A 144,179-nucleotide genomic window follows, 5' to 3' on the forward strand; every position below is an offset into this window, starting at 1 on the left:
CCTTCTCCTCCTGCCCCCAGTCCCTCCCAGCATCAGGACTTTTTCCAATGAGTCAACTCTTCGCATGAGGTGGCCAAAGTACTGGAGTTTCAGCTTCAGTTGGTTTAGTATATCAAAAATACTATCAATTTAACATGTAATATAACAAATTATTAAAAGAGTTTACATTCTTTTTTCACACTAAGTCTTGAAAATCTAGTATCCACTTTATAGTTACAGCCATCTCATTCTGACCAGCTATATTTCAAGTGCTCAGTAACCACACATGGAGAATGGCTAACATATTGGACAGTATAGTATTGGATGGTCTTGTTAAATAGCACCCTAGGATAATATTGAAAGGTCATGCTATACTTGTTTGGCTTTATTTGGATCATTTTAGTTAATATTTCCAACTGGGGATTTAAGTCTTTTATTAGATCTCAGGACATTCAAGGATAACAAAGAGTATCTTTCTATAGCATTACTTAATTTAGGACAATGCATTAGTTTTTTAAAAAGTTATTTTAAAGACACTTCTTGTCAATCATAAACATTATGTTGCTTAGACTTTAGGCTAAAGATTCTTTCTTAAAATTATAATTGAACTATTCTAATAAAACGTATCATAGCACAGATAGTGACCAAAAGGTATTGAGGATTACTGTGAGCCAGTTACTCTAAATCTCTCTATATTTATTATCTAATTAAATTCTCACAAAAATTCCTTAAGATATTATTAGCATTTTAGAGATGGGGAGGCTAAGAGAGTTTACATTAACTTGCTAAAGGCTACATAGCTTGTAAGGAGGGACCAGAAATAAGACCCAGGCTTCTTAACAGCAAAGCCTGAGCCATTAACCAATATGCAATATGCAGAGATGACTTCAAAATTAACTCTTGCAAACCATATTGACTAAATAACTATACATTTGTTATGAAAATTAAAATTAAGGACTATCTTGGTCCTACTTTATAGGTTTGGTTTGGAAGCTTCTCTTTTTTGATAGATAACAGAAGAGATTAATTCTGATTCTCACTATCATAAAATTTAGTTTTGAAGACCTTTTAGATTAAAATGGAAATGGAAAAAAAAATTAAAAAAATAAATAAATGAAATGGAAATGGAAACTGAAATGGCCCAAGGGAAAAGCTCTTTTTTTATTTTTTAAAATAATTTTTATTAGAGTGTAGCTGATTTACAATGTTGTATTACTTTCATATGTACAGCAAAGTGAATCAGTTATAAATACACATATATTCGTTCTTTTTTAGAGGCTTTTCCCGTATAGATCATTACAGAGTATTAAGTAGAGTTCCCTGTGTTATAAAGTAGGTCCTTATTAGTTTTCAATTTTATAGTAGTGTGTATAGCTCAAACTTCCAATTTACCCTCTCCCCTCAAAAAGCCTCTTTTCATAATGATTTTTTTAAAAGATGTCTTCCTGAAAAAGGGCAGCCAAAGACAATTAATGTAGTCTCAAAACAATAGCTTGGCATTTTTCCCATTTTTCTATTTTTTGGTTCAGTTTGTAGAAATAAGGGATTAGGCTTCCTCCATGGCTCAGCAGGTAAAGAATCTACCTGCAACACCGGAGACACAGGAGATGCTTGTTCGACACCTGGGTCTAGAAGATCCCCTGAAGAAGGAAATGGAAACCCACTCCAGTATTCTTGCCTGAAAAATTGCATGGACAGAGGAACCTGGAAGGGTACAGTCCAAAGGGTTGTAAAGAATTGGACATGACTGAGCAACTAAGCACCTGTTCCCTGAATATGTGGTAGTAATTACCTGTTAACTTTTCCTTGTCTAGAGCTTTCTAAGAGAGAAAACTTAGAATTAGTAATATATTTAGTGGCTATTTGTCTATTCAAGTTATTTTCATTTTTTACTAATTTTGTCACTACATTTGTATAAGGTCCATTTAATGTGGTTTTTGATGTACTGTTAAATTATTATCATAACTTGATAAGTTTCAATGTCTTCAGTTATTTCACCTCATTCTGTGTGGTGTTTGCATTCTTGCTCTTTTACTGATCAATTTTTTTCAAATGTATGTCTGACCTACGGATCCTTAAAACTGTAGCTTTCAGTGTTATAAATCATATTTCTGTCTTCCATTTCATTTAATGACTACTTTCATTATTTATTTTATTTTTTGATGTTCTCTGTTTATTGTTAATCATTTTCTATCTTTATTTGAAGGCTTCAGTTCAGTTCAGTCACTCAGTCATGTCTGACTCTTTGCAACCCCATGAATCGCAGCACGCCAGGCCTCCCTGTCCATCACCAACTCCCGGAGTTTACCCAAACTCATGTCCATCAAGTCGGTGATGCCATCCAGTCATCTCATCCTCTGTCGTCCCCTTCTCCTCCTGCCCCCAGTCTCTCCCAGCATCAGGGTCTTTACCAATGAGTTAATTCTTCACATGAGGTGGCCAAAGTATTGGAGTTTCAGCTTCAGCATCAGTCCTTCCAATGAACACCCAGGACTGATCTCCTTTAGGATGGACTGGTTGGATCTCCTTGCAGTCCAAGGGACTCTCAAGAGTCTTCTCCAACACCACTGTTCAAAAGCATCAATTTTCCGGCACTCAGCTTTCTTCACAGTCCAACTCTCACATCCATACATGACCACTGGTAAAACCATAGCCTTGGCTAGACGGACCTTTATTGGCAAAGTAATGTCTCTGCTTTTTAATATGCTCTCTAGCTTGCTCATAACTTTCCTTCCAAGGAGTAAGCGTCTTTTAATTTCATGGCTGCAGTCACCATCTGCAGTGATTTTGGAGCCCCCAAAAATGGTCTGACACTGTTTCCACTGTTTCCCCATCTATTTCCCATGAAGTGATGGTAATTTGAAGGCTTAGATAATATTCTTTTTTTACACTCTAAACAATATTTTCAAAACTATACATTTTCCTCTATTCACTGCTGTATAAGCTTTGAATTGTCTCCTAGAGTGAGAAGTGCATGTTCTATAATACTTCATTATGCTCTTTCAGCTCCACCTGCAGTTTGCTCAAACTCACGTCCATTGAGTCAGTGACGCCATCCAACCATCCTGTCCTCTATTGTCCCCTTCTCCTCCTGCTTCATCTTTCCCAGCAGCAGGGTCTTTTCCAATGAGTTGGCTTTTCCCATCAGGTGGCCAAAGTATTGGAGCTTCAGCTTCAGCATCAGTCCTTCCAATGAATATTCGGGGTTGATTTCCTTTAGAATTGACTGGTTTATTTTGTTCAAAATGTCACATATATAACCATAAATGATTTTTTAAAACATATGAAAATATTTACAGTGATTACGCAGAGTAGAAAATTTTAAATAATTTCTAAATTTATTTTAGAAGTATCTTCTAAATTTTTCTAAATTTTCTTCTAAATTTTTCTAAATTTTCTTCGGTTTATGCATTACTTTAGCAAGTAGAAAAGAAACAATAAATGCTAATAAGTAATGTTAATAAAAATTAAAACCAAGCTAAAATCATCCTTCTCAAAAACAAATTTGTACCACAGATTGTCCTTTTAAAATTTTTGTCAAGTATTTTCATATTTTAAGAATCAAATTTTATGTTTCCTACCTGAGTTTGGCCTAGAGCAGTGAATATTTTCATACCTGGTAGATATTTATAGGTGGAATATTAAACTTTATTATTTTCAGAAAAGTTGAGCCAAACCAAAAGTTGGCTCTTTCAGGAAGAGTTTTGAAAAAAAATTATGTTAAAAGAAAAAGAGTTCAAAAATAAGTCCTACCATCTGAAGTACTGCTATAAAGGACTGTGATTTCTGAGGAAATAAATATGTAGAGGGGGAAGCGAACCGTGAAAATACTGCCAGCCAAACTGCTTGATACAGACCCATGTAGCAGGAAGTGTCCTGGGAAGAGAGGATCTGGTCAAATGAAACATTTTCATATCAGCCATCAAGCCTTAATATTCAAATCAAATTACCCTTACAGCTGAAGTAAATGACTTCTTTTCTTCATATTGGGCTTTAATCCTCTGACTAGCAAAATAGGACTAAGGACTAAATAATCTTTAAAGTCCTATTCATCTTTCAGTTTCTATCTGCGATTTTGCATTTATTTAATTATGAGGAAATTCACTACCCAACATATGTAAACCTACTTACTACCAAAATAATGCAAAATCATTTTATATGTAGATAAAATAACTAAAGAGCAAACTCAAAGCTGTAAGATTATTTGAACACAATATGACCAAATATTTAAAGCTCAGTGTGGAAAGGCCCACTTAAAGAGAAGAAATGTCCACACGCAATCACCAGCATCTTGGAAAAAGTATTTGTAACACATACACAAGAAATTAATATTCCTAAAATACACAATGATTAAAGAAATAGATTAAAGAATTAAAGATTAAAAAAGATTAAAGAAACCATGCAATATGTAAATATATAAATCATATGAACCTAAAAGTCATAGAATACCTATAGACAGCCAATAAATATAAGGAAATATGCTCAACTTTCCTCTTAGCCAGGAAATGCAAATGAAGACCAAATACAATACAATATCATACCCAGTAGATTTATAATAATTAAGAGCATTAAGTACTGGCTAGGGTCTGTGGAAATGGATAGTGAACAGTTTTTAGAACCATTAATATAAAGTGGGCATAATATACTTGGTGAACACTTTAGAATATCAATCAATTTTTTAAAAACTAAAAATATGATTTGAGGGACTTCCCTGGTGGTCCAGTGGTTAAGACTCAGCTTTAATGCAGGGGATGCAGGTTTGAACTCTGGTCTGGGAATTAAAAGACTACATGCTGCTATAGCATACACATACACACACACATAGATACACATATATAATTTGAACAATCACTTTCACTTCTAGGAATCTATTCTTCAGAAAGAGTGCTCTTTATAGACAAAGTTATGTATAGAACACTGCAGCTTTAAGTATTATTTATAAACCAAGAAACCTGGAAGTGAAAACTAAAGGTACACCAATGTAAAATATAATGCATCAATATAATGTGTTATAAGATGGCAGTTTTTAAATGAAATACACATGTACTCACCTGAAAAACTAATACATGATAGGTAAAAATTGTAAGATAAAACTAAAAGTTATACTCTTTTGGGATGTATTGCATATTTATATGTATGCGTATGCATGTGTGTACATGCATACTTACATATTTATATCTATACATGCTTCAGTCTGGGTGTTTATAATGATGGTGATGATGAGGATGACTGATGGCAGCTGATATTTACTAGGTCCTTACCTTTTGCTAGGCGCTATCCTAAGCACTTTACATAGATTCATTTAACTAATCCTCAGAACTATCCAATGAGCTAGAGTAGTATTCTCCCTTTTTAGAGACCGCAAACAATTTGCCCAAATCACACAGTTAGGTGACAGAGCTGGAATTGATTTCAACAGTTGTTCTCCAGAACCCACATCTCTTAAATCTTTCATTAAACTTCTCTGAATAGGTTTGGCCTGAAACAAGACAGTAGACCACCGACATGGCCTGACATATGGTCTTGTAGGCTCCCAAGGACCCTAGCCTCTCTTCTCTGAGTCATCCATGAGCAGTTTGAGAGCTCTGGGGCATTTTTTAAAGGCCCTGGCTCCTTTTCTTCTCCAGCAATCTGTAGCTGAAATCCGTCTTTGATACCTCTACTGAATAAGATGGAAGGTTAGTGATTTTAAAATACTAAGGTCCTATTAGGTGAGAAATAGCTTTTGAAGAAAATACTGTCACGGTATGATGAGAAGCTTTATGTCAGCACCACAAGAATATTGATTTAATTCTGAGGTTGGTGAGAATATTGATAACTGAGTTGAAAACGGTGAGAGAAGATGTTCTATATTTGCATACAGTTGTATAACAATGGTGAGCTAGAGATGGACCTACTCCTGTGCTTATGATCAATAGTCAAACAATTGCATTAAGAATAGGTAAAGGCCTCCCCCCCCCCAAAAAAAAAAAGAATAGGTAAAGGCCCAGGACTAACCTGCTGCTTACATTTCTCTTTGTGAAAGTTTTGAGGAATGAAGTGAATATCAAAAACAAAACAAAATAAAATTATGCCATCATCAGGATCATGTGGAGATGATCCAGCATTACTTTAGAAAAACACAGCAGTGATTTCCAAAGCTAATTCAAACCAGATGCAGTTTAAAACTCACGGAAAGTAGTTTTCCAGTGAGAAAAAAAAAATTGTCTCTTTCAGGGAATTTCAGGACAACTTTTAGAATCACTCAATTGTGCTGCATTTTTATATCATTCTGTACAGCAAATATGTTTATAAAAAGTCTTCATAGGCAGTTATACATAGGCATTGCTATTTACAGTTTATTTATTTCTATTTTCCTTCCAGTTTTATTGAGATATAATTGACATACAGCACTGTGTAAGTTTAAGGTATACAGCATAGTGATTTGACTTACATACATCATAAAATGATTACACAATAAGTTTAGTGAACATTCATGATCTCATATAGATACATGAATATATCATATTCATGAATACATGAATACATCATATAGATACAAAATAAATAAGAAAAAATTTTCTTCTTGATGAGAATTCTTGGAATTTACTCTCTTATGTAACATACAACAAGGTTAATTATATTTATCATGTTATACATTACATCCCTAGTTATTTATCTTACAAATGGAATTTTGTTCCTTTTGACTAACTTCATCCAGTTCCCCGCCTCCTACCCCCTCACCACCTCTGGTAACCACATCTGAAAGAGAAAGAAGCCAACTAGTTATGCTGTCATATCGGAAAGACTGCTTGGCAGAAACCTCCAGAGGTTTCATCAGCGTCTCAACAGTCTCCTTCAGATTTTAGTACTCATAACTTAAAATATTTAATTATCACAAACTTCCAAATGTCACTAATTTTCAATGGGTATTTTAGTGTAGAAAATTCTCCCTAAAGCAAATGACTCATCAATTTAAACCATATCCATACTAACAAATTTTAGGTTAGTAAAATCTTTTAAGGAAATTGTTCCCTGTACTGTCTTTTGGAAATTGTAAACAAACAAAAAATGAAACAAACGAAACCCCTTTCTTTTTCTTTGCAAAGCTACTTGATTATGATAAATATTTATTATTTGACAGTTAAATTTTGAAATTGCTCAATGAGAGGGAAAGCAATTTTTACAGCCAGGAGCTGCCCCACATAAACTCGGAGAGGAAGAAATCTTGCCAATGCTTACTTCAAATATGGAAAAGCAGCCCACACCTGCCAGTTGTTTTGGAAATGGGAGACATGTGTCAGGCCATGCTTCATCCTGAATGCGGCGGCTGGCCTTTTGGACTGAGAGTATAAACTCTTCCAAATGTATCTAGCCATGCAGTGCTAAGAGCTTTATTCATCTCATAAATATTTCAGAATGCAATTATAGCAGGATGAATTTTTAAACCTTACAAACCCAAGTTTAAAATCTTTAGAAGAAAAGTTTTTATAATAGAAGAATCTAAACCTTATACAAAAATTGACTTAAGAGAATAGCGGACCTCTATATTCCTGTCACTCAACAACAACATTGTTACCGCTTTATCAATTTCATTTCCTCTAACCTTCCCTTGCTTTCCTCCTGGTGTACCTCAATGTAAATCCCAGACACTGTGCTGTTTTATTCATAAATATTTTACTACATCTCTAAATGAGAATGAGATGCTTTTATCTTTTTAACCTCTTATTATTAAGGAATATGTACATTGTAATATTGCCCTGATCTAAATGATTAAATATTGCACTACTTAACAAAGGCCATGAATGCAAGAGGATAGTGATTAAGACCACTGGAAAGAATGTAGCTGAAAGGAAAAGAATTTTTCCCATTTTTCTGCCTTCTCTTTAAGCAAATATGTTCTCTGGGTCATTATAAGCTTAGAAACTAAAAAAAAAAAAGAAGGCCAACATAAATGCAATATAAAGCATGTAATTCTTAACTTTTTGAATGTTTTTGTAATCACAGGATATAAGGGTGAACGATTTCAGGTTATAGCAACAAATATTTCTCTGTACATTCTTAAACCAGACTGTAATAAAATAGTAAATAAGTAACCCAGGTTTTACAATTCATGTGAAACACTTCCTGTGTTAAACATTTTTCTTTCTGTCACACAAACTAAAAGAACCTATAGGAAAAATGCAACAAGAATCACTATATTCATCTTCAATAATTCTCTCTGTGCTATTCTTTAGGCCCCTGAATTTCTTTAAAACACTACATAATTTTTATTAGAGTAGATCTAAATTTTATATATTGATATACCAACATTTTAAAAAACTCAGTCACATAGATGGATGAATAGATGCATGGATGGATGGATAGATAGGTATATAGATGGGTAGATTTTTAAAAATTTGTTGCTATTTTTATTTTTGTTTGCTTTGGGATTTGGGATCTCAAGTGCACAGAACTGAATTGATTATACTCCTTGGTTCCTGGCAAATTTTTATTGTCAACCAGTGCATCTTCTCTCTTTTATGTTTTATTTCATGATTTTTCTCATTCATTTCTGCATCATTAACCCCCTCCAAACCCCACCGGGTTCCTACTCACATGCAGTTAATGTACACTCTTCCAATCCACATTCCAGGGGGTTTGTTGTCATTTGTCATGTGAGTATTCATGAGATTTATTTTTGTTAATGTAGATATGCTCTTATTGGCACAACTGGCATCACATTCTGTTTCTTACTTTTCTGTTCAACTTCGTAGTTATGAAATCTGCTTACACTGCTATCTTTTCCACGCTGATCATTGCCTCAAGCATAAGGATTCCTCTCATGCATATTAATACACTACATGTTACTTATACTTAAAAGCAATTCACCTCTTTTTCAACTCCTAGGTTGCCTCCAACTTTTTCCAGCACAATATACTTTGATAGGCATCACTGTACATGTCTCCTTGAGCATCTGTGAAGAACATCACTCGAGTCCACACCCAAGAGTGAACTTGGGGGCACAACAAATATGCCTGCAGTTTTCACTTAGTACTGCCAGACTGCACTCAAGATGGTTACATTGTGTTAGAACTGCCCCTCTCAATGTTATATGAGATTATTTCCTCGAATCCTTGCCAGCCTTTGATGTTACCTTTCTAATTTTTAACAACCTGATGGTGTAACAGCAGTGGAGTCATAGCGGTTTTAGAGGTTATGTGTGTGACCTCAGGGCTTCCTTGGTGGCTCAGCAGTAAAGAATCTGCCTACAATACAGGAGCCGTGGGAGATGTGGGAGGGCAGGCAACCCACTCCAGGATTCTCGCCTGGAGAATCCTATGGACAGAGGAGCCTGGTGGACTGCAGTCCATGGGGTCACAAAGAATTGGTTAAGACTGAAGCAGCTGAGCATGCAAGCACGTGTGGCCTCAAATTCTCATTCCACCCCTAAATACTTGTGTAACTGCCTGTTCCTGGTTTCCTAATTTGGAAAAGGAGACAATAATGATGCCTAGATCATGGAGTTGCTCTAAGGTCAGAACAGAACAGTTTTACTTTAAAAGCACTTACAGTTCAGTTCAGTTCAGTTCAGTCGCTCAGTCGTGTCTGACTCTTCGCGACCCCATGAATCGCAGCACGCCAGGCCTCCCTGTCCATCACCAACTCCTGGAGTTTACGCAAACTCATGCCCATCGAGTCGGTGATAGTGACATTCAAATACTGGATGTTTATGTAGTTCCTTCAATTAATAATGAGTGCCCAAATAAGCATTCTTTGTATATGCTCCATATCTTTACATTACTTTTCCATAAAGCTCCTTGACTTAATTCTTGCTGCATTTATTTTATTTGCATGTATTCTTGATATCCTTAGTTATTTACAGAAATTAAAAGGTTTTCACTCAATCTACCCGCATCTAAAATTTTATCTTTGTTGTCCTATTTTAAGGCCATATCTTGAGTTCCATGTAGTCAAAGCTATCAATTTTTCCCTTTATATTTTGTGCTACTTTTGGTATTAAGAAATCTTTTTCTACTCAGAAATCATAGTCACATCCAATTTTATATATATTTAATTCTTTTGACTTTGTATTTTGTATCACATTATTCTAACCATTTCATAATCTTATTGAACTTTCTTTTTCGTTCTATCAGTTTGTCAGTAGGATTCTTAAACTTTTAATTGTCAAATTAGCGTCTGCAGATAATGAGTGTTGATTCTTTCTAGCAGTTCTTAATCTCTTCTATTTCTTTTTCTGGTCTTGTATTGTCCATGACTTCCTGTACCCACTTGAGCATTACTGAGATACTAGGGCTCCTATTGCCTTTTCTTATTAGTTTTTTCCAGTCTCAAATGAAATCCTTCTAAAATGTTCCCACTTGATATGTTATTGCTATAATTTATTATTATGTCATTAGGTTAAGAAAGTTCCCTTTTCGCAAAGCTACCTAGTTTTCTAAAAATGTTGACATAAAGAGATTTTATTTTTTTTTAATATATTGAGATTATCTTATTTTTTCTTTTAAACAGAACTCATTTTTTACCTGGTTGGATAAAAATTTAGATCTGATATGGTGTTAATGTTCATAAGTGAAAATGAACTGTAATTTTATTTTCTCGAACCGCCCTTATTGAGGTTTATATGCTGTAATTGCTTCATGGAAATAATTTTAGCAGTTTTTCTTTTTTCCTCCTTTCTAGATATATTAGTATACAATAGAGGATATACATGGTAAAACTCACATATAAAACTTTTTGGACCTGGTACTTTATAGAAGAAAAGTTTTTGGTTTTTAAGGGGCCTTGTTTACTTAACATGTATTGGTCAATTAAAAATTTTTATTTCTTCTCTTGTTAATTTTAATATTTTACATTTTACTAGAAATATAATTTTACTTTGAATTTCAAGTTTATTGACATTTATTTAGAATACTTTTAAAAAAAATATTTATGTTATTCTGTACTTAGATTACTTTTACGAATTATGTCTTATTTCCTAGAACTAAGAACTGCATACTCCTCCAAGTTCCTGTCAACTCTGACTATCTTTGATTCTAAGATTTAAAAACCATAGTCTTAAAAAAAAAAAAAAAAAAACCATAGTCTTGCTGAGGTACATCCAAATACATGTCAAATCAATTTGCTGTTCTTCATGAATTATGCTACCCCCCTGATTAGGACCTGGATATGTTAGTCTTAGGGCTTCCCTGGTAGCTCAGCTGACAAAGAGTCCGCCTGCAATCCAGGAGACCCTGGTTCGATTCCTGGGTCAGGAAGATCCCCTGGAGAAGGGACAGGCGACCCACTCCAGTATTCATGGGCTTCCCTGGTGGCTCAGCTGGTGAAGAATCTGCCTGCAGTGCCATCGACCTGGTTGGGAAGATCTCCTAGAGGAGGGCATGGCAACCCACTCCGGTATTCTTGCCTGGAGAATCCCAGTGGAACAGAGGGGCCTGGCGGGCTACAGTCCATGGGGCCGCAAGGACGCGGACACAACTGAGCGACTAAGCACAGCACATGTTAGTACTGACGCTGGTGGAGGTTGGGATGATCACTGTGGTTTAGATGGTGAGTTCAGCACTTTGATAGCCTAGGTTCAGATGCCAGTTCAACACCGATTACAAAAGTGACTGTGGACAAATTTCTTATCCCACCTCTATCTCAGTTTCTGTCTCGTGAAAAGGGAGATGAGACTTCCCTGGTGGTCCAGTAGTTAAGACTCCACCCTTTTACTGCAAGGGACATGGGTTTAATCCCTGGTTAGGGAAGTTCCACATGCTGCTCGGTGAAGCCAAAAAAAAAAAAAGGGGGGGGGGAAGCTGATAATAGGAGCACCTCTGATATGATTGTTGCATGACTGGGTTGGCAATGCTTGTAAAAACACTTAAACAGTACATGGCACACACAAAATACTGTGTTCGTTTACGATTTAAAAAAGTCAAATCTGAAGAGACTAATTTGTGAAAGTGAAAGTTAGTTGCACAGTCGTGTCTGACTCTTTTCGATTCCATGGATTACAGCCTGTCCTGCTCCTCTGTCCATGGAATTCTCCAGGCAAGAGTACTGCGGTGGATTGCCATTTCCTTCTCCAATCCTAATTTGTATCTTGTTTTATTTTTCTTTTATTTACATTTTAAGAAACACTTTCCAATCATTCTATATTATTCTAAACCTTTTAGTAACTTGTAAATGTTATCAAATCCTTTCATATCATCTATTGATATATCATTTTTATTCTTTTAATCTTGAAGATGAGCCTATTATTGCTTACATATTGCAGTGCACATGTATCATATATTTAATTACAAAAGATTTAGGAATAAGAATTTTTTTAAATCCTGAAATAATACTGATTTTTATAAACCAAGACATGACCAAATGCCAAGATTATACCATGTTCCCAACATAATAGATTAAATTAATGTTAAAATCAATAGACACGTTTCCAAAGAAGACATAGATGGCCAATGGTTACATGAAAAGATGCTCAACATTGCTAATCATCAAGAAAATACAAATCAAAACCACAATGAGATATCATCTCATATAATGCAGAAAGCATTCTCTGTCAGAATGTATATTATCAGGAAGACAACAAATAAGTAGCATTTGGCTTCCCCGGTGGCTCAGTGGTGAAGAACCTGCCTGTCAATGCAGGAGACATCAGGGTTGGATCCCTGATGGGAGAAGATCCCTCGTGCCGTGGAGCAACTAAGCCCATGCGCCACGGCTTCTGAGTCTGTGCTCTGTGGCCCCGGAGCTGCAACTGCTGAGCCCACGTGCTGCCACCACTGAAGCCGGTGTACCCTAGAGCCTGTGATCTGCAACAAAAGAAGCCGCTATGATGAGAAGCCCATGCCCTGCAACTAGAGAGAGGCCCCTGCTCATCACAACTAGAGAAAAGCCTAGAAAAGCACAACAAAGACCCAGCACAGCCAAAAATAAATAAGTAAATAAGTAAAATCAATTTTTTAAAAATAACGAGCATTGGTAAGCCTGTGAAGAAAAGGGAACCCTTGTGCCCTGTTAATGGGAATGTAAACTGGCACAGCCACTGTGGAAAACAGCATAGAGGTTCCTCAAAAAATTTAAGGTGGAACTACCATAGAATCCAGCAATTCCACTTCTGGGTATTTTTCCAAAGAAGGGAAAAAAATACTAACTCAAAAAATATATGCACACCTATGTTCATTGCAACATTATTTGCTGTAGCCAAGCTATCAAAGCAACCTAAGTGTCGAAAGACGAATGGATAAAGAAGATATGGTATATATGCTTACAATGAAATACTGCTCAGCCATAAAAATGAATGAAATCTGGTCATTTGCAACAACATGTATGGGCCTAGAAGGTATTATGCTAAGTGAAATAATAAGACAGAAATGCTGTGTAATTTCACTTATATGTAGAATATTCTAAAAAATGAACAAATAGAACAAAAGAACAAATTCATAAATACAGAGAACAAACAGGTGGTTGCCAGAGGGGATAGGGTCTGGGGGGATGAGTGAAATTGTGAGGTAAGTGGAGAGTTACCAAAAAAATGAGTCATGGGGATGAAATGTACAGCAAGAGGAATATAATCAATTCTGTTGTTATATCTTTGATGGTGACAGGTGATAACTAGACATGTCATGGTGATCATGTGTAACGTATAGAAATATTGAGTCACAGTGCTGTGTACTGAAAACCAACAGTAATGTAGATCAATTATACTTCAGTTAAAAAAAAAATGTTCATCGCAGCACTGTTTATAATAGCCAGGACATGGAAGCAACCTATATGCCCATCAGCAGACGAATGGATAAGGAAGCTGTGGTACATATACACCATGGAATATTACTCAGCCATTAAAAAGAATTCATTTGAATCAGTTCTAATGAGATGGATGAAACTGGAGCCCATTATACAGAGTGAAGTAAGCCAGAAAGATAAAGAACATTACAGTATACTAACACATATATATGGAATTTAGAAAGATGGTAATGATAACCCTATATGCAAAACAGAAAAAGAGACACAGATGTACAGAACAGACTTTTGGACTCTGTGGGAGAAGGCGAGGGTGGGATGTTTCGAGAGAACAGCATCAGAACATGTATATTATCTAGGGTGAAACAGATCATCAGCTCAGGTTGGATGCATGAGACAAGTGCTCGGGCCTGGTGCGCTGGGAAGACCCAGAGGAATCGGGTGGAGAGGGAGGTGGGAGGGGGGATCGGGATGGGGAACACATGTAAATCCATGGCTGATTCATGTCAATGTATGACAAAAACCACTACAGTATTGTAAAGTAATTAGCCTCCAACTAATTAAAATAAATGGAAAAAAAAATACATAGACACTGGGAAGAAATGCATCAAAATGCTAGTGATGGTTATCTCTATGGGGTGGGCATTATGGGTTCTTGTTAATCTCTATGTATTTATGTATTTCTTGTAACATTATAAAGAAAACAATAAATGTCATTTTAAAAGTTTAATGTTCAAATGATTCTTAATATTATGTGTCAAATATATAAGAATCGATAAGAAAGTTTTGAAGAAAATAGTGAGGACCTACCATAGCAGAAATTAAAGGAAAATATATGTTGTGATAAAAGAAGCATGCTGCAATGAATATATAAATCAGTAGATGGAATAGAAAGCTTAGAAATAAGAATTTCATGTATGATATATATTATCTTTCAAATCAATACATAGACATGAGTAGACATTATTTGATCTAGAAATCCCACTTTTGAAATCTATTCTACAGAAATAGTGACACATGCATAAAGAATAATACATATGGAAGGTTGTTTATTGACATGTTATTTAAATTGATGCTTTTGAAAGTAACTGCTGCTGCTGCTGCTAAGTCACTTCAGTCGTGTCCGACTCTGTGCGACCCCATAGACGGCAGCCCACCAGGCTCCCCCGTCCCTGGGATTCTCCAGGCAGGAACACGAGTGGGTTGCCATTTCCTTCTCCAATGCATGAAAGTGAAAAGTGAAAGTGAAGTCCCTCAGTCGTGTCCGACTCTTGGCAATGCCATGGACTGCAGCCTACCAGGCTCCTCCATCCATAGGATTTTCCAGGCAAGAGTACTGGAGTGGGGTGCCATTGCCTTCAACGTTGAAAGTAAGTAGAAGTATATAATTGGGAAATGGTATATTAATACAATGAAATACAAAACAGTTACTATTTTTAATAAGGTTCTATGTATCCTTACCTGAAATGATGTTTATAATTTATTAATAATTTTTCAAGCAAACTACATATGAATATAGACTCCATTTTGGTTGAAATATGTATGTGAATATATGTGTTTGTATGTGAATAATAATATGCATCTATTGAGAGTTCACTCTGCCAAGAATTTTTTCAAGTTTATCTATACTAACTTATTTACTCCACACAGCATCCTACCATTTGGTACCCCCATTTTAGAGATGAGAAAACTGAGGTGCCGCAGGTTACACAGCTCAGATTGACTGAGCAGGGAACTGAACCTGGGACAGCTGAGTCCAAACTGTGCTTTTAACCACTGACTACATAGAGATGGGTGGATGGATAGACAGAAAGTCATAAAGATGATTCATGGATATGTCTCTAACAATGAAAAAGTTGAAAAAATTGTGCATCAGGTTGTTAAAATGTGTCCTCTACAAAGTGGACTTCAATGGGCCAGATGGGCATTCACCTCTTAAATAATACAATGTTTGTCAAAATAGAGAGTAAGAAAGCTGTGATTATGGGTGAGTGTGACTCTCTTATAAATTTTTAAATAAAAAAAGATAAAATTATATTCTCAAAGATTCTAAAATGACACATGATTTGTTCATGCCTTACAAATCAGGGTTTCTCAAAGGTGAAGACAGGACTTTTGAAAATTCTATATTGTTTTCAGCTCCACCCGCCCAGTGAAAAGATCTATGTATTAATATTAGAGATGATAAAACAAACTACATATCAAAATGTAGAGTTTCATTTCATGATCTTATTTTTGGTTAAAATATTATCAGAACTTATCCTTAGGTTGTGTGATTAGGGATTGTTTTATCTCATTCATAATTGGTACTTTCAAAATTGTCTTCAATGAACATATGTAACTATTATAATCAGAAAAAGCACAATAAATATAGTAGAAAAAAAACAAAAGAACCCTGCCATCTTTTTATAAGATCTCCAAGTGTCCCAGTGCCCCACAGTTTCTTTGGTGAGGGAAATTGTCTTCCATTTTTCCTCTGTGGGCCTCAACAAGAAGCATGAGTTCCAAGTGTCCAGTGAACAGTTATTGAATGACTTATTTTGAATCTTGGTCATTTCAGGAGAGAGACTGGGTGACATGGAAGAGGTGAAGCTCCCGTTGCCAGGTTTGGAATACAATGTTTTCTGAAATATGTAAGATAAAACATCTAACAAAAATCCTTCCACTCAATTTCAGTAGTTCATAGAGCCCTGTGATTTTAGGGAAACCTCAGAATATTGAGATAAAGGAAAATCTAAGTGGAAAAGGACTACCAGTCAGATTGCTCAATTTAAACTCATATAAACAGGTTCTGAGTCAAGAAGAGAATTAGCTAAAGGAAGTGGCTTCTGGTCAGTGAGAAGGGCATAGTCAAGCCTTAACTCTTCAGCAATCTGCTGTTTGGTTTAGGTGAGTTAATTAACCCTTCTTTTGCAAGTACCTGTACAAGAAAACGATGATCTGATCATGTCTGATTTCTATTATTCTCTATGATCACAGTTCTGACATTCAAATGCCCTAAATAATTGTTGATGTATTTCTCAAAAATCTTAGGTTATTTCTCCCAAGATGGTAAACTCAGAGTTACAAACAAACAAAACTAAATAAAACGTTCATTGTGATGATTAGTAAATAGATATATTTAGAAAAATCAGGCAAAAAAAAAAAAAACCAAAAAAACTGTTCAAGCAACTTTATTCTCAGTGCTGTCATAGTTTTAAAGCTAGAATCATCCTCAGACCCCTATTTGCATAAAAATAAGCTTAAAACAAAAATTTTAATTTTAAGATCATAAATTTCTGCAAGACCTTGGACTCTCAATCTTATTTTGGTCATGTGCATTCTCTAATATGTAAATTCCTAAAGTAATGATGATATCTCAATAATCTCATATGGGTTAGCTATTTCCTATATAATAACAATAATAAATGATTTTATATATAACAAAAAATCACAGAAAAGTACTGAATCAATCCACTGTAGTAAATAAGTTTACAAGAAATAAATTGTCCCAACTGCAGACATTCAAGACCAATAAAACCTTTACTGTAGCATTGAGCCATGAACATGCCTTTATAGTTATAGTATTATGTGCAATTTTAAACTGACTAACTGGTAAAAGATAAAGTCTTATATACTGACTGATCTAAAAAAAAGAAAGAAAGGTGAATTTTTTAAGAGTTCTGCTTTGTCTGATATGGACAGGAGAGATGGAAATACACTTCCTTAGAGTGCATTTTCACTTTTAATGATCACCTGCTTTAGAAAAGCACTGGGGTTTAGAATCCAGGCTGATTATTAGCTATGTTCTTTGACTGTGTTCACGAGGTTTTGACATACTTTACCTCTTTCAGTCTTCACAACACTCACATCTTCTGACTCCAGGTTCCATGTTTAAACCCTGAACTCATTTGGTAAATCAAACATGCTGGTACAGTTTAGCAGGATTGCCTGTAAAAGAGATATATTTTTAATTATGTTCTTTTATTATTTAGTCAAAGGGAAACAAAAAATAAGATGAAGCATTTTCCTCTACTTGAGAAAAAAGTATATACATCCTGTCATTCACATGTGTTTAATTTCAACAACTCTGTGGTCACGCATCAGTAATGGAAATAAAATTAGCTGCCTTTCAACTCTAAGATTTTATGATTTGGAGAATGAAGGCCACTTGAAGACAACTTTTTGGTTTTTCTTTTACTAGCTCATCCCAGTGAATTGAACAATGAATTAATTATATTATTTCACATTGCTATTTATTTTACAGATTAAACTATGTATCATTTCCCCTTGGGCATTAACATTCTAGAAGAACAACGACCTTGAAATCAATCAAGGCCCCATACCTCAGATCTTTAGACTCTTAGTAAAACATGAAAAACAAACAAAAAAACTTATCCACCTTGGTAGTTTTTATCTGGACTGAGAGAGGATTGATACATTGATCAAAAAAAAATGTAATTTAATCCAAAATCAATTATTTAACCACACATTTTCAGCATGTGTTACCATAAGGTCAGAGGATAAAATAATGAGATATTCATCTCTGAGTGAGCCTACAGTCTTGTGAGAGAAAACTTGATTCAGAGTGTGGTAGTTGCTATAATGTAAGAGCATACCAAAAGCATTAGGAAAAGAGAGTTTGCTGAAATTTAGAGATGCCAAGGGTATAGTGACAATGAAGATGTATTTCTTCAATTAAACCTGAAAGAAATGGTGAGACTTCAATAGATGGATAGTGGAAGAAGGGCAATAGCATGAAGAGGAGAAAATAATCACTTTTAAGAACCTAGGTTATGAGAGAGAGAAAGACAAAGAGAAAATAAAGACTTGGAAAAAAAAACTGACATCCGGTTTTAGAGACCTATTTTTGTACAGGAAATGGACAGTTCTTATCTGAACTAGACTTAGAAACATTATTCTTACAGGATTGGATTTGGAGAAGTGAATTAACCATTCATCAATCTCAGCTGAGTTTATGCCAAGCACTGTTGCAGGCGTATATTTACTTACCCATTTAATGGGCTTCCATGGTGGCTCAATGGTAAAGAATCCGCCTCCCAATGCAGGAGATGTGGGTTTGATCCCTGAGTTGGAAGGATCCCCTGGGGGAGGGCTGGGCAAACCACTCCAGTATTCTTGTCTGGAAATCCCATAGACAGAGGGGCCTGGCAGTCTAGTCCATGGGGTTGCAATCAACAACCCATTTAATAGTTACAACAATTTTACAAGGATTCCTGTCTGTATTCCCATTTCACAGACAAGAAAAATGAGACACGAGGGCGTAAAGATTCAGACATGACTTAGTGACTGAACAACAACAATGCAAAAAGCCCACAATAAACAAAAATATCAAAATCTTAAGTAAAGGAAGATCAGTATATTTTTCCTTTGTTTCAGCATTCAATATGGTCCCATTTGGCACTGTTAACAATTCTGTCCTTATTTTAAACTTTGCTATTTTTATAATAATTTTTTGCATTAATCTTGATTTTAAAAAACACTGCCTTAAAATATTATTTGTCTTGATTATTGAATATTTTTGGTGCCGTTGTAAATTTTGCATCCCACGCAGGTACCTCACTTGCTGTGTGCTAAGTTACTTCAGTCGTGTCTGACTCTTTGTGACCCTGTGGACTGTAGCCCACCAGGCTCCTCTGTCCATGGGATTCTCCAGGCAAGAATACTGGAGTGGGTTGCCAGGCCCTCCTCCAGGAGATCTTCCAGATCCCAGGATTGAACCCACTGCTCTTATGTCTCCTGCATTGGCAAGTGGGTTTTCTACCACTAGTACCACCTGGGAAGCCCACCCTAGTGCCTGCATAAGCAAGAGGGAATTTCACTTATCCATCAAAGTTCCTTTTTATTTCTTCAATAAAAAGAAATTATCTCTTTTCATTTTTATTTAATCATTAAGAGGAATTCCTTCACTAGAAGGAAAGGAATTATCACTAAAACTGAAACTGAACTAAAGTGATAACTCTGATTTTTAAATTGTCTTAATTCTAGATCACCAGTTTTCATATTTTTCCCCCCCTAAAGGAAGGAAGAGAACAAATGATTTTAACTTTACAGATAAGAAAACCAAGACATGTAACGGCTCAGTGACAAAGTTAAACTTCCTAGTGCTAAATGAGACACGTGAGATCAGAAGTTCTCTTGGACAAGTCTGAAGAAAAAAAAAATACAACGTGTACTTACATGAACAAATCTTGGCCAAATAATTTGTCTTGAAAGAATAAGGTTTGGTAAGGAACATGTGCTTTTGAATTAGACACAGTGAGCTTGAATTCTCCTTTGGCCACTCACTAGCTCCATGATCTTTAGTTGCCTCATTTATAAAATAAGCCTTCTCATATCTACCTAACATTGTGTTAGGAAAAAAAAAAAACGTAGCTGATAGTTTTTAGCAATTAGGATCTCAATCTGTGACAGAGGGCACATACAAAACAGAAAAATTCATATTATTAATTTTTTAGAGGTTACATATATTAGTAGAAGGACAGAGGAACCAAAAGGGATAGTGCACCTAAGGGTACAGTTGCTTGAATCCAAAGGAGAGAAAAAGTCAGTTATTTGTCTTTAAAAGTACAGGGACTTTTGGTAGAGGAAGTCGATGAAATAAATACTCTGACCTTACTCACCTCTTCCTCTGATTTTCAAGCAGCCGCTAAGCCAGAAGACACTGAGGCCCAATTGCTCTAGGCCATGCAGTCTGGTTTTAAAGGAAGGCTACAAGGTGCAGAAGGATGGAGAAGGAGTTTAGAGGAGCAAAAGAAAGCTTACCACCGTGTAATGTGCATACGTGCTCAGTCGTTCAATCTTGTCCAACTCTTTGTGACCCCATGGACTCCAGCATGCAAGGCTTCCCTGTCCATCACCAGCTCCCGGGGCCTACTCAAAGTCATGTCCATCGCATCAGTGATGCCATCCAACCGTCTCATCCTCAGTTGTCCCCTTCTTCTCCTGCCCTCAATCTTTCCCAGCATCAGAGTCTTTTCCAGTGAGTCCATTCTTTGCATCAGGTGGCCAAAGTATTGGAGTTTCAGCTTCAGCATCAGTCCTTTCAGTGAATATTCAGGACTGATTTCCTTTAGGATTGACTGGTTGGATCTCCTTGTGAGAGAGTCAATTCCTAGGCAGTTTGATAAGAAGTCTGGGGGTCTTATTGAATTCTTCTCCTCTGGAGGCCAAGAATCCCAGCATCTTTTGTGGTTCAGCAACAACCTTTCATCTTGCGGGCTCATTCGGGATTCTTCAGGACAAGGTAAGGATGCTTAGAGCTCTAGTTCTTTGTTCTCCTACTGAACACGTTTTCTGCTGTACTTTATTAACTCTACTGTGTGCTTGTGTGAATGAATGACATGCCCTGCATGAAGCAAGTGAGGAGCCCTGCTCTGTGGTTCCGCGGCGACCTCATACGGCTTATGGCAGAAACCTGTCGGGGGTTTATACCGACCTGCCGATGCCAAGAGGCACCCAATGTCTCCTTCAGGGTCCAACTAGAAATGGGCAAAGCGTGTGGACTGAACTTTCCTTTCTCAAACTTTCCGGTCTCTTTGACCATTTCATAACTCCTTGGGAATTAGAATACTAACCTATCTGTCGGATCATAGACTTTCAAGGGACTTGTGATCTGTGCTGTTACTATGTACTGTTACTTAGGTCCCAGACTTGGGTTGATAGTCAGGAAGTGCCTCGCCTCGCTAGGAGTCGAAAGTTCGGAAGCTGGATGGAGCATCTCTGAGGTTAAAGGTTATGCAGATTGGAAGTGCAATGGGTTTCTTCCTCTGGAACACTAGCTTTTAGTGTACCAGAAGAGGCTTTCCAGAGGCTTTTGTCCCAACTCCTTGTACATTCTTTCTATGGAATTTGTGGGAATGAACTGGAAGGACTGGCCCTAATAACTCGAGGACAAAATCACTTTTTCCTCACTGGCCAGCCCTTCACCATCTCTTTTGCTGTCTCTTATACTGGTGTGGTGACGCTTGGAAGGAACATCTCAGGTTTATGTCCGCACTGGTCTTATTGTGGTCAAGAATATACTCAGGGTCGTGCACATGCACTCAGGTGACGAATGTTTCCCCCAGCGGTCTCAGCTTGGGAGGCATTCCAGAAGGTTATTCTGATTGCACCTGGGATGGCATCAGAGGCAAGCAAGGTTTAATGGTGAGGAACTGGACATTAGTCCAGGACGCCATCAGGTCTACCCCCGGTGCATCTCCACCCCGCCTTAGTGGTAGAACCAGGAGGGGCGAGTATGGCGCCTGTGTCGGTAAGGGACAGACCAAGTCCAACCATGGAAGGAAAACTTCGGTGTAAGGTCTGTCTACATCCCCATCTAGAGCAGGGAGGGATGCCTCTGGTAGAAAGATGGCGCTGGTCGCTTTTTTCTCTCTTACAGATTCGCGCTAACAATGCCAGCTTCACTCCTTTGACACACCTGATCTTCCTATGTGATACTGCATGGCCATGGTATCCATTGGAGGATGGCGAACGGTGGCCGGTTGGAGGGTCTCTTAATTATAATACTGTCTTACAATTAGACTGATTCTGTAGAAAACAAGGAAAATGGGTGGAAGTAGCATTTGTGTTGCTCTTTTTCTCTCTGCGAGGTATGCCAGACTTATGTCCTAAGGATATAGATTTGGGTGTGAAACCTTCAGCTCCCTTCTGTCCTCCTATTTTGCCCCCTTACTGGCTCCAAACTGAGCAAACTGAAAGTCAGGGAAGCATCCCCAGGAAGGGTTGCTTTGGTCTCGGTAAAAACCCAAACTGAGAGTCAAACGGCCCAAGTAGAGGTCCAAACAACCCCTGTCTCAGTACAACCTCAGACTACTCTGGTTTCCATAGAAACTCGGACAATCGAAGTAAGAGAAGCTCAGAGAGCAAAAACTAACGGTGAAATACAGGATGAGATGGAGGACAGGAGACAAAGAGATAAAGAAAAGCAGGTTTCTCCAATCTATCCTGGGATCATATGCGCAGAGCAGCCAGAGAGGCTGAGAAACAGCCACACAAGCTGTTGCCTCTTCATGAAGCACCCACCAGGAGAAATAATCAGTCTATGAGAGTTAATAAGCCCTTTTCATATGAAGAAATAGAAAGAATCAAGGAAGATCTGGGAGACTATTTAGAGGACCCAGAAAAATATATTAGAGCAGCTTTTAAAGGCATTACTCTGCTTTATGACCTTACATGGAAGGATGTGATATGTATCTTGGGACAAATACTGACTCCTGACTCAAAAAGTTGAGTTTGGGGGAACGCTGTTGCTTATGGAGGTGAGTGGCTTGGTAATGAATCAGTAGGGAAGAGGGAGAATGAGATAGCCGCCCTCCCCACCGGGAATCAGGCGGTCCCAACTATAGCGAAGGAGCAAACAGAACAGGCTCTGTCTTGAAAGCAGGACTCCATCTGGGGCCAGACTGCGGACTTTGAGCGATATGCCCAGTATCTATGGAAACGACATGTCAACTGGAAAACCAGCCCCCCTCCCACCCACCCCGAAGGAAGAGCCCCAGGGCTCGTACCTAGACTCTCAGTCGCCTAAAAGAATACCCTAATTGTCTGTGTAACAAAATAAATCATACATTCTATTTTGCTTATTGGGGTATGACCACAGGCCTATTGATAATTGTCCACTGTTAACTATATAGGCTTAAGGCATATGATTGCAGGTTAACTTTGATTGTATCTTTCTTTTTCCTTTGTTCAGACTAGTTTCAGGGAACCTTATACACTTAGGGTATATAAAGTTTTCACAAAAGCCGGTCGGGGTCCTTGGCTAAGAGAAGATTCTGCCTTGGGCCTGCCAGTGTCCACTATCTGCATTGTCCTTCTGAGTGAGATTGTTTCCCAGAACGCGTGGCGACAACAATAGAACCAGACTGGGACTATAACAAGGCTAAAGGAAGATGGGATCAGTCATTTTGTCAGATGTATTCTTGAAGGACTCAGGCAAGTGTGTGCTAAGACTTTAAACTATGCCAAAGTGGCAAACAGAACAGGAGGAGAAGGAAGCTTCTGGTAAATTCCTAGATAGACTGAGAGAAGCCCTTCTCAGATTCACTGAGATTGATCCTGAAAGTGAAGAGGGAAGAGTGATCTTAAAAGATAGATTGCTCACTCACTCACGGCTCCATATATCTGCCGTAAACTATTAAAACAGGCGTATGGACCAAATCTCTAGATAATCTGTTGCAACTGGCTCAAACAGCCTATTATGGTAGGGAATATGAGGAAAAGAAAGAAAGGCAGAAAAAGACAAAGAAGCAGGCGGAAGCCCTTGTAATGGCTGTCAAAACTGTTCTTAAACAGCCTGAGAAAAATGCCAAGAGGGACCCAGGTGAAAAGGGATGGGTTTGCTATTACTGTGGAAAGGAGGGGCACCTCAAGCGGGATTGCCCTCAGGCATCTAAGCCGCCCCTGGCTCCATGTCCCGTCTGCAAAGGACCACACTGGAGGAGAGGTGTAGGTTTCAGGGGTCGGACTCTCAAGACAATCAGGACTGAAGGTGCCCAGGTGTCCCCACACAAGCTCCCGTCCTAATTAGACCTGAGGGACCCTGGGTAGTAACAATTGTGGGGGGCCAATCCGTCTATTTCCTTTTAGATATTGGGGCAAATTACTCTGTGCTTAATGAAGCCCCTGGTCCACTTTCTTCCCAATCCGCTTCCATAGTGGACTGTCTGGGCAGCCCACTGCCCAGTCCACTTTGCCTATTTGGGCAAAGTTTGTCACGGGATCTACAATACTTTAATAGCTCCGAAGCAGTGGTGCTATAATATGTAGATGATATTTTGATCTGTGCTGAGATAGAGAAAGCTTGCTCACAAGCCTCAGAGGATTTCTTAAACTTTCTGGCAAGCTGCAGTTACAAGGCATCAAGAGAAAAGGCTCAGCTTTGTCAACAATCTGTTAGATATCTGGGCCTAATCATATCAGAAGTGACTAGGGCCATAGGCCCCGAGAGGAATAAACCTATACTAAATCTTCCCCTACCTATGACTTTAAGACAATTGAGAGGATTTTTAGGAATCACAGGCTGCTGCTGCATTTGGATTCCGGGCTATGGGGAAGTTGCCCGGTCTTTATATAAACTTATAACTGAGACCCAGCAGGCCCAAACCGACAAACTGGTTTGGTCTCCAGATACTCAAAAGGCTTTTAAGGCTCTTCAGATGGCTCTCCTGAAAGCTCCCGCTCTGAGCTTGCCCACAGGGTCAGAATTTAATTTGTTTGTCACTGAAAGAAAAGGTATGGCCTTGGGTGTTTTGACACAACCCCGAGGGCCTCACCAGCAACCTATTGCTTATCTAAGTAGAGAATTAGACCTCATTTCACTAGGTCGCATTGTCTAAGTGTAATTGGGGCAATGGTTTTATTAACACCTGAGGCCTTAAAAATAATTAGAGATGAAATCTTACTGTACTGACTTCTCATGATGTGAGTGGAATCTTAAATTCTAAGGTTAATACTTGGATGACAGACAGTAGGCTTCTTAAATGTCAGTCATTGTTGTCAGAAGATCCAATAACTAAGCTTTAAAGTTTGTGGAAATTTAAATCCTGCCACTTTCCTTCCTGAGAAGGAAAATGAAACACCTGATCGCGATTGCTTCCAATTTCTAACTTTAAACTATGCAGCTTGGGAAGATCTAATGGATACCCCATTAGACAATCCTGACATGGAAATATTCACAGATGGCAGTTCTTTTGTTCGGGATGGGAAGCGTAAAGCAGGTTATGCCGCCGTGCTGAGGGCTGAACAGGTTTTAGAAGCAAAATCTCCCGTTTCCTGCCCCCCCCCCGACCCCGCCCCCGGCCAGGAACCAGTGCTCAGTTAGCAGAGCTGTGGCTCTGACCCGAGCTCTAGAGTTAAGCAGAGGGCAGAGGATAAATATCTACACTGATTCTAAGTACGCTTGCATACTTTGACTTTACAGGCTCTTGCTGCAATATGGAAAGAAAGACAGTTTAAAATGGCAACAGGAGAACCTATTAAGCATTTCAGAGAGATCAAAAGACTTTTAACTGCTATATATTGTCCTAAAGAAGTAGCTGTTATGCATTGCAAAGGGCACAGCCAGGATGGGAGTAAAGTAGCAGAAGATAATCAGCTGGTGGACTGTCAAGCCAGAAAAGCGGCATTTTGCAAAACCCCTTCACAGCAGACACCCTTGATCTGGACAGGTCCTGTGGAACAGGAAAAACCACAACATACTGGGGAAGAATTAGAAAGATATGGGAAAAGAGGAGCAAAGATTACTAATAAAGGATGGTTACAGTCAGAGGATGGATGATTAATAATTCCTGAAAATGCTCAATGGAAAAGTTTTCCTAAAGCCTTAGGATTAACTAATTATGTAACTCAGCTCTCAGCTTTTCAACAGGCATTAATGGAACTCCGGGAGGTGACTCCTGACCCAGCCTCTGAGTCAAGCAAACCTCTACTTGAGCCAGGAGCCGAGGTCCTGATAAAAACATTGGGATCTGGGGGCCAATCTCTCAAGCCCCTCTGGGAAGGCCCTAATTACCAGGTTATTCTTTCTTCTCCCACAGCTGTCAGAGTGGCAGGAGTTGATTCGTGGGTGCATCACACTTGAGTTAACAGGTGGCACCCTGACCAGAACCAAGCGATGTCATTTTATGTCTTCACTTTCTAGGCTCTGACTTTGTTTTTTCAGATGGGCTTGATAATCTATGTGAGCCTACTTCTGCTGACTCCAAAAGTCCTGAGTCTGCCATTGACCCTCAAGACAATGCCTTCCTGTCCTGGACTCATTCCTACACTGCATTTCATAATCGGTCTAACTGCTCCCCTCTTCATCAGTGGAAGGCTTCCCGTGGTGGTCATCTCCACTTCAAGGAAAGGATTCTCTTCAACTCTGTAATGACATCTAACAATCTAAAATGGACTGATGTAACTGTGGACATAATGTGACTTTTAATTTTGATTTTAACTTGGTTGAATGACTATTTTGCCTTATATCTATAACTGTAAAATAGGGTTTGTTTCTAACTGTCTGAAAGCTTTTAAGTTACAAATGGGTGTCCAAGCTCCTACAAGTGCCACAGCCTCCACCAACTATTACTTGGGGCCCCTGGAACAGAGACCCTCAATATGAGGGTTAGGAGAATATGCTGTCTCAGCAATTTAGGGACTATGCCCCTAAATAGCAGGAAGCAGTTATGGAATGAAAACAATGCCCCTTTCCCTTGGCAACATAATTCTCCTAAAAGAAAAGGGGGGAATGAGAGAGTCATTTCCTAGGCAGGTTGATAAGAAGTCTAGGGGCCCCCAAGGAGAAAGGGGTCCGGGATTCTCAAGGAGGAGGAAAGGACAAACTTATTTTCCTCTACATTCCTTAGGATTATATAACAATAATGTATCCTGCTTGAGGACAGTTTCTGGGAAAAAGCCTTCTGGCTAACCCTGTAATCTTAAAATGTAAATTATGGGATTGGGTCTAGTAAGGTCTTTACAACCTGCAGACATTCTTTTGATTCACTGTAATAACTAATTAAAAAGTATATAACTCCATTACTAACACTAGGGAGGGGGCACTCTTTCTGCCCCCTTCTGATGTCTATGTCAGAAACCTTCTCTATCTCTTTTATACTTTAATAAAACTTTTATTACACAAAAGTTTTGAATGATCAAGTCTCGTCTCTGGCCCCGTATTGAATTCTTCTCCTCTGGAGGCCAAGAATCCTGGCATCTTTTGTGGTTCAGCAACCTTTCACTTGCAGTCCAAGGGACTCTCAAGAGTCTTCTCCAACACCACAGTTCAAAAGCATCAATTATTCGATGCTTAGCCTTCTTTACAGTGCAACTCTCACATCCGTACATGACTACTGGAAAAACCATAGGTTTGACTAGATGGATCTTTGTTGGAAAAGTAATGTCTCTGCTTTTTAATATGCTGTCTAGGTTGGTCATAGCTTTTCTTCCAAGGAGCAAGCGTCTTAATTTCATGGCTGCAGTCACCATCTGCAGTGATTTTGCAGCCCAAGAAAATAAAGCCTCTCACTGTTTCCACTGTTTCCCCATCTATTTGCCATGAAGTGATGGGACCAGATGCATGATCTTAGTTTTCTGAATGTTGAGTTTTAAGCCAGCTTTTTCACTCTCCTCTTTCATTTTCATCAAGAAGCTCTTTAGTTCTTCACTTTCTGCCATAAGGGTGGTGTCATCTGTGTATCTGAGGCTATTGATACTTCTCCTGGCAATCTTGATTCCAGCTTGTGCTTAATCCAGCCTGGCATTTCACATGATGTATTCTGCATATAAGTTAAATAAGCAGGGTGACAATATATAGCTTTGATATACTCCTTTCCCTATTTGGAACCAGTCTGTTGTTCCATGTCCAGTTCTAACTGTTGCTTCCTGACCTGCATACAGATTTCTCAGGAGGCAGGTCAGGTGGTCTGGTATTCCCAGCTCCTGAATTATTTTCCACAGTTTGTTGTGATCCACGTAGTCCAAGGCTTTGGCGTAGTCAATAAAGCAAAAGTAGATGTTTTCCTGGAACTCTCTTGCTTTTTTGATGATCCAGCAGATGTTGGCAATTTGCTTTCTGGTTCCCCTGCCTTTTCTAAATCCTGCTTGAACATCTGGAAGCAACAACACAAGAGAAGACTCTAACATGGACATCACCAGATGGTCAATACCAAAATCAGATTGATTATATTCTTTGCAGCCAAAGATGGAGAAGCTCTATACAGTCAGCAAAAACAAGATCAGAAGTTGAATGTGGAACAGACCATGAACTCCTTATTGCCAAATTCAGACTGAAATTGAAGAAAGTAGGGTAAACCACTAGATCGTTCAGGTATGACCTAAATCAAATCCCTTACGATTATATAGTGGAAGTGACAAATAGATTCAAGGGATTAGATCTGACAGACAGAGTGCCTGAAGAACTATGGCCAGAGGTTCATGACTTTGTACAGGAGGCAGTGATCAAGACCATCCCCAAGAAGAAGAAATGCAAAAAGACCAAGTGGCTGCCTGAGGAGGCCTTACAAATAGCTGTGAAAAGAAAAGCAAAAGGCAAAGTAGAAGAGGAAAGATATACCCATCTGAATGCAGAGTTCCACAGAATAGCAAGGAGAGATAAGAAAGCCTTCCTCAGTGATCAATGCAAAGAAATAGAGGAAAACAATAGAATGGGAAAGACTAGAGATCTCTTCAAGAAAATTAGAGATACCAAGGGAACTTTTCATGCAAAGATGGGCTCAAAAAAGGACAGAAACAGTATGGACCTAACAGAAGCAGAAGATATTAAGAAGAGGATATTAAGAAGATCTTCTTAATATTAAGAAGATATTAAGCAAGAACACACAGAACTACAAAAAAAAATCTTCATGACCCAGATAACCATGATGGTGTGATCACTCACCTACAGCCATACATTCTGGAATGTGAAGTCAAGTGGGCCTTGGGAAGCATCACTATGAACAAAGCTAGTGGAGGGGATGGAATTCCACATTAGTTATTTCAACTCCTAAAAGATGATAGTGTGAAAGTGCTGCACTCAATATGCCAGCAAATCTGGAAAACTCAGCAGTGGCCACAGGACTGGAAAAGAAAGGCAATGCCAAAGAACATTCAAACAGACACAGGTACTTGTGCATTTAATTTAAATAACAGTCTTCAAGGTGAAAACTATTATTTTCCCGTTTTATACATGAGGAACCTGAGGCTTGCTGTAGTTAGTAAGTTGCTAAAGCCTCAGAACCAAGAATGGTTGGTTGCAAGAAATGTTTGCAACACTGTGTTAGCAAAATATAGACAAAATTTAAATACCTATGAACTTGAACATTATAAATTACAGTACATTTATAAGATGGAATACCATATGTCAGTAAAAAGAAGAGGCTCTATGAGTACTGGGTATTGATATTTTGATATGTTGTTACAGACAGTGTGTATGTTACCATTTGTTAGAAAATAAAATTACTATGCTATCTATATTCTTGTAGATGAAAGAATATCAAATATGTCTGGAAAAATACACAAGAAACTGGTAACTCAGCTGCCTCTGGTGAAAGCTGAAATAGAGATACATTTTTATTGCTCACCTATACTTTTGAATTTTTTACCATGGTCATGTAATACCTATTTCAAAACAAATTAATTAAGGAAAAATCAAATTGTATGTAATTAGTGACCTCCAGAGAAGCCTGTAATTTGGAAAACAGTGACAGAAAATGTACATGCATAAAAACTAGCTTTCTTCCTCTGCATCCTGAGCAATTTGCTTTCTCAATAAAAATAAAATCAATTGCCACATCAGCTTCAGTTAAATGAATGCAAAATAAGGAGTAAACTTCCATCTGTATTTTACAGTGCTTTGCCCATGCTACAAAAGCAAACTCTGTAGGGAAGACAATAAGATCAGCACCCTGAAGCATTTGTAAGAGGTAACTCACACGGTAAGCTAAGTATCTAATACCACAGTCACAAACAGCCCAGCTTGAGAACACCCCAAGAGGATTGCTGCTTTTTTTTTTTCCCCAAAAACTTTTCTTGGTAAAGGAAGCAGGTGGCAAAGAGGTTAATCACAGCTCCCTGAACCCCTGAAGACTTATAGAGGTCTGTCCCCCGGGTAAGACCGCTGTCCTTCCAGGTTTTCATTCTTTCCAAGAAAACTGACAAGCTGTTTCTCATGGCAGTTTCAAATCGGGAAGACCAAGACAGAGAGAAACTGTGGCCAGCGGGGATGGAGGGACTGGCAGATAAAATGATGGAGTTGATGATTAATCGTTACCTGGATAGCCTTTTTTTTTTTTTTTCCTTTAACGATGCACTAAACAGTTTTAATTGTTGATCTCCTCCATCTGTTGCCAGGGAAAATGTCCTTCCTGGGAAGACGTATTTCCTGGAGTTTCAGTAAGTTCCCTCAGGATCTCTACGATTTCTGAGATTCTGATTCCCTTCGGGCTGCAGGAAAGGGCGCAGGAGGTTGGTACAGGATGCTGCGCTTCGGCTGAGAAGGGATTGCCTCCTGGCTAGTAACGCCTGCCTGGTCACTTGGCCCCTCCCGTTTGGGGGCCCCGCCCCCGATCATCCCCGCCCCGCCCCCCCTCCCGTCCTGCGGAGCAAACCCTATAAAACCGCTGCGACCTGGGTCTTTCCAGTCGGTCTGAGTTCAGTCCGACTCCCAGGTCAGCGAGATCCTACGTCCACTCCACGGAACATCGCGTGCCCGAGTCATGGCCCAGGGGCTGTACCACGAGGAGTTCGCCCGCGCGGGCAAGCGGGCGGGGCTGCAGGTCTGGAGAATTGAGAAGCTGGAGCTGGTGCCGGTGCCCGAGAGCGCGTACGGCGATTTCTACGTCGGGGATGCCTACCTGGTGCTCCACACGACGCAGGCCAGCCGGGGCTTCACCTACCGCCTGCACTTCTGGCTGGGTAAGGGGCCGCGGGGCCGGCTCGGGGAGGGGCGCGGCCGCCCGGGGATTGAGAGTGGCGGGCTGGGGGAAGGCAGCGCTAGCTGGACCCACCTGGAGACCCATCGCGCCGGTTGCGCCCCGGGGGGCGCCCCCTCCAACTTTGGGGTTGGACACCTTCCACTCGCGAGAGTCCGCGCCTGCAAACGCCGCAGCGAACGCAGGGCGCGGCGAAGAGGGGGAGCAGTCTTACCTCCATCGCTTTGACCTTTGTCGAGTCCACCCCCCAGGTTTTGCAGCTGGTTCCTCCAGCTTCTCCCCCTTTCACCTTCCAGTCTCCAAACTCCCGTTTCCTCCCAGGACGGCTGCCAGCCGCGCCCTGGGGCTGGCCAAGTTAGGCTCACCTTCCGACAAGTTCAGTCCTGGATTCCCCGTCAGCGAGGAGATGAAGTCGAACAAGTTTGTGGGCATTCGCCGCGGCCGCGGGAAGTCCTTTAAAAAATTATATATATATGTATAGCCTTGGACTCAGCTTAGCGTTCTCTAGTAATTGCAACGATTAAGTAAGTTCTTGGCTGCTTTAAAAATCACATTCCAAGCCTGCACCGCGCTGCTTGCATCTTTGGTGAACAGAAATTAATTCCTCTTGATTAGGATGCTGGCCGCCTTATCAATACAAAGTAAATAACTTTCTATGGCAGATTTTGTATTTAGATGAGTCGCTTTATAATGATTATTTTTATATTTATTACTTATGTGTTTGAGCAAGAACACAGGTGGGAACAAAACAGCTTCTTCATCGGTAGTAATTATTTTGGGCTTCACCCGCGCCGGGCTCTGAGGACACTGGGGCTTGTGTGTTCTACTTTTTCCACCTTCTACTTTTACTCGTAAACATCCTGAATGTCTAACTTCTCCCTCTGAGATCCTGTGCCAGTGGGCACACCCCGTCTAACAACACACCGATTATCTGAGCCTTATTGCCTCCGTTGAGAATCAGCTTGCCTCCCCTAGACTGTGTTTATTTTTAGTTTTATTCATTATGGGGAAAACACACAAAACCACACACATACACATTTTGTAGTCCCTGAAAGTCATTTTTCCTTCCTAACATTTGAAAATTTTGAGAAGCAAGATGGTAGAGAACATTGAGAAGTGATGTTCTCAATATTAGCCACCACCTGGAGCAAACACTCAAATGAGAAATCCATACAGGGAGACAGGACTGTCTCATTATAACATTTATTTGATACTGAAATTTTGTGCCTGCTTGAGGAGGCTGAGGCTGAGATCCAAACTCATTGTGGGTTTCCAGTATAATGTCACTATTCCTTTTATCACAGACAGTGATCTGTTTATGTTTTATACCAAGAATCACCCCACTGAAATCTTAATGTATAACTTATGTTCATGAATGAATGATGCCACATAGAATAGTAATGCCTTCACCTTGGTCTTTCTGTTCAGTACTTAGTTCTGCAAAGAGTAAAAGTGTCTGAAATGCCACATTTGTCATTTTGGTGAACTAAAATGAGAAAGTCATATCTTGCTGCAGATAATAATTAAATTTGACTTTGTCAGAGGAATCCAAATGAGCTTTAAACACTATTGTTTTGTTTTGTGTTTTGGCCACCCAGTTTAGCTTGTGGGGCCTTAGTTCCCCAGCCAGGGATCAAACCTGGGGCCATGGCAGTGAAAGCACCAAGTCCTAACCACTGGACTGTCAGGGAAGCCCCACGATTGTTTTAATTCCATAGGTAAACCCTACAAAACACAGTGCTTAGAGAGCTTACCTGGGTAAGACAGAACCTATACAATTGTTTTAATTCTGTAGCTTCTTTCTTATCTAGATAAGTTCTTTAGGCACCGTGTTTCATAGGGATAATAGATTCAAGTTAACTCTTATGCTGAATGAATGAATGAATCAGACTTCAGAAAGGGAAGAGAAACTAAACTGATTTAGTTCATCAGTTTCAAAAAATGTAATAGAAATGCTTTGGGCAGAAACATTTTATGATCTTAAAGATCTGTAAACACTGGACTTAATAGTGCGTTAATTAATAGGTTAATTCAGTAACTTTCAATGTGTCCAGCACTGTGTAAGGCGTTTTTGCATACGAATATCTTAAGAAACTTCCCTGAAAGTTTACAATCTCAATGATGCAATAAAACAGAAGTGATAGAACACAGGTAAAATGTGATGAGCACCAGGAAAGAGACACAAAGTGCCTGTGGTCACTGGGAAGCAGAAAAGCCTTGATGGAAAAAAAGGCAGATGAGGGGAATTGGGAGGGGTTGTGTGATAGAAACTCACGGGAAATGTGGAAAGTTTAGAGCACAGTAGCCAGCAGGACCTGTAGATATAATTAGACCTAAATTTGGGCTTTCCAAGTGGCACAGTGGTTAAAGAACCCTTGTCAATGCAGTAGACACAGGAGATGGGGGTTCGATCTCTGGGTTGGGAAGATCCCCTGGAGGAGGAAATGACAACCCACTCCAGTATTCTTGCCTGGGAAATCCCCTGGACAGAGGAGCCTGACAGGCTACTGTCCATGGAGTAGCAAAGAGTCAGATACGACTGAGCACAAGCACACCATTAGACCTAAATTTGGGTGAATTCATGAGGTTTATTCAGATAAACAGATTGAGGGAAAGTTCCAAGAGGGGAGCTGGAAGTTCAAGGGAAGAGAAAGTCTGACTAAAGGAAGTCAGTTGAGAGGAAGATGAAGGAGAATAGAGTTAAAATCAGCCTGGAATGAGAAGGGGCATAGCCTAGAAATGAAGAAACAGGCCAGCTGAGAGGAGGAAAAGGGAAACAGGAAGAAGTGGGACCCAAAACAGGAGAACAGAAGATAATTTATCTTCCCTGGCCTCTCCCTCAGTGTCTTTCCATAATACCCTTGCATATCTCAGATCTTTTTATTTGATTATTTTTTTGTTTTATTTCCTTTACAAAGTAAGCATTTGTTGCATGTAATTTAGAAGTTGTTGCATTGGTTCTTCCTGAAAAAAAGATTTCAGTTTTGCACCTAGTAGTTTAAATGCATCTACCAACTAGTCTGTGCTGGGTTCTATTTCAAGGCACTGTGAATCCAAAAAACTGGGCGACAGTATACAACATACAATACAAAGAACTTATACCCAGGCTGGGGAGGATGCTGAGAAACTGGAGTTTTATACCTTGATTGTGGTGGGGGTGGAATATAAAATGTACAGAGATTATGGAAAAGACTTTGGCAGGGTCTTATAAAACTGAACATGCAACTACCATGTGATCCAGTAGTTGCATTCATGGTCATTTAATCCAGAGAAATTTCATATTCATGGAAAAACCAGTACATTAATGTCGTAGCAGCTTTATTTGAATGGACAAAAATTTCAGTCAGCCCACATAACTGTCGACAGGTTACTGATTAAACAAAGGGCACATCTATACCAAGGACTACTGCTCAACAACAAAAAGGAACAAACTTGTTTTTAAATGAATTTTTATTGGAGTATAGTTGCTTTACAATGTTACGTTAATTTCTACTGTACAGCAAAGTGGATCAACTATACATGCATATATATACACATGCTCTTTTTTTTGGATTTCCTTCCCATTTAAATCACCACCCAGCTCTGAGTAGAGTTCCCTGAGCTATCCAGCATGTCCTCATTAGTAATCTATTATATTCATAGTGTCAATAGTGTATACATGTCAATCCCAATCTCCCAATTCATCCCACTCTCCGTCCCCACTTGGTGTCCATACATTTGTTCTCTATGGCTCTGTCTCTATTTCTATTTTGCAAATAAGATCATCTATACCATTTTTCTAGCTCCCACATATATGTGCTAATATATGATATTTGTTTTTCTCTTTCTGACATCACTCTGTATGAGAGCCCCAAACTCCGGACAAACACAAGTCAGATGAATCCCTTAGGGAATTATGCCTAATGGGAAGAAGGAAAACAATGCCAGAAGGTCCCATGCTATATGATTCTACTCATAATATTTTTTAAATCTAGATTCATTGTTACCAGAGGTTAAGGATGAGGTGAGGAAGGAGTGATTCAGGTGGGAGGTGGGTGGAGTTTTAACAAGGCACCATAAGGGATTTTTTGGTGATGAAACTATATACAGTGTCTTGACTATGATGGTGGGTATGTAAATTTACACATGTGATAAAATTATATATAACTAATGTACAAATGCAGATGACTACAAGTAAGATTGGGGAAATACGAGAGATGTAAGGGGATTGTATCACTGTCAGTATGCTGGTTGTGGCAGTCTGTGCTGTCCTGTCCTTATATACTTATACTTTAATGTATGTATACTGAATTAGTGGAGAAGGCAATGGCACCCCACTCCAGTACTCTTGCCTGGAAAATCCCATGGACGGAGGAGCCTGGTAGGCTGCAGTCCATGGGGTCAGTAAGAGTCGGACACGACTCAGCGACTTCACTTTCACGCATGGCAGAAGGAAATGGTAATCCACTCCAGTGTTCTTGCCTGGAGAATCCCAGGGATGGGGAAGCCTGGTGGGCTGCCGTCTATGGGGCCGCACAGAGTCAGACATGACTGAAGCGACTTAGCAGCAGCAGCAGCAGCATACGGAATTAGTATACATATAGTATACTAATTTAGTATACTGAACTATCCATACTAACGTTTTACAAAATGTTCCATTGGAGGAAACTTGGTCTGTTGATCCATCTGTCTATTCTTCAACCAATACCACACTATCTTAATTAGTTATTATGCCTGTGTAAGAAAACTTAATATCAGATAGAGTTAGTTTTCTTACCTTATTTTTCTTTGTCAGGATTGTTTTAGCTATTCTAGGGACTGTGCCTTTTTACATTAATTTTATAACAAACTCATGTAATCTGTAATAAACCTTGAAATGATTTTGACAAGAATGACATTAAGTCTATAGATTAATTTGGGGAAAATTGACATATTTATTATACTACAAAACTTACAATTCATGAACACTGTCTTTACTAAGGTCTTTGATTTTTATCATCATTTTGTAATTGTTAGCATGTAGATCATGACTTGTTTTGTTAAACATATTCTTGAGTATTTCAGTTTCTTTGAAGTGACTGAAAATGGTATTGTGCTTTCAATTTCAATTTCTGCACGTTCATCATTTCTATATAAAAATGAGACTGCTTTTTGTCATTGATTAATATTTATCATGCTATCATGCTGAATGCATTTATTCTTAAGGGTTTGTTTTTTTCTTAGGATTTTCTATGCAGATCATCCTGTCATTTCTAAATAGACACATTGTTTTATTCCTTTACAATCTGTATATTTTTTATTTCTTTTTCCTACCTTTCTGCAATAGTTAGAACTTCCTGTGTTATATTCAGTAAGAGTACTTGCCTTGTTCCCCATCTTTGGGGGAAAGGATTCAGTCCTTGATCATTAAAAATTATGTTAGCTTTGTTTTTTGAAGATGCTGTTTATTAAGTTGAGAATTTTCCTCTGTATTCCAGACTTGCCGAGAGCTTTTATCATGAGTGGATATTCCACTAACCTAGTCATTAAACCTCTCTTTTTATTATGTTTTATATATAAAATCATCACATCCTCAAAAAAATTTCAGGAAGTTTACAGCATATGGCTTCCCAGGGTGCTCAGTGGTAAAGAATCTGCCTGCAGTGCAGGAGACACAGATTAGAACCCTAGGTCAGGAAGATCCCCTGGAGAAGGAATTGGCCACTCACTCCCGTATTCTTGCCTGGAAAATCCCATGGACAGAGGAGTTTGGCGGGCTACGGTCCATGGGTGTTACAAAAGAGTCATACACGACTTGGAGACTAAACAAACTTATGGCATATTTACAAATAAAATATAACACAATATAATGTAAATAACATAACATAAAACAACATAACATGAACGGCACTGGGAAAATCAGCACAGGAAAAATAAATGAAGTCATAAGAACTCATTAAGAACACTCATGAGTTTTTGAACACTTAACGAGAATTTCCTCATGCTATAACTGAATTTGATACTAGTTTTTATATTCAAAGGCTAGTATTGGCTTCATTAAAATCTTTCAGCCTTTTTAAAAAGACTGATTTACTCATACTGACATTCCTTGGCCTAGCACAGTACATAGTGAAAGTGAAGTTGCTCAGTCGTGTCTGACTGTGCGACCCCATGGACTATGTAGCCTACCAGGCTCTTCAGTCCATGGAATTTTCCAGGCAAGAGTACTGGAGCGGGTTGCCATTTCCTTCTCTAGGGGATCTTCCCAACCCAGGGATTGAACCTGGGTCTCCCACACTGCAGGCAGACGCTTTACCGTCTGAGCCACCAGGGAAGCCCAGTACATAAGCATCAACAAGTTATAGGATAATTTAATTAACTTACTTCCAGTTCATACATTAATCAGATACCTATCCATTTGTATCTACCTCAAGAAATTCAGGTTTCAACTTGTTCTCAAGTAAAAATATGTGTATCAGATGCATCATCCTCAACACCTTTCATATTAAGGTTGATTTAAGTTTCCCTCCTAAAGCCTCCGTGTAGAATCTACATCTTTGCCTTCATTGGTAATCTAATTTGTGGTTGGGGAAGTGGACAGAAGATGACACTCGAGCCCTTTCAGACTGCAAAACTGCATGTGATTTTTATGTGTGTTAAGTAATTTCCTTTGACCACATCGAGTTCATAAAATTGATACGTAGCGACTGATTTTTTTTCCCTGAGAAGATGGTTCACCGGTCCTCTTTGAGAGTAAGAGAGGAGTTATAAATAAATTCAATTCTTTCTTTAATATACCTGATTGACTTCCTTTCTTCAACTTTAGTGAATACTCCTAGTTGCGGTTCCAGGTGAACTCTAGTATTGTTAGAGCTCCTAAACATTTATGTGTCAATTATCCAGGGAGGAAAATTACATTCCCCAGTCACCTCAAAATTTTACTGCTAGTGAGAGTCTGAGTATAAAAATTGCCAACTAGTATCGTAGTTTCTAAGATCTGTGCCTCACAGTCACAGAAACCTGTGTTGTGTCTGCCAAAGGTCAACTTTATGACCTCAGGGAAGTTACTTTTTCTCTCTAAGCTTCCGTGTCCTCTGATGTAACATGGTAGAAAATGATTTCAGCTACGTTGGGTCATTTGAAGGTTAAAGCAGATCATTAATGTAAAACACTAGCACAGTGTCTGGCCCATAGCAAGGGTGCTATAAGTGTATATTAGCTGCTATTATTTCTAGAATCATTAATGGTTTTCACACAGGTTAGGAATAGTAAAAGTTTTAAAATGTCTTATAAATTTTGAGGTCCTCTCAGGACTGTCCTGGTTCTGATCTTTGTGTACATTGAGGACACTGGGTCTTAAGAATTGGTGTTTTGACCTCAGTGAGGTTGCCTGGATCAGATCTGTATTAGAATTATGAAAATTGAATGTGTGTTGTATGTTAAATTCCCAGGATAATACTGCATATGTTAACATTCAAAAGATGTGAGCATGCTGGTTCTTTTATTCTCCCTTTTCCTTCTGAGAATATTATCTGATGCCAGTAAGATAATGAAGTGGGGACACTGGGACTCAAACATAGGGGAAAGCTTAAGATATAAGGGAAATTATCAGCTCTGTAGTCCTAGAAGCGATCTTCATGTTTATCTTGAGAACACGGTGTCTGGACTTAAAAGAAAAAGTATTGGCATATCCCAACAATCTGTACTGTTCTAGGATTTTATTGCTTAGGAGTAAATCTGATTTGAACTTAATACATTTTTGTTGTTGTTCAGTTGCTAAGTTGTATTTGACTCTTTTGTGACCCCATGGACTCTAGCCCATCAGGCCGTCTGTCCATGGGTTTTCCCAGGCAAGAATACTGGAGTGGGTTGCCATTTCCTTCTCCAGAGGATCTTCCTGACCTAGGGATTGAACCCACACCTCCTGCATTGGCAGATGGATTCTTTACCACTGAGCCACCAGGGAAGCCCCGTTTTTAAAGTTGTCAAATTCAAAACCAGACAGATCCATCTGTTGATCTTAAACATGGTACTACAGTAAATTGCTGGAGAAAACTGGACTTCAAAGATTACATGTGGAGAATTTTGAAGGGTGACCATGTTCCATTGGAGTCAGAGAAGCCCAACTAAAAGAACTATGGACTGACTGTGAGCTGTGGGTTGAGCTTTTTGAAAGGGCTATTTTATCTTGAAGATTATGACTTTGGAGGAACTAAGGTGCTTGGCAGTGGAAAGAATCAGAACACGTGAAATTCCTTAAAAACTTAATGACTTAATTATGCCTATGTTATACATACTTATTAAAAAACCCTTTATACTTAAAAAAAAATAGGGATAAGGTCAAGTTACATTAATTTTCCCATCCTCAAAGTGTTGTTTAGTTCTGGCCTGTGATGTTTGTATTCCTTACAAATATTAATATATTGACATGTTGGAAACCTGGAGATTAATGCTGAGAAAGGCTAAGACAATTGAAAAATGTTCTGACAGCTTGATCTTATCGACTATACCAAATGAATCTGAATCCTACTGGAATATATTGTTATATCAAGCTGAACATATTTGGACAGTGGTGATTCTTTTAAAGTTTTTTTAAAAAAAAGAACTGGAAAGCAGATACAGAGCAATTCTTTTAGTTATTAGCAAAATAGTATTTTATATTGCATCATTTCTGCTGCAAGATTGTTCTGTTGAAGATGAACAATTCATACATAAGTTTATGGTACTGGTATATATTTCAAAGACAGTTTCTGAGTTTCTTCTTGTCAGACATTCTGCCTTAATCCTGTGTCTCAGGTGACAAATGAGATACTGTCATTTGCTCTTTCAGGGAAGGAGTGTACTCAGGATGAAAGCACAGCGGCCGCCATCTTTACTGTTCAGATGGATGACTATTTGGGTGGCAAACCTGTGCAGAACAGAGAACTTCAAGGCTATGAGTCTACGGATTTTGTTGGCTACTTTAGAGGAGGTCTGAAATACAAGGTAAGCAGCTCCCTCGAATTGTTTTATGACCCCCTTTCTCTTCCTATCCATCCACACCTCATGTCTTGATAGAATAAGTGTTCATTGAGGGCAGGTGTTTTTTTTTTTGTAACTTGAGGATAATTGCTTTACAATATTGTGTTGGCCTCTGCCATACAACAGTGTGAATCGGCCGTAAGTATACACACGGCCTCCCTCCTGAACCTCCCCTCCACGCCCCCGCACCTCATCCCACCCCTCTAGCTTATCACAGCGCACCGGATTGCGCTCCCTGTGCCCTACGGCAGCTTCCCACTGGCTGGCTGTTTTCCACATGGTAGTATGTGTCAATGCTACTTACACAGAGTGAAGTAATTCAGCAAGAGGGCAGGGTATTTTGGTTTCATTTTAATCTATTTTGTTCACTCATATATCCCCAGGACTCTCTAGATACATAATAGGTAGCTGGATAAATGTTTGTGGAATATATGGTATAATGTGTGACATATTCTGACTTAATCTCATTTGGCAGGTTAATTTTTAATGAAGTTTAAGTAAATATAGGCAACATGGGCATCAATAGTGTTTATTTTTTGCTATTCTAAAGAATTGCTTAATTTGCCACAAATAACTCACGACTCAGGAATTTCAGTTGTTCTGGAACATATGAATCCAGTATTTATAACAATTATAGCTTCAGTTAATACATAGAACTATACATACATTTCCCAAATAGCTTAGTTTGATGTTAGAAATGTTACAAATGAAACCACTGAATTGAACACATGTGTGGTATCTCTATACCTTTAAGGCAACTTTCAGTAAAGGATAGCTTTTTCTGGAATTCTCTCAGTGACCCTTGCAGATTGTCTATCCTTCATTATTCCCCATGCCCCTGAGAATGTTCAGTTAAAGTGTGAGGAATACCTTCCCTACATACACCCCAGAAACAATCTTTTTAAAAATCAAACATGCTTCAGCAGGTGTCCTATGAGACCCTACCACCCTACCCTTCCAGTATATTAGCCCTGTGGAGACCTAAAACCTCAGAAGTAAACTACTAAACTAGAATTCTGACTCTAGGCTGCTGCTACTACTGCTGCTAAGTCACTTCAGTCGTGTCCGACTCTGTGCAACCCCATAGACGGCCACCCACCAGGTTCCCCCGTCCCTGGGATTCTCCAGGCAAGAACACTGGAGTGGGTTGCCATTTCCTTCTCCGATGCATGAAAGTGAAAAGTGAAAGTGAAGTCGCTCAGTCTGTCTGACTCTTAGCGACCCCGTGGACTGCAGCCTACCAGGCTCCTCCGTCCATGGGATTTTCCAGGCAAGAGTACTGGAGTGGGGTGCCATTGCCTTCTCCGACTTCTCTCTAGTCTAGAGACTATTAAATAGGAAACTATTGCCTTTTATTTAATTCATATGAGTTACTTTTATGTCAAATGATCCTGAAATATACTGTATATCAGTGAATCCAAGATTTAGAGTAAGCTGGGGCTTGTATTACTAAATGCTTGTACTGTACCATCATCCTGGTTATGAACCCATGTCTGTCACATGTAGCTTGTTTGCTTCAGGAAAACAGGTTTTCTGTGCTGTTTCCTCAAACGTGCAACAGGGTAACAACAGCTTTCTTGTGTAGGTGTCATAAGGATTAGATTAAATGATAAAAATGTGTATGTTATAGTGCATATGCAATCATTTGAGACTCATGCTATTATTAATTCTTCTGGTATTAGTGGGTCTTCTGAAATCAAACTTCTGGAAACATATTTAAAAGTGGACATGATAAAAGTAATTTTATAGTTATTGAATAATTGTCTTCTAATTGTCAACATTAAAACCAGCACCAATCAGGATTTTTTAGAAAGAGGATATTTGCAGATGGAGGTCAAATTTATCAGCAAAAAAAACAGTTTACTATCTTATCATTAGTGACATTAACCAGATGGTAACATGTGTAGTTGTAGCTAGACTTGATAGGAGATGTGGAAACAGGGATCATTTTACCACCCAGAACAGCAAAGATTATTATGTTATACTTAATTTCATGCTTTTAGGGATGTACAAAGCACTTCATGTGTGTCATCTCATTTAATTGAAGAAAACAGCCCTGTAGTACAGCTCCTATCATTATCATCCTATTGAGATAAGTAAATGGAAGCTTAGAGAGCGAATTTGTGAAGGTCTCATAGGTGCTATATGATTGAATTGGGTGACCGACTCCAGTGCCTAAGCTAGTAACCATGATGTTATGATGCTTTCAATATAAGTAAATGGTTCAAATGTCTGGATAAATGTTTTATTTAGGAATACTCTTTGAAAAGGATATTGTGTCTATTTGAAATGAGTAAAACTTGGCAAAGTCTACCATTACCAAGTCAGCAGTGGTCACATTTAGTTGCCATATGCAGTGTAAAGATGTAGCTAGGAAATGTTGAGACCATCTTCCCCTGTCCCATGTCATTTAATCGACTTGTGGTTTTTTTCTCTGTGAGGTTTTATAGGGAGTTGGGGAAGAGTTATAGAGGGTTAATTACTTACTACTGCTTCCTTCTATTATATCTCTGGCTAAGCCCCTTTTCCAGCTTGAACAAGACCCAGCCCCAACTGTGATTGTAAGTAGCAACAATTAGACATCTGTCAGCCAGTAAAACTGTATTTATGGTTCCCTTGGTTTAGCAGATCATCCGCCTCGCTTTCATTCTCTAAAGTAGGTAGAAGGAGACTGGGAGTTTCTAGGGTTCATTCAAGCAATGTTCACAGAAGAATTACTTACTTTCTTATATGGATATATATGAAACTTAAGTTTTTTGTTCATTTTTGGCATCGATTATTAGAGTCAAAATTAATTTTAAAAATGCCATTAAATGTTCACAGACTATGTATATCACTCTGATAGTTCACTGTATGAAATCCTAATATTATATATTTATTTTCAGCCTAAGTCAACTCTATATTTTATAACTTTTTTTCAGAACACAGTGTTCTTACACTATTTTTTGTTATCAGATCACAGTATAATTCTTATTTTGAAAAATTAAAATGGCCAAGCATAGTAATATGTAGATGAAAAACTTTACTGTATAATACTTTGTGCTGTCAAGAAATATGGCAATCCTTTTAAAATTATGAACTGGGAAATTATTACGCATTTGTAAAAGCTTGTGGTGATAGTTATCCTGAAGTCAACATTTAAGCCCATACTAATAAAACCTTTATATTCATGAGGGCCTTTTGGAAAAGCAGAGAAGTCTAAAAGTCATTTGGAAATTTAAAGAATGTGCTACTAATTATATATGAAGCTTGACCTCTTTCTTTGGATTTATTGTATATATTGATGTAATAAACTTGAAATCTGGATTATTTAATAGACTTCATTTTTTAAAGATTTTGTTTTGATGTGGAACATTTATTTTTAATGGCTTTATTGAATTTGTTACAATATCGTTTCTGTCTTATATTTTTGGTTGTTTGGCCCCAAGGATGTGGGATCTTAGTTCTCCAACCTGGGATCAAACTCGCACCCCTGAATTGGAAAGCAGAGTCTTAACCACTGGACTCCGGGGAAGTCCCATATAGACTTCTACTGCTAATTTTCTTTCCATATTATCATGGGAGGATTTTGATCAATAAATAACAGATTTATTTCCACTGTACCTTTATTTTGCACACTACCTCATAGTTAATTATGGAAGTAAATAAATATTATTGTCCCTAACATTTTACTAATTCAGGAAAATAATGAAAAGCTTAAAAAAGCTGAAAGCTAATTTCAAATGATGCAAGAAGACGTGCTTGATATTGTTCCTCTTTTTTTGTCCCCATTTCTTAGTTCACTGTGGTTGGACTTTGATTTTCTTTTTGTTTCGGTGGGGGTATGCAACCAATTTAGACTGTAAATACTTAGGCCTGGCATGTTTTGTAAACCATTTTTACCTAAATAAATAGATAAATAAGACAGGTGATTATTTAATGTAAAATCAAGGACTAAGATTAGAAGCAGCCCATACCTGGCAGGCACTCAGGTCCCTCCTCTGTCTTGAGGCTGTGACTGTGGGAATTTCAGGCTGCCTGGTTCCCGGGCCCTCTTCGTGTATGCTTGTGACCTCTGACTCTCTAACCTCCTGTTACCTTTTCCTCTGAAATCCTTATCTGCCTTCGCATTCACTGCTTTGAGAATCATTAGTTCCCAAAGGAAAAGAATAACAGCTCTTTTCTGTTTATGTAGCAGGTTTTATATACTGAGGGTTTTCAGTAAATATTTGCAGTATTAACTGGAATGGTTAAAATAGGAAGGACAAAGAGCCTAAAACAAAACAATTACCTATTGATTTGCCTGTTGGAAATTCTCTTCTGCATATTTAATTTTTCACACGCACTTAGCTGTTTTCTTTTGGTCTAGCAAGCAGTTTGGCACCAACACTGCGGTTTTCTAAGCTGCCATGTCAAAGCCTCATCTGTTTTGTTTTGTTTTGTTTTCTTTCTCTCACTGATCAGGCTGGAGGTGTGGCATCTGGACTCCATCATGTGCTTACAAATGACTTGACTGCTCAGAGGCTCCTGCATGTGAAAGGTCGGAGAGTCGTCAGGGCCACGGAAGTTCCCCTAAGCTGGGACAGTTTCAACAAGGGTGACTGCTTCATCATTGACCTTGGCACTGTAAGTTTTATGCTTACCTGGAGGTGTCCAGAGGAAGGTAAATTGTCTTCAGATCAAATCAGATGTATGTGTTGTGGAAGATAATCACTTTTTCTACACGCTAGAGAGCGGTTATGGCTACGTGAGATGCAGTCATATCATATGACTAATTGGCAAGTATTTAAATGACACATAAAACTTCAGAAGTTTTTATTTCTTTTGATAAACTTAATTAGAATGGAGTAATGATTTAGTTCTTCCTACCATAGAACAGAAATTGAATAATTCTTAATATATTTCCCCTTCTTCTTGAACAGAGCTTCCTCTAATTATTTTTGTCCTGAAATGTGTGTGGGAAAACATTGCTTGGGGGGGAAATTGATTCCCCCAGGAAGCAAAGATTCTAGAATTTAACATGGACGTAGGATGAGTGTAAATAACCTGCCTGAAGAGTGTAGGGAAAGTATTTCAACAAATATTAATATATCCCATATATCCACACACATAATACTATTTCGTACTTATTAATTCTCTCAGAATTATTAGAAGAAGAGGCACAAGTACAGATGGCAAGTATTATCTTAGTGGGATGGGCAATATCAAAACTTTGTAACGTTTCAAAAGTAGAAGGAAAAAGGTAGAAATAAAGGGTATTTCCTGCTATTGGGAACCACATGCAGAGGCAGGGTTGCCGTTTTCTTCTCCAGGGGATCTTCCCAAACCAGGGATCAAACCTGTGTCTCCTGCATTGCAGGTGGATTCTCTACCACTGAGCCACCAGGGAACAGTGATTCCTACCTAAGTATTTTGTTTTACTGCCTCTCCTTAGGCAGTCTGTTGGGGAAGAGCATCAGTCAGAGGTCAAAGAGTTTATTTCATGTATGTAGAGAGAAGTGACACCAAGGAATTTAAAAATGGAACTACCCAAAGCTCAATCTGAGCAGTATTAAGCTGGCAGGAGCACAGAAATTAAATATGCTAAGGTTATAAATGGTTTGGAAAATGACCCGAATTGTAAACTTCCTTGGGTTCTCTAAGTTAGGGTCACCTCTACTTTTATTACTACTAGTGTATAATCCGACTGTCTGAGATCATACTAGCTGTGTGCACAGTTGAGATTATGCTACTAATGCCCAAAGTACAGTTCCTAGTGTCACACTGAGACATCTACATGCAAAATGGCAGTATTCTTGCCCTGTATTTCACAGTGAATTTCGTGGAAATGTCCTTTCCAACTTTAGATGCTATCCTGTTGCCCTAACCAGACTTAAGTCCTAACCTTCATATCTAGGCAGAAAACAGATACTATCCTCTCTCTCCACTCACCAGCAAGCAAAGCCATGACATATAAATAGATGATCAGGTGTATTAAGCTGTGCAGTTCCAAAGACAGTCATAGCACTCGGAATCTCTCACAGCTAGTGTACAATAATTAATTTTCTCTCTTAACTACTTATATTTTATAGCCCTTTATCCCTTTATAATTTATGAAGTATTTTTAAATATAAGGTGATATGGTTCATGGAAAAAGTGGACCTCAGTTTTCATCAAGTTGAATATAATCTCAGGTTCTCATCTATAAATTTGGGTATTTTATTAGATGTACTCTGGAGTCCATAAGCACTTTCCGTTGATAATGTAATTCTTCATTGCCATTATTTGACAATGTTTCTTTCCTAAAAAAATTTTTATATATAATGTATTTGCTTTATAAGTGCAGTAATCTCTTTGTCATGAATAGTGTCCAACTGAACTTTTCAACTGTCTACTCTTTGATGTTGAGCAAGTCATTAACCTCTTTGAGCCTTAACTTCCTTGTTTTTTTGGGGTTTTTTTTTTTTCATTTTGACTGTGGTTTCTAGTGACATACTGATCTCAGCTGATGGTGATTCAGTCCTGTCTGACACACAATCATATCTGGAAATGGCAGTTACCATCCCAGTTTCAAGGAAAAACCAGCTTAGAAGATGTGAGCAAGTCACTTGCGTTAAAGCAGGTTGAGCAGCGATCTGGGATAGGACCTGAATTTTTCTATTCATAGTTTACATCCTTTACGTTCTACAAAGTGAACTTGGTAGTATAGAAGATGATGTGGCTCTATAACAGAGTATCTTGCAACAGTTTCAGAATCTGCTTAATTCAGAATAGATTATGTCTAATCTGGCTTAGAATCTACTGAGATTAGTATTAGTAATGAAATTATTTGGCTTCCCTGGTGATTCAGTGGTAAAGAATTTGCCTGCAGTATAGGAGACACAGATATGCAGTTTTGATTCCTGGTTCAGAGGATCCCCTGGAGGAGAAAATGGCAACATACTCCAGTAGTCTGCCCGGAAAATCCCTTGGACAGAGGAACCCAGTGGGCTATAGTCCATGGGGTTGCAAAAGAGTTGGACATGACTGAGCAACTAAACAACAATGAAATTGCTTACTATTTTATTGAGTAAGTATTGAGTTTCTACAATGGACTGCATAGTTCAATGCTGTGCTAGACGGATTATAGCTCTGGTAACATGCTGTCTTCCCATAGGTAATATGTGCCATAGGAATATTCCCCACAAATCCAGGCTCATGCCATAGGGACAAAATCTCTATAAAAAGGTTCAAGGACATTGACCTGTTTAATAGTAAATTTTCTTTATTCTATGTAGTTAATATTTTCAATGACTTTCAAGTTATCTCCTGTTCTCGTGGCTGGTTGGAGACATTTGGGGTGATTTTCTTGCAGCAATACTTGAAGCTGATTCCCTCTTATGTTGTGGAACTTTCCCACCACTCCCAGGGATATCCTAGTAGGATTCAAGTTCTGAATTCCTAAGTATTTTAGAACAAACACCCACATGACCTGTGTTTATATTACTAACCTTTAACCAGTTGGTATGTCGCCAAAAGTTTCTAAAAGGTGATAAGATCTTGAAATTACCTTGGGGACTTTATTTTTGGGGTGTGTCACAGTCAACCAAGAAGAATGGAATCAAAACCTCTGTCATAATATTTTAATAGCAGTTATTGAGTTAATTATTTCATGACCACTTTCTGCTTTAGTGGGCACAAAGGGAAGCCAGTGCTGTTACTTCGTGTGTTTTATGACCCAGGTATGAAGAAGATAGGTTGAACATCTAAAGCTGTCATTCAGCTAAAGCCACATGGCCAACACTAAGGTTATGGGCATAACCTAAATCCTGTATCTTGATTGTTTTTGAGGGAAGTGAGCTTTTTTTTTGGATAAAAAACAATCACTAGTATTAAGGTGATGTGGAATATACCTTAGTAACACTTGGTGTGATAGGATTTGACTACAGTAAATATTCCCTAGGGGCTTCCCTGGCGACTCAGCCGCAAAGAACCTGTCTGCCAGTGCAGTGATGAGGGTTCGATCCCCGGGTCAGGAAGATCCCCTGGAGAAGGAAATGGCAACCCGCTCCAAGAGTTCTTGCTTGGGAAATCCCATGGACAGAAAAGGCTGGCAGGCTATAGTCCATGGGGTTGCAAAAGAGTCGGACATGATTGGGTGACTGAACAACAACAATGACAAAATATTCCCTAGACATGACAGCGTAATCTTTTCAACCTAAAGCATGAAATTGTAAAATTATTCATTTACTCACTTTGGAAGTTAAGATAATTATCGTTTTAGAGGATGATTTGGATAAATTGTCATATTTAGTGTATTTTCAGTAAATGATATGAGACATGGCTAGATTTCAGCAATTTGGAATTTACTGAATTATTGGAAAAATGCTTCTGAAATATATATGTATGTTGCTGAATTTATAAATCATTACTCACCCACTATTTTTAAAGATATGAGGAATTTGTAGAAATTAATAACATCACAGCTTAATATTGCAACAGAGCATCAGTAGCTCGAGAATGTGAGTGATAATGAAAAAAAGCCCATATTCTCAAAGTTTGGGATCTGAAGTTAGCTAAGTGTATATCAGAGCCAGCCACTAGTGGAGAATTAGGTTTCAGAAAAGTAGGAATCTGTGCTGAGTTTTTCTTTTCTTTCCTCTTGTTGGTTATCCATTTCATTTATTTTTTAAAATGTATTTACTTTAAATTGAAGGGTAATTGCGGTGGTGGGTTTTTAATCATGATGTTCTGCATGTTCTGTTCCCTTATTAACTTATCTGGTCAGTTATGCAATATTGGCTTACTGCCTTGCTATTTATAATCTATCCCGCCCTCTCTCATAGTCAGTCATCTGCTTCGAGAAAGCAGTCACTTCCTCATTGACCACCGTTTCTTTGAAACTGTGCTTCCTATGAGCATCAATGCCTTCTGCTAAACCCAGTGAAGAGTAAAACTCTTCTACTTGCCTCCTGTGCTGCCGTTGTTGTCATTAAAGCACATCAGATTATCCCACCCGCCCCCTCCCCCATCCCAGAGGAAGTGTATGGAATGTCATGGCCTGGGATGGGGACAGGGTTGCCGATCAAAGTGTGAGTCTGGTTTAATCTTCAGCCTCCCTCCTCTCCAACCTTCCTAGAGGCCTTGACATTTCACTGAATCTTAAGTGCTGGGCTTTGACCTCTATACTAAGCCATTTGCTGGAAAGTATCCTCACTTTGGTCTTTTGAGATGCCCACATCTCCACAGCAAGACCCTTCCTGGTTCTGTCAGCCACAGCTGTACCCACCCTTAGGCGTTCTGCTTAGCTTTTCCCACGCCACATAAAAGTTTCCGGAACAGTGTATTCAAGTTGTTGCCAATACCTGTTAATCCAACTGCCTGGACGCTGTCCAGAGTTGTTTCTGCTCTCATGCTCAGCATCTGGGATAAATGTATGACAAACATGTAGGACAAGAAGTTTACCAAGCTCTTCTCAAAGATTCATTGCACCTGGTCATGTTTCCTAGTAATGTTTCGCTTGTAATGACCTACTACCTTTTGACGAAACTAGTCTTACACCATTTCACACTGCTGCCCTCTCGGGGGTTCCTGCAGCGCACTCAAGTCCCGAGGCCAAGCCCGTGGTTCTTGGTATACAGATTTGGCTTTCTAGACCACATCCTCACTCCTCCCCTGCAAAACCCTTTACTCTGGCAAAATCAAGTTTCTTTTAAATTAACATTTTGTTGGCTTTCAGACTTTTGTCTCTACTATGACTTAAGAAGGCTAACTTTAAAACTGAAAACTGAGTAGAATCTTCTTTGTGCTGGATACATTTTTCCTTACTCCAAAGTACTCCACTAGATCTACTGGGGAGAGCCTTCAGGCAACAAGAAGAGAAATGGGAAAGATCAACCTAATTTTAAATCTGTAGAATTTACAGATTTTACAGTATTTACAGAATTTATAGTAAAAGTACGAATGGCGTTTAGTGTTGTTCTTAGCATGTGTTGGATGTTTGGATTATAAAGATGAAAACCAGATAGCCTTTGACCTCAAGGTGCTGTGAAGTGGAGAGAGACAAAAGCATACGCAAGTCAGAGTGTGGTCAGGTAGAATGCTAGAAGCTCTGGAATAGAGCTACACTCTTGCTGTAACTGGGGAATGGATGAGGGCACTAAGAAAGATGTCTCTCAAGGTATTAGGAATTATATTTTAATTCTCAATCATGGTTTCACACTGGAATCATTTAGAAGAGGTGTTAAGAGTACTGTACTTGTGATTTGATTCCTGGAATTCTGATCTTTAAGGTTTTGGAATGGGCCTTTGGTATAGGTTCTTTTGTTTTTTTAACCTTTTAACTTTTTTTGGCTGTGCCACATGTCACATGGAATTTTAGTTCCTTGACCAGTGATGAAACCCACGTCTCTACATTGGAAGTGAGAAGTCTTAACCACTGGACTGCCAAGGACGTCCTGATGTAGATTCTTTTTAAGCCCCACCCCCAGGTTATTGAACATTCCCATTTCAATATGGGAAATGTCTAAAGGTGCTGGGAAGTTCACGGTCATATGTCTAGAGAACAAATAAGTTGGTTAAAAATAGTTGAGTCACCTACTTATGCGGCCGGCGGAAATTATTTTAAATGTGACTATAAGACTTCCTTGATTTGCGAGGTGCTCTGAGTAGAACACAACCTCGCCTTCTCTTCTTATGAAAAGTTTGCTCCAAAAGCTGTCACTTGCTCCTGGTAAATGACATCACTGCTGCAGCCATGCTAGAGTTGTCCACGTCATTTCCCCCTTTCCCTGTCCTCCAGAACCCATCCAAAGGCATGACTGACCATCCCTGTAGACTTTAGTCTTACAATATCCCTCTGTTCTCCTCTGCTTCTCCGTCAGCACTGCTCTGTCCTACCTCCCTACCTCCCATGCAATTCCTCCTTTCTGGTCGCCCAGCTTTCTGAGACCATCCACACCCTCTGCATCCATCTTCTGTCCTTCAGTCAGAGATGCTTTTAAAAACACATATGCGTGTCATTGAAGGATGTTGAGGTAGCTTGACTTTAAACAACAACAAAATAGAATAGAAATGAACATCTGTTTATCCAAAAACTAAAAATCATGTTTTAAAGTTTAAAGAAATGGAGATTCTTGGAATTATTGTGCAAGTTAATATCTTTTTTTAAGCAATGCTTAAAGACCCTTCCACCTAGAGGGGTATCTGAATGAACTTCTATATTTGGTTAACTAGATCTAAGGAAAACTAGGGCTTCCCTGGTAGCTCAGGGGTAGAACCTGCGTGCAATGCAGGAGACATGGGTTTGATCCTTGGGTAAAGAATCTGCGTGCAATACAGGAGACACGGGCTCAATCCTTGGGTAGGAAAGATCCCCTGGAGATGGAAATGGCAACTTACTCCAGTATTCTTGCCTGGGAAAATTCCACGGACAGAGGAGCCTAGCGGGCTACAGTCCGTGGGGTCACAGAGGAGCCAGACACGACTTAGTGACTAAACAACAACAAAGGGAAAACTAAGCACTGGAAACATAAAACCAATAGAAGCAAGGAGAGTAAGAGGTCTGTTCCTCCCACCCCCAGCTTTTATAAACTTTTAGATGTATTTAGAATAAATAGCTTGGAAAAAGGAGCAAGTCCATGCTGAGTTCTTTGCCCAGGTTATGAGTCACCATCATTGGAGGGTTCCTTTAAACTCAGCTTCTGAAATCTTGCCTCCCTTCAAGAGCATCATTAACCATTGTTTTATTTCTGTTCTTATTTCCTGTCCCCGAATGAGGTTTGGCCACACTTCGATGTTTGACTTGTTAGCTCTGACCATGTAGTTTAGAAGAAATTTTAGAAACCTCTGGTCTGCCCCCAGTGTGGTTGTTTCTATGAATACCACTCACTTACTTTTATTTCTTGTTACTGGTGGTCCAAACTAATCACCAGTAACTGTCTTTACTCCCTTATTTCTTCCTTTGCCAACTATCCAGAATAATTTTACTTTCCTTAAATAGTTTGTACATTAAGAGCTAATTGTGGCTTCACAAACTTCTACTAGAGGGTGTTCATCAGCAAATTTCAGCCAAAATTTAAGTGGACTTCAGTCTGAATTGAATGGATATTTCCATATTTATAGGGAGTTTTTATGTCCTTTCCCCCCAAAAATGTAACATTCAGTGTTGAATTATTAAATTCCTTAGGTAAAATAGTTGCCTCTGAAACTGTATTTGCTTTATAATTTTCAGTGTCTAGTACACTTAAATCAGATTTACAGAAAGTTTATCTAACTCCCATTCAGTATTATAATCAAAACAATTTAAATTATAGTGAGAACTTTTTCTGTTTTAAGAATACACATCAACCCATCACATCAGTTATATTTTTTAGCTCTGTGCAGAATTTCTTATTTTTTTTAGCCCTTGCCCTCTAAAAAAAGGTTCAGTTGAATTATAGGGGAGTTTTTCAAGCATGTGGCCAGTTGAGTACAAAGTTTCCTCATGTGCAGAGTGGTGAAGTAGTTTTAACCAACCGCCTCTGAATAGGGTGTGTGTTGGGCTAGTGCAGCTTATTAATAGAAGTGCACGCATGCATTTCATCACTGTAGCGCTCTGTTAATGAGATGTCTTACCACATCACCTACGCGTGGTAGAATATGAATTGCTCAAATTGAATGAATTGCTCAAATTCTGTTTAAAATTTAAAGTATGTTTTAATGTCCATGACTGAACAAACTGTGTTTGTATAAAAAACAGTGTTGAATGAAAAGGGTTTTTTATTAACTTTAACATTTTTTTATTTTTCAATTAACTTTTTAAACAGTTCTGGCTTTTAGCAATTTCAAGTCCACATTTTATTGCATTTCTTGTCTGAGTTAACCACTGAAAATTAAATCTAATAAATAAGCTATGTTACTTAGATATATCACAAAATAAGGTGAAAATAATAAAAGAGTAAGCATAACATACAACATCTGTTTTCATGCTCAATAAGAAATTTTTTGGCAATGCTTTCTTTGATGATTTAGTCTTCTTTGAGTTAAAAGGAAAACTTCATTTTTAAAAGTTTTATTATTCTTATGAGTTTTTCCTAGATATATTTTTTGCTATTTTAAAGGTTGAAACTGCTCCCTAAGCAATGGTGAGGAATATTTTCTAAAACTAAATTTATCTGTGAATTTATACTGCACATAAAAAACTCAAAGTAATATCATAGAAGATATTTTGGGGTCCAAGGAATATTATAAAATTATATGTTAAATAATAATATTTATAAAATTATCATTAACTATAATTCATTTTCAAACATATTTTACCAGGCTTCCTTAATGCTTTACAAACATTAATAAAAATTCAGTTTAGTTGCTCAGTCGTGTCCAACTCCTTGTGACTCCATGGACTGCAGCACTCCAGGCTTCTCTGTCTGTCACCAACTCCTCAAACTTGTGTCCATCACGTCAGTGATGCCATCCAACCATCTCATCCTCTGTCGTCCCCTTCTCCTCCTGCCTTCAATCTTTCCCAGCATCGGGGTCTTTTCCAGTGAGTCAGTTCTTCACATCAGGTGGCCAAAGTATTGGAGCTTCAGTTTCAGCATGAGTCCTTCCAATGAATATTCAGGACTGATTTCCTTTAGAATTGACTGGTTTGATTTCTTTACAGTTAGTGTGATTTTATATAATCTCTTTGAAGTAGATAAGAGGTCACTTATAAAACTAAAGTAGGGAGAATATAAACATCTATTGGATGAATATAAAAATACAGAGCAAATCAGTAATGAAAGTGGCTAGCAGTCTGAGACATCTTGAGAGCTAACTTCTTATCCACTTCTTATATTTCACTGTAATGTAAATATTAAAAGTTTGTTCTCTCAGATCTACTGAGAAAAAAATCAATTGCAAAATATTGTGGAATAAGGTAAAAAAGGTGCCTAAGCTAAGAGCCTAAGCGTCCTGGCAGAGTAGCCTACTTTGCTTCAGGGGGTGCTTAGAAATGATAGATTCCCTGCAACACCTGCCAGGTGCAGTGTGCTCCTAGAGACCAGCAGATGTTCCAGCCCTGGTCTAATGCTCAGAATTATCAGGGGAGTGTCAGTAAATGCAGTTGCCTAGAGTCCCTAAAGGGCAGGCTCAGGTATCCATATTAAAAAAAAACCACCATCCTGCTCCAACATCGGATCTTAATGCTCAGTGACTAGGTGTTGGCTGCTCATTGGGAACCATTTGTTTTCACTGCTTGTAATTGTTAACGTGGACCTGGTATTCAAATCGCCTCTAAATGTGAGTCTCATATTCAGAAGCCCAGGTGTAGAAAACAGGAAAAAAAACAAAACAAAAACAACAAAACAGAAGGAAAAAAAACCACTCCCTTAACCATGTTGAATAACTAGATCAGATTCTGAAATGAAAGGAGTTGCAAGGCACAGTCCCTTTTTCTTTTACATCTTATGAAGGCATAAATTCCTAAGAGTTACATTTTATGCCTGAAAAGGAACGTGGAGCAGATGAATAAGGAACATGGGAGTGGGGGTGCAGCTTAAGGGGTTAGAGAAACTGTTATTGGCCTGTGTGCTTTGAAGTTGCACCCTCACAGAGAGGGAGCCTGCCAAATGTTAGGCAATAGTAAGCTATCTTTGAATTAAGAAACAACTCTGAGAAAAGAGACCGTTTCTCTGATTTTGGGGGTGCTGTTTAATTTTACTATTATTAATTCATTCCTTCTTTTGAAAGTTTGCAAACATAGAGTCACATAGTAAATGGCTGCTAAAGTCTGTCTCCTTTACACTTAACCACAGTGCAACCTCCTCTCCAGATTGACTAGACAAATATGTATGGAAACGTTCTGAAAACCAACAATAGTGCAAACATATTACTAGCCTTAGTTATCTACATGTCAGTCTCTCCTAGCTAGTTTTCACTCATTCATCTCTATTCCCAACATCTAGCTCCTAATAAACACTTAATAAATGAGTGACATTATTTAAAAAAAAAAAAAGGGGAAAAAAATACTGACAGAGTAAAAACTGAAGGCTTTCTTTCTACAAATATGTGCCCCTCCCCATGAGATAGTGTAGCTTTAAAAATCTTTTTCCTGCAAAGGCAGAAACAGCTTATATTTTTGTATCTAATTAAATGGAACTGTATTATTGTGTGGTTTTATTTAAGTCTTTACGATGTACCTGGATATTTTCAACATCAGTGTTTAAACATTATCCTCGATTTCTAACCACTGAAGGATAGTCTGTAGTATCCACATAATGACATTTTTATGGTGATTTCCCTATTGAATGGGCATTTTGTTTTGTTTCTTTGTTTTTGCATCTGGTGTCTGAATATTTCTGTAAAGTAGATTCCTACAAATGGTCCTGATTTTAAAAGCACATGTAATTTTTTGATGTGATGCCAAACTGCCCTTGAAAAGAGCCTGTCTTAGTATCTGTCACCCTAATAGTGTGTGATAATACCTACTCCCACATCCCACCAGCCTGGGTACCATTAAACTTCTTTCTTGTGTTAAATCACATTTAATGGAGAAAATGACATTTATTGTTACTTTACATTTGTTACTATATACTTTATGAACACTGTACCTAAGTCCAAAATATATACACTGTAATATTCATAGCAAGTGATGTATTTGATTTACTGTTTATCAAACTGCTATTCTGTTTCCATTTTTTTAAGTTTCTGTTAAAGTATAATTTTATATATAAGTATTTTTTCTATATATCCTAATTTATATAACTGTTACCCTATTGTTGAATATTTAATGTCTTTTCAATTTACAAAAATCTCAGCTGTGAAAAACCCCTGTACATGTGTTTTTTCCTCTTCTTTATGAATAATTTATTAAAATAAATTCCAGTTAGTGATATTACTGGGTCAAAGGTTTAACTTTTTATGACTCAGTAAAGATTGTTAAATTGCTTTACAAAAGTGATATATCATTTTTTATGATCAGCAAGATCATATTACCACTGTAATAGATTCTTGACTAACTTTCTGAAGAATGTTAGATTTATTATTCTAAATTTATATAACTTCTATAAATTTGCTCTCATAAATTGTACTTTGTGGATTATATACACAGAGAATGCTGATATATATATTTATATTTTCCATGTTTAAAAATTCTCACTTTATAATGCTAACTGAAAGCAACAGGATACACAATAAGGTATAAATTAAATATATCAAATTATATATACCTCAACAATGGATAATTTTATTTTTATGCCTTTTTGTTTTTTCCTAATTAATCACAGCGTGTATTATACCAGGGCTGAATGTCTGTCACATATTTGGGATCAAAAGGTCTGTCTGTTTCTTTTAGGTAATTTACCAATGGTGTGGATCCTCTTGTAACAAGTATGAGCGTCTGAAGGCCAGCCAGGTGGCCATTGGCATCCGGGACAATGAAAGGAAAGGAAGATCTCAGCTAACTGTGGTAGAAGAAGGGAGTGAACCATCACAGCTTATACAGGTATGATGAGTTGTGTGGGTTTTTAAAAGCTTGCCACTCTAAGCTGTACGTGTGAGTCTGTGTGTTAGATTTAATAACATCTCTGATAGGCTAAGATTAGGTTAGAGGACGTGTCAGAGTTTTCTAAGTCATAGTACTAAGGAGAACAGAGGATCACGACTGTATTTCCCACCATTGGAATGACTATCAAAGGAAGCCTTGTTCCTGATCTTCTGTGATATTCAAGGACTGATAGGTGGGCAACACCTTTGAGATTGACTGTAAGAAAATATTTTGGAAGAAAAATAATATTTATTTGAGCTTCTCAACTTTTTTTTAATGTAGTGATATTTTTCAATTTTAAAATTAATTATTTCATTAATGAAATAAAGTCTTATACCAGGAGATTAAATACACCAATATTTTAAATATTTCAATCATTTTAAACTAAGAATTATAGTATAGGTAGGGCACTTATAATTTTAGTACAGTTGTTAAATTAACATGAATTGTCTATATGGCTCTTTACATCTCTATCATTTACTTAATCAGTATACCAGTTCTGAACATTTAGTTATGAACAGTTTTTCTATTTTAAGAAAACTACAGTGAGTACCTGAGTCTATATATTGTATCAGTTCAGTTCAGTTCAGTTGCTCAGTCGTATCCGACTCTTTGCGACCCCATGGACTGCAGCACGCCAGGCCTCCCTGTCCATCACCAACTCCCAGAGTTCACTCAAACTCATGTCCATCGAGTAAGTGATGCCATCCAGCCATCTCATCCTCTGTTGTCCCCTTCTGCTCCTGCCCCCAATCCCTCCCAGCATCAGAGTCTTTCCAATGAGTCAACTCTTCGCATGAAGTGGCCAAAGTATTGGAGTTTCAGCTTCAGCATCAGTCCTTCCAATGAACACCCAGGACTGATCTCTAGGATGGACTGGTTGGATCTCCTTGCAGTCTAAGGGACTCTCAAGAGTCTTCTCCAATACCACAGTTCAAAAGCATCAATTCTTCAGTGCTCAGCTTTCTTCCCAGTCCAACTCTCACATCCATACATGACCACTGGAAAAACCATAGCCTTGACCAGACGGGCCTTTGTTGGCAAAGTAATGTCTCTACTTTTTAATATGCTATCTAGGTTGGTCATAACTTTCCTTCCAAGGAGTAAGCGTCTTTTAATTTCATGGCTGCAATCACCATCTGGCAGAATGTGGTCCACTGGAGAAGGGAATGGCAAACCACTTCAGAATTCTTGCCTTGAGAACCCCATGAACAGTATGAAAAGGCAAAATGATAGGATACTGAAAGAGGAACTTCCCTGGTCAGTAGGTGCCCAATATGCTACTAGAGATCAGTGGAGAAATAACTCCAGAAAAAATCAAGGGATGGAGCCAAAGCGAAGACAATACCCAGTTGTGGTTGTGACTGGTGATAGAAGCAAGGTCCGATGCTGTAAAGAGCAATATTGCATAGGAACCTGGAATGTTAGGTCCATGAATCAAGGCAAATTGGAAGTGGTCAAACAGGAGATGGCAAGAGTGAATGTTGACATTTTAGGAACCAGAGAACTAAAATGGACTGGAATGGGTGAATTTAACTCAGATGACCATTATATCTACTAATGTGAGCAGGAATCCCTTAGAAGAAATGGAGTAGCCATCATGGTCAACAAGAGTCCGAAATGCAGTACTTGGATGCAATCTCAAAAACAACAGAATGATCTCTGTTCGTTTCCAAGGCAAACCATTCAATATCACGGTAATCCAAGCCTATGCCCCAACAACTAATGCTGAAGAAGCTGAAGTTGAACAGTTCTATGAAGACCTACAAGACCTTTTAGAACTAACACCTAAAAAAGATGTCCTTTTCATTATAGGGGACTGAAATGCAAAAGTAGGAAGTCAAAAAACACCTGAGTAACAGGCAAATTTGACCTTGGAGTATGGAATGAAGCAGGGCAAAGGCTAATAGAGTTTTGCCAAGAGAATGCACTGGTCATATATTGTATATATTCCCTTAAATAAGATTGTCAGTCAAAGGATGTAATCTTATTCAACTCTCTAAATATATGTTGGTAAACTGATTGCCATTCATTTATTTAACAAATATTTATTGAATTCCTATGTGAGCTAGGCCTAAGTATCTGTACCTATTGCTGCTTCCTTGCATTAAGTACTGTGTTCCTTCATGACTTTACAGAGCCCGGTCAGCATTTCCTACCATAGTACCTTTTTGAATCTTCCCACTTTTCTCTTTGAGTTTTCATTTCTCTAATTTCCTAGGATGTTACACCTTTTCCCCCAAAGATTTTAGCCATTTGCATTTAAATTTTTCTAAAGACAGTTTTATAAACATATATTTTTAATATTTTTTATTTAGAGCAATTTAATGCGTTAGAGTTACCTGATCCAATGCTAGGCCACATAATCCAGTAAGTGAAAATTATATAATGGAATCATTTTATTGACTATAGTGTCTTTAAACTTTTTTACTTTAATAACCGCTAAACACAAAGTTCCCATTAATGTTTTGGAAATTATTTGAATTCAAAGATAATTCAAGATAGATAATCTTGGTATAATGCTAAGAGAAAGGATAGGCTGTAAAATTTTATGTGTAATATTATATTAATATGAAAGTTTATATCATATAGCTGTATGTTCATATATACATTTATATCTGGAAAGAAATATGCTGAAATATTACCAACATTATCAATGATGTCTTGGACTCTGGATATATGGCTTCTTATTATCTTCCTCTTCATTTGTGCTTTCAAAATTTATTATAATGGATTCCTTTTATAATCAGAGAAAAAAGACCATCTGAAAAAATAAAATTAGGAATGGCTTACCTGGGTTTTCAATAGTCAAAATTACCTTACTAATAAATTAGACCTTGAAACTATTTATAGCAAATTCTTCATTTTTTCATATTTTTTAAAGACCTCTCTTCTGGAAATGTGATCATCATTTAAGTTATCTAATTCTTATATTGAGAAGCAAAAACGATAAATAAGATGTATTTCTAATTGATTGTAGCCCCTTGTTTCAATAGCTCTCTTTTGATAGAAGTGGCCCGGGGAATACAACTGGTCCTTGCTGGGAGCTGGAGGACGTGTTGCATTAACTGTCAGGCTAGCTTCTCCATGTCATCTTGGGAGTCCCTTAACCTCTCATTGTCTCTGGGTCCTCATTAGTAAAGTCAGGGTTAGACAAACTGGCTTCTTGGGTTCCTTTAGGTTCCAATGATCTGTGATTCCACATGTTTAATTACCAGTCACTTTAGTCTCTTCCAGAGAATGAAGCTGCTGAGGCTGAGGGCCTTAACTGTACATATGTATTTTTGATGTCTTTGCTTGTTGGATTTCATTCAAAGTTTTGAGAAATAAAAGCTTAAGTATGACTGTGTGATGCTGTTAAATTAAAACGAGATAATGCAAATCTGAGGAAAAAAATTTTGTAAAAATGTAACTGATTTTAAAATATTAGAGATACGAATAAGGGACATACTGTTTAATATAAAAATGCTTTGTGTGTGCTTTAGGGGATCTTTGTTTTCTAAAAAAACTCCTAGAAAATACCTATTTTGTTTCTATTTAGTACATTTCAATGTATATTGCGTTATGATCAACAGTTCTCACAACTGATCTGAAATGAATTTTCAGTGGAAGTCTTCTTTTTTTGTTGTTAAAAAGCATTCATTGGGAAGTTTCATTTTTAGAAATGTTCTTTCGTAGCTTGATTACCTGGGTAAGTAGTTGTTTGATGAATTAAGTATGCACTTACGATAAACTAGTTTGACTTCTAGGCCTTCTTAATGTTGTACCTGTAACAATAGAATTCAGAAAGTTCATGAAGTTGGTTGGGAAAAAAAATCACAGTTTCATTTTCACTAAGCTCTTCATGAAAATTTTCTCCAGTTGTGAATGTAGTTAATAAACAACAGTAGCACAAGCAGAACCTGTGACTTTTCAGATCACACTATGGGTATTGCAAACAACTTCAAAATATCATTTATGCTTATCACTATTTGGTAATTATGGCAGTTACTAGACTTGCTGGTCAATAATATTATGTAATGAGTATATGAAGGAGCTTATTTACTACTTTATCATGTTTGTTTTTTAACATATATTTTGATTTTTTTAATGGTTGTATTCTAATATAATTGATTTTCATTGTAATAGTCAGTATTTTATTTTAAATATTTTAAAAATACATTCATTAGTAGGGGTTCACAGACTTGGCAAAAATGGTCCAAAGTGGCCATAGCACAGGGGCAAAAAAAGGTTACTTTGTTTAAGATGATGGAATGCCACTTTTTTTTTCTGAGATTCTAATGCAACTGTTGGCTTAGCTAGAGGATTCTAAAAAATCTAAAAAATCTTTCAGAATATCTTCTAAAATTGATCTTTTAAGTGACTCATTTTTAATGAGAATTTTTAAAAGTTATATCCCAAAATTTTGAAAGTCTATATATGAAGGTTGGTAATGACTTCAACTCAAGGACTTTTCAACCAATTAAATGATGCAATTGTCATGACTCCATATTCAATGCTGAATTTTTGGAACATGTCTTTGTAACACATTCAAGTGATCAACACAGAAAATAATGAAAAGTAATTTTTCTGAGAGTCTTTTGAAAAATTGATGTTTATTTAGAGGTGGTTCAACTATTTATTGATCACAGTATTGTAATATTTTCACACTATTTTCATATGGCTCATCTCTAGGATGATCATACATTTATCATCCTTCAAAACCAAACACACTGGAGAGAAACTGGGGGCGCCAACCAGACAGACATCGCATGCATTAACAAGAACTCTCTGGGGAAACAGGATGTGTGGTCAGCCTCTTCTCTGTATCTTCAGCACTTTTAAAAGTCATATGCCTAAATAATGAAAGTAATACTCTAAGCAGAACTAATTAAAGCCTATAACTAGGGTCGCATTTCCTCTGTGCTGGTTTTCTCCTCTTTGTAAGCATATTTACCATGAAAAGCTGCCTATAAATTATGTAAAGCTTTTTTTCGTGGTCTTTTTTCTTTTCCGATTTAAAATAATCAGTGAATGTGAAGGAAAATCAAATATCTCACTAGCCCGAAGGTCTCAGACTTTCTTTGTTGGTTCTGCCCATTCTCTAAACATCAGGAGGGAGGCTAAAAGTCCCTTGAGGAAGAATGGCAAAGATGAATAATTTGTCAGTATGTTTTACAGACTTTCATTTTTAAAAAGTCAGCATCTTGCTATCTACAGGGTAGATAGCAAAAAGAAGGGGCAAGTAGTTTGAAACAACAACAAAGCAACTAACCTGGAAAGAGTGTTTTTTTCAGTGTAATTTAATTAACTTGTTTAGCCCATAATCACTGTACATGCCAATGAAGGAATCCTGGCAGTAAACATCCTACAGGGGGATTATGAACAGATGCTGTGTTGTTGAACTGTTAGATTTCTTGCGTCTATAAAAAACACTAAGGCTCCCTGGAAAGTCATATGTACAATCACTATTTTAAATTTTGGATTAAAAGGGAAAACTGGAAAGAAAATTAGAGTGTCATATGATATTTCAGTCAATCAGTATTTATTGATCACCAGGTTTTTTCCCAATCAAGTTCAGAGGCTATACTTTTATTGTCTGATTGAGAAGATGAGCATGCACTGAATCTAAAACTTAGTCCAAGAGTAGGAACAGATTGTGAGGGTCCTCAAATGCTGGAAAGCATGGTCAGAGTGATACCGCCAGAAGTTGAAAGATTTCTCATGATAAAACTTATGCATTTTATATTATTATTTTTTATTTTTTTAAATTTTTTTCATTTATTTTTATTAGTTAGAGGCCAATTACTTTACAATATTGTAGTGGGTTTTGTCATACATTGACATGAATCAGCCATGGATTTACATGTATTCCCCATCCCGATCCTCCCTCCCACCTCCCTCTCCACCCGATCCCTCTGGGTCTTCCCAATGCACCAGGCCCGAGCACTTGTCTCATGCATCCAACCTGGGCTGGTGATCTGTTTCACCCTTGATAATATACATGTTTCGATGCTGTTCTCTCGAAACATCCCACCCTCGCCTTCTCCCACAGAGTCCAAAAGTCTGTTCTGTACATCTGTGTCTCTTTTTCTGTTTTGCATATAGGGTTATCATTACCATCTTTCTAAATTCCATATATATGTGTTAGTAAGCTGTAATGTTCTTTATCTTTCTGGCTTACTTCACTCTGTATAATGGGCTCCAGTTTCATCCATCTCATTAGAACTGATTCAAATGAATTCTTTTTAATGGCTGAGTAATATTCCATGGTGTATATGTACCACAGCTTCCTTATCCATTCGTCTGCTGATGGGCATCTAGGTTGCTTCCATGTCCTGGCTATTATAAACAGTGCTGCGATGAACATTGGGGTGCACGTGTCTCTTTCAGATCTGGTTTCCTCAGTGTGTATGCCCAGAAGTGGCATTGCTGGGTCATATGGCAGTTCTATTTCCAGTTTTTTAAGAAATCTCCACACTGTTCTCCATAGCGGCTGTACTGGTTTGCATTCCCACCAACAGTGTATTTTTTTAAATTTATTTTTTTGAAGTATAGATGATTTACAATGTTGTGTTGATTTCTGCTGTACAGCAAAGTGATTCGCTTATAAATACATTTTTTCCATATTCTTTCCAGTATCACAGGATATTGGATATAGTTCCCTGTGCTATATACGTTAGGACCTTGTAGTTGATCCATTTTGTATATAGTAGTTTGCATCTGCTAACCCCAAACTCCCAATACATCCCTCCCAAACTTAAGTATTTTAAACTGCATGACAAAAGCATATAAGATCATCTCTAGAGGATCTCCCCATATAGTAATTGTATTCATCTTGTTATTATAAGTCATAATTGCTTGGAAATAAGAAAATTTATTCAGTCATTCTTTTGACAAGTTGATTAGATATTTATGATGGATATTTATATTTAAGATCTGAGTATCTTGTAAGTAAAATCTAGAGTTGAATTGTAGAGGTGTTTCTTAAATTATCCTTTAGAGATGTCTGTTTAGACAAAGAGTAAAATTTTAGTTATATTTCCCCAAAGTACTTTGCCCAGTGAAATTTGCATCTTAATTATGATGCTATACTAAATTCCTTGAGGGCGCGGTACTGCCTTATTATCTGTAAACTTCACAGCTCTAACTCATGGCTCGTTAATATGAAGATAATTAATACAATTAACTGCGAACTTTGAGGTACTAGATAACCAATCACATTTGTCTTCCTGTTGCATAGAGGATAGTATTGCTTTAAAAACTTTCCTGTGTTTTAGACGATAGTGTTGGTGAAGATATGAAGAAAGCCACATGATTGGTTAACTTTTAAAACCGACAACATTGATATAGGAGCAGTTAGTGTTTAGATAAGCATAATCTATATATTCTGCTAGTCTTCTTTCTATACATCGATAGTTACAACTTACCTCCTAGAAAGTGATAACCTAGCCTTGAACTTGTCTGCCTTCCCATGTGTTAGGTAGATTGTGTGTTCTCCAGGTAAGAATACCTAGTACTGGAAGAAATAGATAGCTGATGCCTAAAACTGATTCTGTAAAAGTGCAGGTCCCCAGGAGTTACATTTGGGTCTCGCCATCTGTAAAATCTTCCTTCCCCGGTCTAGTGTTCAGTAGACACTCCCCACTTAGTGTTCAGTAAAATTGGACACCATTTCTATTTTTGTTCTTTTAGGGTCCAAAACCCTCTCCTCTCACTCTCTAGTGCATATCAATGCTGGCCACTAACCTCGACCACTTTGCATGGCCATTGTCAATAATCCTGGTGCTGCCTCTCCTGATGCCCGTGTTAAAAGTAATATGCTCCATGAGCTCTAAGAAACTGTAGAGATGTAGAGCTTTATTTTTGAAATCACCCCCTATATTTGTTTATTTTTCTCCAATACTTTACATTAAAGGCTGGGGTACTAATGCTTTTCAAGGTTGTACGATTTGAATTTACAGAAAGTAAAAGCAGGAATGCTTTTGAATGTTTAATCTAAGCACTGGAATAGTCATACATTTTTATCACATAAAGTAAAAGATGAAAAAGCAAGTTGGAATTTGCAAATTTATAATTCTGTTGACATTCCATGAAGCTTCTTTGTGGAAACGTTTGCTTTCATAGCATAATCTTAAGTTTACTGGATTTATATGGGATTATATTTTAATCTTTTAACTAAAATAATATTGTATATTTGAATCAAGCTTGATCATTTTGAAAGTAATACCACAGAGAATAGAAAAACTTTATTTTCTGGGGGTGATTTTTGATTAAGTGTATCAGTCCCCATTTATCTTTGTAGAATAGTGTCAAATGAACCAAAGAAGTACCACTAATAGAAATTGGGAGCTATTTTGAAAATCCCCTCATGACAATTTTGGAACAACGAGTATGTAGTATTTTTAAAGGGTCTAAAGATTTATAGGGAAATGGTATAAATAAGAATAAAAACCACAGGTTTTTAGTGTCAGGGAATAAACATGGGTATTTTGATCTCCCTACATGTAAAACACAAAGTTGTTTTGGGGGTTTGTAACACACCCACATGCACCCGCACGCACATCACTCGTTAAATTAGTTTCTGTTGCTCTCTTGTGTGTGTGCTCAGTCTCTAAGTCGTGTCCAGCTCTTTGTGACTCCATGGACTTTGCTCACCAGGCTCCTCTGTCCATGGGGTTTCCCAGGAAAGAATACCAGAGTGGGTTGCCATTTCCTTCTCTAGGGGGTCTTCCTGACCCAAGGACTGAACCTGCATCTACTGCAATGGCAGGCAGATTCTTTACTGTCTGAGCCTCTGGGAAGCAGCTCCCACCCTCTTAATTCCTTGTTAGTCACAACTTCATGCTTGTGAGGGTGGAAATCTGAGTTGTGTAAGATATTGGTTTGGTCAGTAGGCACAGTAAACATATTAACACTAAGAGACAACAGAAAACGTTTTGTTAGAGAAATGTACTTATTAGATACGTACACTTCTTTTTGTGTGCTATCCCAGTAGCTTTAGCTTCCTTGTTTACCCCTCCTTTATTTTCCAGCCTCTTTAAGTTCTTGGGAAATTGAACAATGTCTTACATACTTTGGAATTTCCTAGTCATGTCGCGTGGTGTCTGGCACACCAGAGAAGTTCACCAGAATGTGTTGTGTGATTGAAATAACATTGTTAGAGAGCCACGTGGTCCATTATGGGTTTACCATTCAAAGATTTTTGAGGTAAGAGGATTCAAAATATTTGCCACTCTCTCTAGAGTAATCCTCACATTACACATTAAGTAGAGAGGAAGTATCAGAGGTACCAGCAAATGGAAATCTCTCCTTTTCTTCTCTCTGCTGCAGTACACTTCAATTATCCCCCATTTTGCTTTACGGTAAATGATGCTTAGTACACATGCCAAATCAACAGAATTATAGTGACCAGCAGGGCACGCTGCAAGGTTATGCCTCTAAGAGCACTACAGTTGCTGTAGCTCCTTGTATCTACCATTTATTGATAGCTTATTTTATGTGCCAGGCACTGTTCATTTGTTATTTATTTTAATGAATATTTTTATTGGATGCGTGCTCAGTTGCTTTAGTTGTGCCGTCTGCCAAGCCCCTCTGTCCTTGGGATTCTCCAGGCAACAATACTTGGAGTGGGTTGCCATCCCTTCCTCCAGGGGATCTTCCCGACCCAGGGATCGAACCCGGGTCTCCAGCACTGCAGGCGGATTCTTTACCTCTGAGCCGCCAGCAAAGCCCTGTCTAGTATTTAATTCGGATACCCACTTTGTTCCTCATTGGTTCATCCACTTGGGGCAGTTGAAATATTCTGAACAAAGATAAGAAATATAGTAAAAGTATAGCTAACCATAAGAAGATGATTTTTTCAAATAATTTACTTTATCACACCAAAGTTCAACATAAAGATTTGTGACCTTACTGATAAGACCTTTATATAGTCAATCCAAGCTAATACTACTTGGCAAGCTTTTCTGAATGAGGTAATTTCTCCTTTAGTTTGTAGCTAAAGTGAGGGAAGAGTGATAAGTCCTATCAATAGGATAAAGCAGTTCATGACAGATGGCCTGTATGGAAGGGTGGCTCTTCCCTATATCTGAACTGATAAACTAACACAAATATTACACTAGAATGGCATGTTTCTAGTTTCTCTATTAGTAATATTTCTCCTCATGTTTGCTGTGATATTAGTGATTATATATATGTGTGTATATAAACATATATATAGTAAAAAAGAACTGATAGTAAGACTATATTTCTTTTGGCAGTTTCAGGAGATTTCTTCTTATCCCTGTGCTAAGAATTAGCCAGACTCAAATATCAAAGGGCCAGATCTCTGAGATTCAGTGATTCACAACTCCCTGACTTTCATTTTATAAATTAAATATTAAAATATATAATAATAATTTCATCTTGTCTTCCTTTACATGGGTAAGAGCAAATGGTTCACTAGTTGGCTGAATTTTCTGTTCACTTTTTCTTCTTTCTAGCTGCATTTTTCTTTAGGTGATGCAAGTGCTTCTTATCAAGGACACAAAAATTCAATAACCTAAGAAACAAATTTGTCATGGATTTTATTTGCTGCAGAAGAGGTAAAACAAGCAGCCCCAGGACAAACATCCAGGGCCTACTTGCAACTGGCATCCTTGTATGGGCAGTACATAGATAAGCTAGTTTATGAAAGGTTGTTGCTGAACCACGAAAAGACGCCAGGATTCTCGGCCTCCAGAGGAGAAGAATTCAGTCCGGGGCCAGAGACGAGGCTTGATCGCTCAGAGTGTTTGTGTAATAAAGTTTTAGGAAAGTAAAAAGGAGATAGAGAAAGCTTCTGACATAGACATCAAAAGGGGGCAGAAAGAATACCCACCTGCTAGTTTTTAGCTGCATGTTATATAGTCATTAGCAGTCTGTTAATGAAAGAGAGGAATGTCTTAAAACTCAGAATGGCACCAGGCCCCTCATCCAGAAGATGTATTTTGGGATAATCTTGGCACCAGATGAGTCATCCTGGGCCATAAAATGGTTGACTTGAATCTTGTAGAAAGGCAGATTACCATACAAATAGTTTCGTTTACATAGATTAGGGGAACAGTGTCTGAGTATAACATACTGGTTTGTCAAGTTGATTCTGAGCCATTAGGCAGAACCAGAGTCTGGGGTAAATGCATAGTATATTAACATAGTATATTAACATAGCTTAAGACAAATATTTGCATAAGAAAAATTCATTGGTTAATTCAAGGTTTGAGAATAGTTAACTTCAGGTGGAACCGGGTGTCATTATGGCAGCACAGTATTTTAAGAGGAACTTCCTTTTTAAATTTGTATAGAGAAGGGAAAAAAATATATCACTAGTTTGTTTCCTCCTGCCGCTTAAGAGAGAGATAAAAAATGTCTGACACTTGCAGCCTATTTCCTTCGTTTGGAGACCCCTGGCCTTCCTGCCTGTTACCGTCTCATTTACTTCATAAACAACCCTATGAAGTGGATACATTTATTATCCCCTGTCTTGGTTTAGGTTCCTCAAATGCCTATTCGGGGAAAAGGACTTGGGAGCAGATTGTTGTTTGGAAGATGATCCTGGAAGCATGGAGTAGGAGTAAAATGAGGCAATAGTTTGTTAGTAAGTTACTTACTGCTGCAGGCAACTGGGACCTAGTCCCAGAGGGACCCTCTGAGAAACTGTATGGAAAACACTTGAGAACTGGCCCACTGAAGGCTGAGCTGGCTGCAGGATTTAGCCAGTAACTCTTATCCCTCGTTGGTTGAGGGTTATCACTTGGGTATTAGCTCCCCAGAGCCTCCAGCTGCCTTGTGTGTGGGTATGGTACAGCTTCGTGGCCAGATCATGCCATCAGATAAGAGAGCAGAAGGCTTTGGACTTTAAGGAATTAACTTGCTGTTGAGTCTGGGGGTAGACCCAGGTGAGACGGGCAAAACACCAGTAGCATCTCTGCATCCTCATTCTATGAAGAAAGTAAGTCAGGGAGAGCCTATGTAACTTGCCCACGTGGGTTGGGAATAGGACGTCTGTGGTTCACACATCATGGCAGATTTTCATTCCATGGCAGATCTTAAACATGCAGAGAGATGGGACTCACATCTGTTGATCTTCCAAAATTTTGTTGCGCATTTTTGACAGTCATACCTATTTTGTGTATTCCGTATTGAAAGTGTTAGCTTTTGCAGCACAATTTTTGTGCTCAATAGGCTGGCTTGACCCTTTATTTTATATCACTTAGGCTCAGCATGCAACCTTTCATCCATACTGTAGAGGCCTTAGGTGCAGGGTAATTGGGGTGGACATTTTCTTTGAAAGAAAATACACTGTTTTAATGTGAGTATAAAAGGTAGGCAGATATTTTTCAAGCACCTCAGAATACATGAAAGCCATTTTGAATTTGCTCAGTTAAATGTTGGTGCTTGGGAATTTTCTGAATTAGATAAAGAGGAAATTTTCACAACTCTCTTGTCATAAACTCTACTTAATCTGATTAAGTGTTACATGTAAGTCAGGTTTATTTACCTCATTTAATCATCATCATAACTATGAGTGGTATTAATTATTATACCATTTAAAATATGAGAATAAGGTCACAGAGTCATTTAGTTGTGGGTCCATCCAGCTCAGATTGTCTAATATTAGTAAGTGAAGGGATTGTGAAAAAGACAAGGGTAGAGGGTGCTCATTGTGAAGCATAAAGATTAGGAACCGTAAAGGTCAACGATGAAAGTGCCTATTCAAGCACTGATCAGGTAGAAATGTCCAAATGGGTTTGAGATCTTACAGGAAAAAGGTTTAATAATCCCCAGAAGGAGCAGAAAGCCTAGAATCTTTAAGATTTGACCCAGGGCAACCTCCAGACCACCAGCCTATGCTAATTTGCCCACAAGATTAATTCTTTTTGTGAAGATATGGGCTTCCCAGGTGGCGTTACTAGTAAAGAACCCACCTGCCAATGCAGGAGATATTAGAGATGTGAGTTCTACCCCTGGGTTGGAAAGATCCCCTGGAGAAGGAAATGGCAACCCTCTCCAGTGTTCTTGCCTGGAGAATCCCATGGACTGAGGAGTCTGGAGGGCTGCAGTCCACAGGATTGCAAAGAGTTGGACACGACTGAAGTGACTTAGCCTGCACGCATGTGAAAGTCAGAAATGCTCGGCAGACTTGTCTTGATGGTTGAGTGAGCCATGCTAACAAAGCTGATACCACTGAAGGTTTAAATTGTATCGCTGTACCCAGCCCAGGGTCTCTCCAAATACACAGTGCCGGGGCTTCGTTCAGAATCTCTAGGGCTGGGATTCAGACTTGAGTGTTCTTTAGCATAACTCCTAGGTGGTTCTAGTATGCAGTCAGCGGAAAACAGCTGCTCTAGTTTAATAAGTTGACATTCTGGCTTATATATTTTAATAACTTGGGAGTTATGCTTCCATGTTAAAGAAAGTCATGTTAGCTTTATGTAGTAGTAATTTGTGGATTAGCTTTCTATATTATAATAATTTATGAGTTAACTTTCTCATGACATTGACCCCCAAATATAATCTCTAAAATGTGGATGTTACAGTAATACAGGTCTCCGTCATGATCAGTTCCCCTAGGCCACAGCATTCTTTGCATCCTCCTGAGCTACATTATCAAATGAAGCATGTATTTGACATGTGAGACACAAGTGGCTATTTAAGTTTTGATTTAAATTAGCTAAAATTAAATGACACTTAAAATTTAGTTGCTTGGTGACATTCACCACCTTTCAGGTGCTCGGTAGCTACAGGTAGTTAGTGACTACTGTATTGGATCACACAGGTATGAAACATTATAGTCACAGAAAATTCTACTGGACCGCCCTGAGCGAGATAATGAAATGAAGCTCTCTTGTAGACACTCATTTCACTTTTGTCCTTTTATCCAAACATGTATTTCACACGATTCCCCTCAATCTAAAATACCTTACCCACCATTTGATGTATTAAATTACCCTTTATATGACTTATCAGTAAAGGGCTAAAGGTCTTTTAGAGGTGGGGAAGTCCATCAGTGAGAGATAGCAGGAGGGCAAATGTTTGGACTGTTTCCATATTAGGTGGAGCTGGCTACAGGAGGGTGCCACTTTTCTCAGAATTGCCTGTCATTTTATATGAGTGTGTCTTCCCTGTTACCAAATATTAGTCTTACCAAAGACATAAACTGTCTCTAAGTAAGTAAATATACCATAACTATGAGGGTGTACTTCACTTGAACAATTTCTTTCTATTCGCCATATGCTTGCACTGTATTGATCTTTTTTCCAGTTAGGGAAAGGAAATAAGACACAAAAACTACTGAGCAATTAAAATTTTAGCTCTTAGAATGCAGAAACTTACTCTATATTTAGTGAAAAAAGCAGCAGAGCCATTTACAGTAAAATAATTAAGGCAAAAACAATGCCATGTCTCATTCTCTTAAAAGCACTGCAGTAGGAGTTGGAATTCCAGGGGTTAGTTACATCCTTGCTTCAGTGTTTTTAAGACCTGGGCCTAAGGCACACTCCTAACTCATTTTCCTAATCTTGAGATGAAATTGGGTTGAGAAGTACGTAAGACCCTCTGTTTAACTGTAGCACTTGACACCAGTGTAGATAATTTTTATCCCAGGTGATTTGGAGTTTGAGTTATGTACTGTTCTTCTTCCAGGCCATATAATTATCTCTTCTTTTCTTATTATTTACTTCAATTTCTTACTGTAAAGTGTCCAAGCATCTTGACGTTTCTGTTGAATGTCAAAGGAGGGAAAATGTGTCTTGTATGAGCTAGATTGCAAATGTTGGAATTTTCTGTCCAAAATAGATGGCTCCGGCTAAAAGGTTCAAAATAAATAAAGACAGTTGTAAATGTGAGAAGTCAGTAAAGATTATGAAAGTACAGCAAGCAAAGTTTTCCTTAACTGCTTGATCCTTCTTTCTAAGAAAACAAATTTACACATAGGCCAACTTATGCTTTAAACAAAGTTGCAGTGGATCTTACAAAAGAAACACACAAGACACTGAGGATGGTCTTGGCACAGGTCATGAAAACCTAGAAATTCTGAAGATAGGGGATTGTGAATATTATTTGCTTTAATAATTTAATATAAATATCTTCTGAGTTGTTTTGAATTGAGCTTCTGTTGAATGCAAAGAATAAACAGCAGAAAAGAAAGTCTAGGCAAAGAACAAAATTGTATTTCCACAAATTTCCAACCTCTTTAATATATTTGGAGCAGTGTTTTGCATTGTTAAGTGTTTCCATTATGTTACTGATAAAACAGAGGAAAAGATACAGATACTCCCATTTTTGTATTCACATCCTATCTGTAACAACCTAGTCCCTGCCATCTTTGGAGCTACTTCATTTCCTAGCTGAAAACTTAAGAACCCTGGGCCCCTGCTGGCTCCTTCTAGGTCTTGACATTAACAAGTGCTTCTCTGGTCAAAATGCCTAGAGCTGTTAGGGAACCAGTAATATTTACTATCCTTTGATGAATTGAAGGAATAAGGCTGAGACAGAAGCCTAAGGTAGTCAGGCTTCCCTGGTGGCTCAGTTGGTAAAGAATCTGCCTGCAATGCAGGAGGCCTGGCTTTGATCCCTGGGTTGGGAGGATCCCCTGGGGAAGGGAAAGGCAACCCACTCCAGTATTCTTGCCTGGGAAATCCCATGGACAGAGAAGTCTGTTGGACTCTACAGTCCACAAAGTCACAAAGAGTCAGACATGATTTTTTTACTAAACCACCATCACAAAGTTAAAATGAAGTGGTAATTACTCCAGTTTAAGTAATAAATTACCACTGGGAAACAAATACGAGATGTCAGCATTTTTTAAATAAAAGTTTTTATAGTTTTATTAAAGAAAAATAGATGTTTATTGTTGAAATTTTTGAATTAGTCATAATAGAGAAAGGTATTACCCTAAGTCCCACCTTTGAAAAAAGATTTACCAGATTTTTTCTAGCCTTTGTCTTCACATACACAGCTCAGTGTTTTTGTAAGAAAGAGTTCATACTGTAGATAATGCTTTGAAATCTAAATTTTTACTTGAAATGTTGTAAACATTTTCCTGATCATCAAATAATTTTCATACTATAATGACTGTATAATTTTCCACTGTATTGCTATAGCCTAATTTATTTAATGAGTTCCTTCCATGTTGAGCATTTCAGTTCAGTTCAGCTCAGTCACTCAGTCATGTCCGACTCTTTGTGACCTCATGAATCGCAGCACGCCAGGCCTCCCTGCCCATCACCAACTCCCGGCGTTTACTCAAACTCATGTCCATCGAGTTGGTGATACCATCCAGCCATCTCATCCTCTGTCGTCTCCTTCTCCTCCTGCCCCCAATCTCTCCCAGCATCAGGGTCTTTCCAATGAGTCAATTCTTTGCATGAGGTGGCCAAAGTACTGGAATTTCAGCTTCAGCATCAGTCCTTCCAATGAATACTCAGGACTGATCTCCTTTAGGATGGACTGGTTGGATCTCCTGGCAGTCCAAGGGACTCTCAAGAGTCTTCTCTAACACCACAGTTGAAAAGCATCAATTTAGGTGGTTTTAATATTATAAAACAGTGTAATGAACATTTATCAGGTTAATTTTTTGCATACATTTTAATTATCTCAGAATAAACTACTAGAGTAGAAGGATTGAATCAAATGATAGGCATCCTTTTTTTTTTCCTATCCAAGTCATTTATTTGAAATGCCATCATATTCCTTAATGTGTATTTATATGCATATGTTGACATGATTTACCTTACATATAAGAGTAAATAGAGTACAGTGTTAGTGGTATAGAGGTGAGCAGAGCTGCTTTCCAAGTGTGAATAGACATAGTTGGTGGAGGAACTCTTTCTTATCTCTGACCTGTATTTTTTAAAATATTACACAAGTGCTGTTGATGCCACACATGCATTTTTCTGAAAATTTATTAAATATTCTTCCATATCCTTAAAATATAATTATAAAAGAAGTGGCCACCATTCATAGTTTAATTTATGAAGTTTGATTTAATAATTTAGTAGCATACCTGGTTAAACTATATATATACAGAGAAACATGCTGTGGAATTATGGGTGGCTGTGACTTTCAGAAGGTGAACAGCTGGGTTTTTTGTGTTAGGATATGTGTTTAGTGGACTTTTCACATATCTTGAGACATATGGTCAACAGAGTAGGCTGGATAGGCCATGCTTTTAAGGCTTTTGTTACTGTTCATCACTCTGAAGAATGTTCCTTCTCAGGAATACTTTTAGAATACTGAATTTTTCCCAACACTGGATATTGTCAGTTTTTTCCTAACCTCTGATGATTATGTGAATAAAAAAAATCATAGTTTTACTATTTTACATTTTTTAGTAGCTCTTTCATGCTTGTTTATCTTTTTTTAAGGGCTGTTTGCTCCCACAACACTGATAGATGGAAGAACTTCTCTCTTTCAGCCTTTAATGCCCACAGCATAGGCAGAATCAAGAGGAAAGGGGAGTAGACAGATAGGACTTGGAGAAAAATGGAAGCTCTGTGGAGAGGAAGGGAGCGTACCATACCCACTGTGTATAGCATGAGTGCTGCACGGTGTATTTGCTGGCATTGTTCTGATCAGAATGGGAGAAATAAACATGACAATAAATAGAAATATACAATCTCTGCTATGAAACTCCTTCTGCTTCATCTCCAACGACAAGTCCTAAACAGTTAAGTGAAGACTTTTTGACATCGCTAGGAGAGGCAGCACAGCCTGTTAGTTAAGAACACATACTCTGGAGTCAGAGTTCAAATCTGGACTTTGTCATTTACTAGCTGCATGAACTTGTTTCTTCAAGCATAAAATGGGATATTGAAAGTGCCACCTCATAGCTTGTTATGAATCTGAAACAATGTAATAAATGTAAAGTGCTTAGAAAGGTGTCTGGTACACACTGATGTATAACCGTTGGTTATATTAAGTGTGGCACATTAAGGCACTTGAAAAGTTTTAGTTGAATACATGCAACATAATAAAAAGCAATAAATATATAAATGCATTCCACTACATGGTGTTTAGACAAGTGGGGGTACTATCATTAATGGATAATTTTCAAAGAAATAAAATCATCAGTCTCAGACAAGTATAAAATATCCCATGTCAAGAAAATTGGAGGTATCAAGGGAGTATTTCATGTAAGGATGGGCATGATAAAGGACAGAAACAGTAAGGACCTAACAGAAGCAGAAGAGGTTAAGAAGAGGTGGCAAGAATACACAGAAAAACTGTACCAAAAAAGTCTTGATGACCTAGATAACCATGACGGTGTGGTCACTCACCTAGAGCCAGACATCATGGAGTCTGATGTCAGGTGGGCCTTAAGAAGTGTTAACTATGAACAAGGCTAGTGGAGGTGATGGATTTCCAGTTGAGCTATTTCAAATCCTGAAAGATGATGCTATGAAAGTGACTCAATATGTCAGCAAATTTGGAAAACTCAACAGTGACCACAGGACTGGAAAAGGTTGGATTTCATTCCAGTCCCCCCAAAAGGGCAATGCCAAAGGATGTTCAAAGTACCACACAATTGTGTTCATTGTACCTTCTAGGAAGGTTATGCTCAAAAGCCTTCAAGCTAGGCTTCAGCAGTATGTGAACTGAAAACTTCCAGATGTACAAGCAGGGTTTTGAAAAGGCAGAGGAACCAGAGATCAAATTGCCAACATTTGTTGGATTATAGAAAAAGCAAGGGAATTCCAGAAAAATATCTACTTCTGCTTCACTGATTACTTGAAAGCCTTTGACTGTATGGATCATCACAAACTGTGGAAAATTCTTAAACAGATGGGAATGCCAGACCACCTTACCTTTCTCCTGAGAAACCTTATAAAAGATTTTACTTTCCTGGACTCCAAAATTACAGTGGACGGTGACTGCAGCCATGAAATTAAAAGACATTTGCTCCTTGGAAGTAAAGCTATGACAAACCTAGACAATGTATTAAAAAGCAGAGATATCACTTTGTCAACAAAAGTCTGTATAGTCAAAGCTACAGTTTTTCCAGCAGTCATGTATGGTTATGATGGTTGGACCATAAAGAAAGCTGAGCACTGAAGCATTGACGTTCTTGAACTGTAGTGTTGGAGAAGACTCTTGAGAGTCCCTTGGACTGCAAGACGATCCAACCAGTCAACCCTAAAGAAAACCAACCTTGAATATTCATTGGAAGGACTGATGCTGAAGCTGAAACTCCAATCCTTTGGCCACCTGGTGCGAAGAGCCAACTCAATATCAATGTATGACAAAACCCACTGAAATGTTGTGAAGTAATTAGCCTCCAACTAATAAAATAAATAAATAAATAAATAAATAAGAAAAGACCCTGATGCTGGGAAAGATTGAAGGTGGGAGGAGAAGGGAACTACAGAGGATGAGATGGTTGGATGGCATCACTGACTCAGTGGACATGAGTTTGAGTAAACTTTGGGAGATGGTGAAGGACAGGGAAGCCTGGTGTGCTGCAGTCCATTGAGTCACAAAGAGTCAGACATGACTGAGCAACTGAACAACAACCAGAATCTCAGCCTCAACACGTAGCAGTGTGTAAAACAATCCCTTTGCTTCATTGGGTATCAGTGACCTTTTCTGTAAAATAACAGTATCTGGTTCACAGGAGCTCTTATAAAGTTGAAATTAACATGTGTCTATGTGTGACTCATAGGAGACATTCAGTAAGTGGTAGCTATTACTATGCTGAACAGTATTGTGCTAATTATAATTAGCTGAATCAACCAAAGAGTAGTTGTTTGGTTTCGCTTCTGCCACACCCAGTCAACCTAGGTGAGTTACATGCAGCATTAAGTACAGCCCTGGGGAAGGAAAGTGCACAGCTGCCAGGGAACATGGAAAAATATCAGCCTGATTAGAGGAGGTTACTTGGTAGATGCTGGGAAATAATGCTGAGTATGTTACATCCAGCCTCTGGAGGTGCCTTGGAATCCGAGCAGAGGAGTTGGGGGCTCTGTCAGTAGCATCCAACTCAGAATCATCTCAGAGGAGTTGGGGCTCTGTCAGTAGCATCCAATTCAGAATCATCTGCAGATTTCTGGTGCATGCCCGTGTGCTAATTCGCTTCCATTGTGTCTGACTCTTTGCAACCACATGGACTATAGCTCACCAGGCTCCTCTGTCCATGGGATTCTCTAGCCAAGAATACTGGAGTGGGCTGCCATGCCCTCCTCCAGGGGATCTTCCCAACCCATGGATAGAACCCACTTCTCTTATGGCTCCAGTATTGGCAGGCAGGTTCTTTACCACTAGTGCCACCTGGGAATCCTGCAGATTCCTGGGTTTCACCTCAAATTCACTGTAATAGCTGGCAGTTGGGAATCTGTATTTTATCAAGTTACCCAGATGCTGCTTGAGCACATTGAAGCTTAAGAATCACTACTGCCCCGCTTCCCTGATGGCTCAATGATAAAAAATCCCCCCTGCCAATGAAGGGGACATGGGTTCCATCCCTGCTCCAGGAAGATTCCACATGCTTTGAGGCAGCTAAGCCAGTGTGCCACAACTACTGAGCCTGTGCTCTAGCGTCTGGGAGCTGCAACTACTGAAGTCCACATGCCCTAGAGCTGTGCTCCACAATGAGAGAAGCCACAAGAGAAGTCTGTGTACCACGACTAGAGAGTAGCCCCTTGCTCTCTGCAACTAGAGAAAAGCCTGGGCATCAGTGAAGACCCAGCACAGCCATAAATAAATAAATAAAACAAACAAACAAAAAGAATCACTACTGCAGATAAAAGATGTAAATCGTATTTGGAGTCATCTTCTTGAAACACTGAAGTAAAGTGAAATAGGGAGTCTTCCAGCCACTGTAAAGAATAACTTTCTGGATGAAAAGATGAATGGGGCACTGAAGGAAGGAGGGAATTGACAGGAGTAGGCCTAACCTGTGACTTGAGTGATGAAGAACTTAACTAGGGTGGAGGTTAATATAGACAGGAATCAGAGACTTTCAACATCATCGGTAAAGAGGGAGAATTTAATGACTAAGCTGCTAAGAGATTCAAAATGAAAGACAGCAGGTATTCAAAACTGATGTCATGATTTTAAGTCCAGGTGGAGAGAGGAATAGAGATTCACTGACACGGGTGGAGAATGGTCAGTTTTGTGGAAAGATAAAGTTAAGTTTGGAGCATGTTAGAGGATGGTGGTACTTTTAAGTGGAAACTTACAGGAAATAATTGAAGGAAAGTGGGGACTCCAAGCTGGAATGGCAGATCTTGGTTTAGGTGAAACTTTCAAGGAGCATTCTCAGATAAGATTTCTCTGTTTCACTTCCTCTTTAGATTGTTGATACATGTTATTTCACACACAAAGAGTTACACAAGCTAAATGCTCATCAATTGAGAAACCTAAAATGAGTGTTTTAAATTTAGACATTATCTTACCTATTGAGAAAAAGAAAAGCTGTATTTACAGGTTATTTCAGAGATCAAAATGTATGGCCTCGTTGATAAAGTGAACATAGTATTTTTTTCTTTCTAGGAAAGATGTAAAGTTTTTAAGGGTTATGCAGGCAATTGGATTTTTTTACAATTTGAGTCATCAGGGAATCCTGTTGGCTCAGATGGTAAAGCATCTGCCTGCAGTGTAGGAGACTCAGGTTGCATCTCTGGGTTGGGAAGATCCCCTGGAGAAGGGAATGGAAACCTACTTCAGTATTTTTGCTTGGAGAATTCCATGGACAGAGGAGCCTGGTCGCTACAGTTGATGGGGTCACAAAGAGTCAGACATGACTGAGCAACTTTCACTTCACTTCAATTCAAGCAGTTGGAAATTCGTCCCAGTCAGATATTGGGCAAAATGCTTGGTTATTGAACTGAATTTTAAAATGATACTGGACAACAGATAGCCTCTCTGTACCTCTGGAGTTAAGCCTGTTTCTGGTAAATTCCTGGACTCAATTTCCAACTATGTTACAGTCTGTGCATGAGTGTGTGCTAAGTTGCTTCAGTCATGTCCGACTGTGTGTGTGTGACCCTATGGACTGTAGCCTGCCAGACTCCTCTGTCTGGGATTCTCCAGGCAACAATACTGGAGTGGGTTGCCATGCCCTCCTACAGGGGATCTTCCCCAGCCAGGAATTGAACCCGTGTGTCTTGTGTCTTCTGCATTGACAGGTGGGTTCTTTACGACTAGCACCACCTGGGAGGCCCTCTAGTCCTTTGAGAGGCTAATTAAGATCCTTAGCTATGTAGTATAATCTGAAGTCAGGAAGGTTGATTCCTCCAGCTCCATTCTTCTTTCTCAAGACTGCTTTGGCTATTTGGGGTCTTTTGTGTTTCCACATGAACTGTGAAATTTTTTGTTCTAGTTCTGTGAAATATGCCATTGGTAATTTGATAGGGATCACATTGAATCTGTAGATTGTGTTTGGTTGTATAATCATTTTCACAATATTGATTCTTCCTACCCAGGAACATGGAATATCTCGCCATCTGTTTATGTCATCTTTTATTTCTTTCATTAGTGTCTCATAATTTTCTGTGTTCAGTTCTTTTGTCTCCTTAGCTAAGTTTATTCCTAGATATTTAATTCTTTTTGTTGCAATGGTGAATGGGATTGATTCCTTAATTTCTCTGATTTTTCGTTGTTCGTATATAGAAATGCATGTGATTTCTGTGTATTGATTTTGTATCCTGCAACTTTGCTAAATTCACTGATTAGCTCTAGTAATTTTCTGATACTATCTTTAGGGTTTTCTATATACAGTGTCATGTCATCTGCAAACAGTGAGAGCTTTACTACTTCTTTTCTGATCTGGATTCCTTTTATTTCTTTTTCTTCTCTGATTGCTGTAGCTAGGACTCTCCATGACATAAATCAAAGCAAGATCCTCTAAGATCCACCTCCTAGAGTAATGGAAATAAAAGCAAAAGTAAATAAGTGGGACCTGATCAAACTTAAAAACTTTTGCACAGGAAAGAAAACTATAAGCAAGGTGAAAAGACCCCTCAGAATGGGAGAAAATAATAGCAAATGAAACAACTGACAAAGGATTAATTTCCAAAATATACAAGCAGTTCATACAACTCAATACCAAAAAAAAAAACCAACCAAACAACCCAATCAAAAAGTGGGAAAAGACCTAAGCAGACATTTCTCCAAAGAAGACATACACATGGCTAACAAACACATGAAAAGATGCTAACATTGCTCATTATTAGAGAAATGCAAATCAAGACTACAATGAGATATCACCTCATACCACTCAGAATGGCCATCATCATTAGGGTTAGGGTTAGGGCTAGGGCTAGGATTAGGGTTAGGGGTTAGGCTTAGGGTTGGGTTAGAGTTAGGGTTAGGGTTAGGCCATCATCATGGCCATCATCAAAAGTCTCCAAACAATGAATGCTGGAGAGGGTGTGGAGAAAAGGGAACACTCTTGCACTGTTAGTGGAATGTAAATTGATACAGCCGCTATGAAAGACGGTATGGAGATTCCTTAAAAATTAGGAATAAAGCCACCATATGACACAGCAATCCCATGCCTAGGCATATATCCTGTGGAAACCAAAACTGAAAAACACACGTGTATCCCATTGTTCATTGCAGCACTATTTACAATAGCTAGAACATGGAAGCAACCTAGATGTCTGTCAACAGATGAATGGATAAAAAGTTGTTGTATATATACACAATGGAATATTACTCAGCCATAAAAAGGAACACCTTTGAGTCAGATCTAATGATGTGGATGAACCTAGAACCTATTATACAGAGAAGTAAGTCAGAAAGAGCAAGATAAATACCGTATTCTAATACATAGATACAGAATCTAGAAAAACGGTACTGAAGAACTTATTTATTGGGCAACTGTGGAGAAATAAACATAGCAAATAGACTTATGGACATGGGCAGAGGGGAGGAGAGGGTGAGAGGTATGGAAAGATAACACGGAAACTTACATTACCATATATAAAATAGATAGCCAACGGGAATTTGCTGTATCGCTCGGGAAAACTTAAACAGAGACTCTATCAACCTAGAGGGATGGGTTGGGGACGTGGATGGGAGGGAGGTTCAAAAGGGAGGGGATATATGTATACCTATGGCTGATTCACATTGAGGTTTGACAGAAAACAACAAAATTCTGTAAAGCAATTATCCTTCAATAAAAAATAAATAAAAATAAAACAGATCCTTAGCTAATATGGAACTGTGGTCTGAAAATGAAAAGTTAAGAGTATGCCCCAAATCTCAGACTTCCTTAGTCCACTGGGAGATGTCTCAGTGTTAAATATGTCCTTATCCCAAACTATTGATTCCAAACGACTGTCTTCATTGGAGTAGAACTTCAAAAGGGTATATGACATCTTTCACTGCTCTTATAAGGAATACATATTTCTAACCAAGATAAAATTGTTATAAAAAAAAGCAAATTTGGTTGCATTTTAACTTTTGTCTTGATCCTACTTTTAGCAAAAAAAGAAAAACTATATTGCAATCATTTAGTATGTCCAATAATTAAAGGATTTTATGCATCATTGTGTAAGCAAAAAGATGGGCATAGTCCCAGAGGAAAATAAGTCTTTAGTAGATTTCTAAACTCGAGACTGTGCCATACTCATGCATAGATTAGAATTCATATAAATTTTTATTGTTGTCTGATATTCAGTAGTATGTATTTTCATACAGTATATTTGTAAGGAATACTGACTGTAAAACACATTATGCATGGAATCTCATTGTGTATTAAATATTTATTAAATCTAAATGAGTAGCATCTTTGCATTTTTAAACTTGAATTTATATCTTTGTGTTATAAAACTCATTGTTTTGAATAAATTTATATTTGATTCCTGTTCTTAACATACTATGGTATTTATGTCAATTAATTAAATTCATTAATTAACATCTTTATAGGCATTTTGGGGGATGATTTTAGTGTACAGAAATTCAGAGCAGATCCAAATGTATTTTCTACCAAGTGTTTTCCTTAAACTTTTGGATTGCATCAGGTGTGCGAAGAGTACATAAGCACATTCATTCATTTGATGTTCGTTTGTTCTGTGTCAAAAATGCAGCAGGATGCAAAGCATGATATGATTAACTGACATTTTATCTAGCCTGGCCTATATCAATAATAATAATAGTACCCTACCCTCAAAGAGTAATTTTGACCAAGACTTGTTATAATAAATTAATAAAACCTATAGATTGCTTGTAGAAGCAGAGGTTATGGAAGATATTTTGTTGCACAGCTGAACTTAGAACTCATATTTTAATTAATTGCTACTAGTTTTCAAAATTATGGAGACCTACACTTTCAAGTTTGGGATTTCTCTTTCTTGAAAGTTCACATCACCAGCAAACGCAGTGTTTGTTTACTTAATGCTATCGATTGATTTGACCTGTGGGAGAAGGCCAGTTTAGTGTGATTGGTGAGAAATGTCTGAGCCTCGTCATTGCAGTTGCTAATATTTTATAAACTATGACTTTAGAATCTCTTTTTAAAACTTTGCACCATTAATGAGAGGTCTTTATCTTTTTATCTGTACACTTTTTTCCAGGTATTAGGGAAAAAGCCAGAGCTTAGGGATGGAGAAGATGATGATGACATCAAAGCAGATATAACTAATAGGAAAATGGCTAAACTCTACATGGTGAGTTCACTGGTAGGAAGCTCTGTTGTTTTTATTGGACAGGTTGGTGCTGGGGAGACCTGCTGGAGAGGGACTGTCTGCCACAGATGACAATGCGCCTCATTGCCCTCAAAGAGAAGTGCGTGGGAAGAATTTGTTCTGTGCTTTAACACAGTTATTTAAAACTCCTATTTCTATTACTTTAAAATTTTTTATTAAAAACAACAAATAATTTTCTGTGATTTAAATTAAAAAATTATACATACTGTTGCTATACTAGTTTGCATCAGTTCAGCTCAGTCGCTCAGTCGTGTCCGACTCTGTGACCCCGTGGACCACAGCATGCCAGGCCTCCCTGTCCATCACCAACTCCCGGAGTCCACTCAAACTCATGTCCATTGAGTCAGTGATGCCATCCAGCCATCTCATCCTCTGTCGTCCCCTTCTCCTCCCATCTTCAATCTTTCCCAGCATCAGGGTCTTTTCAAATGAGTCAGCTCTTTGCATCAGGTGGCCAAAGTATTGGAGTTTCAGCTTCAACATCAGTCCTTCCAATGAACACTCAGGACTGATTTCCTTTAGGATGGATTGGTTGGATCTCCTTGCAGTCCAAGGGACTCTCAAGAGTCTTTTCCAACACCACAGTTCAAACGCATCAATTCTTTGGTGCAAAGCGCAGCTGCTGCTCCTTACCTTGGACGTGGGGTAGCTCTCTTGGCTGCTTGCCGCTCCAGCTCCTTGCAGCCGCTGCTCATCGCTCCAGCAATAATATATCCTGATATTTTACATTCAGTACAATGCAGTCAATAAAGTGTTTCCTTCGTAGAGTAAAAAGACGGTAAGCTTTTTCTTATGAAATCCTAATGAGCTATAAAATTGTGACCTTACTTGAAATGTCCTGTTTAGCTATCATGAAGTCTTTATTTTTATAAGAGGGCAAGGCTATCAAATCAAACAGCTGGAAGGAAAAAAGGTAAAAACTGTCCTGGGTGTTGGCAGACTTAGTTCCATGTTAACTCTATGGGAAGGACTGCCTGGGTGACCTTGGCCAAGACACGGCCATTCTGGGTCTTAGTTTTCTTATCTGAAGAAAGAGAGATTAAATTGGAAGACTACCTAGGTTCCTTCCAACCCACAGTTTTATGATTTTATTGCTGGTGAGGGTAACAAAATCCACACGATGTACCAGGTGAGGAGACTGGTCACATGGCATCCGTTAGGCATTCCCTCCCTTTGTAACTTTCCAAGCACATGATCTGGAGCAGACCACAGTCTCCCTGTGGAACTGAGTCCCTTTCTCATCTCTGACAAGAAGGACTTCTAGTTTCTGCTCTTTAAACGGATGGGCTAGCTCAGACACACTGATTTTTAAATGAAGTTCAAGTTACTGTCTTGTGTAGAATAACTTCCTTTTTTGTAGAAAGAAAGGAGAAATAGATTCTTTTTTTCTAGACGGCAAAGGAAAATGTCTTTACCACTCCTAAATGCTGATAATTTTAATATAAGCCACACAGAAATTATTATTCTAAAGATTTTGTGACTGCTTATTTTTTATTATTGGGTTTCATTTTTATTATATTTATTTATTTAATTTTTAATTAAATTATTTATTTTTTTAAACAAATTTATTTTAATTTATGTTTATTATTTTTATAATTAGAGTTGGGTTTCCAAAACCCAATTTCAAGAGTTTAACAAACACCTTTTATGTCACCTCATTAAATAAAGCTGTTCTCCCCTCAGATAGCGTCATGAGAGTAAAGAAATAAGCATGAACATGTTAATCTTGGAGCTTCCCTGGTGGCTCAGTTGATAAATAATCTGCCTGCAATGCAGGAGACCAGGGTTCGACCTCTGGGTCGGGAAGATCCCTTGGAGAAGGGAATGGCAACCCATTCCAGATTTCTTGCCTGGAGAATCCCATGGACAGAGGAGCCTGGCAGGTTACAGTCCACAGGGTCTCAAAGAGTCGGATACAACAGAGCGACTAACACACACATGTTAATCTTGAGTCAATGCTCTCTCTAGTGGGTGTATCATGTATTGCATACTTCTATTTCTGTCCTGAAAATAATTAGGACTAGCTGAACAGGGCTTCCCAGGTGGCGCTAGTGGTAAAAAGCCTTCCTGACAATGCAGGAGACATCAGAGACTCAGGTTCGATCCCTGGCTAGGGAAGATCCCCTGGCGAAGAGCGTGGCAACCCACTCCAGTATTCTTGCCTAGAGAATCCCATGGACAGAGGAGCCTGGCAGGTTACAGTCCATAGGGTCTCAAAGAGTTGGACACGACTGAAATGACTTAACGCCACAACACAGGGCTAGGAAGCTGAGTCACCTAGGGTGGTTTCTAAAAATACAGAATTCAAACCCCACCGCAGTGCTGTAAAACCCCACCACTCATCTAGGGAGGACCCTCAAATCTGCATATTTAACAAGTGCCCAGGTGGATTACCTTGCAGCCTACCAGGCCTTGAAAAAACTGAGTTCTAACCTAGGAAATTTTGTTAAGACTTTGTGAGCTGTAAGTCTCCAGCTTTAAAAAAAAAAAAAAAGGTTCTGTAGCCGTTTCTAAACTTCGGAAGTCTCGGTAAGTTTACTTGTGACATAGATGTCACAAGTTTTATTTTACGATGTTTTATTTGTGACATGAGGTTTACTTTGATAATTTATACAAAATATTTAAGGCGATTACAGGCTCCATATTGAAAAAGTCTGTAAGCATAAGCTATAATGCATCAATGCCTTCCTTACCACAGTGTCTGGCCTATGGTAGTACTCAGTGAATACTGAATGAATGAACGTTTAAGCTTCAGCTTTCTGTGTGTGTGATGAGTACAAGGTTATCTATTTCAAAGATTTTTATAAAGACTAAGAAATAATCATGTAAAGTTCATTGTGTGGCGCCTGGTATATGTGAAAACTGAAACAAACTTTATCCATGATTATTATCACTATTATTTTCTGTGTTGAAACTTAGCTTTTTATTAGTAGTACTTTTATGCTAAAGGGCTTTGAGAAAATCTTTTCCAAGGTATAACTGGGTTCATGAGGGATTTTTTTTGTCTTTGTTTTCTTTGAAATAGCTTTGTTGAGATATAACTTACATATGATATAGTTTATCCATTTAAAGTGTGCAGTTCAGTGGTTTTTATTACATGTACAGTGTTGGCAACTGTCACCACGATCACAGTTTAGAACTCACTGATCATCCTCAAGTAAGCTCATGGTTTTCATGTCAGGTTTCAGATGCCAGTGGCTCCATGAAAGTGAGTCTGGTGGCAGAAGAAAACCCCTTCTCCATGGCGATGCTTCTGTCTGAAGAATGCTTCATTTTGGACCATGGTGCTGCAAAACAGATTTTTGTATGGAAAGGTAAAAAAAAAAAAAAAATGCCATTGGCATTGTTGACATACTTCAGATTTATATGTATTTCTTCAGAAAGATAAATAAAACATCTTTTCTGACTTAAAAAATTGCTTACCTCTCTGCATGATCTATACAATACAGACATCAAAACCATATTTTCTTACTGTTAGCCTTATTTACCAGGGATGATGGGGTAAAAGAAAGTCTTTGGGCACTAGAAATAGAATTTTTTTATATATTGTATATTATAATATTGTTAAACATATTTAGTATACTAGGAAGTTTTTGTCATTTTTCAGTATTGTAGTTAAATTAAATTCTAATTATGTTTAATTTTTGGTGCACAAGTATCTCTTAATGATGTAATATCTTGCCTCTAAAATTCTCTTTCATTTATGTTGCATGTTAGGTAAAGATGCTAATCCCCAGGAGAGAAAGGCTGCCATGAAGACTGCTGAGGAATTCCTAGGGCAAATGAATTATTCTACGAATACCCAAGTACGTATGGAAATGAACTAGCTAGGAAAAAATTTTTAAATTTGGGAGCTCATGACATCACCACAAAACTTATGACCGAATTTAGTTCAAAAAAGCACACACAGACGTCATTCTTACCTATGTGCGTGCAGGGTTATGTCCTGTGCGCCTAGAACTCTCTGTGGAGGATGGAATTTTGCAGAAATAGAAGATTAGACTTTCCATGGGACTCTGTGATTAGAATAAAAAGCCCATTCACTTCCTGCACAGGCTTTAAGTCCAGATGGCCAAGCACAGTTGAATTAACTGAGAGCATATATCAGTTATTCCTTAGAGCAAGTTGTATAAACAGGGACTAACTCCAATACTCTGGCCACCTCATGCCAAGAGTTGACTCATTGGAAAAGACCCTGATGCTGGGAGGGATTGGGGGCAGGAGGAGAAGGGGACGACAGAGGATGAGATGGCTGGATGGCATCACCGACTCGATGGACATGGGTTTGGGTGGACTCCGGGAGTTGGTGATGGACAGGGAGGCCTGGCGTGCTGCGATTCATGGGGTCGCAAAGAGTCGGACACGACTGAGCAGCTGAACTGAACTGAACTGAACTGAATGCCCGGAAAATAGTTCCCTTCATGGAGATTAACTTAGACACTGACTAGTTGCTCTTCTTTTCTGAATCTCCTAGCTTCATCTTTTTTCTTCATTTTTATGTCCCGGCAAAAGTAGCTCAAGGAGATAATTTCTTTCAGGTCATGGGCCTCCTATGAACATAATATAGAAAAACAGTCAAACTTATTTGACTGTAATGGTAACATATGAAATGACTTGATTCTTCTCTCAAACATCCACATTCATTGGCAGTTACTTTAGCTATAAGAAAAAAAGCAGGGTTGAATTGTTTTTGCTTCATATATGATACTTTTCCTTTTGCATTCATATAAGGATTCCAGTTTCTAAGTTTGCATTTGTCATCTTTAAAAAAAAGGATTCTCCTTGCATTTCCTTAGTTTTTTCTCCACATCTAGATTAATGTTTTTCTTTGGCCTCTTATTTTTCTGTTTATAATTATTATTGTTTAGTCACTAGTCATGTTCAACTACTTGTGATCCCACAGACTATATCCTGCCAGGCTCTTCTTTACATGGAATTTCCCAGGCAAGGATACTGGAGTGGTTGCCATTTCCTTTTCCAGGGGATCTTCCTGACCCAGAAATCAAACCCATGTCTCCTGCATTGGCAGATTCTTTACCACTGCGCCACAAGGGAAGCCCAAACCAGAGCAGCTGAACAGAGACATGAGCCCTGGACCCTTGGATTAAAAGTCTGATGCTTTACCCACTGAACTAATAATAGTAATAATTTTTTACATTTCAGATTCAAGTTCTTCCAGAAGGAGGTGAAACACCAATCTTCAAACAGTTCTTTAAGGACTGGAGAGATAGAGATCAGAGTGATGGCTTCGGGAAAGTGTATGTCACAGAAAAAGTGGCTCAAATAAAACAAATTCCATTTGATGCCTCAAAATTGCACAGTTCTCCACAGATGGCAGCCCAGCATCATATGGTGGATGATGGTTCTGGCAAAGTGGAGGTACTTACATATTTCTCTTTATTTGTTTGTCAAGCCCATTTATGCCAGTTTATGTGGAAATATAACTTCAGGAAGCTACACATTGTAAAATGTGCATTTTAATGATTAAAAAAGATTATCCAAGACTGTATATTAAACCAGGGAGTTGAAAGTTGGAAGACGACGTTGTCTGACCTTCAGTCCTAGTGTATAGTGCGTGTGCTGAGATTCTAAGAAGCCAGGTAATTTGTGTGAGATCACCTAATCACCTTAGAGGCCTCCAAGGAACCCAGCTGCCTCCATCTCGTTTCCTGGTCCAGGCCTGCTTCTGCTCTCGGATAGACTTGGCCAGTGTGGGTACATTGCTCCGAAAGCTCCACGGACTTAAGTCTGTCCTTCCCTTGCACCTTCGGGGCGTCCAGAAAGGCAAATTCTGTGTTACGTGCCAACCTCACAGATGTTTCTGGAGCATTCAAAATGAATTTGTTGATTATTGCCGTTTTCTGACAAAAACTGTTGAAACCCACCTAAGAATTCTGCCTAACTAAAATCTCTTCATGTTTGGTCTACCGTAGAGTTGTCTAACTTAAGGGGAACCATGTAAGATCGCTTCTGTCCTAGTAAGATCGCTGTAAGATCGCTGGTGGCTCTCCACAGTCTTCCTAAGAACATCCGTCCTTAGCTGGGTCTCCCAGGCCTTCCACAGCCTTGAGGGCTCCTCCCCTCCGCCATCTGGGTGGCATTCCCACTCCTCTGTAACTCAGTCAAGTCACAAGCTTCATCTCTTCTGAAGAGACTTCTCTCTGCACTGAAATGACCTCTTTCTGTTCTCAAGCCAGAAGTCATGTTCTTCACAGATTGATTGCAGAAGTACCACAGAATTGTTCACTTACTTAGAGATTTCTCCTCCCAGACCTCTTGTCGTTCCTTGAGGGAAGAAATTGAATAATCTATCTCTTCATTCCCAGAGCTTATCACACACTGCTCAGACCAAAGTCTATAGTAAGAGATTTAAGAAGGTGTTTTTCCCCTTTTCAAAGGCTTCAGGTGTGAGTCTAAGCTGGGCAGGGCTTATGGGAACTGCAAAGAGAGAAGTGCCTCCTGTGGCCGCTGTCAGAGGGTTATCAGCTTTGGGGCCCGAGTCTGTGTCCTGCTCAGACATCCTTTTCTGGAGCTCAGTGCAGCCAGAGAGCCCCGTGGTGGACATGGATGCCCAGCTCCAAATGTGTTCTGGCTGTAGTCTCCACGTCAGAGCATAGTGTTCTGAGATGTCCTCCCATGCCACCCTGGGAAGCTGACGTCCAGGGTTTTCTCTAGGATTTTGGGTTTAGCCGAGCCATGCTGCCGTTGTTCCTCTGGGATGGAGCAGGAAGGCTGCGCTCTGAAAGCTCTGCTCTGCTCCACTCCACTTGCTCATCTTCAATTTCAAAACAGAGGATCTATCCTGAGCCGTCTGCAATCTCTCACTCATGTGTTACTTTCCCATTTCATTTACAGCTCTCGTCTCTCCAACTTTTAACCTTTAGTTAAAAGTATCTTTAGCTTGTGATGAGGAGGAGGAAATAGAAAGTAGCTAGTTCTGCCTGTTTCTATCTTAGTCAGTCTTATGGCACATTTTGAAAATAGAAGTCATGCAAGTTGGCATTTTTATTGTTTGGTCACAATCTGCCACTCTTACCTGGGAAAAAAAACAGTCTCATGCCTTAAAGCACAGGGAAGGAGAAGTTTTAAAAAATTGCCTCCCAACTGATGAAAAATTTACATAAGTTAAGAGATGTATTTCTGAGATGACTATTTCGGTTTGTTGTTTCACTCGAGTGTCATGTTATTTTCACTGATCAATCAAACAATAGTTATTTATTAACCAACAGGCTCACAACTGAGATAAATACCACAAAGGGTGTAAAAGAAAAAAGTATAAAAGAACTATAAGCATGTAAGAAGTCAATAACCAAATTGACAAAAATGTCTTCCTGTTGCTTGATTTGTAACTAGTTAGAAAAGTAAAAGGTTTTTAATGACAGATCTAAACAAAAATGTTTTTTTAAACCTTAGAGAAGTATTATTAGATAAAGAAGATTTTTATTTTGAGACACATATTTATTCCTTTTAGATTTGGCGTGTAGAAAACAACGGTAGGGTTGAAATTGACCGAAACTCCTATGGTGAATTCTATGGTGGTGACTGCTACATTATACTTTACACTTATCCCAGAGGACAGATTATCTACACCTGGTAAGTTTCCCTCTTTCATAAAATCTCAAGTTTTGTAGAGGCCACATTTTGCTCCAGAGTTAAATTTCATTAAATTCCATGCAATGTGGGATAAAAAATTATCCTATAATTTAGCCTAGTGAGCTTTGTATAACAAGAATGTCGTATTTTCTTCTAGTATGATTTTGGCTATGTTTTTGTAGCTGCTGTCCATGAGCAGTTTAGATAATAGTCATCCTTACTAATTTAGGAGAAAGGTTTTGATAGCTGAAGGGGAGTGTTCGTTTAGTGGAGATGTAGTTGAATAACTTTTCTCCTTTGAAAGCTAACAACACTCCAACTGGCCAGCATCAGGTACATTTTAACAATAAGTTAAAATTCACAGAGGCTCATCCTGATTGGAGTTGCAACATTTCAATGAATCAGATACTCTAAGGCATGTATATAATTTATGGTTCTATTTCAGACTCTGGAGATCTCAAACTGATTCATCCTTATTCTTTGTCCTCATGAAATTCATAGCAGTACTAAATAAAAAATGCTATTGCTTCCATTTCTTATCCTTTTTTTGCATAATGATTTGAGTTAATTGAAGGTTAAGTTTATTTCCCTGGTGGCTCGGATGGTATAGAATCTGCCTGCAATGCAGGAGACCTGGGTTTGATCTTCAGGTCAGGAAGGTCCCCTGGAGAAGAAAATGGCAACTCACTCCAGTATTCTTGCCTGGAGAATCCCATGGACAGAGGCGCCTGGTGGGCTATGGTCCATAGGGTCGCACAGCCTCAGGACATGACTGAGTAACTAACACGTTCGCCTTCAAGTTGACTTAGAGTCAGTGCCGATGGGAACGTCCAACCGAGTAAGTGAAGTACACAGAGCATGCTGGACTAGTCCAAAGGGACGGGATTCTGCAGCAAATCACGTGATGCTGGATTTTCAGACTATTTATGAAGTGAGATCAGATAAAGTGGAATATTGCTGAGAAGACTGAGGAAAAGAAAAGAATTTTCCAAAAAGATATTAAAGCTGAGAGGTGTAGGTTGAAGTTGTGAGGATGACGCAGGATCCTGCCTTTGCCTACGTGGTGGTAGCTGTCTTCAGTGAGGATACTGAATGGACGGGGACTCAGCTGATAAGCTGACTTTTCTCTATGGTGAGTGTCCCACCAGATGACAGAGTCATCTGTCCTCACAGTGTGACCACTTCCCCCTTATACTGGCCAGTGCCTTGAGCTTAACCAAGATCAGGAGATGAGATGATTGTCCCCACCCCATGGGTTCTTGGTACCCCGAGGGTGGTCTGGAAACCAGGGTTGTCAGCCTCACAGGGGAGCTGGTTAGAAATAGAGAATATCAGGCCCCACCTTTGACCTACTAAAGCGGAACCTGTGTTTTAATAAGTTCTCAGGATGATTCAGAATCACTTTAATGATTGACAGGCACTGCCTTAGGCAATAGCTCCGAACACTAGCTGCACATACTAACCCGGATAATTTTTCCCAAAGCTGAATACCTGGTGCCCTTTTTATACCAAATATATCAGACCCCCAGTTGGCGGGACTCGTGAGTTTCTTATGTACACCATGGCATTAATGAGAACCCCCGTGTTCAGAGACATTTCTGACCCCACAGTCGCATCATATCCTGTCAAAGATGAATGTATTTAGCTCTTCAGCTCTGTGTTTAAGATGCCATCTTCATAGCAACCAGTTTTTTTGAGCAGCGTGTTTGTGCCAGCAAAATGCTAGATGTTTCCATGTATTATCTCTCTTCCTCACAATCAGATAATTTTCAAAAGATATAAAAGGAGTGGGGAATCAGATAGAGTAAATAATTTAACGCAAAGTCACAACTCTTGTAACGGGTGAAGCAACATTTCACACCTTGACCGGCAGCTGTCTTTAAGGCCTGTCTGCAGCTATCCCCTGGTAGAAGCAATTTCCTTTTCTAAAGTTTTAATTCAGAAAAGTATCTGTGCAAAGCATGGCATCTGTAGGGATAAATTTATTGTAAGTACGTGATGAATTTACATTACTTAAATTCTGAGTAAGCTTTTCTTTTACATTCTGTTTCTTGATCTTTCTCTAAATTCTTTTTGGTATGTAAAAAATATAGTTAATAATTGTGGCACTTAGATCAAACAGGAAAGATTAAATAAGTAATTCAAGAGAATGTTTTGAGGAATTTGCAATCCACATAAATAACTATGTGGATATAGATAAAACAGATTAAATCAGGTTATAAATTTTGAATGTAAAAGCTATTCTTTAAATCATTTGAAAGTGTCCATTGAGTACTTTCTATATGCCAAGCACTGAGCTAGATACTAGATACAATGGTGGAAAAAACATTCCCCAAGAATTTATACTTAAAGAGAGAAGGATGGTTATCAGCCATTTCAATAAAGTATGAAGGCTTAAGATAAAACCAAGCTGAATGATCTGTGTAGAATTAGGAAGAGACACTCAAGCTCACTGCTAGGTTATTGGTGAAGGACTCCTAAAAGTGACATCTAAGTGGGAGCAGAAATGGGAGCAAATAGGAAGGTGTTCCTAGCTCTAATCTATCAGTAATGGTGTATGGCACGAGCAAAGTTAGGAAGCAAAAGATAAAACCAGTGAATGAGAAGCAGCCAAGTGATTAGTTGGGCTTCCCTAGTGACTCAGACAGTAAAGAATCTGCCTGCAATGCCAGAGACCTGGGTTTGATCCCTGGGTCGGGAAGATCCCCTGGAGGAGGGCATGGCAACCCACTCCAGTATTCTTGCCTGGGAAATCTCATGGACAGAGGAGCCTGGCGGGCTACAGTCCATGGGGTCATTTAATAGCACAGAAGTTAAATTTGTCAGTTTTGTTGATGTATAGTTTGCAGAACTTTGAAAACTTCCATAAACATAGTGAGGAGGCATTTAGAAAATGCCTCCTGAAGACTAGCTTCAAACTAAACAACTTTTCAGTTTATGTGGTCATTTCAGTCATGGGATATGAATAGATTAAGTCTAAGAGGCAGAGTTAAAGGTGACAAACTTGAATGAAATCACTGCTGAATACACAAATTTGTCTTTTTATTTCTGAAGCTACTGATACTCTAAAATGACAAGAGAAAACTAACTTCAGCAGTGATCTTTTCTCTGAAATGTCAAGTAATTGAAATTAAACAAACTTTGATCCGTGGTGATAATGAGTCTCTTGAAGCAGTAAATTCCATTTTCATGCAGCATTTATTTTTAATGAGTAACAAGTACCACCGATTTATAAAGAAGAAATCATATCAAAGTAGATAGCTTCTTTTCTCCCTCTAAGCACAGGATTTCAAAGTTAGAGGCAAAGAGCAATTTTCTTATGGTCTTGATTGCAGTGCAGTCCTTGACTGCCTGGGTCACAGATCCATAAAGCAAATTAGTTTGAATCTGTGTGGGTGGAAGCGTGGTCACTTTGACAGGAAGAGAAAGAGGGGTTTGAGATAGACAGTGAAATATTTATTAAGAGTGTCAGAAGGCAAAAGTTTGCTGAGGGTTTTCACTATTGCTGATTGAAATACTCCAGGAAAGAAAAAAAACAAAACAAAATGATGACAAAAGTTTAGTGATGTTGTCTGTTAGCTGGTGTTTTCCTGAAGAAAAAATAGAAAATGAAGAAATATCCAAGAAATTGCCGAGCTAGGGAATAAAGGACAGGTGATAACAGACCCTGCTGCTTCCTCAGCTGTGTTCCTCCCCACCTGGTGCTTCCAGCAGCTCCCAGAAGTGTTTGCTAGTGTGACAGGCTCATGGAAAATTTCAGCTATTTGCATTAAAAGACTGTATCTTCATGTGTGCCTTTATTATGGAAAGCATTTTCTATTTTTTAAACTTATGTCTGACATGAGCATGTCCTTTTTTTTCACCCCACTGTACAACATTTTCATATCAACCATTTGACTGTGTTGGTTCAATGAAATATTCTTAGATAAATGAGACATGCTTCCTACATTCAGTCCTGGGGCGTATGTGTGTGCATGTGTGCATGTGTGGTGTGTATGTATGTGTGGTGTGTGTGTGTGTGTGTGTGTGTGTGTGTGTGTTGTCCAGGTTGGGAGCCTATTGTTTGTCTGGTTCTGGGTATGGAATAGGTAGGTCACTCTCAAACCTTCAGAAGAAAGAATAGAATTAATTGTCAAAATCCGTTTCCAGGATTGGTGTTCTTCCTGCTAGCCTGCAGTCATGTAGAGACAGGAGGATTGGGTACAAACAATGCTCAGTGCTTTTCACTGGCTTTTCCCTCCCACAGTCATCAAACAAGCAGATCTCAGAGGCCGTTGTGTAGGTGAAGCCAGTGTTTGGAGTTAGAGCCACAAGTTATCCTAGAAAGAGAAGTTACCAATGAACTCGATGAACTGATTTATTGACTCCTCTCTGGTCACTGATACTTTAGCTTCTCTTACCATTTTATTCATAATTCCTTTAAAGAATGACCAGAATGACAAAATGGGGGCCTCTCCATTGCCTGTGTGTGTGTGTGCTCACTTGATTCAATTGTGTCCAACTCTTTGCGACACTATAGACTGCCCGCCAGGCTCCCCTGTTGATGGGATTCTCCAGGCAAGAGTATTGGAGTGGGTTGCCATGCCCTCCTCCAGGGGATCTTCCTGACCCACAGATTGAACCTGCGTCTCCCGTGTCTCCTGCATTGCAGACAGATTCTTTACCCACTGAGCCAATTGGAAAGCCCCTCCATTGCTGGGTCCACACATTTGTTACTATGCTCACCAAATAGTCATGGAAAAATAAAGTGTCTCTAGTATCCAGCCCAATAGATGTGGCTCATATACTACTCAAATGGATTATTTTCACTGTTGAGATTGTTTCCCGAAATAGGCAGCTCCAAGTTGAAATCAGACAGAATCGACTACTTAGCTAAGTTATTATGGAGCTAAAAATGGACCCTTGAAATGGAGATTAAAAATATCTGTGATATGTTGTTCTAAACAATACATAGGCTAGATCATGGCTCAGTGTTAGTACTTTAAAAAACAATAGCATCTATGGCTTTTTAATGTCAAAACAGCAAGGTTTCTTCTTGATCTTTCATAACAACTCAAGTTTCTGTTTGAAATGCCTACCTTAGAAGATCTTAAAACTTAAATACAAGCTAATTTGTTTTACTTTGGTTCCTCCAGGCAAGGAGCAAATGCCACGCGGGATGAGCTGACAACCTCCGCATTCCTGACTGTTCAGTTGGATAGATCCCTTGGGGGACAGGCTGTGCAGGTTGGGATATTGTTACCCCCTAAACTCATACAAGTTTTGCAAGCCCAGTGTCTTGTTAAAACCCTTCTCCCACGTCGAGATGCAGATTTGACACTTTCTAAATATTTCCTTTTTTTCATTTCAGAATTTAAATATTCCTAGTCTCATGCCATACTTGTTCTCTCAGATTCTGGAAAAGAGGGGACAAATTTTTAAAAATAGAAACAAAAATTGGCTATTAACAGATTTAGAGCCCCAAAGAATCTTTCCTTTAGAATCATATGAGATCAATGGCAGCCTCTTGTTACTAAGTATTAAAACGGTTCTACCTGAGTTATCACTTCCAGCTGATCACTTTCCAGTTTTCAAATATTTATACATTTCAGATCTTTATAAATCAAATCTCTATCTAAATTATTACCTGGTTCAAAGGTAATAATTAATTAGAAAAGCAAGTCTGATACTTTAGTGCATAATATGTAAGATGTGGAGGTCCAATCTGGTCTTCTAGCTGGTTTTCTTTCCATCTTGGTTTTTAGTTCCTAAATAAAGCAAGTTAGACTTAAATTTAAAGATGCATATTAATTTTTAAAAACAAACTAACATTGTTGTCAATTAACAAGTTAACAAGATTATTAAATTCTTTAAATATACTTAACTATCTGTGAACTTCCCCATGAACTATTTATTACATTCATTTCCTGAATGAAATATGTCTAAGAACTGACATCATCAATGTCATTTAATCAATCTTTCAACTGTTCTTACCAAGTGACACAAAACTTTGAAGATATGCATTGTGCCTTATAAATTCTAAATTTCACAGTTAATTACTAATATTTAATACACCCAATGAATGAATTTGTCAACCATTTGAATCCTGAATTAACAATGAAATCGTAATGCCTCGTTTTACCACTAGATGGCAGAGTTTTACAATAAATAAAATCGCTATTTTAAACATTCCTTCATACAGTTATTAACAGTACTGAAAAGTTTTCAATTTACCTTTCTCTCTTTCTCTTTCTTTGTCCTTGCTGTGTCGCTTGCGGGATCTTAGTTCCCTGATCAGGGATCGAACCTGAATTCCCTGCAGTGGAAGTGCAGTCCTAAGCATGAACTGCCAGGGAATTCCCCTTTTTCTTTCTTGTTTTCATTCACAGTGGAGAATGGGTTTTAATCAGTAGCCCTCTTTCTCTCCATCCGGTAATTGAGGTTTTCTCAGTGGTATGGGAAATGCTAAGCCAACAGGAGTTTTAGGTACTCTTAGCCAACCTTGCCCCAAGCTTTGGGGTTGCGACTCAAAACACAGTTTCATAATTGGCTACTTGCTTATTTAAATAAATGTCTGCTAACTGCAGGTTATCTGTGGAGTTACTTTCACTGCTCCGTAGGCCTCCCCACGATGGTGTGTACTTCAGCATTCTCATTCACTTGGTTTCTGGAAAAAAAAAAAAAAAAAACAGACCAAGGTAGGGGAGATGGTTCAATTTTTGCAAAAGGCAAGGTAATTGAAAAAAATAGGAGACTGACACAAAATTTGAACTCTTCATGTAAATAAATGCATCAATAGTTTATGCAAAATATAGGCAATTCATGTCTAATCCAGTATCTGACTGTTAAACTAATAGATGAAATTAAGTCATTTACCATTTATTTTCTTCAATTTCCTTATCCTGACAAATGATTATATTAAGTAAATCTACTATTACCATTTCCATAGGTAAGTTAAAAAGTAAAAGTCTATTCTGTTTATTTTGCCAGCATTTGATGTTTGGACTGAAATCTTTGTTCACTCCTAGATTATGATGGTGGCCCAGATGGTAAAGAATATATTGGCAATGCAGGAGACCTGGGTTCGATCCCTGGGTTGGGACGTTCCCTTGGAGAAGGGAATGGCAACCCACTCCACTGTTCTTGCTGAAGAATCCCATGGATAGAGGAGCCCGGCAGGCTATAGTCCATGGGGTCACAAAGAGTCAGACACGACTGAGTGACTAACATGTTCACACGTGTTCATCTACATCTCCAAAAGTGAAAAACAACGAAGTGCTATCCTTGTCATCTTTTATACAAATTACTCTTTTTTTTTTTTACATCTTTGTGCTAAGATGCAAGTGGTGCAGTGTAGAAGCAGAAAGCAGTGCAATGTGGTATTCTACCCACCTCCCCCCGCCCCAGTGTGCTGTATCTGGAATAACGAATGGTTCCTAAGTCAGCAAGGAAGCTGTGCTTGGTTATTATTAACCTATATTTTCTGTTAATCATCATTCCTCCTGCATTTGACTTTTTATTTACTTTTAATTTTGTTTTCGAAAAGAAAAGTAAGGACGTCTTTGGAAATACAGCCTTCTTTCATTGCCCTCTTTATTACATTTCTTTATCCCCTCTGCCCCCAGATTCGAGTCTCCCAAGGCAAAGAACCTGCTCACCTGCTGAGTTTGTTCAAAGACAAACCGCTCATTATTTACAAGAACGGAACATCAAAGAAAGAAGGTCAAGCGCCAGCCCCCCCTACACGCTTCTTTCAAGTCCGAAGAAACCTGGCTTCGATCACCAGAATTGTGGAGGTAATGTCACGCAGTCTATAAAACCTGCCCTGCTCATGGACTTCCCAGTGGACCCGAGCCATCAGCCAATATTAGTCTTTAAAAAAAAGTGGCAAGTAAACCCCTTTCATTGCTATAATTTATCCAGTGTTCACCATTAAAAATACTAAAAGCAGGAGAATCAAGTAAAAAGTTAAAAAGTTAATCAGATACCAGGCCTCTCGTATTTTTCAGCCACATTGTAACAAAACAAATGGATTTAAGAATAATGGGGAGGGGACACAGGTATACCTATGACTGATTCATGTTGATGTTTGGCAGAAACCAACACAGTACTGTAAAGCAATTATCCTTCAGTTAAAAATAAATTGAATTATATACAGAAGAAGAAGAATGTAACAAATCAAGTTGTTGAAGGCATAAGACAGCTTAAGCTCTGTCTTGAAAGGCCTGGGGGAGGATGGATCATAGGTGATGGTCCGGTGACCACACTGGGGAAGTTAAGAGAGAAGGCCCTTATTTGCACGAATGTAAGCGAACATGGAAAGCAAGCTTTGCCACCCTGGACCAGAGGCATAGTTCAGCTGGCCGAACGAGCTGCTATGAGTGGCAGCTATGAAAGAAGTCAAGCCCCAGATCGTGGTGTCAGGCCCCAAGCCCGCCAGGTGTGGGGCAAGGCCAGTGGGCCCAGGGTTTTGGATGGCTGAGTACTTTGACTTCAAGGAGGATTCCTCACAGTTCCTCACCCCATCCCCTCAGCCATTATTGAAAGCCGGGTCTCCCAAATCTCCTAATTGCCCTGTGCTCTCTGTATGTCCGCAAACCTGGACCGCTCTGCCAAGTTGTTCAGATGAGCCCTTAAAAGCAGGTGGGTCACAGCGTCCCTCCCCTTGGAGCCTCTCCTCTGAGCTGCCCCCTTTCTTGTTCTGTGTTCTGAGGTCACAGAGGCCCATACAGCCCTCTCGAGTGGAAGTTGTGTTTTTCCCTGATGCCGACTGAGCAGGGATGGGACGGCAGACTCCCCTCCTTGCTCACTTTTGCCCCATTGACTTCATTCCTTCTTATCCATCTCCCTCCTCCATCCTCTTTCCTGTGTCCGCTGAGCCGAGGGTCCTGCCCCCTTCTTCTTTCTTCTTTGATGGCTTTCTTGTCTCACTGTCTCCATCGCTGGCTCCTCTCATCTAGCAGTCTTATCTTGACCCCACTTCATCTCACACTTGTGGTCCTGTACTAGACCTTGTCCTTGGCGATAGCTTTAGCACCTCAAGCATCTAATGTGTGACAAATGTCTCCTGCCCTTTAGCCCCCATTTCTTCCAGCAATTCTCCAGTCTCACGGCTGAATCCACAAACCCTTTGCACCCATCACAACCCCCGCACCCCACATCTCCAACATCCCAGTTCTCTACTGATAGTGGATTCTGAGTTCACAGAGAATATAAAAATAATCCCAGAAGATCCACCTTATCTGCACGCGTGTGTGCTAAGTTGATTCAGTCGTGTCCGACTCTTTGTGACTCTATGGATTGTAGCTCACCAGGCTCCTCTGTCCGAGGGATTCTCCAGGCAAGGATACTGGAGTGGGTTGCCATGCCCTCTGACCCAGGGATCGAACCCACATCTCTTACGTCTCCTGCATTGGCGGGTGAGCTTTACCACTGTAGTCACATGGGAAGCCCAATTACCTTATCTACTCCCCTCCAATATCACCAGCTTGTCTGCGTCTGTATATAGAATTCTCCTTCTTGCCTATTTTGCGAAATCAATTTCAGTTGTTAATTTATTGATAGCTAACAGTTAATAAACATAGTAGTAATTTACATATAAACACTAAGGTACACATTAATATTGATATATTGCTATCCATACATTAATAAAAATAATAATGTTTGTATAAACTAATACACTGGTAAATAAATGAATACATATTTATTACATAAATAAAATGACTCCTGTCTCAGGCCAAATTCCATCTGCCCCCATCCCCCGCCACTGACTTCTGTCCTGGGTCCCCTGTCCTGGGTTTTTCTGAGGACTTCCCTGGATTTCTCTGTCCGATGCTCTCATCCTAACTCTAGTTCATCATTCTTGCAGGCAGTCATCTCCTTTCTCTTCATATCACTGATTTATTCTTCTCTTCTGGATTACTTACTCTGCAGCACAAACATGCCTTGAAAACACTTCCATCCTTTCTTTAAAAACTCTCTTGACTCTGACCCTCCCGGCTACCACATCCTTTCTCTGCACTCCTTATTCTGAGTCATCTTCGCCCCCTCACTGTCCCTGCTATGCTAAGCCTCCTTTGTCAAAAGCCACTCCGCTCAGCCGTCCCTTCCCGCCACACCACCCACATGGGTTTTATCTGGTTTGTCAATGACCTACCTTTTGCCATTAAAATTCTCTTCTGTGATGCTGTTGTTTTCAACCTCTTTCTAGCATTTGACTCAGTTGCTCTTTTCTGTCTTCTCAAAACACAATTTTTTAACTAGGCTTCTGAAACCCCACACTTACCAGGATTTCTGCCACACTTGAGGGTCACCCTTCTGAAGGTTGTTTTCACTCCCACCCAGTTGCTGACTTCTCCTTCTCTGCTTGTCCTCGAAGCTCTTGAGCTCTCCAGGACTGTCTTGGCCTTCTTCAGAGTGATCTCATTTAGTCGTATAATTTAAATGCCGTTCTGTATTGACTCATCCACGACATTCTGTGCCTAGATTCTCATGTGTTCAATTATGACTGATTTTTTAATCTGTCAAATTGAAAGTGAAGTTTTCATCTCCAGGCCCTCTCATCTGATTTCAGAGGGAAGAGCCAAGAAGAATCAGAACAGTCCTGGTCTCTTCCCAGTGGACACTTCTTTATGAGGCATCGTGAGCTGCTTGTGATGCAGATTCTTTCTTTTCTTGCAGCCTCTCAAACGAACCTTTGCATTCCTAGCCTCTCTGAAATGCACCAGTCAAAACACTATTGATAAGGCTTTCTGTTTTCATCTCCTGGGAGGCTAAAGCTTTCTAAGGTTCTTTTGTGGAACTTCCACGCTGACCTCACACAGTCTGGGCATGGGCCTTTTATCACCTGTCTCTCCATCATCTATGCTCTTTCCTCTATACCAGCAAGGAGGCATTTGGGCTCCGCAGGTGATGCAGTTGGTAAAGAGCTCACCTTTCTGTGCAGGAGAGCAAGAGATGCAGCTTCATTCCCTGGGTCAGGAAGATCCCCTGGAGTAGAATGTGGGAATCCTTTCCAGTATTCTTATCTGGAAAATTCCATGGACAGAGGAGCCTGGTGGGCTACAGTCCATGGGGTCAAAAAGAGTTGGACATGCCTGAGTGACTGAAAGCAGACACACACACAAAACAAGGAGACATTTGGATTAGGAATTGGGAGTCACAATTCCTATCAGTTTTCATCATCACATCTGATGGATCCCTTCGAGCTTGGTCCATGGGGCCAACGTCTTACTGAAAGAGGATGATAACCATTCCCCTGGGTGTGACCAATACCTGGGACACATCTTGAAAACTTCCAGCAGTGCTTCCTTGCTCCTCCAGTGCTGTCTCTGGGGACAGGGGTCTGATGAACCTGGGCAAGACCAGCGTTCCACACGCTGATGCTTCCCTCTGGCCACTCCACACGGTTGGCCAAGCGGCATCAGGAGCAGCTTCCCGATGGGCTGTCTGCACTTGGCCTCAGGACACCACACGCTGGAACCCCTCCTCCCTCGTGGCTGCCCTATCGCAGTCTTGCTTCCTCGTCCTTCTTCATCTCCCTGCTAGCACATGTCACATGGAGTCCTGTGGAAAGTCACACATACACGGTCACACAGACGTGTGTCCAGAGGGCCTCAGACCAGGCAGAGACACGAAATGACGAGCTTACAGACACAAGCCCATCCGAGGACCGCAGGCTCCCTCCCGAGCCTGAGACTGCACGTGCCTTGTTGCTGCCCCGAGGCTCCACCTTCAGGCTCATCCTCAGCCTGGAGTCTGGTCTCAACCAGGCGTCTCTCACTCACTCTGGGCCACACGGACCAGAACTGTGCTCACGTGGCTCATCCCAGACGGTGTCCACAGCATCTTGGTTAAAAGGAAGGGGGTTTGTCAGTGCTATGCTTTTAACCCCTTCTAAATATTCTTTTTCTGTCTGAGCCTGGAGAAGCTTTTCGTCAACCTCTGGTACAGTATTTTCTTACATTAAATCTCACTCCCTGTTTTATGATTTTTAGATGTCCCATTGATTATTTGACAAACCTCTTTAGTAGGGGAGAGAAAATCTGAACACTGTGCTTTATGTGTGTCATTTGGGAATATTACATCCTCTTTCCAAATATCAGTTATAGGCCATCATCCTTTTTGCGGTCTCTTTGAATATTATCCTTGTTATGTATCACTTGAATGTGCCTCATTTTATTCTCAGAGGATTATGCAGGCAGGTGAGCCTTACAGTGACCCAGCAATATATGCTCCTGTTCTAATGTTTCTAAACCCCTAGCAGTTACCTAGTGGTACCTAGGTGAGCTCACTTCAACCGCTCAGTCGTGTCCGACTCTTTGCAACCCCATGGACTGCAGCCCACCAGGTTTACCTGTCCATCACCAGCTCCAGGACCTTACTCAAACTCATGTCCATTGAGTTGGTGATGTCATCCAACCATCTCATCCTCTGTCGTCCCCTTCTCCTCCCGCCTTCAATCTTTCCCAGCATCAGGGTCTTTTCAGATGAGTCAGTTCTTCGCATGAGGTGCCCAAAGTATTGGAGTTTCACCTCCAGCCTCAGTCTTTCCAATGAATATTCAGGGTGATTTCCTTCAGGATGGACTGGTTGGATCTCCTTGCAGTCCAAGAGACTCTCAAGAGTCTTCTCCAACACCACAGTTCAAAAGTATCAATTCTTTGATGCTCAGCTTTCTTTACAGTCCAACTCTCACATCTATGCATGACTACTGGAAAAACCATAGCTTTGACTTGATGGACCTTTGTTGGCAAAATAATGTCTCTGCTTTTTAATATGCTGTCTAGGATGGTCATGGCTTTTCTTCCAAGGAGCAACCGTCTTTTAATTTCATGGCTGCAGTCACCATCTGCAATTATTTTGGAGCCCAGAAAAATAAAGTCTCTCACTGTTTTCCATTGTTTCCCTATCTATTTGCCATGAAATGATGGGATGCCATGATCTTAGTTTTCTGAATGTTGAGCTTTAAGCCAACTTTTTCACTCTCTTTGACTTTCATCAAGAGGCTCTTCAGTTCTTCTTTCTTTCTGCCATAAGGGTGGTGTCATCTGCATATCTGAGGTTATTGATATTTCTCCTAGCAATTTTGATTCCAGTTTGTGCTTCTTCCAGCCCAGTGTTTCTCATGATGTACTCTTCAAATAAGTTAAATTAGCATGGTGACAGTATACAGCCTTGACGTACTCCTTTGCCTATTTGGAACCAGTCTGTTGTTCATGTCCAGTTCTAACTGTTGCTTCCTGACCTGCATACAGATTTCTCAAGAGGCAGGTCAGGTGGTCTGGTATTCCTGTCTGTTTCAGAATTTTCCACACAGAATTTTCCACTGTGATCCATGCAGTCAAAGGCTTTGGCGTAGTCAATAAAGCAGAAGTAGATGGTTTTCTGGAACTCTTGCTTTTTCGATGATCCAGTGGATGTTGGCAATTTGATCTCTGGTTCCTCTGGCTTTTCTAAATCCAGTTTGAACATCTGGAAGTTCACGGTTTATGTAGTGTTGAAGCCTGGCTCTGAAAAGTTTTTTGTACCTAAACAACATATTAAAAGCCAGAAACATCACTTTAAACATCACATTAAAAGCTCTGAATTTAAATCGTGTTATTTTTCTTCATACTCTAGGTAGATGTTGATGCAAATTCACTGAATTCCAATGATGTTTTTGTCCTGAAACTGCGACAAAATAATGGCTACATCTGGGTAGGAAAAGGCGCCACACAGGAGGAGGAGAAAGGAGCAGAGTACGTGGCAAATGTCCTCAAATGCAAAACTGCAACGATTCAGGAAGGCGAGGAACCAGGTGTGTACAGATGGGGCCAAGGACACGAGCCAGAACTTACATTTGGTGTACTTCCTTATCACGTAATTTATCTTTTTTATAAATAGGAACTTTGTAATGGTTATAGGGCATTAAAAACCCATTCACTCGTTGCAATTATGGGTGATGGTACCTGCTATATTTGTGTAACCTCTCCTGCTATATTTAAGTAACTTAAGAATGAACTTGAGGTGAGATGCAGTTATTCGTTTCTATACAGCAATACTGACCACATGCTCCTGAAAATGCACAGGTTAACTCAGTGTGTTTTCCACAGAGGAGTTTTGGAATTCCCTTGGAGGGAAAAAAGACTACCAGACCTCCCCTCTGCTCGAATCCCAGGCTGAAGACCATCCCCCTCGGCTTTACGGCTGCTCCAACAAAACTGGAAGATTCATTGTAAGTGTCCCGAGAAACTATGGGGTAGAACGGAACAATAGGGGGAAGGGGAGGCATTCTGATCCTGCTCTGATTCTTTCCAGTGACATCCCTACTCCCATTCCCAGTTTTGGTTTACTTGCAAACCACAGATGACAATCTTTGCTCCACACAGGGTTGATTTAAAAGCCCATGATAATGGATGGGAAAGCATGGGAATGCTGCCATGTACCATATAAATCAAGCGGCTCTTAAAAATACCAGCTACTTTGCACCTGTCTCAGCATGTGGTTATTGCTGTATGCATATGCACATGCTTGGATTTGTTAATTTAATAATTTGGCACTTTTGGTGGGCAGCAACCGTGGTTTCTCTGATCAAACTATGGAAAATTTTACACTTCAGTTTCCCAGGGGAGTAAAAAGTCCCACCATGTTGATGGAATGAAAAACATTATGAAAATATTATGATCATTGAGCAAAATCACAGAACGCTCTGCACACACCTGCAAGTGAGCTGAAATCAACAGGAATATTTTATGTCACATTCACAAGCTTTGAATTCAAGGCAATTCGAAGTAAAAGTATCTGTGTATAAGAGTGATTTTCTGTGGGTCTCTGAAATATCCTGGGCTGAGCCTCTCATCTCAGTTTAATCACAAAAATTCTGCTTTCTCCATTTGACATACTAGGTTTTTCTGTAAATTTTTCATGTAAGGAACAAATTCTTTGCTGATAAAATTTGAACTAAAGATTTGGTTACCATGTCTTGGTAAATACAAGCTTTACTTTTGAGCACACACATGAAAATTAATATTTTTCCAGGTACATTGCATACTTGAAATAAAACGCTTTGAAGAAGAAACTTCAAGTGAAACACACTTGAAGCTTACAAGTGATTCGACCTAAAGATTAAAGATTTAAATGGTGAATTGTGATAAATATTAGGTTGTTAGGCACCACAATTGTTCATCTACTTTGCAGGAAATCCCTGTATTTTATAAATCTGTTGTCAGGAAATCTGTTTTACTCTTTTGACTGTTATTTGGTATCGCATCCAAATAACATCTTCTTCAGTGTGAGCCTCTCGAATTTCTTAAGAGTATTATTTGCTAATATTGCTATAAATATCATGCTTGTTTCCAATGAAGATATATTTTACAAAAATGAATATGCATATATATACTTACAAATATAATTCCTAGGCTTTTTTCTTAGGTTAAAAAAAATCTATTAGTTTTTGGCTTTTGTCATTCACCTATTTAAGAGAAATACACTTTTTTCTTTACACCTATTCATTTTCTTGTTTGATATTTGGAACTCTAATTCTTAACATTTTAAGGAAAAGGGGTGTTGCTAACAAGTGTTTGATCTTATTACCATCATCAGAAAACAGGCTTTGGACGTGTAGATTCATACAAGACAGCAGAGTCTGTTGGTCCAAAGCACAGCTTTTAGAACCAGTGTGCCTGTTCGATATCACTTACTTGGTGATATTTCTTCCTGGCCGTGTGATCTTAGGCTGGTCACTTATCTTCTCTGTGTTATAATGTTCTCATCTGAAAAATGGGGCTGATCCTAGTACCGACTTCTGAGAGTTGTTGTGAATATTATCTTGGTTGTTGCATATAAAGAATTAGAGCGGTGCCTGGCATGGTATCTTCTGTAAAAAGACATATAAACACATCTTGCCCTCTGTAAATGGCTAGTGTTTGTTTTTTGTGTAGCAATCTCAGAATACCATCAGATTACAACAAACAGGTATTGTCATGCTCAAGGGGCCGCAGGTTAGGTTCATACCTGTTTATCCGTGGACAGGGCCCCGGAGCACAGGAGGCCCTGCTGAGTCCCGTTGGCTAATGTGACTCGGCCAAGGCCACAGAGCTTCACCTGCGGAGTCACACGCAGAGGGGAGACGTGAAGAACTGCAAACCCTAATCCAATCTATCACCACCTTCCTAATGATTAGGGGGAGTCTCAGGCAGAATTCTTTCAAAAATTTGAACTTTAATGAATGCCTGCTGGTATTGGGTTGTTAAACTAGCCCATTATTACCCTTTAATGTTAGCTCTGGAGAGCACAATTTAACCCATTTAAAATAAAAATAATGACACTTTGCTTATGGAATATTGTTATAATATTTTATTGAAAATGATTGATTTTTAAACATGACCAGACCTGTTGATATTATTAAAATAATATTGACCTACCTACAAAATGAAAGAAGATTTAATACCTGCATCATAAACTTAAATGTCTTTAGGAACTAGGAAGGCAACAGAAACCTGCGGAGCAACTGGTCACTAGGATCTGAAAGTAGAGGAAACTACGGCTGTGTTGCTTGTGCATGGCCTCTCTAAAGCCATATGCAATTTTTATGTTAAGTACTCTCCTCCCTAAATAAAATAGCCTCAGTTTGTGATACATGATTAAATAGATAAACAATTATTGAAGTCTTTATTGCCCAAAGGGAAGGGAAAAAATGACTAACAAACTTTTTTTTCCTCTATGATCCAGATAATACAAAGCATTTGTATCCTTTATATTAGAAAAATCACTGCTTGACTGTTGGGTTATAAAGCTTTTTTATTTTTATTTCAGATTGAAGAGGTTCCAGGAGAATTCACTCAGGATGATTTAGCAGAAGATGATGTCATGCTGTTAGATGCTTGGGAACAGGTAAAACTGTATTTTGTTCATAGCGAGAGAGTGTGCTTATAGTTGGGAGCTGATACAACCTTCTTTGAGAAATGGCAAGTTTAATAATAAATAGACCCATGGATTTAGGCTATGTTTATAAGAAACTTTCCACAGTTTGGCAAAAATAAAACTAATGCATATGGCAAATTGTTTTCTTAAGCTGGAGATAATTCCATGGCTATCCATCTTTGGCTGTCTAGTTTTAGGTGAAAACAACAAACAAACAACAACAAAAAACTCCTGTTTTTCATTTATTTATAAGATTCATTTATTCCTTATTTATTCAGACATTTATTCATTCTTATTTATTCATACATTTAAGTAATAAACGCATTAGTGGGTTGCAATGCCTCAGGGAGACTGAAATATTCAGAATTTCTCTTGAAGTCTGACAAGAAGTCATAGGAGACCTCTCCCCTGGAGAAGAAACAAACAATACTTTTGAATCTACACACTAAAATACGTTACTGTTAATATATACATCTTTTGTTTGTAGCAAATTAATGGTGATTTCGTATGTCACATCAATGTGTTATGTGTTAGTTGCTCAGTCACGTCTGATTCTTTGTACAGATTCTGTATTGTCCGAACCACCAGGGAAATCATACCTGAAAGTCGTTTTCTTTTAACCTCTATGTAAACTAATAATGGCTTCTTTGGTGGTTCATTGGTAAAGAATCTGCCTGACAATGCAGAAGACACAGGTTTGATCCCTGAGTTGGGAAGATCCCCTAGAGAAGGAAATGGCAACCCATGCTGGTATTCTTGCCTGGAAAATCACATGGACAGAGGAGTCTGGAGGGCTACAGTCTATGGGTTCGCAAAAGAGTCAGACATGATTTATCAACTAAAGAGCAGCAAATTAAGAATAGTGACAAGGAAAAATAAATATGTTAGGAGCTACATTTTATAGAACAAATATAAAGCACGTCCCTGAATTAGGCCTAGTCTTTAGTCAACCACAGAGATTTGTTATCCTTAGGTCTGTTCTTACTCACTAAATCATTCAGTTATATTATACTTTAGCTTCTTGGACTTGAATTAGCATATTTGAATTTGGGATCTGGTCATAGATTCTCCCTAAGTGAATGGACCACTTCTAGATATGAAATGTAAAACCTCATGTCAATAAAACACCTTTGTGTATTTAAGAATTACAAAATAAGAAAGTTTTGTTATTCAGAAGAATTTAATCTTTTCCATTTGTAGTCAGCTCTGTTGCTTGCATAATCAAGGATGCTTTAGAATATTTCCTGTACTCCCCTTCACTTTTTTTTAAACAATTTATTTACTCAGCTGTGCGGTCATGGTTTGTTCTGTGCCTGCAGGCAAATATTCCGGCACTTTCAGTACGAATTAGAATATAATCAAAACCAACTTGACCAAAATTTCTCTGCCAACAAGTGATCTTAAAGTGATTTAAATATAAGGGAATTCAGGAGAATTTTTCATCATTGAAGTACACAACCTACATTTGACAAGAAGGATGCATGCAGTTTATATCAGGTTTTAAAGAATCAGTATTTAAATACTAAACAATATTTGGGCTTTCCTGGTGGCTCAGACAGTAAAGAATCTGCCTGCAACGTGGGAGATGTGGGTTCGATCCCTGGGTTGGGAAGATCACCTGGAGGAGGGCATGGCAACCCACTCCAGTATTCTTGCCTGGAGAATCCCCACGGACAGAAGAGTCTGGCAAGCTGTAGTCCATGGGGTTGCAAAGAGCGACTAAGCTCACACACACATAACGCTTTTACCAAAGTGTGACCGGATACCGTAACATAGGAGAAGACTAGGTTTAAGTTAGGGGTTCCTAAAGGGAGTGTGGATTGCCCGTGAACAAGCTACATGTGGCTCCCTCAGGATAAAGTATGGGAATAATGCCTGCTTTACACACCCCAGGAGCGTGTGTGCAAAGAAACCAGCCAGTATGTTATTTTCAGGAAGGCTCACTTTATACACTAGAAAAATACTATATAAACATAAAATACCAGAATGTGCTATCTGGAGTCAAACTGGCTGGATACAAATTCAGGCATCTCTTTTTTTTTTTTTTTTTTCCAGGCATCTCTTAATAAGTGTGAAAGTTTGAAGTGAAAGTTTAGCCGCTCAGTCGTGTCCGACTCTTTGCGACCCCATGGATTGTAGCCTACCAGGCTCCTCTGTCCATGGGATTTTCCGGGCAAGAGTACTGGAGTGGGTTGCTATTTCCTTCTCCAGAGGATCTTCCCGACCCAGGGATTGAACCCGGGCCTCTCACATTGTAGGCACACACTTTACCATCTGAGCCACCAGGGAAGTCCCTCTTAATAAGTGTAGACATTAGGAGAGCAACGGAACTTCTCTGCACCTGCATCTCCACATGCCTGACTTTGGGGCTGTTGTGGAGATTAAGGGAGATGGTATGAGAAGCACATTGAATAAGGCTCACACTGCCTCTATACTCCCAAAATTATGAGTATTATTATTGCTTCATTTTGCAGATTTTTATTTGGATCGGAAAAGATGCCAATGAAGTTGAGAAAGCAGAATCTTTGAAGTCTGGTAAGCTGGATCCTGTGGGCAATTAGGACATAATTCTGAACAGTTGTTAAGATCCTGATTTCTCTTTGCACCACATCCTCCAAAACCATATATCAAAATTGAGAAGAATCAGAAGAATCTTAGCTTTCACCTTCCGAACTAAAGAGTAATGGAATTTTTTTAAAACTGAAGAATTTCAGAATAGGAACAAGAAAATTATATTTTGTTATCTAGTTTAGGATATAATTATATCAATTTATTTGGAGACTTTTAAATTCATTTTTTTAAATTATGGAAATAGTAAAAGTTCCATAACTCTGATAATCTAGATTTTTATAAATTCCTTTTGAGGAATGCTGTTCTTTCTGGCAGTGCTTTTTTTTTTTTTTTCATTATTGCAAAGTAAAGAATAATTATGCTGTAAGGATAATTCCATAAAGTTTGGAATTTTTTTCAGGCAATAATGAGACATGCACATTCCAGATGTGATAAAATAATAAGGAATTGTTCAAATGGAGTAGCATTGGCTACTTTGGGCCCATGAAAATTTACTACTTTTATTGGAAGGCTTTTCATTCTTTAGTTATTTTACTTTAGTTGAAACTAACCGAATTTGTTTTTTAACCTCTTTTTAGCCAAATTATACCTTGAGACTGATCCTTCTGGAAGAGACAAGAGGACGCCAATTGTCATCATAAAACAGGGTCATGAGCCACCTACTTTCACAGGCTGGTTCCTGGGCTGGGATTCCAGCAGGTGGTAAACTGATTTTTGTAGGAAAAAAACAAATATAATGGGGCAGCTGTCCCATTGCTGGGAGGAGCTTGTTTGACTTTATAAAATTAACCTCAGCCATATGGCTATTTTTCCATGCTTAGAATTGGTTTGAAATTTCTTTTAAACTGGAATTTTCTTATGTTAATATTTTTATAACTTTTCTTATGGACCAATATTAGCTCTGCTGGATGCTAACGTATCTTTTTATATGACTTTTTAAAAAGGAAAAACTACACAGTCTAGGGGAGTTTGTCAGCAACTTTTACAATTCAGGAGCCATTAGCCAAACTCCTACTTTTAATACACCGTGGAAGAAAGTTTATACCTGCCTTTGAGATTATTCTTCTTTCTATGTGTTGTGTTGAAAAGAATCACCTATTTGCAGTAAGATTTCTGTTAAGATGGTTTTAAAAGTTTGTTATTTTCCTTCTTTAGCTGATGTAACTGTGATACTATTAACTCCTAAGCGTCATTTCCTAAGAGAAACTTTACCTTTATGGCCTTTTAAGAAGGCTTTGAAAGCACAGCTCTTTCTTGACAAAATGATTTATATTCTTAACCACTTTTATATACATCTATATATTTGACAGTACATGTTTAACGTCACAAAAGATATATACAAAGAGGCTTCACTAATACTGTCTTTTATCATTAAAATACGTATCTTTAAAACGGTGACATGTTGTGACATTTTATTCAAGTGTGATGTGTGAGTTAATTACACGGTCAACTTTAAGGTTAAAATACTTTTATATATAAATAAATATGAATTTAATTTTTAAAAACTCATTAAGTAGTTAGAATTAAACTTTCCATCGTTATAGAGTTAAATATAGTGCAAATGAAACCCAGGCCCTGTTAAAAGATAAATAGAAGGGTATTAACCATTTTAAGAATATTTTTTGCGCAAAAACCTTCTTGGATCCATCAGTGCCAAACCGAGCACTGGGGAGAGATTTTCATGGAGAAAAGGTGGCAAGAAAGCAAGGAAATGACTGCTGATTGGCTACAGCTTGGAGCCTAGTTGATTGTGATTGGCTGTCCTTAGGTTTGGATTTCCTAACCTGTGAGGCATTTACAGGCTTAGAGCTTGGTTTGCTTCCGGAGGTGGGAGCTTTCCCTAAACGGTGGGTCTGAAGCCTGAAAAAGCGGGGAGATTCCTCGGGGTTCTCTCCGGTCACCACTGGACTACAAAACATTCCCCTTAACAGACCCAGCTGTTTAAGCCTGCACTGTGAAAACATGACTTTGCAAATCCCAAACGCAAGCACTCGGAGGCAGGGATGGCAATTCGTGAGGAGGCAGGTGGGTCATCGACGCAAGCCCTGAGGGAAGGACAAAACCCTGGGAGGTCACAGAAATTACCAGCAAAATCAGCTGCGGTATCATCAGTCCTGCGGTAGTCAATTGAAGGGCTGCTGGTGGACAGCGGGGATAAAGAGGATTTGTAAAAATTACCTGAAAAAGGTGAGCTAGGGAATTCCTTTTTGCATTTCACACCCAAAACTGATGTGGCGGGGAGAAGAAACGCCTGCAACACGTGTGAAGTCAGCCTAGGGCAGGGGAACCAGTCTATTTCTAAAAAGAACATTTGGTGGATTACAGCAGGGCCGTCGATCTGTGACATTGTGCAGCCTTAAAACTCCAATTACACGTAAACACATATGGAAATTAGTCTTTTGGATTTGAAATGCAATTTCATACAGCCGAATTAATAAATATAAAAGTTACATGATATATTTTCTATTTTTCTAGAATGAAGCCATTGCTTATTAATGTTTAATATGAAAGGTTAGATTGCTTTATTGTCTCTGATTTTCCTCAAAGATTTTTGGGTTGAAAAACTGTAACAAATTTAGCTCTCAGCTAATGCTTTACAGACCTTTCTTTGCTTCAAAAAATATAGCAAGCTGGTCTTTGTGTGAAATTTGTGACCGGAGAGAACATTAGTGAATCCAGGAAAGTCAAGTACTAGCCAGAAATAAGTATTTCTTATTTACTACTTCTGAAGTAGCTTGCTCAGAAATTTCAAATAAGCAATCGGATCATGGCATTAACTTTGAACAAAAGACCAGGAAACAAAGAACCTATGTAAAGTGAACTATTGTTTTGTGTCTGAGCATTGTTTGTTTGTTTTGCAAGAATGTCCTAGAATTGGCTTCAAAATAGTTTCTGTGCTGGATACAGTACTCAGAGAGATTAAATTCTAGTCAAAAGAAAGAAAAGAATAGTAGTGTTCATTGCATATAAGGAAGCACATCTTGAAGTTTAAAAACTGTATTTTCAAAATGTTTTTTCTTGCTCTATTTTTAGATTTTTTTCCCATTGTGATTTCTCCCTTTTTAGTTTTAAATACATGTTAGATACTTTAAAAGTATGTTATGTATTTTGTATATTTTCTAAAACAGTCTCTCCTGAATACCATCCTTATTGTACTACCTAAAATATTAATAATGAAATACTTTAGTGATAAAAGAAGAAAAAGAAAAGGTTGGATCCACATTTTATTGTGTATGCCTGGATAAATCCATATGGTCCAAAAATTTTAATGTGAAAATGAAACTGAAAATAATAGACTAAAACATGGAATTCCATTGTAATGGGGAGAGAATCTCTCAAGAACTGATAGAATAAGAAAATCAGTAAGAACCTAGAGATTTGAACAGCTTTCTCAGCCACTTTAACCTAATTAATGTGTAGTGACCACTTCACCAATAAAGTGCTTAGTCGCTCAGTTGTGTCCAACTCTTTGCAACCCTATGGACTGTAGCCTGCTAGGCTCCTTTGTCCATGGGGATTCTCCAGGCAAGAACACTGGAGTAGGTTGCCAGGCTTTCCTCCGGGAGATCTTCCCAATCCAGGGATTGAACCCAAGTCTCCTGCATTGCAGGTGGATTCTTTACCATCTGAGCCACCAGGGAAGCCCCCACCAACACTGGCAGTACACATAACTGGTTTTTAAGGGCACTTAAATTATTTGCCAAGAGAGAAAATATTCTGGATCATACAACAAATTTCAACAAATGTTAAGTATTGAAGTCATACAAACTGTGTTCTCTAATTACAATGGAATTAAAATAGAAATAACAGGCAGATATCTTTCTAATCTGCAAATGTTCAGATAAATGAAAAAATAACAAGGGAAACAAATTATTTTTATCTCAATGAAAATTGAAATACAGCCTATTAAAATGTGTGGGATACAGCTAACTCTGGGTTTAAAAGGAAATTTATAGCACTAAATGCTAATATTAGATAAATAGGCCTCAATGATGTAAGCTTCCACCTTAAACTGAGTGAATTAAATCTAAAGGAAACAGAAGAAAACAATGCAGACTATTAGAAAGTGGGGGGAAATATAAATTTATATTTATATATACTAATATCAGGAATAAAAGAGGGGTTACAGCACAGAATCTGTGGACACGGAAAAGAAAATAAGAAACATAATTTTATGCTTATAAATCTGACAGTGATGAAATGGGCAAATTCTTTGGAAGACAGAAACTAAGTTAACTCAGGAAGAAACAGAACTTAAGTAGCAACACATTATTGTTGTTCAGTCGCTGAGTTGTATCCTACTCTTTGAGACCCCATGGACTATAGCCCGCCAGTCCGCTATGTCCATGGGGTTTCCCAGACAAGAATACTGGAGTCAGTTGCCCTTTTCTTCTTCCGGGTATCTTCCCAGATCAGGGATCGAACACACACACACACACACACACACACACACACACTCTCTCTCTCTCTCTCTCTCTCTCTCTCTCTCTCTCTCTCACTAAAGAAATTGAAGTCATTGTTAAATGTCTGGCAGAAAAAGGCCTAGGTCTCATTGGGCTTCCCTGGTGACTTCTATCAAACATTTGAAAACACAGTTATACCAATTCTGTTTATTAAAGAAATTGAACTCATAGTTAAAACTTCTCTGGCAGAAAAAGGCCTAGGTCTAATTGGGCTTCACTGGTGACTTCTGTCAAGCATTTGAAAAAACAATTATACCAATTCTGTGCAAACTGTTCCCAACAATAGAAGATGAGAGAACATTTTCTGACCCATTTATGAGGCCAGTACTACCCTAATATCAAAGCTAAACAAAGAATTATAAGAAAGGAATGCTATATGCCAGTATTCCTCCATACATAGATGTAAAAGTCTTTAAAATGTATCACATTGAATCTACATTGAATGGGTTTTATCCCAGGAACCCATTTTAACATTTAAAAATTAATCTCCATATTTCCAGACTAAAAAGAAAAAAATCGTATGAATATCTGGATAGGTGCAGAAAAGTAGTTGATAAAATTCATCAATCACTGATAATGAAAAGTGGGCAAACCAGGCATAGAATGGAAGTTCCTTGATGTGAAAAAGGGAACCTATAAAAAAAAAAATTATAGCTAACATCATATGTACAGGAGGCTCAGCACTAGAAAATCTGCCTGCAAATGTAGGAGATGTGGGTTTGATCCCTGGGTTGGGAATATCCTCTGGAGAAGGAAATGGCAGCCCACTCCAGTATTCTTGCCTGGGAAATCCCATGGAGGAGCCTGATGGGTCTATAGTACGCAGAGTCACAGAGTGGGCCATGACTGAGCACCACCAAGCAACATCATATTTAAGAGCAGAAGACCAAGTGTTTTCCCACTAAGACTGGTATGAAGTCCAGAAGTTTGTTTCCATTTCTGGAGCTCCTACCCAGGCTGAGAAGGCAGGGTTTCTCAGTCTTGACACTGTGGACATTTTGATAATTCTTGCTCTGGGAGCTTGGGTGTTACAGGATGACGGGTATCATCACTGGCTTCTGCTTAGCAGAGACCAGTAACCCCTTCCTCTCCTCCTCCTCCTGCCAGTGTACTAATTAAAACTGTCTCCAGACATTACAAATATCCTTGGGGGGAGAGAGAAGCCAAATTGCCCCCAGCGGAAAACCACTTCAGCGTGGCAAGAGAAAGAACTAAAAGGCTCACAGACTGGCAAGGAAGACTTGAGTATTGCTGCTGAAAGTGATCTGGGTGTTAATAGTTTTAACTGCTCCAGGTGAACACAATATGCAGCCAGGATAAATACCTACTAGAGCCTTCTGCAAATCAATACAGTTCTCTTCTGGCTTCGTTATCCAGGGAGACTTCTTATATTCATTCAGATGCAAGAAGCAGCAAAACTGTAGCTGTTTAGCCTACATGGTATCTGATAACCGGCAAAACATCCCTGACTTAAAAAACTCTGTTTATGTTCTACTCTTGCCTCAAATCCAGTGTGAGGTGGTAAATAGCCATTAAAGAAAAATCTACACCCCAGCAGCGTAAGATTTTTCTGTTTACTCTAGAAATACTAATAGCATCAAAGATGAAAATTATCTCTTTGTAAACCTCTTCAAACGGTGTTCTCTCCCTGACTAAAGCAAAAATTAAGAAAAAAAAGATACCTTCAGGACTTCTCTGGTGGTATAGCAGATAAGAATCTGCCTGACAGTGCAGGGGACAGGTTCAGTCCCTGGTCCAGGAAAGTTCCACATGTCGTAGACCAGCCAAGTCCATATTACCACAACTACTGAAGTCTGTGCCCCTGGAGCCTGTCAAGAGAAACCCCTGGTAGCCACAACTGGAGAAACACGCAGAGCAATGAAGATCCAGCACAGCCAGTAATAAATAAATAATTTTTTAAAAAGCCAAAAAACCCTTCAGAGATGCATGCATCTGTATAGCACAGTAGAGGGCACTCTTTGTTCATTTTAATAAAAAAAGATTTTGCTAGATCTTGAAAACACTGAAAAATACAGTCAATACTTACTTTTATTTTAGATTGGAAATGAAGAGTACTTCTAAGCAGGTCGGACACAACTGAGTGACTTTCAAAGCAATTCGGATGTGGCTGTGGAAGTATTTTATACTGTTTTCCAATTTTGAAGTTCAGTGGAGTGTGGTCATATATTGCTTTTATAATATATTTGGTACCTACTAGGCTCTCCTGGCATGTATATCCTGAGGCATGCACTTTCCCAAGGGATCTTCCTGACCCAGGGATTGAACCTGGATCTCCTGCATTGCAGGTGGATTCTTGACCATCTGAGCTACCAGGGAAGCCTAACAGAGTGCAACCCTATATTGCTTTTAAAATATATTTGCTACTTGCTAGGCTATCCTGGCATGTATATCCTGAAGTGTGTGTGTGTGTGTGTGTGAGTGTATATACACACACACACACATCTATATATATATATAGAGAAAGATATGTATATATATCTTTCTGAGATAGATACATATGAATATATATCTATCTCATTCTGTATATCCTGGTCTATAGCCTAGTGCTGGCAATATAGCAGAGGGTAGAGAGCTAAGGATACCTTCCCTCAGTGAAGCTACAATCTAGTGGGTGGAAAGAGAAAGATGCAAATGTTAAAATCCGTATTCTGTCAGTTAGTCATGTTATGAAGGAAAACAAGGCCAGGGATCGTGAGATGAGCAATTCTGTTTTAGATAGAGTGAACAGGAGAGGTCTCTCCAGGGTGATATATGGACAGAGACCTGGAGTAAGTGAGGAATGAACTGTGAGGGTTAATGGTATGTGTCATCTTGACTGGGCTATGGGATGCCCAGTTATCGGGTTAAACATTATTTCTGGGTGCATCTGTGAAGGTGTTTCCTGGAGAGACTAGTATTTGAATTGACGGACTGGGTAAAGCAGACAGCCTTCCCAATGTGGGCAGGCATCATTCCACCTACTGAGGGCCTGAATGGAACACAAAGGTGGGGGAAGTTCGGATTGGCTCTCTCTGCCTGACTGCTTGAGGTGAGACGTCAGTCTTCTGCACTTGGGCTGACTTACATCATCAGAATTCCTGTTCTCAGGCCTTTGGACTCGGACTGGAAATTTATACCACCGGCTTTCCTGGGTCTCCAGCTTTCAGATGGCATACTGTGGAACTTCTCTGCCTTCGTACTCACGTGAGCCAATAACTTACAATAAATCTTTTTTTTTTGTCTAGATAGATGTAAGTAGATACTGAGATCTGTATCTGTCTGTCTGTCCTGTTGGTTTTGTTCCGTGGAGAACCATGACTAGTGACTAACACACAGCCTTGGGCACATCTCTGGTTGGGGCCTTTCTATGCAGAGGAATAAGAAGCTACTTGCTTTGCTCAAGGAATTGTGAGGAAGTCAGTGTGACTAGAGTGATGGAGAGGTGGAGGAGTGTGGGAAGCGAAATCAGAAAGATTAGATCATATACAACTCGTGGCATTTTCATTTTCCCTCTGGATGGGATTTAGTGGAATGATGTGATTTGTCTGACATTTTCAGAGCAACACTCTGGCTGTTGAGTTGAGAAGAGACTGCAGGATGAGAAGACAGAAAAAGAGGCCAGTTAGGAGGCACTGATTCTAATCCCAGACAGAGCTGATCGTGCTGGTGGCAAAGAAGGATTGGATTCCTATGTGTTCTGGATATGGAGCCAGTGAGAGGATAGTGGATTTGATAGAGGATGTGAGGAATTGAGTATCAGAGGCGCTGTCATTTACTGAGCTGGGAAAGTGGAAGGAGAAGGTTTGAGTGGGGAAACAGGAGCTGAATGTGTTTATTTTTGAGATGCTCATCCTATTGGACAGTTAATTGAAGTTGTTGACTAGCTGTTCTAGTTCAGTAGAGAATTCATGGCCGGGGACGTATATTTGCTGTGAATCAGTGTGTAGACACATTTGGGGGCTTAAGAGCGAATGTGATGACCTAGGGTGTGTGTTAATAAAGAAGACCTCTGAGTAGATAACTTGAGTCTTGGGATGTTCCAGCATGTAGAGGTGAGGGAGAGGCAGCAAAGAGGATGAGAAGATCCTGGTGGGGCAAGAAGAAAACCAAGAGAGTCCACGAGAGACTGCCTTGTTGAGGTTCTCCATCTCCTTTAGTTACAAACATGGATTTCAAAGACACAGCAGCCTTTGTCTTTCTGATCATTTCCTAGTGTGTGCTAAGTCGCTTCAGTCGTGTCCAACTTCTAGTGACTATATGGACTGTAGCCTGCCAGGCTCCTCTGTCCATGGGATTCTCCAGGCAAGCCTACTGGAGTGGGTTGCCATGCCCTCCTCCAGGGGATCTTCCTGATTCAGGGATCGAACCCGCCTCTCTTATGTCCTTTGTATTGGCAGGTGGGTTCTTTACCACTAGCCCCACCTGGGAAGCCCTGTTTCCTAATAGCATAACCAAATGTTCTTGTGAATATTCTAGTGGGTACTTGTGGGGTATGTATCCCCAAATAATGTGTTACCTAAGTAGTGATTTTCACCAGTGTCGATCATGCCCCCCTGGGGGTATTTGGCAATGTCTGATGGCATTTTGGTTGCCACAGCTGGGGGACATCTAGCACTGCCGGCACCTAGAGGGTAGAAGTCAGGGATGCACAGGAAGGTCTTTCCCGACAAAGGCCTGTCTAGTCTAAAATGTCAGTAGAGTCAAGACTGCGAATCCCTAACGTAGAGTCGTTACAGTGCAAAATTAAAATGCGCTGTTACTTCAGAGAAACTTTAAGGGAACAAGCTAAAATGAGATACTACCACATGGTAGGACAACGGCCTCTTTTTTTTTTTTAACGTGTTGTTTCACATGAAGGACTAAATGCGAGCTCTTAATTAATTAACTAAATTTGCTATATGTTCTTGTCATCATGGCAGAGAAACTCTGCTGCTGCTGCTGCTGCTAAGTCGCTCAGTGGTGTCTGACTCCTTGCGACCCCACGGACTGCAGCCCACCAGGCTTCTCCGTCCATGGGATCTTCCAGGCAAGAGTACTTGAGTGGGGTGCCATTGCCTTCTCCAGAGAAACCCTGTACCCGAGATTTAATTATTTAGCAGATGGATAGGGGATTCCCTGGCTGTCCAGTGGTTAGGACTCCATGCTTTCACTGCCAAGGGCACAGATTCAATCCCTGGTCAGGGAACTAAGATCCCACAAACTGCACCAGTGCAGCCAAAATAAATAAATAAATAAAATAGAATAAAATAAAATAAGTTATATGGATACAGGTAAAGAATCCACCTGCAGGGCAGGAGACCTGGGTTCAATCCCTGGGTTGGGAAGATCCCCTGAAGAAAGTCATGGCAATTCACTCCACTATTCTTTGATATTCTATATTTAAAATTGATATTGTTGAATCATGGTATATTTATTTCCTATTGCTACTGTGACAAATTATCCCAAATACAGTGGCTTAAAACAGCATAAATACATCATCTTCCAGTTCTGGAGTTCAGCATTCTAAATTGGGCTGAAGAGTTACATTCCTTCTGGGGGCTTTGGGGGGAAAATTCCATTCCTTGCCTTTTCTGGGTTCTAGTGGCCTCCCTCCTGCATTCCTTGGCTTGTGGTCACCTCTTCAGTCTTTAAAGCTAGCAGTGTAGCATCTTCAAAGATCTCTGTTTCCCTATCTGCCCTCTGCCATGTGACCATCAGTCATTTCTCCTTCCCTGACTCTTTCTTGCCCCTTCCTTCACTTATAAGGATCCTTATATTTTCTTGGACCCTCTTGAATAATCTTAGATAATCTCCCCTTCTCAAGATCTTTCAGTTAATCACATTTGTAATGTCCCTTTGCCTTGTAAGGTAATACATTCACAGGTTCAGGACAAGATGTGGTCATCTTTGGGGGTTGTTCCTCCACTGCCCCACTGGGTAGAAAGATATACAGTGAAGCCAGGATTCTAGTTGGTTGGCATAGTGGATAAAAGCTGATAACCTGGGAAGCCAGTACATTTTCCTACTGTCTTCTGTCCTTCAGCTTGGACTCCAATTTCTAAAAGAAAAAATAAATATAATTGTAGTTAGGGGAAAATCTAGTCAATATTTCATCTCTTTCCTAATCCTTGCAAGAGAGTTTCAACCTGGTTTCAACCTGACCCTCTTACAAATAGATGCAGAATGAAATTTCTCATACTAGGTTCACATAAGGCATTTGCTATCTTCACAATTAGAGTAACACTGCTAAATATCCTATGGTGAGACACTTTGGAGACAAGGGAGTGGGTATGACAATTTTTTAGGGTCTAACCAACAGTAAAATAGTTTGAACAATTAAACACCTAACTTAGTAAGATCGTTTTTGAGCTTTGGAGTTTTTTTAAAAAATATTTACTTATTTGGCTGTTCTGGGTCTTTGTTGCTGCATGGACTTTTTCTCTAGTTCCGATGGTGAGTGGTGGCTGCTCTCTAGTTGCATATCCTTCTCGTTGCAGTGGCTTCTCTTGTTGCAGAGCTAGGCTCAAGGCACACAGGCTTTTTAGTTGCATCTCTCGGGCTCTAGAGCACAGGCTAAGTAGTTGCAGTGCACGGCTTTAGTTGCCCGGCAGGAGCTGGGATCTTCCCAGACCAGGGATTGAACGTGTGTCTCCTGCATTGGCAGGCGGATATTCTACCACTAAGCCACCATAGGAACCCTGAGCTTTGGTTTTTGAGAGTAGTAAATTTTATGTATTTGAAGAGCCAGTAGTAACATTGCTAGAATGGTAATATTCTCAGTGAGTCATCAGAGAGGTTAGCCAACAGGCTTCTAATGGTATATAATATTCAACCCAGATTTGAGTGAGAATAATTATTATTTGACATCATAACTTCTGAATATTAAAGTGTTTCAAAAAGGTCATGTTTTTATAATGTCACGTAGTATTTTACATGGGGCTTCCCTGGTGGCTAGGTGGTTAAGTATCCGCCTGCCAGTGCAGGAGACACAGATTGGATCCCTGGTCTGGGAAGATCCCCTTGGGAAGGAAATGGCAATCCACTCCAGTATTTTTGCCTGGGAAATCCCAGAGACAGAGGAGCCTGGCTGGATACAGTTCATGGTGTTGTAAAGAATCGGACATGACTTGGTAACTCAACAACAACAATTATTTTACATGAACTTTTATTTAAGGCACCAAAGATAACATCTTGTTTTTTTCAGCTACAGTTGAATAGACTATAGTTTTGTTCTTTTCTTTGTAATGTTTCAGGTCCCAAGAGGTCATTAATTACTCAAAGCAGAAAATTTATATAATGGTGAACTACTCCTGTAGAATCCACATAAGCCTCTTTATGTTCCCGTGATGATATTCCTTAAGAGAAGAGGTTTCTGCCAACCACAATATATTTCTCAGGGAATTTCACAAATGATACATAGGAGCAAATCATTCCATATTCTAGCACTAAAACGAACACAAACTTAGAAGAATGTGTTGGGGAAAAAAAGCAATAGAATAATGATTCCCCAATTTTTAATGAAAAAAATAGTTAACAAAAAGTATGGAAGTTTTTGTTCTATTTCCCAACAAGGATTACAAGTACCCTACAGTTTGTTAAAATATTCTGTGATCCTAAAATTTCTAGTTTTATAGGTTTTTGAAATGTATTTTGTACTTGTTAGCTTTTAACATAATTTTTAAGTGAGACCCAAAAGAAATGGGTGTAATTTCATTCAATTTTCTGGGCATGGTTTTTCTTCCAGAAGGTAAATTACTCAGCCTTGGCAGAACCAGATCCCTTCCTGACCCTCCCCTGGATCATCCCTAATAGTCAAATGTAACTGACAGATTACTGAGGCTGTTGGACTTCCGTTGCTTTGTCTAAAAGCAGTGTGGTTGTTTACACATAGCAGTGCAATGGTAAAGAACACTGCATGATATCCTGAGAAGTCTTTTAATTAATCCTCTAATCGAAAGGATGTCAGGATTCTTGGGAAGAATCCTAATTCCACCACTGCTGGTTGAACTAAGTATATTAGGGAAATCATTTGTTTTTGTTTTTGTTTTTTTTTAATTTTTTATTAGTTGGAGGCTAATTACTTCACAACATTTCAGTGGGTTTTGTCATACATTGATATGAATCAGCCATAGATTTACACGTATTCCCCATCCCGATCCCCCTACCCCACCTCCCTCTCCACCCGATTCCTCTGGGTCTTCCCAGTGCACCAGGCCCGAGCACTTGTCTCATGCATCCCACCTGGGCTGGGGATCTGTTTCACCATAGATAGTATACATGCTGTTCTTTTGAAGTATCCCACCCTCACATTCTCCCACAGAGTTCAAAAGTCTGTTCTGTATTTCTGTGTCTCTTTTTCTGTTTTGCATATAGGGTTATCGTTACCATCTTTCTAAATTCCATATATATGTGTTAGTATGCTGTAATGTTCTTTATCTTTCTGGCTTACTTCACTCTGTATAGGGGCTCCAGTTTCATCCATCTCATTAGAACTGGTTCAAATGAATTCTTTTTAATGGGCTGAGTAATATTCATGTGTATATGTACCACAGCTTCCTTATCCATTCATCTGCTGATGGGCATCTAGGTTGCTTCCATGTCCTGGCTATTAAACAGTGCTGCAATGAACATTGGGGTGCACGTGTCTCTTTCAGATCTGGTTTCCTCAGTGTGTATGCCCAGAAGTGGGATTGCTGGGTCATATGGCAGTTCTATTTCCAGTTTTTTAAGAAATCTCCACACTGTTTTCCATAGCGGCTGTACTAGCTTGCATTTCCACCAACAGTGTAAGAGGGTTCCCTTTTCTCCACACCCTCTCCAGCATTTATTGCTTGTAGACTTTTGGATAGCAGCCATCCTGACTGGCGTGTAATGGTACCTCATTGTGGTTTTGATTTGCATTTCTCTAATAATGAGTGATGTTGAGCATCATTTGTTTTTTAACCTCAGTTTCTCTCAAGGTTAAGCATGCATCTGCCTGCCTACTCTTCTTCAAATCCACGTGCTCAGTGACCTTCGGTGGTCAGCTGGGTGCTGGGGTCAAAAATGCAGCCAAGCTGGTGGGAGTCCGCACAAGGCTGTTGAGCTGCTGCCCCAGGTTAAGCTAAATAAGATGAACAATACCTGTTCAGGTGGTAGGGAGAATTCCTCCTTTGTTGGAAGGAAGAAAACACCTCTTATAAGAATATCATCAGCTGTTTTATGTATTCACTCACCTTTTGCATTAGCGTATGTAGTCTCCTACCATCAAACACATTAGTGAGAAGTTTTGGTTTTATTGAACATTTCAGAAAGTAGAGGGTAGAAGTTTAGAGAGCTTTGAAAAAAAAACTATGTGTAACTTGAAGGAGAAAAAGAAAAGCAGAAAGTAACAGAGATAAAAAATAGTGACTTGGTATTGATAAACAGCCTGAATATTCAAAAGATATGAAATGTAGATTGAAAACATATAATTTCGTAACTTGGAAGCTAAAAACTGCGTTTGTAACTATGCATACCATTCCCGCAAAATGATGTCAAAAAATCAAGCAATATGTTTGTTTGTAAAATATGTTAGTGTGTTATCTGTATCCACTGATGTCTGTTATCCATTCTTCCGTTCTTGTTAGTAACAGAAACCCCCCTGAGTGACTTAGCAGGTCATGTTCTCTGTGTCTCTAGCAGCAAGGTCATCTGAATAAATTCAGGCTAATGATGTAAGCTAAAGTTTCTCGAGTTATGAAGACAGGTGTCTAGTCAATTCCTTGAAAAGAAAGCTCTTTGTCCTTCACTTTTCTATTCTCTTTTCCACTGGCTGTGAAACAGCAAGAGCTCAAATAGCCACCTTGGACTCAGAGATGGAGGCCACATGTAGCTGCTGACAGAGCTTGCCTGTTACAATCTTGTTTAAGATGAACAGATAAAAAGAATGTTCTTCTCATTAGAGCCATTGAAGTCTCTTTTTAAAGCAGTTCAGCTTCAACCCTAATTAGTACAAAAATTGATACCATACGTGGAGTTTTACACTGTAAAACTATTCTAACACACGTGGCCCATCCTTGATGACAGACTTGCTGAGCATGAGTAAACAGATACTTCAGACTGAAGAGCCAGTAATCCTTTTTATGGTAAACATTAAATAAAACTGTTACCCGTGGTAACTAAGAAGGCAGATCATGTGCCTACCAATTCTGTATCTCCTGGAACAGGGCTCAGAAAGTTGCAGAATATTAATGTGCCTTGGCTGTCCCTTGCAGCTTTTAGCAATGCACTAGGAGAGAGATGAGTCAGGCAAGAATTAATCAGTGTGACGCAGAGCTGAAAAGGGAGTAAAACTCCCTTTCTATTCTCAGCAGGTGGCCTTTAATCTAAATTGACTGAGGGATTAGTAACTTGGAAAAGACAACTGGTTCTGTAAACAAAATCACAGCAGATAAAACTTGTCACCCAGGACCTTGCTCTAGAGCCCTCTCTTAAGGTTTCTCCATGAATGTGAGCCAGTCCAAAATCTGATTAAGGATGTGGTTTCCAAACCCAGGGTAACTGCTGTTAATTCAAGGGAGAGAGAGAATATAGCATCATCGGGGTTATATACAGATAAGGCGTTTGGCTGTGTTTTCTTTCACATACATCTACCTGGAGTAGACAAGAACTCAACTATTTTTTGAGCAAATTATAGTGCCAAAGAACTTGCAAGTCTAGTGTGTAAAAGTCTGATAAGAAAACGCCTCCTGAGATTCTAACCCTGTATCTGCAGGGAACTGAGAAACTTGGGCTGCATTCAATTTAAGCCATGAAACTCCTTGTCTATCATCACATCTAAAGTGAAATGAGAATATGCTTTCCAGTGTGCTCTGTAGAAGTGTCACAGGGGATGATGGATAAAGAGGAATTTCCTAAAGGACAAAGCCAAGAGACCGAAAGGACAGTGGATTGGGGGTTTCCAAGAAGGCAGAGCCAGGATGTAATCAGGGAGCTCACTCCAGGGCTAGTGAGGGGAGTCTGCAATTGCTGCCCAGTGAGATTTCCGCATTCCTAGAGACCAGCTTCTCTGTGTCATTTATATCCTTCTCTTTTCCAAGTAGGAATTTTTATTGCAATTGTCCTGGTTCTATTGCACTACTGTAGATCGTGTTTTCGTGGGAATGTGGGGGCTGTGGGAAGTGGCAGGTAAGTTATCTACTAGTTAGTCAATCACAGAACCAGATGAAGCCTCCTCAGGACTCATGGAAAGAACTTCATATCACATAGGAATTCTAGATTTTGAGCTGAACTGGGTTGGACTCTACATTGTTCACCTTTGGAAAAGAGATGTGTCCACATGGGGTAAAAGAAGCAAAAAAAAAAGTTGAGTTACATCCAAATGGGTTATGGCAAAAGCTGCCAAGTGTCCCTAGTATCAATATCTCTTAATTCCTTCTAATCGTAGAAGCCACCAGAATTTTAGCAAATGTATGGTGGTCCAAGTAGAAATGAAATTTCGCAGCCTCACTTGGAGTTGACTGTGGCCATGTGACTCAGTACTGACATTTACCTAATAAGACATTTGCCTAAGAAGTCATCTTGTGGACTTCCCTTGTGGTGTAGTGGTTAAGAATCTGCCTGCCGATGCAGGGGACACAGTTTGGATCCCTGGTCTGGGAAGATCCACGTGCTACAGAGCAACTGAACCCATGCACCACGACTACGGAGCCTGTGCTCTAGGGCCCGAGTTCCTAGAGCCTGTGATCCACAACAAGAGAAGCCACCGCAAATTGCAACAAAGAGTAGCCCCCACTCACTGCAACTAGAGAAAACCTTCATAAAGCTACCAAGATCCAGTGCAGCCAAAAATAAATAAATAAATAAAAATTTTTTTTCTTTTAAATTAGTCTTGCTACAGCAGTTTAACCTGAGCACTAATAATGATAGCACTTCCCCTGCACTCTCCAAGAATGCTATAGGAAGCCGTCTAGCTACTTCTAGGAATAATAATGGAGTGCAAAACAAATATACATATATATATTTATAAGTATTAATATCTTATGTCGTTCATTTGCTCAGTCGTGTCCTGCTCTCTGTGACCCCATGGAGTGCAGCACACCAGGCTTCCCTGTCCTCCACCATCTCCCCAGGCTTGCTCAAACTCATGTCCATTGAGTCGGTGATGCCATCCAACCATCTCATCCTCTGTGTCCCCTTCTCCTCCTGCAAGCTTAATTGTATATTTCAAGACTAGTAAGAAAATGTCTGAAGAAGACTTTTTCATGAAATTACTAAGGAACAAGGTTACTGGTTCAGTGTAAGTTGTATTTAAGTTTCTGTAGTTTAGCTAATGGCTTTTCTCATCCCAAATTTCAGCATGTTCAGTTCAGTTCAGTTCAGTTGCTCAGTCGTGTCTGACTCTTTGCGACCCCATGAATTGCAGCACACCAAGCCTCCCTGTTTATCACCGACTCCCGGAGTTTACTCAAATTTCAGCATAGGCCTAGGCAAATAGCTGGGTCTCAGTTAATATTCATTGAATGGCAATCTCAAAAATGGGATCTGGGCAAGATGATAAAGTGGAATGATTTTAGAGCCTAAAATGATTACTTAATCCTGTTGCAAAAGTTTTAACCTGCCCAAAGGAAAGAGAAAAAACCACAGCTGTACAAACAATTTCTGTATGCATCACAGCAAAAGCATATGCTCTCAGAAGGCATTAAAAGAAAAATACAGTGTGCTATATTAGATGAAACTGTGACATACATAGTATCCAAAATCAAAAAACTTAGAAATTAATGTGTAATACATACAGTTAACATTATTGCTACAAAGTACTAATTTTTGTCATTGAAATGGAACTCTTAAAAATCAATAGTCATTGTGTATATGTACCACAGCTTTCTTATCCATTCATCTGCTGATGGGCATCTAGGTTGCTTCCATGTCCTGGCTATTATAAACAGTGCTGCGATGAACACTGGAGTGCACGTGTCTCTTTCAGATCTGGTTTCCTCCGTGTGTATGCCCAGAAGTGGGATTGCTGGGTCATACGGCAGTTCTATTTCCAGTTTTTTAAGGACTCCATAGCGGCTGTACTAGTTTGCATTCCCACCAGCAGTATAAGAGGGTTCCCTTTTCTCCACACCCTCTCCAGCATTTATTGCTTGTAGACTTTTGGATAGCAGCCATCCTGACTGGCGTGTAATGGTACCTCATTGAGGTTTTGATTTGCATTTCTCTGATAATGAGTGGTGTTGGCATCTTTTCATGTGTTTGTTAGCCATCTGTATGTCTTCTTTGGAGAAATGTCTGTTTAGATCTTTGGCCCATTTTTTGATTGGGTCATTTATTTTTCTGGAATTGAGCTGCAGGAGTTGCTTGTATGTTTTTGAGATTAATCCTTTGTCTGTTTCTTCATTTGCTATTATTTTCTCCCATTCTGAAGGCTGTCTTTATAGTCAGCAGTCCAATAGAGAAACAGTCAAAAGATATGAAGAGGTAGTCCACAGAAAAAAATGAAAATGACCAATCAATATGGAAAAGATGTTCTATGACACTCATAATTTAATGAAATCAAAATTAAACAGAAGAAACATATTTTTTGTCTATCTACCAAACTGACAAATGTTAAAATATCAATGACCACATTAGTGGTCATCAGAGTATAGGGACACAGGTACACAAATACACTCTTAATGGCTGTACCAGTTGCTCAAAACTTTTGATATGTAGTGCAGTAATATTTTAAAAAATACATCCAAAACATTTTATTTTTATCAAACATAGGCACTGATCTAAAATCAAAGACATTTCACTGGGTACTGATGGAAGAGAGAGAAATGTATGTTCTTGAGTAGGCTAGTATTTTGACATCCCTTGGAAGTGATATTTTGGCATATTTACCTAATAAATAATCACGTGCAAGGAAAGGAAGTTCCTTTTTCTGGATTCAGCAGGGATGCAGATCTATTATTAGTAGAAACCACTCCCATTTTGTCATTCTGATGCTCAGAGTACATACTCTATTCTATCAGTGACTCATTGGAAAAGACCTTGATTCTGGGAAAGATTGAGGGCAGGAGAACGGGGCAGCAAGGATGAGATGGTTGGGTAGCATCACTGACTCAAAGGACATGAGTTTGAGCACGCTCTGGGAGCTAGGGACGGACAGGGAAGCCTGGCGTGCTGTAGTCCGTGGGGTCACAAAGAGTCGGACAGGACTTAGCAGCTGAACAAGAACAGCGACAACAACCCTTACCTTGAAGAGTCATTTATTGCGATCACCAGTATTTATACAAGCATAATTCTTGGTATTCTCATCTCCTAGCTCATGTAGCTTATCAAGTAGATTTTCACACCACCTATTTCTAACAGTCCTGGTAAATAGAGTTGTCTCCATATTGTATTTTTCTAATATTTGGCCTCCAGTAATGGTTAGGAACACACGATAACTTTGAAGATTAAGCATCTGTCCATTGGGCTCAACACTCAGTCAGGCAGCAGTTTTCATATTAGTCATTTTCCAAAGCTATACACTGGGAGCATATATCACTGTGTAAAGAAACCAGTTTTTCTGCCAAAATAATAATAAGTTGAGATGTACTGAACTAAGAGGAAGAAAATGATAAGAATTTATTATGTATTTGAACTGGGTTTGAATTTTAAAGCTGCATAGGTCAAAACATGTAGAATGACCATTCATTCCAGCTTGCTGTTGTCCCTGAAAAGACAACTTGAGGCTTATACATGCACTTCACCAAGAATGACATACAAAAGCCATTAGACTTATAGAAAGTGGTTCAAACCAAGTATTCATTAGGGAATGGCTAAAATCAAATATTTTACTTGTCAGTACAAAGTAAAAATACTAAAGAGGTTGTGGTGCTACTGGAACTCTCATCCATGGCTGGTGAAAGTATGGTTTTGGTGATACATTGGTTTTGAAAAACTTTCACTTTCCATTAAAATGAACATACACATATCCCTGGAGAAGGAAATGGCAACTGACTCCAGTAGTCTTACCTGAATAATTACATGGACAGAGCAGCCTAGCAGACTACAGTCCATGGGGTCACAAAAGATTTGGTCAAGACTGACTGACTGAATACACACACACACACACACACACACACACACACATACACACACACAGACAGACACACCCTGTAACCTAGAAATTCTACTCCATGGAATAAACCCAACAGAAATGCGTATAAAAGTGCACCAAGGAATATAACTGAATTTTTACGTGATAAGTTTCTTTTTTGCATTGGCAAAAAATTGAAGATACTGATTAGTAATTTCCTTGTCTAATGCAGTCACTGGAAGACAAATTGGAAATATTGTTTCCCCTGCTTTGCAACTTGTGTTTCTTTCATACTGATATGAAAAGCAACTGACTATTATTTGACAACATAAGTCTCCTATTAAGATATCATTTTCAATATATAATTGGCTGTGATATTTGCATATATTTTATCTGGTCTCTAGTTGTTCAGAATGATGATTTCTAACATATTTTTCTCCTGGTGCAAGAATAAGAATTCAGGAGTCATGATATTTTCTGTTTCTGGTGAAAAATGGGTCTTTTAGGTAACCTGACAAAGTTCATCTTATTTAGAGGGATTATCTTTAATGTTATTATAATGAAAATGACACCTTTATTGCCAATACTTAATCATAAGATGCTTTTCCATCATTTCAGCACTGATTGCAGACAGAACCAAATTAAAATATTATTCCTGCATATTTACTGTAACTCAGTCTAAGGTTTTAATAATTCATGAATTAAGATTAATGTTGATGTTATCCTAATCATTCTGGCTAATGCCAACTCCTTGGTAAACAAGTAAACAGGAATGAACTAATTTCAGTTTTTCTAATTATCTGACACTGGCGTTAGCTTGTGCCAGATCTATAACTGGAATATATTTTGTTAGATCTTTCTTCACCACGAGACTGATGAGCCCTGGGTGGGGTGAAGTGAGAATGACCAAGAATAGTTCTTAACTCCTTAGAAAGGTCAGAGGATTAGATGAATGTGGGTAGGTTTTTGCTGGACTTTTGACCCATCATAGATGCTATGGAGATAAAAATTTCTCCTGATACTTTCCCTTTCCAATGAACTAGAAATAGCAGTTGAGTATGGAGCTCTCAGTAATGCAATACCTTCTGGAAAGTCTTGCTTCGCATGGCTAAGCTTAATGGAGCTCATAGTGGATAGAGTTTTGGGGTTAAGATAAATAAGGAAAGGAGACAACTGAAGTAAGGTTCATTGTCTCCATCATTTTAGAGGAGACGTGATTGTAAAGAGTGGTTGTGATGAGAGGTGAGGCTAAGACTCCTTATGTGATCTCTCTATAGCTTGGTGCTGTGTCCTGCCTTTTGCCTATGGGTAAAATGCCATCCTGGAGGTATTTTTAACCACCCTATCTTTTCTTTTCGGGCTTCCCAAGTGGCTCAGTGGTAAAAGAATCCACCTGCCAATACAGGAGATTCAGGAAACATGTTTTTGATCCCTGGGTCAGGAAGATCCTCTGGAGAAGGAAATGGCAACCTACTCCAATATTCTTGCCTAGAGAATTCCAGGGACAGAAGAGCCTGGTGGGCTACAGTCCATGGGATCCCAAAGAGTCATGTGACATGACTGAGCACACAGCACACATCTTTTCTTTTAGGTACAGTTTGCCTCAAGTGTATCCGTGAAGTTGGCGAACTCATGGAATATGAGAAACAGGAATTGTAATTGCTATAGAGTATGAAGTGTTCTGGACAGGGCTGTTGTAGTTTTTCATTCAGTGGGGTGAAAATAGGCAGCTACATAACTGTTTATCCTCTTTGAGAGCACATTTGATCTTGCATTTGTCTATGGATTGGTCTACTTCTGTATGGACAGTACCCAGTGGAAAGGTAATGCAGACTTGGCTGTATTTGAACACCATCTTTAAAATTTAGAAGCAATAAATCAGGGAGCCAGACCTGTCAATGGGGTCAGAAGATTACCTTAACTGGTGATGCCTGGAGTGGCGATAAGACAAGACATGCTAGAGATCATGTGTCATTTTGGTGTGGATACAAAACATCACCACACATTAAGAAGGAGATAAAAATCCAGAAAAAGTATCTACATGGTCATCCAGAAGAAGAAAATGGCTTAAATAATGCATTAGACTACTACTTAACTGGAGATAGATGTCACAATACAAATCACTATCCCTCTTCTAAACCATATTTAATATGTTAAGAGAGCCACAATGGCCGGCTAAAATGCCACAGTGGCAAACCCTGGCCATGGGCTGCTCCCCCAAATATATAGTCCCCACTTTACACAGAGCATCCCATAGGCGGCCTTGGAATTTTCACATATGTAGACCGCTACTTGAGGGTATTTGATGCTCGTGATGGCTTCACTCATTCAGTATCAAATGGAACTCAACAAAAGCAAAGTTTTCAGAGTACAGGTATTGTTCTGTATTGGCTATGTCTATTAGTCCCTGGTAAACTGGCAGCAGGAGACTTGGGTTTGATCCCTGAGTTGGGAATATCCCCTGGAGAAGGTAATGGTTACCCACTCCAGTATTCTTACCTGGAGAATTCCATGGACAGAGAAATCATGGCAGGCTACAATCCATGGGGGTGCAGAGAGTCAGACATGACTGAGCGATTGACACTTCCACTTTCTTTCACACGGGCTGCTAGGGCTCCAGAGGGTTTCACAACATTGCTGCTGCTGTTGTTTTGGGAGGTGTCCTGGGTTATGAACTCTGACACGTTTGTAGTGCTAAAATATGCAGGCTCTGGGGCCAGAGAAGGCAGGGTCCCAGGCTTACCTGCAGTTGCTCCAGGCTGCAGTGGATTATAACTGGATTAGCGCACCACAGTCCAGAAGGCAATATGATAACGAGAAGGTAATATTTTGGGAATTAGTTTCCCAGGCACATCGTTCAGGGAACGAAGTTCTGAAGACGAGGAGAGGACATCTGTTGTCCAACTAGAATTGAAAGTCCTGACATCATCAGTCTGGAGGGCTTCAGTGACTCTGGTCAGGTCAGAAGAAATCTTTTCTTTTCCTGAACATCTATAACCATCTCTGAATATGAGCTATCATGAGTAGCCTGGTATACGTATACACACCCATACGCATGTCCTGTCTTGTCAGAGAAATTGCCTTTATTTCCTGCTTATAAAAATCTCACTTAAATGTTCCTTACCAGTTGTCTCTGATCTCAGTGTCATAATACATCCTTAAAAAAACAAATACTATCTTTTTAGAGAGCCAATTAAAAAATAAATAAATTAAAAACAAAACAAAACTGCATGGGGCACAGGTTAGATCCCTTTTCAGGGAACTAAGATCCCACATGCCTTACAATGTGGCAAAAAAACAAAAAAGAAAAAACCAAATGTGGGGCAAGGTTCTGCTAGCCTCTGCTCCCTTTCATAGAAGCAGCATGATGGTGTGAGGATGGGGAAACAAACAAAGAAGCACTGCATCCCCTGGTGGAAGATTGGTCACAGTTGGAAGTACATTCTGGCATGAGAGGTGAGTTGGAAGTGTCATCTTATGAGGCCCGAGTTAGAGGGGGTGAGGGAACGGCTTTCACATTCAATTTATGGGAAACAGACTAAGAGAAAGAACAGAATTCAAAACAAAGAGTTGATTAAAGAGCAAGAAAGGCACAACAAAATGCATTCAGCTAGTAGGGTCTAGGGTCTAGTAAGTTCTGTGGGAAAGCAATGACATGCGTGGACTGTCCACGGCCAGTGGAGCTGGCAGTGACTCTGAGCTAGTGTGGAGATAGCCCACTGAAATGACTCAACAACAAAGAAAAGCTAAACACTATTAGAATGGATAGATTTTTATGAGGAAACAAATAGGAATCAATCTACGTAGCTACTATTAATGCTTGTGGATTTTCTCAGTAGTTTCCTGCAGCTGTTTAGAACTTGTTCTCACTTAAACTCCTCTTACAATCTTTCCAAACACAGACTCAGACTCAGCTAATCGATAAATTCTAGAGATGAATTGAATAGTAAGGTCTTCAGAGACAGATGAAAGGCCAAGGTAAAAGAAAAACATTTTGGGGAAAAGCACTGGAGACACAGAGGCCTCCTTCCTTCCTTCCTTCCTCTCTTCCTTTCCTTCTTCCTTCCTTTTTCTCTTTCTTCCTTTTTAAATTATGTAAACTTCTGTTTGGCAGCTCTCTATTATGTAGGAGTTTACTTTCCCCCAGTTTTTTTGGACACTCATTCAAACAGTTTCTGATGAATCAAATAGAAATGTGAAACAGGATGTATTAGCCGTGTATGAATCAGAAAAGCTGCTTTCCTCATCATCCTTTGGGGGAAATCCAGCAAAATTATGAAGTGAAAGTTATTCCCTAGAGAGTGCACAAAATGATTAATTAAGAAATGTTGGTTTTATCTTGAAAACATTATGTTAAGTGAAATAAGTTAGACAAAGAAAGACAAATACTGCATGGTTGCTCTTAAATATAGAATCTAAAAAAACAGTAGACTCAGAGAAACAGAGCGTAGAATGGTGGTTACCAGGTCTGGGTAGAGGGAATAGGGAGAAAAGGTTAAATGGTATGAACTTCTGGTCATAAGATCAACAAGTTCTGCGGGTCTGACATAGAGCATGGTGATTATGGTAATGATACTGCATTGTACACTGAGAGTTGGTAAGAGAATAGCAGCTTAAATGTTCTAACTACAGAAAAGAAATGGTAATTATGTGATGGCATGGGAGTGTTAGCTAAGGCTATAAAGGGTATCGTTTGCAATATTCAAGTGTATCAAGTCAAGAGGCTAATGTATCTTTAACTTTTACAATGTTATATGTCAATTATATCTCAGTAAATCTGAGAAGAAGTAATATTAGAGGGAGAAAAGAAGAAAAATATTGGTTCTAGGTTTGAAAGCAAACATTTGCCCAATCGAGACCTCCCTTGTATCATAGCAGGTGATTAATTTGGATGAAGATAGAAAGAATGAATAAGTAATGGCTTATTTACAAGTAGACTTTTAACTTCACTTATGCCTTGAAGTTCTTTAATTTTTTAGTAATGTTTTTATAAATTATGTCAGCTCACTGAAAATCTAAATGTCATCACTTGATGTATTACATTGTAATGTTTTACATTATTCATGTTAGTGAAATGTGGAAGTTAAAGTATTTATTTCATTCAGAGATATGGCTTGTTTTCCCAAAGCATATTCTCTGATGACTGTCCCACTCAGAATGAGGTTCAGTTCAGTTCAGTCACTCAGTTGTGTCTGACTCTCTGCGACCCCAGGGACTACAGCACGCCAGGCCTCCCTGTCCATCACCAGCTCCTGGAGTTTACTCAAACTCTTGTCCATTGTGTCGGTGATGCCATCCAACCATCTCATCCTCTGTCATCCCCTTTTCCTCCTGCCTTCAATCTTTCCCAGCATCAGAATGAGGTTAGCAAACATTAACTCTTCTTCAATCTTAATTTTTAGTTTACACTTCAATTTTTCTTCAGTTTTCAGAAAGCATTAATTCATAAATAATTCATATAGATTTTGGAGTCCAGGTTTACCTAAGAGGGAAGATGGATGTGCTAAATTATCAATACATGTCATAAGGATTAATAAAAAGATACAGAATTCTACATAGAAGAAAAATTAGGCCTGAGAAACCTGCATGGAGTCTTATTCTTCTGCAAAATACAATATGGAAATCCTTAGACAACAATTTCTAAGCTAAGTTTTGCCATTTTTCTCCTTATATGAAGAATAATGACATTTTGATGCTGTTGTTGTTGTTCGGTCGCTAAGTCATGTCCAACTCTTTGTGACCCCATTAACTGCAGGACACCAGGCTTCTCTGTGCTCCATTATCTCCCCAAATTTGCTCAAGTTTATATCAGTTGAGTCAGTGATGCTTTCTAACCATCTCATCCTCTGCCAGCCCCTTCTTCTTTTGCCTTCAGTCTTTGCCAGCATCAGGTTTTTTCCCCAATGAGTCGGCTGTTCATATCGGGTGGCCAAAGTATTGGAGCTTCAGCATCAGTCCTTCCAATGAATATTCAGGGTTGATTCCCTTTAGGGTTGACTTGGTTTGATCTCTTTGCAGTCCAAGGGACTCTCAAGAGTCTTCTCCAGCATCAGTTCTTCAGTGCTTAGCCCTCTTTATGGTTCAACTCTTACATCCATATATGACTACTGGAAAAACCATAGCATTGACTATATGAACCTTGGTCGGCAGAGTGATGTCTTCTCTTTTTAATATGCTGTATTTTTAATAGCTTTCCTTACAAGGAGCAACTATCTTTTAATTTCATCTTTGCAGTCACCATCCACAGTGATTTTGGAGCCCAAGAAAATAAAGTCTGTCACTGCTTCTGCTTTTCCCCCTTCTATTTGTCATGAAGTGAAGGGGCCAGATCTTAGTTTTTTGACAGTTGAGTTTTAAACCAGCTTTTTCACTGTCCTCTTTAACCCTCATCAAGAGACTTTTTAGTTCTTGTTCACTTTCTGCCATTAGAGTGGTATCATCTGCATATCTGAAGTTGTTGATATTTCTCCTGGCAATCTTTTTTTTTTTTTTTTCCGAGATAACTGTTTTTCTTTATTTTTTTTTTTTTAAGTTGGACGCTAATTACTTCACAACATTTCAGTGGGTTTTGTCATCTTGATATGAATCAGCCATAGAGTTACACATATTCTCCATCCCGATCCCCCCTCCCACCTCCCTCTCCACCCGATTCCTCTGGGTCTTCCCAGTGCACCAGGCCCGAGCACTTGTCTCATGCATCCCACCTGGGCTGGTGATCTGTTTCACCATAGATAGTATACATGCTGTTCTTTTCGAAACATCCCACCCTCACCTTCTCCCACAGAGTTCAAAAGTCTGTTCTGTATTTCTGTGTCTCTTTTTCTGTTTTGCATATAGGGTTATCGTTACCATCTTTCTAAATTCCATATATATGTGTTAGTATGCTGTAATGTTCTTTATCTTTCTGGCTTACTTCACTCTGTATAATGGGCTCCAGTTTCATCCATCTCATTAGAACTGATTCAAATGAATTCTTTTTAATGGCTGAGTAATATTCCATGGTGTATATGTACCACAGCTTCCTTATCCATTCGTCTGCTGATGGGCATCTAGGTTGCTTCCATGTCCTGGCTATTATAAACAGTGCTGCGATGAACATTGGGGTGCACGTGTCTCTTTCAGATCTGGTTTCTTCAGTGTGTATGCCCAGAAGTGGGATTGCTGGGTCATATGGCAGTTCTATTTCCAGTTTTTTAAGAATCTCCACACTGTTCTCCATAGTGGCTGTACTAGTTTGCATTCCCACCAACAGTGTAAGAGGGTTCCCTTTTCTCCACACCCTCTCCAGCATTTATTGCTTGTAGACTTTTGGATAGCAGCCATCCTGACTGGCGTGTAATGATACCTCATTGTGGTTTTGATTTGCATTTCTCTGATAATGAGTGTGTTGAGCATCTTTTCATGTGTTTGTTAGCCATCTGTATGTCTTCTTTGGAGAAATGTCTGTTTAGTTCTTTGGCCCATTTTTTGATTGGGTCATTTATTTTTCTGGAATTGAGCTGCAGGAGTTGCTTGTATATTTTTGAGATTAATCCTTTGTCTGTTTCTTCATTTGCTATTATTTTCTCCCAATCTGAGGGCTGTCTTTTCACCTTACTTATAGTTTCCTTTGTAGTGCAAAAGCTTTTAAGTTTCATTAGGTCCCATTTGTTTATTTTTGCTTTTATTTCCAATATTCTGGGAGGTGGGTCATAGAGGATCTTGCTGTGATTTATGTCGGAGAGTGTTTTGCCTATGTTCTCCTCTAGGAGTTTTATAGTTTCTGGTCTTACATTTAGATCTTTAATCCATTTTGAGTTTATTTTTGTGTATGGTGTTAGAAAGTGTTCTAGTTTCATTCTTTTACAAGTGGTTGACCAGTTTTCCCAGCACCACTTGTTAAAGAGGTTGTCTTTTTTCCATTGTATAATCCTTGCCTCCTTTGTTGAAGATAAGGTGTCCATAGGTTCGTGGATTTATCTCTGGGCTTTCTATTCTGTTCCATTGATCTATATTTCTGTCTTTGTGCCAGTACCATACTGTCTTGATGACTGTGGCTTTGTAGTAGAGTCTGAAGTCAGGCAGGTTGACTCCTCCAGTTCCATTCTTCTTTCTCAAGATTACTTTGGCTATTCGAGGTTTTTTGTATTTCCATACAAATTGTGAAATTATTTGTTCTAGTTCTGTGAAAAATACCGTTGGTAGCTTGATAGGGATTGCATTGAATCTATAGATTGCTTTGGGTAGAATAGCCATTTTGACAATATTGATTCTTCCAATCCATGAACACGGTATGTTTCTCCATCTGTTTGTGTCCTCTTTGATTTCTTTCATCAGTGTTTTATAGTTTTCTATGTTTAGGTCTTTTGTTTCTTTAGGTAGATATACTCCTAAGTATTTTATTCTTTTTGTTGCAGTGGTGAATGGTATTGTTTCCTTAATTTCTCTTTCTGTTTTTCATTGTTAGTATATAGGAATGCAAGGGATTTCTGTGTGTTAATTTTATATCCTGCAACTTTACTATATTCATTGATTAGCTCTAGTAATTTTCTGGTAGAGTCTTTAGGGTTTTCTATGTAGAGGATCATGTCATCTGCAAACAGTGAGAGTTTCACTTCTTCTTTTCCTATCTGGATTCCTTTTACTTCTTTTTCTGCTCTGATTGCTGTGGCCAAAACTTCCAACACTATGCTGAATAGTAGTGGTGAGAGTGGGCACCCTTGTCTTGTTCCTGATTTCAGGGGAAATGCTTTCAATTTTTCACCATTGAGGGTAATGCTTGCTGTGGGTTTGTCATATATAGCTTTTAACTCCTGGCAATCTTAATTCTAGCTTATGATTCATCCAGTCCAGCATTTGCATGATGTACTCTGCATATAAGTTAAATAAGCAGGGTGACTACATCAAGACTTGACATACTCCTTTCCCAATTTGGAAGAGGTCTATTGTTACATTTCTGGTTCTAACTGTTGCTTCTTGACATATCCAGCCACTTTCCTGGCACATTTTTATCCAACAGAATTTTGTTTACTCTCTGCTAAATGCTAAGGCATTGGGAAGTGGGAGAAGATGTGTAATAACATTTGAAAGTTGATGATGATAGTTTAAAACATGAGTAAGGCTTCATAAAGTGATAATAAAACTATTATGTTCCAATTAGAAAGCTTTCATTGCCAAGATGAGAGAAAGAGAGAGAGAAATATTAGAATCTCTCCTTTGATTCATCATCTGGTATATTCTTTAATCCTGATCTTTATTCTAGTCATTCATTTCTTCAAAGTAGCTAGCTTTTTTGAATCTCATTGATCTAACATATGCTAACATCTTAAAAATGACACATCCAAGCAAGTGGCCAGTAACATTATAGGGGTGGTGGTGGGGGATAGGGAGCACATATTATTAATTTTGAGTAAAATTGATCCACCCCACATGATTCAGCCCATATTTTTCTCTAAGTATGTTCTAATTCCTTGGCTCTCTGTGTTGGGGGAGTGTGTAATTTCCTTGGTTCTGTCTTGCCACAACAAAGTTTTAAAATGGCGAGCCAGGGTTATAGCTTGGTTACAGCTCTGAGTTTTATTTGGCAAACAAAGGATAGTAAACCCTGGAGGTGTGAGGGCAGGCTGGCCCCAAAGGAGAGGCCTCGATCCCTCTTCAGTTCAGTTCAGTTCAGTTGCTCAGTCATGTCCAACTCTTTGCGACCCCATGAATCGCAGCACGCCAGGCCTCCCTGTCCATCACCAACTCCCGGAGTTTACTCAAACTCATGCCTATCGAGCCGGTGATGCCATCCAGCCATCTCATCCTCTGTCGTCCCCTTCTCCTCCTGCCCCCAATCCCTCCCAGCATCAGGGTCTTTTCCAATGAGTCAGCTCTTCGCATGAGGTGGCCAAAGTACTGGAGTTTCACCTTCAGCATCTGTCCTTCCAATGACTGACCCAGGACTGATCTCCTTTAGGATGGACTGGTTGGATCTCCTTGCAGTCCAAGGGACCCTCAAGAGTCTTCTCCAACACCACAGTTCAAAAGCATCAATTCTTTGGCACTCAGCTTTCCTCACAGTCCAACTCTCACATCCATACATGACCACTGGAAAAACCATAGCCTTGACCAGACGGACCTTTGCTGACAAAGTAATGTCTCTGCTTTTTAATATGCTGTCTAGGTTGGTCATAACTTTCCTTCCAAGGAGTAAGCGTCTTTTAATTTCATGGCTGCAATCACCATCTGAGTGATTTTGGAGCCCCCAAAAATGATGCCTGACACTGTTTCCACTGTCTCCTCACCTATTTCCCATGAGGTGATGGGACCAGATGCCATGATCTTAGTTTTCTGAATGTTGAGCTTTAAGCCAACTTTTTCGCTCTCCTCTTTCACTTTCATCAAGAGACTTTTTAGTTCCTCTTCACTTTCTGCCATAAGGGTGGTGTCATCTGCATATCTGAAGTTATTGATATGTCTCCCAGCAATCTTGATTCCAGCTTGTGCTTCTTCCAGCCCAGCAGTTCTCATGATGTACTCTGCATATAAGTTAAATAAGCAGGGTGACAATATACAGCCTTGACGTACTCCTTTTCCTATTTGGAACCAGTCTGTTGTTCCATGTCCAGTTCTAACTGTTGCTTCCTGACCTGCATACAGGGTTCTGAAGAGGCAGGTCAGGTGGTCTGGTATTCCCATCTATTTCAGAATTTTCCACAGTTTATTGTTATCCACACAGTCAAAGGCTTTGGCGTAGTCAATAAAGCAGAAATAGATGTTTTTCTGGAATTCTCTTGCTTTTTCGATGATCCAGCGGATATTGGCAATTTGATCTCTGGTTCCTCGGCCCTTTCTAAAACCAGCTTGAACATCTGGAAGTTCTTGGTCAATGTATTGCTGAAGCAATCCCTCTTAGCTTCCTCTTTTTATACGTTTTTTCTCCTCCTCCGCCCCCGCACCCCCAACCAGGTTGCCCTACGGCAGATTGGCCTAGCCAGGAAGGGGGCGTATTTGTTTCTCCTAAGGTTCTCACTCCAGTCCCTGGATTTTCTTTTGTTCCATTTTCGAGGGCTTTTCCCTTTCTTTGTCTTTTAGCCACTGCCATTTTGGACTCCTTTCCCTATTCTAACTACTAACATCTGTATAGTGTGTTAAATAGATGTATAAAGTATATAAATAGTATATATATGTTATATATATCCTTTCAATCACTAACATAGTCATGTGTATTTCATATTCATTCAACAAGTTATACTGAGTGTGTATACTGCATACTCTGAACATACAGTGGTGAGCAAAATAGACAGTCTTGTGGGAAAGCATGGGGAGTAAAAAAAAAATTATGTCAGAGTTTAAAAATCCAAACACCATGAGAGTACACAGGAAGTGTTGGTTTGGAATCTTAGGGAAGGGGGAATAGGAGTGGTTCCAAGCAGACATTCTGAAAGAAGTGATATTTAGGGTAGACCTGAAGTATAGGTAGAAGTTAGCCAGGCACATCAGAGTTACGAAAAATCATTCCAGGTGAAAACAGCAGCAAGGGACAATGAGAAAAGGACCTGACAGAGAATGTTTTCATATTTCAGGGGTTCATAAAATTTCCTGTGGTAAATTCTGTTATTTAGTCAAAATGGCATTTTTAGTTCTCTCTTATTAACAGAGCTCTCATTTTGTTCAAAGTAGCAAAACACCTAGGTTAAAAGACGTATAAAAACAGACAGAAAGCTACTTGTTCTTGTTTGACTTAGAGTTAAGGGCCGCATGACAGAGCTCTGCCCAATACATAAGTAGATATTCAGGAAATTTATGACTAGGTTTAGCCTTCCTGATACGGGTATTCTTGTTCAGTTCAGTTCAGTCACTCAGTCATGTCTGACTCTTTGCGACCCTATGAATCGCAGCATGCCAGGCCTCCCTGTCCATCACCAGCTCCTGGAGTTTACTCAAACTCATGCCCATCGAGTCAGTGATGCCATCCAGCCATCTCATCCTCTGTCGTCCCCTTCTCCTCCTGCCCCCAATCCTTCCAAGCATCAGGGTCTTTTCCAATGAGTCAGTTCTTCACATCAGGTGGCCCAAATATTGGAGCTTCAGCTTCAGCATCAGTCCTTCTAATGAATATTCAGGACTGATTTCATTTAGAGTGGACTGGTTGGATCTTCTTGCTGTCCAAGGGATTCTCAAGAGTCTTCTCCAACACCACAGTTCAAAAGCATCAATTCTTCAGTGCTCAGCTTTCTTTATAGTCCAACTCTCACATCCATACATGATTACTGGAAAAAACATAGTTTTCACTAGTAGAACCTTTGTTGGCAAAGTAATGTCTCTGCTTTTTAATATGCTGTCTAGGTTGGTCATAACTTTTCTTCCAAGGAGCAAGCATCTTTTAATTTCATGGCTGCAATCACCATCTGCAGTGATTTTGGAGCCCAAAAAAATAAAGTCTGACACTGTTTCCACTGTCTCCCCATCTGTCATGAAGTGATGGGACCAGATGCCATGATATTAGTTTTCTGAATGTTAAGCTTTAAGCCAACTTTTTCACTCTCCTCTTTCACTTTCATCAAGAGGCTCTTTAGTTCTTCTTCACTTTCTGCCATAAGGGTGGTGTCATCTGCATATCTGAGGTTATTGATATTTCTCCCGGCAATCTTGATCCCAATTTGTGCTTCATTCAGCCCAGCATTTCTCATGACGTACTCTGCATATAAGTTAAATAAGCAGGGTGACAATATACAGCCTTGACTTACTCCCTTTCCTATTTGGAACCAGTCTGGTGTTCCATGTCCAGTTCTAACTGTTGCTTCCTGACCTGCATACAGATTTCTCAAGGGGCAGGTCAGGTGGTGTGGTATTTCCATCTCTTTAAGAATTTTCCATTTTGTTGTGATCCACACAGTCAAAGACTTTGGCATAGTCAATAAAACAGAAGTAGATGTTTTTCTGGAACTGTCTTGCTTTTTCAGTGATCTAAAAGATGTTGGCAATTTGATCTCTGGTTCCTCTGCCTTTTCTAAATCCAGCTTGAACATTTGGAAGTTCATGGTTCATGTACCATTGATGCCTGGCTTGGAGAATTTTGAGCATTACCTTACTAGCCTGTGAGATGAGTGCAGTTGTGCGGTAGTTAGAACATTCTTTGGCATTGCCTTTCTTTGGAATTGGAATGAAAACTGACCTCTTCCAGTCCTGTGGCCACTGCTGAGTTACCCAAATTTGCTGGCATATTGAGTGCAGCACTTTCCCAGCATCATATTTTAGGATTTTCAAATCCTAATTTTCAAATCCTATTTCAATAGCTCAACTGGAATTCCATCACCTCCACTAGCTTTGTTCATAGTGATGCTTCCTAAAGCCCACTTGACTTTGCATTCCAGGATATCTGGCTCTAGGTGAGTGATCACACCATCGTGGTTATCTGCGTCATGAAGATCTTTTTTCGTATAGTTCTTTTGTGTATTCTTGCTACCTCTTCTTAATATCTTCTGCTTCTGTTAGGTCCATGCCATTTCTGTCCTTTATTGAGCCCATTATTGCATGAAATGTTCCCTTGGTATCTCTAATTTTCTTAAAGAAATCTCTAGGCTTTCCCATTCTATTGTTTTCTTCTTTCTTTGCACTGATCCCTAAAGAAGGCTTTCTTATCTCTTCTTGCTATTCTTTGGAACTCTGCATTCAAATGGGAATATCTTTCCTTTTCTCCTTTGCCTTTCACTTCTCTTCTTATCATAGCTCTTTGTAAGGCCTCCTCAGACAACCATTTTGCCTTTCTTTTCCTTGGGGATGGTCTTGATCACTGCCTCCTGCACAATGTCATGAACCTCCGTCCATAGTTTTTCAGGCATTCTGGCTATCAGATCTAATCTCTTGAATCTATTTGTCACTTCCACTGTATAGTTGTAAGGGATTTGATTTAGGTCATACCTGGATGGTCTAGTGGTTTTCCCTAGACCATTTAATTTAAGTCTGAATTTGCTAACAAGGAGTTCATGATCTGAGCCACAGTCAGCTCCTTGTCTTGTTTTTGCTGACTCTATAGAAATTTTCCATCTTTGGCTGCAAAGAATATAATCAGTCTGGTTTCAGTACTGACCATCTGGTGATGTCCATATGTAGAGTCTTCTCTTCTGTTGTTGGAAGAGGGTATTTGCTATGACCAGTGCGTTTTCTTGGCAAAACTCTGTTAGCCTTTGCCCTGCTTCATTCCGTACTCCAAGGCCAAATTTACCTGTTACTCCTGATATTTCTTGACTTCTTACTTTTGCATTCCAGTCCCCTATAATGAAAAGGACATCTTTTTTGGGTGTTAGTTCTAGAAGGTATTGTAGGTCTTCATAGAACCATTCAACTTCCTATTCTTTAGCATTACTTGTCAGGGCACAGACTTGGATTACGGTGATATTGAATGGTTTGCCTTGGAAATGAACAGAGATCTTTCTGTCATTTTTGAGATTGCATCCAAGTACTGCATTTCAGACTCTTTTGTTGGCTATGATGACTACTTCATTTGTTCTAAGGGATTCTTGCCCACAGTAGAAGATATAATGGTCATCTGAGTTAAATTCACCCATTCCAGTCCATTTTATTTCGCTGATTCCTAAAATGTTGATGCTCACTCTTTCCATCTCCTGTTTGACCACTTCCAATTTGCCTTGATCCATGGACCTAACATTCTGGTTCCTGTGCAATATTGCTCTTACAGCACCAGACTTTACTTCCATCACCAGTCACATCCACAACTGGGTGTTGTTTTTGCTTTGGCTCCATCCCTTCATTCTTTCTGGAGTTGGCTCTCCACTGATCACCAGTAGCATATTGGGTACCTACCAACCTGGGGAGTTCATCTTTCAGTGTCCTATCTTTTTGCCTTCTCATGGGGTTCTCAAGGCTAGAATACCGAAATGGTTTGCCATTCCCTTCTCCAGTGGACCACGTTTTGTTAGAACTCCCCACCATGACCTGTCCATCTTGAGTGACCCTACACAGCATGGCTCATAGTTTCATTGAGTTAGACAAGGCTCTGGTCCATGTGATCAGATTGGTTAATTTTCTGTGATTGTGGTTTTCATTCTGTCTGCCTGCTGATGGAGAAGGATAAGAGGCTTATGGAAGCTTCCTGATGGGAGAGACTGACTGAGGGGGAAACTGGGCCTTGTTCTGATTGGGGGGCCCATGTTCAGTAAATCTTTAATCCAATTTTCTGTTGATGGGCAAGGCTGTGTTCCCTCCCTGTTATTTTACCTGAGACCAAACTATGGTGGAGGTAGTGAAGATAATGGGGACCTCCTTTAAACTGTCCCATGCACGCACTGCTACACTCAGTGCCCCCAACCCTGCAGCAGGCCACTGCTGACCCACACCTCCGCCAGAGACTCCTGGACACTCACAGGCAAGTCTGGGTCAGTCTCTTGTGGGGTCACTGCTCCTTTCTCCTGGGACCTGGTGTGCACAAGGTCTTGTTTGTGCCCTCCAAGAGACTGTTTCCCCAGTCCTTTTCCAGATGCAGGCTAGTGCCTCAGA

The 144,179-nt window shown here is 39.1% G+C and overlaps 1 protein-coding gene across 1 annotated transcript; it reads left to right on the top strand.

Moving 5' to 3' along the window:
- The first annotated feature begins 30,787 nt into the window (after positions 1 to 30,787).
- SCIN (scinderin) lies at positions 30,788 to 110,622 on the top strand. The gene is made up of 16 exons (XM_043462738.1): positions 30,788 to 31,092; positions 39,898 to 40,052; positions 44,532 to 44,693; positions 56,341 to 56,490; positions 82,050 to 82,142; positions 85,363 to 85,495; positions 85,899 to 85,987; positions 87,345 to 87,560; positions 89,653 to 89,774; positions 94,910 to 95,000; positions 97,379 to 97,549; positions 103,374 to 103,551; positions 103,847 to 103,968; positions 106,548 to 106,625; positions 109,130 to 109,190; positions 109,805 to 110,622. The coding sequence occupies exons 1-16, from the start codon at positions 30,894 to 30,896 to the stop codon at positions 109,930 to 109,932; spliced, it is 2,148 nt and encodes a 715-aa protein (XP_043318673.1). The 5' UTR covers positions 30,788 to 30,893; the 3' UTR covers positions 109,933 to 110,622.
- Positions 110,623 to 144,179: the final 33,557 nt, after the last annotated feature.

This window comes from Cervus canadensis, chromosome 3 (assembly GCF_019320065.1).
Source record: "Cervus canadensis isolate Bull #8, Minnesota chromosome 3, ASM1932006v1, whole genome shotgun sequence".
Taxonomy (NCBI): Eukaryota; Metazoa; Chordata; class Mammalia; order Artiodactyla; family Cervidae; genus Cervus; species Cervus canadensis.

Bases quoted from the DNA above. Each gene is read 5' to 3' on its own strand.
- SCIN (XM_043462738.1), top strand. From the start codon at position 30,894: ATGGCCCAGGGGCTGTACCACGAGGAGTTCGCCCGCGCGGGCAAGCGG. The intron at 85,496-85,898 runs GTAAAAAAAAAA...GTTGCATGTTAG, and splicing joins ACAGATTTTTGTATGGAAAG to GTAAAGATGCTAATCCCCAG. The intron at 103,969-106,547 runs GTAAGTGTCCCG...TTTTTATTTCAG, and splicing joins ACAAAACTGGAAGATTCATT to ATTGAAGAGGTTCCAGGAGA.